General features: G+C 44.2%; 8 protein-coding genes and 1 pseudogene across 11 annotated transcripts; 4 read left to right on the forward strand and 5 right to left on the reverse strand.

Moving 5' to 3' along the window:
* Positions 1–18455: 18455 nt before the first annotated feature.
* LOC115198682 (V-type proton ATPase subunit F) lies at positions 18456–25840 on the reverse strand. Of its 2 annotated transcripts, XM_029760834.1 has the most exons (3): positions 25587–25840; positions 19283–19518; positions 18456–19099 (listed from the first exon to the last, which is right to left on the reverse strand). In XM_029760834.1, the coding sequence occupies exons 1-2, from the start codon at positions 25742–25744 to the stop codon at positions 19317–19319; spliced, it is 360 nt and encodes a 119-aa protein (XP_029616694.1). In that variant the 5' UTR covers positions 25745–25840; the 3' UTR covers positions 18456–19099; positions 19283–19316. The 2 variants fall into 2 exon arrangements, with proteins under 2 accessions (XP_029616694.1, XP_029616693.1); XM_029760833.1 differs by having other exon boundaries at positions 18456–19518; positions 25587–25839.
* Positions 25841–25917: 77 nt separating this feature from the next.
* LOC115198683 (ragulator complex protein LAMTOR4) lies at positions 25918–27213 on the forward strand. Of its 2 annotated transcripts, XM_029760836.1 has the most exons (5): positions 25918–26150; positions 26442–26525; positions 26633–26750; positions 26871–27016; positions 27077–27213. In XM_029760836.1, exons 1-4 carry the CDS (start codon positions 26148–26150, stop codon positions 26966–26968), a joined length of 303 nt encoding a protein of 100 aa, XP_029616696.1. In that variant the 5' UTR covers positions 25918–26147; the 3' UTR covers positions 26969–27016; positions 27077–27213. The 2 variants fall into 2 exon arrangements, with proteins under 2 accessions (XP_029616696.1, XP_029616695.1); XM_029760835.1 differs by having other exon boundaries at positions 25919–26150; positions 26871–27211.
* Positions 27214–29087: 1874 nt separating this feature from the next.
* Positions 29088–32748, reverse strand: LOC115198685 (ADP-ribosylation factor 4). Its single transcript, XM_029760838.1, has 6 exons — positions 32549–32748; positions 31755–31835; positions 30620–30729; positions 30341–30412; positions 29947–30072; positions 29088–29762 (listed from the first exon to the last, which is right to left on the reverse strand). Exons 1-6 carry the CDS (start codon positions 32613–32615, stop codon positions 29676–29678), a joined length of 543 nt encoding a protein of 180 aa, XP_029616698.1. The 5' UTR covers positions 32616–32748; the 3' UTR covers positions 29088–29675.
* A 167-nt stretch (positions 32749–32915) lies between these two features.
* Positions 32916–45075, forward strand: LOC115198684 (GRIP and coiled-coil domain-containing protein 1). Its single transcript, XM_029760837.1, has 3 exons — positions 32916–33137; positions 37919–39090; positions 42355–45075. The coding sequence occupies exons 2-3, from the start codon at positions 37993–37995 to the stop codon at positions 43735–43737; spliced, it is 2481 nt and encodes an 826-aa protein (XP_029616697.1). The 5' UTR covers positions 32916–33137; positions 37919–37992; the 3' UTR covers positions 43738–45075.
* Positions 45076–47853: 2778 nt separating this feature from the next.
* Positions 47854–51961, reverse strand: LOC115198690 (protein DENND6B-like; annotated as a pseudogene).
* A 6-nt stretch (positions 51962–51967) lies between these two features.
* Positions 51968–61876, forward strand: LOC115198687 (leukotriene A-4 hydrolase). Its single transcript, XM_029760842.1, has 18 exons — positions 51968–52123; positions 53110–53240; positions 54080–54200; positions 54947–55120; positions 56990–57042; positions 57152–57224; positions 57355–57495; positions 57595–57618; positions 57721–57791; positions 57973–58084; positions 59038–59182; positions 59277–59380; positions 59481–59551; positions 59715–59769; positions 59881–59976; positions 60089–60171; positions 60252–60356; positions 60546–61876. Exons 1-18 carry the CDS (start codon positions 51968–51970, stop codon positions 60676–60678), a joined length of 1848 nt encoding a protein of 615 aa, XP_029616702.1. The 3' UTR covers positions 60679–61876.
* Positions 61877–63546: 1670 nt separating this feature from the next.
* LOC115198689 (protein-methionine sulfoxide oxidase mical3a) lies at positions 63547–66872 on the reverse strand. Its single transcript, XM_029760844.1, has 5 exons — positions 66779–66872; positions 66592–66642; positions 66375–66474; positions 64356–64429; positions 63547–64252 (listed from the first exon to the last, which is right to left on the reverse strand). Exons 1-5 carry the CDS (start codon positions 66870–66872, stop codon positions 64065–64067), a joined length of 507 nt encoding a protein of 168 aa, XP_029616704.1. The 3' UTR covers positions 63547–64064.
* Positions 66873–67350: 478 nt separating this feature from the next.
* Positions 67351–75178, forward strand: LOC115198688 (leukotriene A-4 hydrolase-like). The gene is made up of 16 exons (XM_029760843.1): positions 67351–67501; positions 68250–68423; positions 70293–70345; positions 70455–70527; positions 70658–70798; positions 70896–70919; positions 71022–71092; positions 71275–71386; positions 72340–72484; positions 72579–72682; positions 72783–72853; positions 73017–73071; positions 73183–73278; positions 73391–73473; positions 73554–73658; positions 73848–75178. Exons 2-16 carry the CDS (start codon positions 68268–68270, stop codon positions 73978–73980), a joined length of 1422 nt encoding a protein of 473 aa, XP_029616703.1. The 5' UTR covers positions 67351–67501; positions 68250–68267; the 3' UTR covers positions 73981–75178.
* Positions 75179–76848: 1670 nt separating this feature from the next.
* On the reverse strand, positions 76849–101806 carry LOC115198686 (protein-methionine sulfoxide oxidase mical3a). 2 transcript variants are annotated; one of them, XM_029760839.1, is made up of 31 exons: positions 101438–101806; positions 99641–100017; positions 99328–99535; positions 99098–99214; positions 98824–98925; positions 98373–98629; positions 97433–97690; positions 97179–97294; positions 96807–96933; positions 96635–96728; positions 96390–96537; positions 95792–95988; positions 95418–95518; positions 95218–95316; positions 94900–95034; positions 94360–94449; positions 94030–94116; positions 92317–92430; positions 88075–88261; positions 86264–86394; positions 85897–85969; positions 85366–85603; positions 84971–85176; positions 82828–84171; positions 82656–82756; positions 81054–81320; positions 80082–80175; positions 79895–79945; positions 79678–79777; positions 77659–77732; positions 76849–77555 (listed from the first exon to the last, which is right to left on the reverse strand). In XM_029760839.1, the coding sequence occupies exons 2-31, from the start codon at positions 99980–99982 to the stop codon at positions 77368–77370; spliced, it is 5646 nt and encodes a 1881-aa protein (XP_029616699.1). In that variant the 5' UTR covers positions 99983–100017; positions 101438–101806; the 3' UTR covers positions 76849–77367. The 2 variants fall into 2 exon arrangements, with proteins under 2 accessions (XP_029616699.1, XP_029616701.1); XM_029760841.1 differs by lacking the exons at positions 94030–94116; positions 94360–94449 and having other exon boundaries at positions 101438–101802.
* Between the last annotated feature and the right edge of the window lie 7002 nt (positions 101807–108808).

Genomic DNA, 108808 nt, shown 5'->3' on the forward strand with positions numbered 1-108808 from the left:
GTGTTCATAGGCCAAGAGCTGGTTGGGGACAGCCTGTCCTCTTTTAACAGATGTTAGATCAGGTGGTATTTGCAAACAGTCTAAATGTAATGAATTCCTCCAGTGGCAGGCCAGAGCCAGGCTTATTAATGTAATTCCTCTTTAATTAAAGCTAAGGCCTGTCAGGCACTCTGCTGATACTCTAGCCCTCTGTTAGCCTGCCTGCTTATCCCTCTCGATACCCCTCCCTATATCGCCCTCCCTCCTGTCTCTCTCTCTTTCTCTCTCTCCCAATCTCTTGTATCCCTCTCTGTGTTTACCATACCGCATTCTCTTTTTGTCAGCTGTTATCTCCCTCACTATGGGCCAGGGCAGTCTGGTGATACTGTATACTCCCTCATTTACTATGTCTGATCATTCCTCTTTCTCTCTGGTGCTCTCTCTCTCTCTCTCTCTCTCTCTGGCTCTCTGTCTCTGGTGCTCTCTCTCTCTCTCTCTGGCTCTCTCTCTCTCTCTCTCAATATTTCTATGTTACCCCTCTTTTGGTCCCACTCACTCCCCTATTTCTTCCTCTCTTTCATCCTTCCCTCTTCCCCACTCTTTATCTCCCTCTCTGTTTTTCTCCCCCTTCACAAACTTTACAGGATATGTAAAACGAATTGTTCTCCTCACACTCATATCAGGAAGTGTTACATCTCTTATGTGAAGTGCCGTGGTGGTATAATAAGGAATTATTTTAGTCTAGACTGTAAAGTGAAGTCAAGTGAAAACCACACACTGCTCAGATGGTAGAGAATCACGGTGTTTACAATAAATGCTTCCATTTGTCATTGTTCCTGCCGATAGTGTGGTAAACCCTCGCAAGGCTGCTGGCCCAGACGGCACCCCTAGCCGCGTCCTCAGAGCATGCGCAGACCAGCTGGCTGGTGTTTTTACAGACATATTTAATCGCTTCCTATCCCAGTCTGTTGTCCCCGTATGCTTCAAGATGGCTACCATTGTTCCTGTACCCAAGAAGGCAAAGATAGCTGAACTAAATGACTACCGCCCTGTAGCACTCACTTCTGTCATCATGAATTGCTTTGAGAGGCTGGTCAAGGATCATATCACGCCACGTTACTGGCCACCCTAGACCCACTTCAGTTTGCATACCGTCCCAACAGGTCCACAGATGACACAATCGCCATCGCATTGCACACTGCCCTATCCCATCTGGACAAAAAGAATACCTATGTAAGAATGATGTTCATTGACTACAGCTCAGTGTTCAACACCATAGTACCCTCCAAGCTCATCATCAGACTGGAGGCCCTGGGTCTCAACCCCTCCCTGTGCAATTGGTCCTGAATTCCTGACGGGCCGCCCCAAGGTGGTGAAAGTAGGAAACAACATCTCCACTTCGCTGACCCTCAACACAGGGGCCCCACAAGGGTGTGTGCTCAGCCCCCTCCTGTACTCCCTGTTCACCCATTACATTACATTACATTACATTTAAGTCATTTAGCAGACGCTCTTATCCAGAGCGACTTACAAATTGGTGCATTCACCTTATGATATCCAGTGGAACAACCACTTTACAATAGTGCATCTAAATCTTTTAAGGGGGGGGTTAGAAGGATTACGTTATCCTATCCCAGGTATTCCTTAAAGAGGTGGGGTTTCAGGTGTCTCCGGAAGGTGGTGATTGACTCCGCTGTCCTGGCGTCGTGAGGGAGCTTGTTCCACCATTGGGGTGCCAGAGCAGCGAACAGTTTGGACTGGGCTGAGCGGGAACCGTGCTTCCTCAGAGGTAGGGGGGCCAGCAGGCCAGAGGTGGATGAACGCAGTGCCCTTGTTTGGGTGTAGGGCCTGATCAGAGCCTGAAGGTATGGAGGTGCCGTTCCCCTCACAGCTCCGTAGGCAAGCACCATGGTCTTGTAGCGGATGCGAGCTTCAACTGGAAGCCAGTGGAGAGAGCGGAGGAGCGGGGTGACGTGAGAGAACTTGGGAAAGTTGAACACCAGACGGGCTGCGGCGTTCTGGATGAGTTGTAGGGGTTTAATGGCACAGGCAGGGAGCCCAGCCAACAGCGAGTTGCAGTAATCCAGACGGGAGATGACAAGTGCCTGGATTAGGACCTGCGTCGCTTCCTGTGTGAGGCAGGGTCGTACTCTGCGAATGTTGTAGAGCATGAACCTACAGGATCACCCACGACAGCGTGGCCATGCACGCCTCCAACTCAATCATCAAGTTTGCAGACAACACAACAGTAGTGGGCTTGATCACCAACAACGACGAGACAGCCTACAGGGAGGAGGTGAGGGCCCTCGGAGTGTGGTGTCAGAAAAACAACCTCTCACTCAACGTCAAAAAAACAAAGAAGATGATCGTGGACTTCAGGAAACAGCAGAGGGAGCACCCCCCTAAACACATCGAAAGGACAGCAGTGGAGAAGGTGGGAAGTTTTAAGTTCCTGGGCGCACACATCACAGACAGACTGAAATGGTCCACCCACACAGACTGCGTGGTGAAGAAGGCGCAACAGCAACAGCGCCTCTTCAACCTCAGGAGGCTGAAGAAATTTGACTTGTCACCCAAAACCCTGACAAACTTTTACAGATGCACAATCGAGAGCATCCTGTCGGGCTGTATCACAGCCTGGTAGGGCAACTGCTCCACCCTCAACCGCACGGCTCTCCAGAGGGTAGTGTGGTCTGCACAACTCATCACTGGGGGCAAACTACTTGCCCTCCATGACACCTACAGCACCTGATGTCACAGGAAGGCCAAAAAGATAATCAAGGACAACAACCACCCAAGCCACTGCCTGTTCACACCGCTATCATCCAGAAGCTGAGGTCAGTAGAGGTGCATCAAAGCTGGGACCGGAGAGATTGAGAAACACCTTCTATCTCAAGCCATCCAACTGCTAAACAGCAATCATTAACTCAGAGAGGCTGCTGCCTACATTGAGACCCAATCACTGGACACTTTAATAAATGGATCACTAGTCACTTTAAACAATGCCACTTCAATAATGTTTACATATCATTACTCATATTACATGTATACACTGTATTTTATACCGTCTACTGCACCTTGCCTATGCCGCTCGGCCATCGCTCATCCATATACTTATATGTACATATTCTCATTCACCCCTTTAGATTTGTGTGTATTTGTTGGGAATTGTTAGATTACTTGTTAGATATTACTGCACTGTTGGAACTAGAAGCACACTTGCATTAACACTCTGTCACGTCCTGACCATAGAAAGATGTTATTTTCTATGGTAGTGTAGGTCAGGGTGTGACATTTTTTTTTCTTTCTATGTTTTGTATTTCTATGTTTAGGTTCTAGTTTTGTATTTCTATGTTGGGGTTTTGTTTGGGATGATCTCCAATTAGAGGCAGCTGGTCCTCGTTGTCTCTAATTGGAGATCATACTTAAGTAGGGGTTTCTCCACCTGGGTTTTGTGGGTGATTAATTTTAAGTTGTGTATGTGTTCATCTCTGCGTCAAGTTTTTTTCTATTTTTTTCTGTGTATTTATGTATTGCATAGTTTCACAGTTTAAATAAAATGTGGAACGACACACACGCTGCACTTTGGTCCTCTTCTTCCTACGACAACTGTGACACACTCGCATTAACATCTGCTAACCATGTGTATGTGACCAATAAAATTTGATTTGATTTCCTATGTACTGCTCTATTTTTTACCAAAAGCAGTGCACTATATAGGGAACAGGGTGCCATTTGGGATGCAGATTAAATATGTCCGTTAAAAACACCAGCCAGCTGGTCTGTGCATGCTCTGAGGACGCGGCTAGGGGTGCCGTCCGGGCCAGCAGCCTTGCGAGGGTTAACATTTAAATATTTTACTCACGTTAGCCACTGAGAAGGAGAGGCGCAGTCTTTGTTAGCGAGCCGCGACGGTGGCACTGTATTATTCTCAAGGTGGGCAAAGAAGGTGTTTAGTTTGTCTGGAAGCGTGACATCGGTATCCGTGACGTGGCTGTTTTTGTTTTTGTAGTCCGTGATTTCCTGTAGACCCTGCCACATACGTCTTGTGTCTGAGCCATTGAATTGCGCCTCCACCTTGTCCCTGTACCGGCATTTCACTTGTTTGATTGCCTTGCGGAGGGAATAACTACACTGTTTATATTCAGCCATATCACCAGACCGCTTTCCATGGTTAAATGCGATAGATCACGCTTTCAGTTTTTCGCGAATGCCGCCATCCATCCACGGTTTCTGGTTAGGGTAGGTTTTAATAGTCACAGTGGGTACGACATCTCCAATGCACTTATTTATAAACACACTCACCAAGTCAGCGTATAGATCAATGTCGTTCTCTGAGGCTGACCAGAACATATTCCAGTCAGCATGATCAAAACAATCTTGGTCAGACCAGCGTCGAATGGTTCTCGTCACTGGGTACAACCTGTTTGAGTTTCTGCCTGTAAGCCGAGACGAGCAAGATGGCGCCGTGGTCGGATTTGCCCTAGGGAGGGCGGGGGAGGGCTTTGTATGCATCACGGAAGTTAGAGTAGCAGTGGTTGAGAGTATTAGCCCTACGTGTCGTGCAATCAATATGCTGATAAAATGTAGGTAACATTGATCTCAAATTTACTTTGTTAAATCCCCAGCTACAATAAATGCAGCCTCCGGGTATATAGTTTCAGGTTTACATAGAGTCCAGTGAAGTTCCTTGAGGGCTGTCTTGGTATTCGCTTGAGGGGGGATGTACACAGCTGTGACTATAACTGACGACAATTCTCTTGGTAGGTAGAATGGCCGGCATTTGATTGTAAGGAATTCTAGGTCGGGTGAGCAGAAGGACTTGAGTTCCTGTGTGTTGTTATGATCACACCATGAGTTGTTAATCATAAAGCATACACTCCCGCCCTTCCGCTTCCCAGAGAGGTGTTTATCTCTGTCGGCGCGATGCATGGAGAAGCCCGGTGGCTGGACCGATTCCGAGAACATATCCAGAGAGAGCCATGTTTCAGTGAAACAGAGAATGTTACGATCTCTGATGTCTCTCTGGAAGGCAACTCTTGCTCGAATTTCGCCAACCTTGTTATCAAGAGACTGGGGGGCCATTTGGGACGTTGCCAAGGTCTAAGCCCCCATTGTCCTGAGTGACCCATGACTTCATTACAACAACTAGATCACTTCTGTGCAGATGACCATCTCCTTCAATGCAGTGGGAAAATGTGGTTTTTAAGTCAAGGAGAAAGGAGTTGATTTAACCGGTTTCGTAATTGCTTCTTGGTGGCTAGGCTAGAGGCCTGGCCTGTGAGCCTAGGGTATGTATTGCAAGGGTACTCAAATCCAAGCCCCAAATACTTCCGATTTTAATTTCTCCCTGGTAGATTTGGGTATGTCATTTTAGGCGAAAATTGAAAAAAAGGGCTGGATCCTTTTAAGTGATTGATTGACGTCACTGATTGACGTCACTGATATTCACCGGACGTGCTACCTGTCCCAGACCTGCTGTTTTCAACTCTCTAGAGACAGCAGGAGCGGTAGAGATACTCTCAAAGATCGCTATGAAAAAGCCAACTGACACTTACTCTTGTGTTGCTGACTTGTTGCACCCTCGACAACTACTATGATTATTATTATTTGACAATGCTGGTCATTTATGAAAATTTGAACATCTAGGCCATGTGCTGTTATAATCTCCACCCGGCACAGCCAGAAGAGGACTGGCCACCCCTCATAGCCTGGTTCCTCTCTAGGTTTCTTCCTAGGTTTTGGCCTTTCTAGGGAGTTTTTCCTAGCCACCGTGCTTCTACACCTGCATTGCTTGCTGTTTGGGGTTTTAGGCTGTGTTTCTGTACAGCACTTTGAGATATCAGCTGATGTAAGAAGGGCTATATAAATACATTTGATTTGATTTGATTAGCCAGATGGTAGTGCTAAGCGATTAATGCTTTTTGAGGTCGGTTCGGTTTCTTTTCGATTACAAACAAATAATCAAATAATTTGGTTTCTATAATTTAAAAAATATATATTAAATGTGTTATGAAATTATGACATTACAATAATTTTTTAGCTTTTTAATCGAAATTCCACAGCCAAAAAATAGTAAACATTCAATTGCCAAAACATTTCAAAAATTGTCTCTGTCATGTCTACATTGGGTAGACATCAATAGGAAATTACTATGAAATAATACAATATTTCAGTTGTATAAACTACTGGTCAAGAGTTTTAGAACATCTACTTATTCAAGGGTTTTTCTTTATTTTTACTATTTTCTACATTGTAGAATAATAGTGAAGACATCAAACTATGAAATAACACATATGAACTCATGTAGTAACCAAAAAAGTGTAAAACAAATCCAAATATATTTTACATTTGACATTCTTCAAATAGCCACCCTTTACCTTGATGACAGCGTTGCACACTCTTGGCATTCTCTCAACCAGCTTCACCTGGAATGCTTTTCTAACAGTCTTGAAGGAGTTCCCACATATGCTGAGCACTTGTTGGCTGCTTGTCCTTCACTCTGCCGTCCGACTCATCCCAAACCATCTCAATTTGGTTGAGGTCGGGGGATTGTGGAGGCCAGGTCATCTGATGCAGCACTCCATCACTCCTTCTTGGTAAAATAGCCCTTACACAGCCTGGAGGTGTGTTGGGTCATTGTCCTGTTGAAAAACAAATGATGATAGTCCCACTAAGCCCAAACCAGATGGGATGGCGTATCACTGCAGAATGCTGTGGTAGCCATGCTGGATAAGTGTGCCTTGAATTGTAAATAAATCACTGACCGTGTCACCAGCAAAGCACCCCCACACCATAACACCTCCTCCTCTGTGAAGCATTTATTTGGGCTGCAATTTCTGAGGCTGGTAACTCTAATGAACTTATCCTCTGCAGCAGAGGTAACTCTGGGTCTTCCATTCTTGTGGTGGTCCTCATGAGAGCCAGCTTCATCATAGCGCTTGATGGTTTTTACGACTGCACTTGAAGAAACTTTCAAAGTTCTTGAAATTTCCGCATTGACTGACCTTCATGTCTTAAAGTAACGATGGACTGTCATTTGTCTTTGCTTATTTGAGCTGTTCTTGTCATAATATGGACTTGGTCTTTTACCAAAGGGGGCTATCTTCTGAATACCCCCACTACCTTGTCACAACACAACTGATTGGCTCAAACGCATTAAGAAGGAAAGAAATTCCACAAATTAACTTTTAAGAAGGCACACCTGTTAATTGAAATGCATTCCAGGTGACTACCTCATGAAGCTGGTTAAGAGAATGCCAAGAGTGTGCAAAGCTGTCATGAAGGCAAAGGGTGACTATTTGAAGAATCTCAAATGTAAAATATATTTTGATTTGTTTAACACTTTTTTCGTTACTACATGATTCCATATGTGTTATTTCATAGTTTCAATGTCTTCACTATTATTCTACTATGTAGAAAATAGTCAAAAGAAAGAAAACCCCTTGAATGAGTAGGTGTTCTAAAACATTTGACTGGTAGTGTATATTACTTAGGATTATTTGATGACTTTATTATTTTTCATTCCTTAAAGTCATCTCATCTCTGGTCAGGCAGTAGCAGTCAGCTAGCCAGTTATCTATGTTTTCCCCATACTGTACTGTCTTCAGTCATCCTATTTAGCTAGCCTGCCTAAGTATGCTGCAGAGCTGTTTGGCAAAATCATTTTACTAGTTCTTCAAAATAGATAAGGCATACTTTCACAAACTGTCTCTGTCCCTCGCGTCGTTGTGTGGTGTAGGCTACATTTTTCTCTCATGCAGTCTATGCGGTCCGGGTGTATCTAACCTAACACAGGGTTTCCCATACTCGGCCCTGGGGCCCCACTTGGGTGCATTTTTTTTTTTTGCCCAAGCACTACACAGCTGATTCGAATAACCAACTCAACATCAAGCTCTGATTATTTGAATCAGCTGGGCAGAAAAAGTTTGGGAAACCCTGACCTAACGTACTGTATCAGGCGTAAAAGTGTATCCGTCCAGAGATCTGTATATAATGATGTCTCCGCCCTAACAATTGACGTCGTTGTGCCAAAGGCGTGGAGGAAGGAGACAAGCTTAGGTCCAAAGTAAGCCCATAGAAACGCGTTGGGATTATTTTGGACAGATTTTGGCGAGAGTGTAACCTCTTGCTTCGTCCTCTCAGGCCCGCCTCTGTCCGACCCAGAAAAAAACTGGTGCAATGGATTATTGTCATTGTAGTTAATTAACATGTTTGTGCTCTAAACTAGGTTGAATATTTGCTTAACGAAAACTCCCTTCAGCCCAGCGTCCCACACAGTTATTGACGTGATTTCTCTCCTCTCTTGAACGATTTGATTTCTCTCTAGAGAAATGGCGCGTTGAGCTCCCAAAAAATCGAACTAATCTGGATTTCAGAAAAGGGGATGTACATATACTATATTTGTGCAATAGTGCAACTCCTTATCCTACCACAGGGGACACTAGTGAGACCCTGTTGCTTATCAACCTGGACAGTATAAGATAAATCTCCTATATATGTAACTATGTATATATCAATGAGTAGTGATTTCCATGGTCCATTAAGGGCAGCCTGGAACCACCCCCTGCCCCGCCCGCTCCGTCCATTAGCCCTCTTCCAAACAGTTGTAATATTGACAAACCCATAAGGAGGTGCCTGTCAATCGCTCCCCCGGCCAATCCATTTAGCTGTGAGTGATGTAAATGTACAAGCAACCCCCCCCCCCCATCGTGTCAGCCATTAAAATTGATCAGGTTCGACAGCACGCTAACAAAATGGCCCGAAATGTGTGTGTTTGTGTTTGTATGTGTGTGCCACAGGAGATTGGTGGCACCTTAATTGGGGAGAACGGGCTCGTGGTAGGGTGTTTGATGCCATTCTATTTGCTCCGTTCCAGCCATTATTATGATTCGTTCTCCCCTCAGCAGCCTCCACTGGTGTGTGCACGTGCACGTGTTGGGACTTGTGTGCTTAATGCTTATTGTACGCTATTATGAGTGGGTGTGTGTTTGTGTTCGTGACAGCCTACATGCTTGTATTATATGAAAAAGTTGAAGAGCTGTCCCCCACGTACCACTGAGTCGCCAATTGGACAGGATCCCCTGGAACAGAAGGCCTCTCTCTCTCTCTGTCTCCCTCTCTCTCTCTCTCTCTGCGTCTCTCTCTCTCTCTCTGTCCCTCTGCATCTCTCTCTCTGTCTCCCTCTCCACCCTGGGCTTTTGTTTCAGCATTCGATCCGTGTGTTCACCCTGCATCAGCCACACATGCCTAGACAAAGAGCTGTGACACACACCTGCTCCCGTGTCTCTCCCTGCCATGTTTGATCGCTCAAAGAGCAGCCCAGCCTAACATATAATCATCTAATCAGCTAGCAGCAGCCGGTGTGACTGCATTCCCAATCAGTTAACCCTCTCCCTCGCTTTGATGAACTGATATGTATACGAACAACGCGAGAGATGGAACGGAATGTGATGTCTTGGATTGTGTTTTCTTGTCTCCGGGATTGGATTGGTCTTTTTACCGATAGAAGTACTAAAGTAAACAGGGGATATAGGAGCTAAGAACAGACAGAATAACATGTTATTTTATCTCTGCGAGACTTGGAATGGAATGGGATCATGTTTGGACCACTTGTTTCACGCACTATGTGGTACTGTTGGACGGTTATGACTTTGGGGAAATAAACTGTTGGCAGGACTGATATCTGCATGTGAAACCTCTAGGTGTTGTTTTTACTCAAATATAAAAGTAAAAATACACTCCCCCAACACTGGCACAGAGATCAGTCATCCTCATACATCAGAAAGAGAGAGCAAAATTCAAGAGGGACAGCTGGAAACGGTTAGAAGAGCGAGAGACATAGCAAGAGAGATGAAGCACTGAAAAGTAACCTTTTCAGCAAACTTGGTAGTGACAACCTCATCTCTTTGAGACTGAACCAGAATGAAGTATGGACAAAAGAAAGCGAAAGGGAATGAAAAGAAAAAGAGCTTAAGATACTTGGTTATTTAGGAAGACTTACGGCGTGTAAGCATGAGTAATTAATCTGCCTATATTTTAAACAGTCAGGTACTTAGCCCAAAACTCTAGGACAAAAGGGTTGCTGCGTGAACGGGTCATCAGCAAAGTTTTCAGCAGACCAAGGTTAGCTAACCTTTGCCGATTTTATTCAGAATCACTCACACGTGTAAGAGATTATTCCTCTCCATTAAACGCTGGCGGACGCTGAGTAGGGCGATGGGGGTCTCTCATTAAAACCCACTCCATATGAAGAATGAAGGCTGGAGAGCCGATATGTAACCATTAACTAAACATCTTTACAGTCTACTCTAACTCATTAAACTCTGTTAGCCATCCTGTTGATCTATGGGTCCGTGCCAAATATGGAGGGATCTTCCATCTTCTTTTTCTGCCCAATTGGAGACCAGTATAGAGCCAGTATAGACATAATCTGTCCAACGGTGAAAGGGCAGGTGGTAATGGTCATAGACGGAGGTGTGAATCGTTTAACCGTGCCAGAGATCAGTCCTGTCTGGGTTAGGATGAGAAGACCTTCATCACTCAACTGACAAATGTGCAGTTTGTCTTTAAAACGCACGGGCACACACACACACACACACACACACACACAGGAACACACACACACTTCATCTCATTAATCTCACACACATTAAAAAAAGAAAAATATGTGATGTGCCAGAGGTGGGTGGGAGATGCATTGACCTCCCGTTATAGATGAAGATGGCAATGAGTCACAGGACAGGATGAAAGAACTAGTCTGCAGATCAGCACAACACAAGGACAGACAGACACACACAACATGAGTCATGATAGAGAGGATTAAGAGTGGTGATGACAGATTGCAACCGGGGGAAAAACTGTCTGATTAGAACTCTTAATGAGGTCATATTAGAGCCTTCTATAGAGACTACTAAAGGCAGTGTGTGTGTGCGTGTGTGCGTGTGTGTGTGTGTGTGCGTGCGTGCGGGAGAGAGATGGAAAGGGGGTGATAAATAACCTAACACTCAAGTGGGATTGTGATTACAGAGGCACTAGTGTAATTTGCCACTAACTATTTTGGATTGCAGATATGCATCCTGATTGATAGGAGTGTGTGGTTGAAAGAGATCTGGTCTTTTTATTTTTTTTATTTTTTCATTAGTGCTGTTGTGCTGAGGAAGTGTTCCAGGAGGAACTAGAGATGTGAATATCTTATCTATGAAACAATCAAAAATAATCCAGGACCAATTTTGAAAATGGTATCAAGTAAAGGCCATCGACCAGGAAGATATTGGTCATTTAATTTGATTGGCAAGGAGCTCTATTCAACCACTGATCCAGATGTCTCTGGTTAAGGCAAAATAGCATCTTCTGAGAAAACAAGTTGGAATCAATAGCACCCACTCTAGTACCTTTTTGATTCACATTGTAAACATTTGATAAATCAGTCATTAGAAAAAAAGTACAAGATTTTTACTCCAGAAACTTCTGAACAAGTCTAGAGCTCTGTAACAGCAATACAGTAAGAGGCTTAATCCACTTTGTGGTGACTTCACTTCAGCATGGAAACCTGCTGTGGACTGTGGTGGACTGGGAAGCCAAACCATACGCCAGCCTTCATACAGTTTACAGTTGGCACTATTTTCTCCCCTGTGAACCTGGAAGAAGCCATTCTCTACCCCTCCCGCCCTTAAAAATGAGCAATCAGTTCTGTGGCTCTTCCAATTTAGCCAATTTGCCTCCAGTACTGATTCTAAACACCCCCTCATCACACGTGTCCATTCACAAGGGCTTTTTCTTGTCACTTCAGGATAGGGAGGCTACTGTCATCGGAAACGACATGCCGATTCACTCACTGATTGGGACAATAATCATCTACAAGCTTCTAAAAAGCTTGAAACATTGCCAGTGTCCTGGAAACACTTATGCACTTTTTTTCCATCCTCTGAGTGACACACTCGCTCCATCACTGTCTGTTAAACTCTCCATTTGGAGGTCACAGCGAGGTCAGTGGGAGATGCGACAGGGTAATACACTGCTAAAAGCCAAGTGTGCCGAGGCTCCTCTGCCATAGAAATAGAAATACTAGCATGGGGATCCTTATTCAAGTCAATTTGACCATTCTAGTAATGATATACTAAACAACAATATAAATGCAACATGCAACAATTTCAAAGATTTTACTGTGTTACAGTTCATATAAGGAAATCCGTCAATTGAAATAAATTCATTAGGCCATAATCTATGGATTTCCCATCTGGGCAAGAGTACTTCGGAGCCAGAGCCACCCACTGGGGAGCGGGGCCCAGCCAATCAGAATGAGTTTTTCTCCACAAAAGGGCTTTATTACAGACAGAAATACGCCTCAGCACCCCCTCAGACGATCTCACAGGTGAAGAAGCCGGATGTGGCGGTCCTGGGCTGGCGTGGTTACACTTGGTCTGCGGTTGTGAGGCCGGTTGGACATACTGCCAAATTCTCTAAAACGACGTTGGAGGCGGCTTATGGTAGAGAAACGAATGTTAAAATCTCTGGCAACAGCTCTGGTGGACATTCCTGCGGTCAGCATGGCAATTGCACTCTCCCTCAAAACATCTGTGGTATTGTATTGTGTGACAAAACTGCACATTTTAGAGTGGCCTTTTATTGTCCCCAGCACAAGGTGCACCTGTGTAATGATCATGCTGTTTAATCATCTTCTTGATATGCAACACCTGTCAGGTTGATTGATTATCTTGGCAAAGGAGAAATGCTAAAAGGGATGCAAATAAATGTATGCTCAAAATTGAGAGAAATAAGCTTTTTGTGCATATGGACAATTTCTGGGATCTTTTATTTCAGCTAATGAAACATGGGACCAACACTTTACATGTTGCGTTTATATTTGTGTTTAGTATCTTTCTATGCCCACTGCTCCCATCACTGAGCTTCGGAATCTGGCTGTGGTGACATTTGGCTGCCTGTGCTAATGCTGCCTCTCAGTGGGAGTGTCTGGGTGGGTAATGAGAGCCATTTATCTGACTAAGCACAGCCTGCTGTCCTGATGGGGCCCTATGACGAGAGAGAGAGAGGGTCATCAGACTAGGAATAAGAGGAGCGTCTCATGTAAAGTTCCAAATGCAGTGAATAGCCATGGCACGTCTCACATTTTTTGGACAATATCTACACTAATACTCTGTGTTACAATAGAGTATTGGCACTGATCTGTCTATGAAAAAAAAACGTGGCACTCTCTGGAGGTCATTCTCCCCTGTGTTGTTGTCTGTTGATCAGTGCTGTGATTCAAGTAGTCTTTGACATAAGTCGGGACTAAATTAGGGTAGTTACATTTCACATAAATGCCAGCCTTTGTCCCTTGGGTTACAGTACATCGCTTTGAATGATCATTCATGTCTTTTCAGAGAGGCTTTCGACTGAGCTGCCGTGTCATGTCGTCATGCTCACCGCTCAGTCTTGTGAGGTGTGGGCTCCTCCTTGTGGCGACTGTACTAATAAGACTCACAGCAGAGCTTTACTGGGTCTTTCTGGTTTAGGGCTGTTTGAACAGGTAGCAATATAATTATGTAAGGAAAAGCGAAAGCTCATTGTTATGTTGTATGTTAGACACATCAGTACAGTCTGCCTTTAATAGGCTACTACCTATCAAACTGTGGTGAGGGGATACACTTACATCCCTTTAATTAGAGAGAGGGGAGGTAAGGGGGCTGGTGGGCATGCCTCTTTCCTTAAACATTCAGGGCCAGTGTCTGGCCGTCAATCCCTCTCCCTGTAACCAGAGTAGCCAACAGTAAAAGAATCCACTCTATTGTCTGGGCTCAGCGTTGGATCACTCATCCCTGACTGCAGACCAACTCTCCTTGCCCACCTGTGGCAGCCAGGTGATAGTAAGCTGATCTTCCCACTTGTGAAAAGCAGGACTTAATACGGTATTAATCTTGCAGGTGAATGATTAATGACATTAGGCCATAGCCTCGTAGCCAACAGGGGAAAAGGTCTGAGTTACTTTATCATTTAGACAGTGTGTGTTGAAAGGGGGAGAGGGGCATGGGGAGGGTACTTAGGCCAACATGGCAATATCCATCTCAAACTCCCAGAACCACGCTTTTATTTTACACGTTCTATTTAGCAGCTTCATTTTTTGTCTTCACAAAATAGGATGAATACACAATAAAAACCAGTGCAGGTGTTGGTGGTGTGTTTGTATTGTCATTTGGGTCCTGTGTGATCCGGTGGGCACCCTCACGCCACGGTGTCTGAGGTGGCGGAGCGAGGGAAGATGCCGTTCTTGCGGAAGAGGCTCTCTTTTACAATGGCGTTGAGTGCGTACTTCAGGTCGAGGGCCTTGTTCATGTCACCTGCATTCAGAGGGGGCACAGCAGGGGCAGTTACCGTGACAACTGGAGATAAGACATGGAATGTAGTAAAGGTAAAGGCTGGGCAGGACCATGATGTCACCCACTGAATAGTTTTTCTACTGTATGCCCCATTGCATGTGATGTGCCCGTTTCTTTTCGCTATTTCAAAGCAGAAAACGTTCAAACATTCCAAATCCATGATGAGTGGTTTTGCCATGTTGCTGGAATTGTTGATCAACAATTAAGCCAATTTTTTGGGACCTAGAGCCCATCCATACTGCCAGTTGCTGGTTATAGGGTAGAGGTACTTGACCTCAGGGAGGAGATATTTGTAGCGTCCAGTCTCCTCTTCCGAAAAACCATCATACAGCACACCCGAGTCTCTCCCGAAACCGGTTCGATAAGCACCTTCTCATCTCTACTTTTGATCTTCGCCCCTTCTCTGGTCAGTGTTTTCACCGGTTTGGCTTTACGTTGAGGTTCGTTGATTTGTGGCAGTTTCATCCCTCGTTTTTCACCCACCTTTTTTGACGAGTTCAGGTTTGATCCAGTTATTTCAAAATCCATTTAGTCTAACAAATGTTTCTTCCAAAATAGCATCCTTCCAAAACTCCTGTTTTTGAGAATCCATGTCCGCTACTCTTCCCAAAAGCCAGCTAGCCTTCTTGCGTTTTGAGGTTATGCGCAACTGTCACCTACAACAATTAAATATTTTGAATTTTATTATCTGGATACATTCAGCACCCATACAATCCCTATCACATTAAATGTGCAAGAGAAATTTCATGGGATGTAGGTTTGACTTTTCCTTCACCAAAATGCGTGAGGGTGTCATGGAGCGCTCGTGAAACCTCTCCAAACATTTGCTTAACAATAGGTTTATTGTCACACCACTGGGCCGGCTACCCCCCCCCCCTCCCCCCTTTACATTTAAGACAATAATGTACGTTTTAAGGTACATTTCCTGCAGTTCTAGACATTGCCATGGGGCGGAGAGAACATTTTCCAATATTATAACAACTTTTATGCAATTCTACTCATTTTGCCATGGGGCAGAGAGAAATACAGCAGGCTATGTGCTGTTTTAAAGCAAATGTTCTGCAATTTTACACATTTTGCCATGACTTATGTCATGTTAATGATATCTGAGTGAGAGTGACAAACAAAATCAATGGGGTCCCTCTGGAGGTCAGGCCCCTGGCTACGTGCCCTGCGTGCCGGGTCGGTATTCGGCCATGATTACTACAAATGTAGATACCTGGCTAGACTAACTTACCAATCTAAAAATTGTTAGCTGTCATGGCTAATTGAGTGACTGCACGATCACATTTCGATCTTGTATCTTGTGTATTCTAATATTCTAACTCTCAACAGTTGAGACTCTATTGGGGGCCAGGGGCCCTAAACGACAGCCTACAGTATGTCGCTTATGCCTGGAACCGGCCCTGTAGTACACAATGACAAATATTTGATACTTTTCTTAAGTGATTAATTAAGACAATTATTAATATGTCTTTAATAAATAGCAACTTTTTAGCTTTACTACACACAAATTACACCTTCTGTACAACTCCTCTCCTATTGTGTCCTCTCCCCCATCACCAAGTGCTGCACATAAGCAATAGGCAGGTGGAGTGACTAAATATTTCAACGTTTCTCTCAATCCTCTTGTCCTTCCAGATCAGTGATGACAAAGGAAAGCAGAATAAAAAAAGTAATGGCTTAAGAGCAATAGAGGAAAGCCAGCAACTCCTGTATGAGGCCCCACATTAAACTTCTTCTCATCTTCCTCCACTGCTCTTCCTCTCATCTCTTGCCGTTGCCATGTGGGTCTCTGGTTGCCCCGCCTGCACTCTCGTCCCCGCCCTGGTTCAGTATATGGCCCAGGGCACAGAGACTCACCACGCAGCCTTGAGGAGCTGCTGCATAATATTCATGCCTAAAAAGAGTTGCCAAGAAAGACAGAGGAAACATTGATTTCACTTCAACGATGTACAGTTTTGTAATGCTTTTTGTCTTCCCTCCTTTTAGAGTTAAAGCGCCACCTACTGATAAAATGTATGATGACTGACTGAATACACATACTTACAATGGCCGTTTTCTTTCCCTTATATCCATAAGGAGTGGGGGACCGTTGTACCCGTGTCTGTGTGCAGTAGAGGGGAAATAAATTATTAATGACATATTGGAACATGTGCAAAATGAAAGGGTAGATGCCTGTTTATCTTAATAGTGTAAGAGAACTCACATAGGTAAGTTTGAGTTGCTATCTGTCTCGTTCTGACTCTGCATCAACCCCTCAGGCCTGGTGTCAAAAGAGCAACAACAGAGTGGGAGTTGAACTGTAACAGTATATATTTTCTATAGCATACCCACGATCCTTTCCACCAATGATCTTCCTCACGTTGAGCCGTACTCTGTGTCAGTGCTGTTCCAAGGAACATAGGTCTGGTAAAACAAGATTGAAAAGACTCAATCGTGAGTCAATAGTGTTTATACAGTTAAAGTACATGTGTTTGGCCCTCAGGGGCCATGGTGAGTTTGAAGAGCTAACTTACAATAACGGACTCATATTCTCCATAGGAAGTATCATTCTGTAACGATGGAACAAATCACTTTATTGGTCAATTGCGCACAAGGTCCAACCGAAATTGTACTTCCACTTTCAACCCAACCCCCCGAAAAGACACACATACATGATTTTGGAGAGGTGCGGGGGGCTGCCACACTGGCCGCCCAGGGAGATGTTATAGTGGGGGGTTAAGTGCCTTGCTCAAAGGCATAACGGTAGGCAATGGCATCTAGGATTTGAGACCCAGGATTCAAACTGACTCGCCTCTCTAACCGCTAGGCTACTTGGTGCTCTAAATGGTTTACAACATTTGGTTTCAGCACTATACAAATATAGACCCATAAATGTACTCACTGAAAGGGGAAGGGAATCTCTGTTTCATTGGACTCTGTGTCATTTGACATGAAGGGTCTGAAAGAGCAGTATGTTGGTCTCACTATTCTCACATTTAGTCAAACTCTTCCTAGTTTTTAGAAGTATTAGAACCCAACACTCACTGTGTTGTTGAGTTGAAGAAGAGTCTCATATTCATAGTCTACAGAGGGGGGGGGGGGGGGGGGGGGGGGGGGAATCACATGCCTCACAGGTCACAACTCTATCCATTCATCCATACAACCTCTAATCTCCTATTTCCACAGGTAGGTAGATGTCGTTCCTCTGAGTGCTGTTGAAGGGGACTGGGAATCCAAAGACATAGCCCAGGAGGATGACACCGAGAGACCAGGCAGGGATCATCTGTTCTCCGGAAGGGCCGTTAGGTCCGTGAATAAATCCCCAGTGTCCAGGGATAGGTTCATTCTGGGAGCACCTCTTGGCCAAACGTCCATATCTTTATAAGGTGCAGGTAGTGGAACAGAGCTGTGTTTGTGTGCTGGTGTTTGTCTCTGGTTCACTGAAGAACATGGGAGAAAATGTAAGAACTCACATGTCCAGCAAGATAAATGATGAGGCCTGTCTCAAGGTTGTTCAAATATTTGCCCGTTGGATCACAGCATCTGTGTGTGCAGGCCCCTATATACTGTAACACATCAGGTTCAGTCTCAGGGTCAGGCTTTAATCATGGAAACCACTCTGAATCTGATTTGTCAGGGTTAATACACTGGGGTTTAAGTTTGTGCCACTGGCACAGAGATACTGGGAAGTACATCACTTCTGCTTAAACTATGCAGTGAGAAGTTAAACAAACTTTGGCTTCATGGGAACTTTCCCCCACTCCCCAAAAGAAACTAAGTGGTCTTGTGACATCATCAGGAAAGCTTGCATCTCTTTTGCAGACAGGGTTGGAGATATAAGTATAGTTGGTAGTGGGGTCTTATTATGACTGACATGTAACATTCTTGTCGTACTTCAGGCTACTAGCACTGTAAGGCTTTAGAATCAGCATGGAGGATTGCTGGATTTAATTTGAAGATTTTGTACAGTATGAAATAATAAAAGTCTTCCAAGCTAACATACAGGGAATTGTTTTGGCTTTTGTGAGATTGTGAATAGTGTGATTCTCTTCTAATATTAAACATTTAAGACAGTTGTGCTGGTCTTGATATTATCATTCATAACTTACACAGTACAGGTTGGATAGAATAATTTATTTTTGTAAACATCTATTGTTTTTTTACAGGTATAAGTTAAAACTGTCACAATCACAATACATTACAAAAGGTAGTCATTTTGCAGTGCTTAACATACTGTTTTTTCAAGCTGTTCATTTTCTGTTGATGAGATGTACCCTGTGGATTGGGGAATAATAATGTACATTTCACCAGATGATGAAATGCTACTTTGCAGTTTTTTTGGTTGTAAAGATCCAAATAGGGGCATTAGGAATGTTTCCATAAATGACAAATGCGAAGTTAAAACAGACAGTCATGGTCACATGCATGCTCTGACAAATGTTACTCACTGAATTGCAGATGACTATCCACAATTCCTTGCCGAGATGTCTTATGCAAGCATACTCTCCCCAAGGTTATGACAAAATGAAGCAAGCATTTGACAAACAGACTGGATGAGACCACAAGATACAGTACCTGCGTAAGATTTCATACAACAGCATGAATAACCCGAAAAGGCATACAGCAAAACAATTCAACCATCAACGTGGTCAACGAATAGTAATACCGTAATGTTCCAGCCAAAGGAATGAAAAACTAAATACTACATCAAACAACATTCGATCTGGCGAAAGTGCATTGCCAGGTAGATGGAACAGGACCCAGGCAAGAGATGAGGTGGACTGTAGGGACCAATTATGGACTCAGTCAATATGGATAACACATGAAACTGCCATCAGGCCAATTCATACTTTACAGCCTTCCATAGCATTACACAAGATAACTCATTTAGGATCATGACAGTCTCCAAAGTCCCCCTCCTCCATCTCTGTCCCTGCCCAGACCGTGACCCTGCATCTTTGGGTACGTGTTGTGTGTTTATCGGAAGTCCTCAGCGGAGAACATGCCCTTGGCCCTGCGTAGGATGGAGTCCTTGGAGGCGTCGTATGGGTGCTCCTTGGAGGGTATCTCCAGCACGGCAGGGATGGACTCCATGTGCTGGTCGATGGCGTGACGGATCATCTCTGCTATGAACTGGTTGATTAGGATGATACCGATGTCATTGCGAGTCAGGAAACTCCTGTGGGGGGCATGACAGAGGTAAATAAGTTACAGAGACGACGACTGTGAACATTACAGTGCAGGTCTGTGAACAACAAAAAACAAGGTATGTTGTCCAGCAGTATTTGAAGGTGTTATGATGAATCATATCACATAACTAGGCCTAATGGAACACAGATATCATGATACCACCTACCTACAGATTGTAACACCAGATTAGAGGTCGACCGATTAATCGGAATGGCCGATTAATTAGGGCCGATTTCAAGTTTTCATAGCAATCGGTAATCGGTATTTTTAAACCTTTACTTAACTAGGCAAGTCAGTTAAAGAACACATTCTTATTTTCAATGACGGCCTAGGAACGGTGGGTTAACTGCCTTGTTCAGGGGCAGAACAACAGATTTTTACCTTGTCAGCTTGGGGATGCAACCTTACGTTAACTAGCCCAACGCTCTAACCACCTGCTTTACGTTGCCAAGGTAAGTTGCTAGCTAGCATTAAACTTATCTTATAAAAAAAACAATCAATCAATCATAAACACTAGTTAACTACACATGGTTGATGATATTACTAGTTTATCTAGCCTGTCCATCTTTGCATATAATCGATGTGGTGCGCATTCGCGAAAAAGGACTGTCTTTGCTCTGACGTGTACCTAACCATAAACAATATCTTTCTTAAAATCAATACACAAGTATATATTTTCAAACCTGCATATTTAGTTAATTTTGCCTGCTAACATGAATTTCTTTTAACTAGGGAAAATGTGTCACTTCTCTTGCAAACAGAGTCAGGGTATATGCAGCAGTTTGGGCCACCTGGCTTGTTGCGAACTGTGAAGACTATTTCTTCCTAACAAAGACAGCCGACTTCGCCAAACGGGGATGATTTAACAAAAGCGCATTTGCGAAAAAAAGGTACAGTCGTGCAACGATTGTGCTAACCATAAACATCAATGCCTTTCTTAAAATCAATACACAGAAGTATATACACTGCTCAAAAAAATAAAGGGAACACTAAAATAACACATCCTAGATCTGAATGAAATAAATAATCTTATTAAATACTTTTTTCTTTACATAGTTGAATGTGCTGACAACAAAATCACACAAAAATAATCAATGGAAATCCAATTTATCAACCCATGGAGGTCTGGATTTGGAGTCACACTCAAATTTAAAGTGGAAAACCACACTACAGGCTGATCCAACTTTGATGTAATGTCCTTATATCAAGTCAAAATGAGGCTCAGTAGTGTGTGTGGCCTCCACGTGCCTGTATGGCCTCCCTACAACACCTGGGCATGCTCCTGATGAGGTGGCGGATGGTCTCCTGAGGGATCTCCTCCCAGACCTGGACTAAAGCATCCGCCAACTCCTGGACAGTCTGTGGTGCAACGTGGCGTTGGTGGATGGAGCGAGACATGATGTCCCAGATGTACTCAATTGGATTCAGGTCTGGGGAACGGGCGGGCCAGTCCATAGCATCAATGCCTTCCTCTTGCAGGAACTGCTGACACACTCCAGCCACATGAGGTCTAGCATTGTCTTGCATTATGAGGAACCCAGGGCCAACCGCACCAGCATATGGTCTCACAAGGGGTCTGAGGATCTCATCTCGGTACCTAATGGCAGTCAGGCTACCTCTGGCGAGCACATGGAGGGCTGTGCGGCCCCCCAAAGAAATGCCACCCCACACAATGACTGACCCACCGCCAAACCGGTCATGCTGGAGGATGTTGCAGGCAGCAGAACGTTCTCCACGGCATCTCCAGATTGTCACGTCTGTCACATGTGCTCAGTGTGAACCTGCTTTCATCTGTGAAGAGCACAGGGCGCCAGTGGCGAATTTGCCAATCTTGGTGTTCTCTGGCAAATGCCAAACGTCCTGCACGGTGTTGGGCTGTAAGCATGCACATTTGTGGCCTGCTGGAGGTCATTTTGCAGGGCTTTGGCAGTGCTCCTCCTGCTCCTCCTTGCACAAAGGCGGAGGTAGCGGTCCTGCTGCTGGGTTGTTGCCCTCCTACGGCCTCCTCCACGTCTCCTGATGTACTGGCCTGTCTCCTGGTAGCGCCTCCATGCTCTGGACACTACGCTGACAGACACAGCAAACCTTCTTGCCACAGCTCACATTGATGTGCCATCCTGGATGAGCTGCACTACCTGAGCCACTTTTGTGTGTTGTAGACTCTGTCTCATGCTTCCACTAGAGTGAAAGCACCGCCAGCATTCAAAAGTGACCAAAACATCAGCCAGGAAGCATAGGAACTGAGAAGTGGTCTGTGCTTACCACCTGCAGAACCACTCCTTTATTGGGGGTGTCTTGCTAATTGCCTATAATTTCCACCTATTGTCTATTCCATTTGCACAACAGCATGTGAAATTTATTGTCAATCAGTGTTGCTTCCTAAGTGGACAGTTTGATTTCACAGAAGTGTGATTGACTTGGAATTACATTGTGTTGTTTAAGTGTTCCCTTTATTTTTTTGAGCAGTATATTTTTAAAAAACTGCATATTTAGCTAAAAGAAATCCAGGTTAGCAGGCAATATTAACCAGGTGAAATTGTGTAGTTCTCTTGCATTCGTTGCACGCAGAATCAGGGTATACAGAATCTGGCTCGTTGCGAACTAATTTGCCAGAATTTTACGGAACTATGAAATAACATTGTAGGTTGTGCGATGTAACAGGAATATTTAGACTTATGGATGCCACCCGTTAGATAAAATACAGAACGGTTCCGTATGTCACTGAAAGAATAATGTTTTCGAGATGATAGTTTCCAGATATGACCATATTAATGACCTTAGGTTTATTATATTATAGTTATAGTTAAGGCTATGATTTGATATTTGATAGAGCAGTCTGACTGAGCGGTGGTAGGCAGCAGCAGGCTCGTAATAGTCAAAGGTATATGGTTTAGAGAGAAATAGTCGACGCGTCATAATTCCTGTAATAACTTGCGGCTGAACTTGAAAGGGGTTCCTTCGTTATTTTACCGTTCATGTCTTCCATAGAGAATGTCTTGATCTACTTCAAATAAGGTCTGTGTTTTGTGCTTAAACCGCCTCGGCGTTTTGATACCCGTGTAAATCTCACTAGGTAACGTTTGTCAACATATTTTCATAAATCCACTCTACAAAAAAAAGTATCTTCGCTTATATTGATCAGAGTTATATCCTATGGATATCTACACAGTTATAAAATTGGCAAGGTGGTGTAAGCCTAAACCAAACACAGACCTTATTTTAAGTTAATCTAAAAATATCCTATGGAATAAATGAAGGAACCGCTTTTCAGATTTTGCTAGAAGGTGTCATGGGAATTATGACTCGCACTTTGGTAGTCAATTCTTACCATGCCCATTATTAAAATAGGATTTCCTGCATATAGAAATTACAGTTTTTGTTTTCAGCATTCATCGCAGGTAACTTAAACTCTATTTGTATTATTCAAACAGTTGAGAGTATTTGTCTCCTAAGCAGACTCTTCAGTATCGTTGTCACTTCAGAGCTGTGTGTGTGTGTGTGTGTGTATGTATGCATGCATGTATATATAAATCACAATAATAAATCGGCAGATTAATCGGGATCGGCTTTTTTGGTCCTCCAATAATCGGTATCGAAAAATCATAAATCGGTCGACCTCTACACCAGATAATGTGACACACACACGCACGCACGCACACACACACGCACACACTATCCATTATACTGGGAGTTACAGGTTAGGTACTGTTTGGTGTAGCACTGAGAATTTTCAATGACAGTTGGTAACTGTCTAGATAACACCTGACATCCCCTATGCAATTACAAACATAATGGAGCATCAACTGTCTTCACCCTGTGTGCAAACAAGCTCACAGTTTGTCTGCTTTTAGGTATTTATTTTCAATCTCAAAATGAGGTAGATAGCTGGGTGGGTATAACGTTCAAAGTAGCATGATCAATTCACCTAGCCAACTAGCTGCTGAATAAGCATCAACTCAACACGTAGCTTATTCTTAATGTTTGTCCATAGGCTACCAGAGTGAGGACAGACATTTTTCGGAATAAACTTAAGGAAATAGCCCACTCCCTACCCAGTGTAGTGCAGAAAAGCCCCCCCCCTAACAGAATCCCCCCCCCCTCCCATTCTCATTTACAACTGCGACCTAGCTAAGATAGAGCAAAGCAGTGCGACACAAACAACACAGAGTTACACATGAGAACTTGCTTGCTAGATAGGGTTGCCAACTTTCTCACTACCAAATAAGGGACAAAAGGTGGCGAGGTGGCCAAAAGGTGGCCAGTGCACGGTGCCACAGCAGTGTGGGTACAGTGTTGTGTAAATGAATATACAGTGTATATTCATATTCAATTGGAAAGGCAAAACATTTTTATATTCCATTTAGTCTATAGCTTTACTAAAACTGTATAATTATGTAAACTTATGTGAATAAACAAAATAAATGATCAAAGAAATCACAATTTGAACCTTTACAGCAAGAAAAACCCATTTCAAATGCAAAAGAGGAAAAGAGGGGCATGAGTCACTCACCAAGTCTACTTTTTCCATGGATATTTTTTGCTGCTCTTGACTGATTCAAGAAGTCCTTTGTCCTTTTGCATTGCCAGAGAAAAATCTTCACATGACAAGTCACAGTTCACAGATATTTGAAGTTCATTTTTGATCAGCTCTGTGCTGCATCTGTTTCTTGAGTCTGACCACTTAAATGGTCATCCGAGAGAAAATCCTCTCTACAAAGGCATTTGAGCCTGGCACACTGAGGACAAATGAGAATCCTGAACATGTTGATCAAGTTGGCTTTTGGAAAACTGCCACCCCCTTCTCACTGGTGGATTTTGTGGTATCATGTCTGGCTTTCTGTATTTTCTCCCGGCTTGCACAAAACTCTTCATATAGAGTTGGTCCATACTGACTGTCTCTGTCATTTTGAGGGCAACCACTTCAGTGAAGGAGCTCCTCATAGAGGCCGATCAGTTTCAGTTTCACCATTACATTTTCTGGTGAGAAGTCAAACCACTTGTCAATGTATGTAATGACAGTGTCATAGAACTTCAAAGTCCTGTTGCTGCTTGGACCTTTGTGCTGACAATTGTTTGTCCATCAGCTGCTTGGTCTGGTATCCAAAAAAGCTGTCCTGTTTCCGCTGAAGCATCTTCATTTGGAAGGCTTGGACTTCCTCGTAAACATCTGTGATGCAGAGCGTTGTTTCCTCCAGCTTTTTTACAAGTTGGTCAAAACCACAGCCCACATTGTGGAAAAAGCACAGATAAATATCTGCAGCTTCCGTTTTTTCTTCATACTCAAAAATAGGAGAAGATTGACAGCTGGATGAAGAGAGAGCCATCATGTGCAAACACGTCACAGAATTTCACGCCACTCAATGTCAACAAAGGCAAAACATGCACGCAGTTCCTCTCTTCGGGAAGCAGATACTGAGAAGTGGCTGTAGATCTTTAAAACAATTCTCGATATCCACTGACAGCTGATCGCAGGCGTACTTGCAGGAATTATGAACTATGTGAGCTGGGCAATTATCTTTCAGAATGCGATTGTTGGCACTGCTCAATAACTGGTAAACGGAGTGGTGTTTTCCAAAGTTGACATTGGCATTATCTGCTGCATAGGCTGTGATGTGTCTAATATCAATGTCATGCTTTTCCAGACAGTTCATCAGAGCTTGATGTATGCCATTTGCAGTTTCATCACCGTCTTCATAAAAGTCAAGTAACTTGCACGGCACTCCATCAGACACAGAAATATCTCACGCACGCTGGAAACATTTGTCTATTTCCCTTGTTTATGGCATCACTGGCAACTGAGAAATACACGAGCTCACCTTCGGTCGGGGACAGATCATCCAAAATATCCCGCACAGTCTTTGGTCCTAAAACATTCATTGTAATCATCTCAGCTTTCGTTCTTGCCAAGTGCATCATCTTCACAACATTTGAGTCATGAAACAATGCACCGTTGAGCTCAAGGTTGCCAACAAACAACGCATACAAAGTAGCATAATCAATTCACCTAACTAACAAATTATACCCACTCTAGATCGCTAGCTATAATTTAGCACTTACTTGAAGGTCTCCTCTATCTCTGCGATGCTTGTCTCCTTTTCGACCACCAAGAAATTCGGTTTACGATTTTTATTCAGCTCGCCAATGCCACCGAGTAGGAACCCGGTACACGTATCTTCATCACCAATGACGGCAATTAATTTACCTCGCCCTGCCATTATTTAATTCTACAAGATAAAATAGCAAAAACAAGCAATGACTGGATTTTCTTCCTTCTCTGAATCACGAAGCTGTCAGCTGACCAGTACTTCCGCTTTTGGGAGATCTTTGGAGATGTCAGCTGTCACAAAACGCAGAAAGCGCCATCTGTTTGTTTATAAAAATGTTTTATCATGAAATGGCGAGCAGGACAAAAATGACTGTCTCTCAATGAAAATGTAATACATTGAATAGCTTTGAATAGTTTTGTAAAAAGAAAGTAGTGGTTTTGGTTTTATGCCTCACAAAGGACAAAATCCTTCTATATCGGGATGACGTGACGTCACATCAGCTGATGAAGTCACGTGAAAAAAGAGAGGAAACGCAGCAGATGGGCTTACTCATAGGGCAAAACAAGTGAATATGGCAAGTATAAACGCTTATATTCTGATTTACTGCGACTCTGTATTGTGTAAAAGCAACGTATTTAGTGGTTCATACTGTTGTAGCCTATTTTTTTGTGTACTGTAGTGCGCGTGATAGTTTTCTGGCTTCGATGTCTCGCTAGCTAGCTGTAAACACAGATTTTTTGTGACCACTTTTACTGTTGACAAAAGGAGATGTATAGTTAATCTCCTTAGAGCCTTAAACAGTTTGTGGTGACAGATAATTGTATCTGTCCCACAGATCCTAACGTGTCATTTGTTTGTGTTTTAGACTACTAGCACTCTGACACAGGGTCTGGAGAGGATCCCTGATCAACTGGGTTATTTGGTGATCAGTGAGGATGGCGTATTGGCGGTATGTTCACACAAACATGCGTAGCTATATGTCCTGCCCTGTTGCAGCACGCCTATCTTCCACTCCATCTCATTCCCAACTGACTCCCTGTTATTCCCTTCTCTCAGTCTGCGGGTGAGCTGGAGAATGATGAGCACACAGCGGGGGTCATAATGCAGATGGTGCGGACGGCGTGTCGTTTCAGACTGCAGGGTGCTGCTGAGCCGCCCTTCAAACGCATGTCAGGTAAGTCAGACAACACACACCTGGGTCCTAGGGTCACTCACTCACACGCATGCACACACAGTATTGCTGCTTCCAACATGCCACTCTAACCACACCTCCCTGTGTTTTATTTCTTCACAGTCATGCTAGAGGACTATGTGTACACAGTGACCGTGTCTGGTCAGAAGGTATTTGTGGTGAAACGTCAAAACAACCATCGGGAACCTGTAGTGGTGTAGAACCGTGTAGTGAAGATGGGTTGGGAGGACGAAGGACCACTCCAATCAACACACACACACACACACACACACACACACACACACACACACACACACACACACACACACACACACACACACACACACACAGAGGACAGGGACTCTGTAATCCACTGAACTGTTCCGTTCCTAGTTCTGTAAGGTTTCAGAACAACAGAAGAAAGCACATATAAAGTTATACTGAACAAAAATCTAAATGCAACATACAACTATTTCAAAGATTTTACTGAGTTAAAGTTCATAGAAGGAAATCAGTCAATTGAAATAAAATCATTAGGCCCTAATCTATGGATTTCACAACTGGGCAGGGGTGCAGCCTGGGATGCCAGGCCCAGACAATCAGAATAAGTTTTTCCCCAAAAAAGGGCTTTATTACAGACAGAAATACTCCTCAGCACCCCCCATTCCCCTACTCGGATGATCCCGCAGGTGCTGGATGTGGAGGTCCTGGGCTGGCATGGTTACATGTGGTCTACGGTTGTGAGGCCAGTTGGATGTACTGCCAAATCCTCTAAAATGGAGTTGGAGCCAGCTTATTCTAGAGAAATGAACATTAACTTTATCTGGCAACAGCTCTGTTGGACATTCCTGAAGTCAGCATGCCAATTGCAGGCTCCCTCAAAACTTGAGACATCTGTGGCATTGTGCTGTGTGACATAACTCCACATTTTAGAGGCCTTTCATTGTCTCCAGCACAAGGTGCATCTTTGTAATGATCATGCTATTTAATCAGCTTCTTGATATGCCACACCTGTCAGGTGGATGGATTATCTTGGGAAAGGAGAAATGCTAACTAACGGATGTAAACAAATTTGTGCACCCAATTTGAGAGAAATAAGCTTTTTGTGTGTAATGAAAATTTCAGTGATCTTTTATTTCAGCTCATGAAACATGAGACAAACACTTTACATGTTAAGTTTATATTTTTGTTCAGTATAGATATTGAAGAATTCACATTGAATGGGCCACAATAGGCATCAAACTGCATGTGTAATCTTAATTGGTAACTTTGTAATGAGAAATGTAACAGAATAGTGCTGTGGTGTATTAGTCCCTACAGTATGTGACGATAATGAATTGTCGGTCTGTGTGTGGCAGGTAGACTGGAATTCAATCTATTCAGTTTATAGTATCAGCACACATGCTATTTAGTTTGAATGCTCCCAAACAACGTTTTGTTTAACATACTGAATGTTGCAGATAGAAATACCATGGATAGAGCTGGCATCTTTAAATACTCAATAGATCAGAAGCATGTCTGTTCTACGTAATACATTTCTATGTAGTAATGTTATGCCCTACTGAACGTGGCTTGATGGAAATACATTTTTTGGGGTAACTCATGTTAAATTGTGTGGAAGATTTAGGGCTTTCTTATTTGATTACCTCATAAATCTTTACTTATGAACATCCACATGCTTTGAACTTGTTTATAAATGCCATTTTAACTTTGCACTATGCTGAAATATCTCTGCTATTTCCTGGTTGCTAAAGTTCTAATAGTTCTAATTTCAGTTTGACAAAACCAACAAGTATAGTGTAGCGTTTTAACTGCTGTGAAATATTTTTTCTATAAAGCAAAATATATTTTAAGCTGTTGTAAAGAAAGTACAAGATGCAAAAACTAAATGGAAGGGGAAGCATAGAAATAGCACACGGAACAAATCTACAGCTTCTTAGCCTTTCAATAAATGGCATATCTGTGACTCACGTTTCTGTGAATTTGGTCAGGTCAACCAAAAAGTTACAATGCAAACCATGCATATCTAAGTAGGATTTTAATCTGAAGATTTAAGTGGGAGCACCTCTGAGGGGAATATAAAGACATGGGCATGTATGAACTGTTTTAAGAACTTTAAAGTGTTTTTTTCCTGCAAGAGGCAATTAACTTTTCATAAAGTATCAGTTGACAAACCTAATTAGAGAATCCACTCTTTGCTTAATGTACAAAAAAATAAAAAACAGATTTAGGCTAAAATTGTTACGAAGAAACATTCAACTATTCAAGGTTCTCCATTCCTTCATGAACAACTATGTCCCACCTTATCCAATCAGAGAAGAGAAATGACTGTTTCAACAATTGAGAAAAGAAAAATAACATTTTATTGCATCATAATGGCCTTTGAAATGACTGAAGGTCCTGCACTCTTCACATTGTTTAGGAATGGAACTGGCCTTCAGGTTCAGATCTCTGGAATGACTCAGTCAGGGGAGGCCATAGGGGTTTTACACCCGAAACCCAGCTCAATATACCGTTTCCAAACTCCTGGTATCCCAATACCCCCCCCAACAAAATGTAGTGGCCCACCCTTCCATTCCACAATGATCAACATCAGCACACAACCATCATGTGAATCAATTTGTTATGTTTTTTTAAAAACATGCAACTTAAAACAATTTTACTGTTGAAGTTGGGTGGCAAAAAGAAAAGATAATCTAAAACATCTGCATGTATGACAATGGGAATAAAAGGGAAGAATGATGAAAAAAGGTTTCAGAACAGGAACTGATCGCAAAGTCCATAACTGCAAGTTCTACCAGACAGACACACTGAATTTAAAAAGTTGCAGTTTTTTTCCCCATTGATGAAATGCTCAGCCTGCACCCCTTCTACTCTTGCTCGCGTGTTCATATCTCGTTCGCTTCGGTCCTGCGATTTCTCCATTCTTTAGCGTTTCGACAGCTCGTTGGATAGCCAGTCCAGTCCTTCGTATAGCCCAGTGCCCTGGGTAGCACAGGTAGCCTGGACATGCCACTGGAAGGAGAGACATAATGAGTTGCTGTACATAAAAGCCAGTAATGTCATACATATGAATAACTCTGCATAGCCACAGTCTATACTACATGGACCACATGTTTATCTGGTCAGAAATATATTTTACTATACAACTCTTTGGAAGGACTGTTCAAGTGTGTGTGAGAAAGAGAGAGATGCTCACAACTCTGCTGCGCAAGCTCTGCAGGCCCAGTTTGTCTGTGAGGTCGCTCACTGCCATAGCGTTGGGCAGGTCCTGTTTGTTTGCAAACACCAGCAACACTGCCTCCCTCAACTCATCCTCCTGCAGCTGTAGAGATAAATAAATGAGAGAATTGGTTAGGAGGACAAGGGGAGGGAAACCATAGGCCACAGAAGGCTGTGTGTGTCAATGATCAGCCACAATGGCAACTATATAAATAACATTATTTACCATTGAATTAATGTTTATTTGCCCATGTCAACCATGAGCTCATTTTAGGTTCCTTTTCACAGAAATACTGCAAATGCCAACACAAAAATAGTACTGTTCCTTGACCAAAAACAGTAGCTTAAATAGACATGTATGCAACACTTACCATTTTAGACAGCTCTTCTGCCGACTCTGCTACTCTCTCTCTATCGTTGCTGTCCACTACGAAGATAAGGCCCTGTGAAGTCAAGGTTCAAAGGTCAGGCTACTGTTATTGCCTACTGTACATATTCACTTAGCTTTTTGGATAAACAAGAGGTTCTTTTGACAGGGTCCATTCTGACACATTGATTCTAGCACTATTTGTATAGTTGAATTAAGACATAAAAGATATGCTATGATGACCACTGATGTCGGTCACTGCTGTCACAGGTGTGTATCATACCTGTGTGTTCTGGAAGTAGTGCCTCCAGAGGGGGCGGATCTTGTCCTGACCGCCCACATCCCACACGGTGAAGCAAATGTTCTTGTACTCAACGGTCTCCACGTTAAAACCTGCTCGGTCACGGAAGAGCGAGAGAATCAGCAACAGGAATTCAGACAGAGACTAGATCCAGTATCACCAGTCTGACCTCTACCAGCATAAACAGCGCCGATCTAGATCATTATGGTAGAAATAAGGTTCTGTATGAATGATAAGCTAATTAAAACCAATTTGCAATAGGAGTAAACTACTGCCTGTAGCTCAAATTGAAAATGAAAAACGATGGAATGGTGACCCAATTCTGTCTGATCTTAGGTGGGACAAACCATTATTTTCTTCCCTACTTATTTTGTCTGGGTGTTTAAATACTTATCAACCAATTTGCTCCATCAAAAGAGCCCCCTCACCCAGCAAGCCCCAACAGCTCTGGCAGATGGAGGCAGTGCAGCCATCTCTTTTTTAAATTTTATTTAATAAGGTAAGTCAGTTAAGAACAAATTCTTATTTACAATGACGGCTTACTCCGGCCAAACCCGGACGACGTTGGGCCAATTGTGCGCTGCCCTATGGGACTCCAAATCACGGCCGGATGTGATACAGCCTGGACTCGAACCAGGCTGTATCACCTCTTGCACTGAGATGCAGTGCCTTAGACTGCTGTGCCCAGAACTATGGTCATGAAAGACTTAAAACCATTCAGTTCTATACCTCACCATCATGTCCAAAAAAAAAAAATTCTTAAATTTGACAGACTGAATTGTCGAGTGCACAGCTCTGTGTGGACCTTAATGTCCATTTCCATAAACATTAAACAGGGTAGGCCTACATCCCTGAACAATTGGACTTGGTTACCGTGGCATCAAAGATTGGACTCAGTGTGTGTGTGTCATGCTACGTCAGTCACCAGAACAAGACATCAAAAGAAATCTTAATAATTTGCCCACAAGCTCAATGAGAAAGCAAGTCCCTCATTTAAAATCTGATTACTGAGGAGATGCTTTTAAAGACAGTCTTCCAGGAGTTGAGAAGGCCCATGTTTTGCATATGGTTGTGTATGCTAGAGATCTATCCATCTTTGGCTCTGAGATTTTCTTACCAATGGTTGGAATAGTGGTTACAATCTCCCCCAGCTTCAGTTTGTAGAGAATAGTGGTCTTTCCAGCAGCGTCCAAACCAACTACAGATGAAAATATTAATGTCAACAAACTTCCCAATCATAATAAACCCAGATGTGTTTGTATGGAAAATACGTAACCTAACAAATACAAAAAACAAGCAAGACAAACATATTGTAACTGCAACTAAATTAAAGAAATAGGTAGCTATTACAAGAGGTCTATCTCGTGTCAAATGAAATCCCTCCATCATCAGCTGTCAAACTGCAATGATTTGGACAACGTATATAAATATATAGGGTAGCAACTGTGCCTTCAGCTCAAATTAGGATCCGCATCCACAAAATATAGGCTAACACACATAGGTGGACAAGTTATGGTAAGAGTGATGGAAATGAGTCTAGATATCTTGTATTAAACTAGGGACCCATTATAAAAAGCTCACTACATCTACACACTTGTATAGTCCTGAGATGTGACGTAAGTAAGCCATTCGTTGGTATTAAGTGAACAAACCAGTAATTATTGTGCAATAGCACAAATAGCTATCCATTTTCCTGCCTGAGTGTTATCCTAGCTAGTCTGTGTTTTTACTCCGATTGCTCTCAAACGAGTAATGTTTACGTTACAAGACATATAGCAAGACAGGTGAACAGGTAGTTTACTATAACTGTAATATTTCACAAAAAGCAAAGTACATCCCTGAAAATGTCAACCCCCTCCCACTAGCTAGCTAACGTTAGCTAGCAGCCAGGTTGATAAAAGGATTGCTCACCCATAAGTATCCTCATCTGTTTTTTGCCGAAAAGCCTGGAAAATATCGACGAAATTGTTAGCCCCATGTTGTGAAAGAGCTCCGCGTGACGATAATAAAATAGAAAACCAAAGCTGTTTATTGTAACCAGACAGAGAGCGGGTGCAGCTTTCCTTTCGCAGTCTTTTCAGATGCCACGTCCAGGCCAACGCGGAATAAATGACGTCATCGCTTTCACATAACTTTATTCACAGACGAGAGTCTTCATTCATTTTTTTCCTCTCTCCTTCATTTTGCACCATGTCGCTATCGTTTATTGAGTTTTTCATTGTACAATGCATACAGTGTATAGTATCAAAATTAGCACAGAAGTCGTTTATTGAGATTTTCATTGCACAATGCATACAGTGTATAGTATCAAAATGTGCTCAGAAGTAGTTAATTGAGAATGTTGAATACAGAGAATCTTCTGTGTTTGACAGATAACGGATTATTTCGACCTTCGCAAGATGGCCGCTTTTACAGACTGCTTCTGGTACATTTTTTCCTACTGTGAAGAACAGGAAGTAGCTTGGAAAACCATCGTTTATTGACACGTCGTTTTCCGAATGTGAGTGTACTTTAAAGTTATGATATAGCACATTATGATTATATTATTGTACATTTGATTATACATCAGTGTATCGAACTGTTCGTTGAAAATGGTGTGCTGTCGAAGAGAGCGAGGTCTTTCGTGAAGCCCATTCCAGATGGTTGTGTAACTTAGCATAACAACTAACTAACAAGCTGGTCTGTTTACTTTACAAGACAGATTTCAACAGACATGGACGTGCTTATGGGCAGACTAGTTGCAAATAATAATAATGTATTATTCGACAGCTAACAGTTAGACAGTATTAACACAAAACGGTACAGTGCTTCATAAAGTTTTCATACCCCTTGCCTTATTACACATTAGTTGTTACAGCCTGAATTCAAAATGGATTAAATATTATCACCCATCTACACACAATACCCCATAGTGACAAAGTGAAAACATGTTTTTAGTACATTTTTGCACATTTATTAAAAATGAAATACAGAAATATATCATTTCAAATCAAATTTTATTTGTCACGTGCGCCGAATACAACAGGTGTAGACCTTACAGTGAAATGCTTACTTACAAGCCCTAACCAACAATGCAGTTAAGAGCATACCCCCAAAAAAGAAAGAGATAAAAGTAACAATTAAAGAGCAGCAGTAAAATAACAATAGCGAGGCTATATACAGGGGGTATTGGTACAGAGTCAATGTGCGGGGGCACCGGTGTGGAGGTAATATGTACATGTAGGTAGAGTTATTAAAGTGACTATGCATAGATAATAACAGAGAGTAGCAGCAGCGTAGAGGGGGGGGGGGGGGGCAATGCAAATAGTCTGGGTAGCCATTTGATTAGATGTTATGGAGTCTTATGACTTGAGGGGAGAAGCCTCTTGGACCTAGACTTGGCGCTCCGGTACCGCTTGCCGTGCGGTAGCAGAGAGAACAGTCTATGACTAGGGTGGCTGGAGTGTTTGACAATATTTAGGGCCTTCCTCTGCCACCGCCTGGTATAGAGGACCTGGATGGCAGGAGCTTGGCCCTGGTGATGTACTGGGCCGTGCGCACTACCCTCTGTAGTGCCTTGCGGTCAGAGGCCGAGCAGTTGCCATACCAGGTAGTGATGCAACCCGTCAGTATGCTCTCGATGGTGCAGCTGTAAAACCTTTTGAGGATCTGAGGACCCATGCCAAATTTTTTCAGTCTCCTGAATAGGTTCTGTTGTGCCCTCTTCACAACTGTCTTGGTGTGCTTGGACCATGTTAGTTTGTTGGTGATGTGGACACCAAGGAACTTGAAGCTCTCAACCTGTCCTCCTTTTTCTGTAGTCCACGTTGAAGGAGAGGTTGTTGTCCTTGCGCCACACGGTCAGGTCTCTGACCTCCTCCCTATAGGCTGTCTCATCATTGTCGGTGATCAGGTCTTCCACTGTTGTGTCATCGGCAAACTTAATGATGGTGTTGGAGTCATGCCTGGCCGACAGTAACATTTACATAAGTATTCACACCCCTTTGCTATGACACTACAAATTGCATCCAATTTCCTTTGATCATCCTTGAGATGTCACTACAACTTGATTGGAGTCCACCTGTGGCTAATTCAATTGTTTGGATATGATTTAGAAAGAAACACAGCTGCCTATATAAGGCCCCACAGTTGACATTGCATGTCAGAGCAGAAACTATACCATGAAGTCCAACGAACTGTCCGTAGATCTCTGAGATAGAATTGTCATGAGGCATACAGTACCAGTCAAAAGTTTGGAGACACCTACTTATTTCAGGGTTTTTCTTTATTTTACTATTTTCTACATTGTAGAATAATAGTGAAGACATCAAAACTATGAAATAACACATATGGTATCCTGTAGTAATCAAAGAAGTGTTAAACAAATGAAAATATATTTTATATTTGAGATTGTTCAAAGTAGCCACCATTTGCCTTGATGACAACTTTGCACACTCTTGGCATTCTCTCAACCAGCTTCATGAGGTAGTCACCTGGAATGCATTTCAATTAACAGGTATACCTTGTTAAAAGTTAATTTATGGAATTTCTTTCCTCTTTAATGCGTTTGAGCCTATGAACTGTGTTGTTACAAGGTAGGGTTGGTATACAGAAGATAGCCCTATTTGGTAAAAGACCAAGTCCACATTATGGCAAGAACAGCTCAAACAAGCAAAGAGAAATGACAGTCCATCATTACTTTAAGACATGAAGGTCAGTCAATACGGAAAATGTCAAGAACTTTGAACGTTTCTTCAAGTGCAGTCGCAAAAAAAACATCAAGCGCTATGATGAAACTGGCTCTCATGAGTAGGTGTGTCCAAACTTTTGACTGGTACTATCTGGGGAAGGGTATAAAACCATTTCTAGAGTGTTGAAAGTCTCCAGGCAAAAAATAACATGATCTGGGAGGTGACCAAGAATCCAATGACCACTCTGACAGAACAATGGAGTTCCTTGGCTGAGATGGGAGAACCTGCCAGAAGGACAAGTCTCTACAGCACTTCACCAATGGGGCTTTATTAAAGAGTGGTCAGATGGAAGCCACTCCTGAGAAAAAGGCACATGACAGAATGCATGTAGTTTGCAAAATGCTACGTGAAAGACTCTGAGATCATAATGCAAAAGATTCTCTGGTCTGATGAGACACGAAGTGAACTCTTTGGCCTGAATGCAAAGCGCTATGTCTGGAGAAAACCAGTCACAGCTCATCACCCATCTAACACCATCCCTACCGTGAAGCATGTTGATGGCAGCGTCATGCTATGGAGATGCTTTTCAGCAGCAGGGACTGAGAGATTTATAAAGATAGAGGGACCAATGAATGGAGCCAAATACAGACAAATCCTTGAAGAGAACCTGCTTCAGAGTGCAAATGATATTAGACTAGGGGAGAAGATTTACGTTCCAACAGGACAATGACCCCAAGTAGACACATCTCAACATCAACTGTTCAGTAGAGACTATATGAATCAGGCCTTCGTGGTTGAATTGATGCAAAGATACCACTACTAAAGGACACCAATAATAATAATAAGAGACTTGCTTGGGCCAAGAAACACAAGCAATGGACATTAGACCGGTGGAAATCTGTCCTTTGGTCTGATGAGTCCAAATGTGAGATTTTTGGTTCCAACCGCTGTGTCTTTGTGAGACACAGAGAAGGTGAACGGATAATTTCTGCATGTGTGGTTCCCACCATGAAGCATGGAGGAGGTGTGAGGGTGCTTTGCTGGTGACACTGTCAGCGATTTATTTAGAATTCAAGGCACACTTAACCAGCATGGCTACCACAGCATTCTGCAGCGATACGCCATCCCATCTGGTTTGCGCTTAGTGCTACTATCATTTTGTTTTTCAACAGGACAATGACACAACACACCTCCAGGCTGTGTAAGGGCTATTTGACCTAGAAGAAGAGTGATGGAGTACTGCATCAGATGACATGTCCTCCACAATCCCCCGACCTCAACCAAATTGAGATGGTTTGGGATGAGTCGGATCGCAGAGTGAAGGAAAAGCAGCCAACAAGTGCTCAGCATATGTGGGAACTCCTTCAAGACTGTTGGAAAAGCATTCCAGGTGAAACTGGTTGAGAGATTGCCAAGAGTGTGCAAAGCTGTCATCAAGGCAAAGAGTGGCTATTTGAAGAATCTCAAATATAAAATATATTTGGATTTGTTTTACACTTTTTTGGTTACAACATGATTCCATATGTGTTATTTCATAGTTTGATGTCTTCACTATTATTCTACAATGTAGAAAATAGTAAAAATAAAGAAAAACCCTTTAATGAGTAGGTGTTCAAAACCTTTGACTGGTAGTGTACAGCCAAAGCAATGCTGGAATGGCTTCAGAACAAGAATGTGAAAGTCCTTGACTTGAATCCCATTGAAAATATGTGGAAAAACTTGAAGATTGCTGTTCACCACCGCTCCCCATTGAACTTAACAGAATTTGAGAAAATCTGCAAGGAAGAATGGGAGAAAATCCCCCAAATCCAGATGTGCAAAGTTGATAGACATACCCAAGACATCTTAAAGATGTAATCGCCACCAAAGGTGTTTCTCCTAAGTATTGATTCAGTGGTGTGAATACTTTTATTTTCAATAGATTTGCAAACATTTCTAAAAACATATTTTCACTTTGTCATTATGGGGTATTGTGTGTAGATGGGTGACAAAAAAATGATTTAATCTATTTTAAATTCGGGCTGTAACACAACAAAATGTGGAATAAGTCAAGGGGTATGAATACTTTCTGAAGGCAATGTATTGTTAGGTTCTTATTTTTCAGAGTAAATAACTCACGGACACTAGAGAAGCTTTAACCAAGATTAATTCTTCCCAAAGGTTCTGTACAGCTGTAAGCAGACAGCAAAACATTTCTCACATCACAGTTATATACCTCCTACTTAAGACACTCCCTCTCTCTAATCCTTAGTTTATGGTTTAACAGGAAAAGAGTAACAAGATCCCAAACCCTTATTACTCCCTTCAGGTGACCTGTCCTCACCTCCTGACCTCAACCCCTCCATCTAATCCACAGATGTCCATCTGTCTTTCCTGTATCAACACGGTGCTCTGCTCCTGTCCCCCAACACTTTCCAACACATTCCACAGCTATCTGTCCTTCTACAGAGAACCCTTAACTTTCTCCTTTGATTCTATCTATCATTTATTTAATATCTCAATGTTCAAAATGTCGAACCCAACAGTATCTTTGGCACTAACGTTAGCGTGCTACTATTTTATGTTTTATCATGCTGTCTAACAATGGTTCTTCTTACTATATCCCATGCAGGGTTTTGAGCCAGCAATCATGGATCTCAGCTGAAAGTCAAGCAACTGAAAATAAAACCAAAAATCCATTGAGCCATGGAGAAGTTTGGGATGAGCTTTGGGGGTGGCCCCAGCAAGAAGGAGCTTGTGGACGCCATAGAGACTCAGAGAAAGCAGTTGGTCCAGTATCAAACACGCTTCAAGGATGTGGTCAGGGCCTACAAGAGCCTGCTGAAGGAGAAGGAGGCTCTGGAGGCTAGTCTGAAGGTACTGACCGTCTCCCAGGAGGTCGACCTCAGCCAGCGTGGAGATGACGGCTCTGCCAGTGGCAGCCATATGACCTATGACTTCCCAGATGATCACTGCTCCATGCACAGCGAGGACAGTCTGGACACAGCAGCCTCCGCCGACACTGCTACCAGTGGGAGCACCAAGGGCGACCAGGCTGAAGAGGAGCAGGGTAGTAGCCCAGGAGAGATGGGGGCGACCGGGCCTGGTGGCCCCTCAGTGTCCCAGAGGTCTGAGGAGGCTAGTGGGTCAGAGAGCGGTATCAGCTCCAGCAGTAGTGGAGGGTCTGAGGTTCAGCAGCACCTAACACCCCCACCCACCTCTTCTATGGAGGCTGACCGGAGGGTCCTCCAGCTGAAGACCCAACTGACCACCCTGACCAGCTCCCTGGCCACGGTCACGCAGGAAAAGTCCAGGATGGAGGCCAACTTCCAGGCCGACAAGCGGAAGATCAAGCAGGACATGGATGCGCTCCAGGGAAGGTTGGAGGAGGCCAGGAGGCAGCATGAAGCAGAGATCCATGCCCTGCATGAGCAGCTGGCGGAGAGCAAGGCTCGTGTTATCACCCAGCAGCATGAGAGAGAGCAGGAGCAGGGTAACCACGCCCTCATGCTCAGAGAGCTCCAGAAATTGCTGCAGGAGGAGAGAAGCCAAAGGCAGGATGCCGAGCTTCGGCTGGAGGACACTAGGGTGGTCCTGCTGGAGGTCACACAGGCCGCAGATCGGGGGCACGATTATGAGGCCCGGCTAAAGGAGGTGACCCAGCAGAGGGAGGAGATGAGGAGGAGCCTTCAGACTGCGGAGGCAGAGAGGAACAAGCCAGACCCACGGGTGGAGGAGCTGCAGCGGGAGCTGACGGCACTCAAGAACCACTTTCAGCAGCAGATGCAGCATGAGATCAGAAAGGTATGGTAATGCTTAGGAAGGACTGCAGGGTAAATCCATTTGAATTCAATCACATTTTAACAGCATTTAAAGAACACTTTCCATGCATGTTTCCTCATGGAGAGGTGGTCAGAAAGGGACTTTTTGGAACTGAATGCCAAAACATTCAGGAGATAAAAGGTACTCAGTTGACCCATTTTTCTTACAACAATTCCATGGTAACGGAATTACGCTTTGACTCCGATTTTTCACTTGAAAATGTATGCCAAACAAAACCATTGATTTCAGAGTTTAACATACCATACAACTCTATACACGTGGACTAATTTGAACAATTTACACAGCATTTCACAAAAACACATTTACTGGAAGAACTGTGCAGATGCTAAGTTTGGTAACAGAATTACAGTAAAATCTCCCTCCGTTTTTTTATCCAACCATGTTTTCCAAACACTGTTAAATATCTTCTCTGAATTAAGATTCAAAGATGTCTGCAGAAATAATTGGTTGTCAGCTATGACATGACACCTTGAGTTAAAAAAAATAAATGTTATATTATTGAACTACAGTAGGTGAAGTAGATTTCCACCCGGTAACGGAATGACATCATAGGTCCCTGATCTGTACTATCCAGAAATGCATAATTATGGATATGAATACCATTCTCTTCATGGTGATATATCCTGAATAGGTGCGCAAAGGTAGACATATGCAATATCTTTCTTTTGCACATTCGGGTATTATTCTACACATTGGCTAATATTATAATGAGCTCTGCCCCCAAACAATACCACATTTGGTTGGTCTTTACCAGACCAAATCTGAACCAATCATAGAAGTCTTATGTTTCACAAGTGTGGACATCACAGTAGAGTTCAGTAAAGTAGATCTGTACAGTACAATGGAGTACATTATACTGTACTGTACAGTACTTTTCTTTACTGTGCTCTACTGTACTGTGCTGTCCAAACTTGTAAAACATAGAAGTCTATGATTGGTTCAGATTTGGTCCGGCCAGGGCAGACTGACTAAATTTCAAGAACTTTTCAACGTCCGTGGACATCTGGTGTCAGTCGGTGCTCAGCGGGCGAGGATGCTTTTTACAGGAAATGGAAAGGGGGTAGGTGTCAGTAAGAGCCAGGAGATTGTAGCCAATTCAATTGCGTTAATTCCGTTACAGATTTTATAAAAGATTTACGAGTTTGAATCCCTTATTCATTCATAAACAAACTTGATATCAGTAAAAACACTAACTAATTGGTAGGTCTACCATTACTTGTTACTTCTGTGAACTTTCATTATCCTCCCTCGTGAGGGAGAGAAATGAGAAAATATCTTAAAATGTGGGGTTTTAGTGACAGATTTACAAGGCAATGTTTATTAAACTTACAAAAGGCAAATTTATCCAAAACGAAATGTGTTGACATTAGTTGGCAGGGGTCTTTACTTCATTATTGTGTTTTGATGTATTTATAATACCTTTTTAAGACTTTTTCTGGTAGATGTTGTTTAAGACCTCTTTTCCATGTGTTTGACCAGAAATCAAAGCCTTTGCTTATTCCAAATTTCTAGGATGGAAAATGGTTGAAAAATGTAATTTCACAAAAATATACTATTTTGACACTCAATTTGACATGCTCCTGTTTATTTTATTTACCCTTATTTTACCAGATAAGTTGACTGAGAACATATTCGCTTTTACAGCAACGACCTGGGGAATAGTTACAGAGGGGAGGAATGACCCAATTGGAAACTGGGGATGATTAGGTGGCCATGATGGTATTAGGGTCAGATTGGGAATTTAGCCAGGACACCGGGGTTAACACCCCTACTCTTATGATAAGTGCCATGAGATCTTTAGTGACCATAGAGAGTCAGGACATCCGTTTTCACGTCCCATCCAAAAGACGGCACTTCACATGTTGGTGCTCGTGTCCATTTAAAGATGGAAATACCCATACCCTACCATACCATTAGACATCCATGTCTTCACTGTAAAATATTCAGTTTGATATAATTTAAAAGCTTCCAAACAGGGTTGTCAAACTTTCATAATTTCTTTAAAAAAATAGTTTTAAAATAAAAATGTACTTTTTTAACCTTCAACGTCAATTATCTAAAAACGTGAACTCAGATTTTTTAAATGTTTTATATTTGCACATGTTGTAGCTTAGACCGTACTTTACATCAGCTGAGGTGTTTTTGAATACAGGGTGGGTGTCATTTCAATCATAGAAATGTAATTCATAGAACGGACCTATCCCTTCAGACCACTGCAATTTAGCTGGTACATCATTTAAATTGAACTTCTAATTACTACCACAAAGATGGTCACCTGTCCACATACTGTTGAATGTCAATTTAAATGGTCATGTCTATTCTATTATCTATATTTCTATGATTTCAATAGGTTTCCTATGGAGGATTGAAAGTGTAATTTAAAACCGATATTCCCATTCAAGTCAACATTCTCTGATGTGTGGACCTCCAACCATCTTTGGGGTACCATTTGAAAGTTGACGTTTCAATTTTATTCCCATTTTAGTACATATATCAGCCAAAACTTGACCCCCACCCTGTATTAAAGAGCATGTTGTCTCAACCGATGGCGGTAACAACACAAAAACCTTAGATTATGTAAAATAGGGTCTAAGATACAGCGTATGCAAATAATCTTAGTTTACGCGTATTTATATAATTGATGTTTCAAGTTAAAAAATTACATTTTAAGGAAAACATTTTTTTTTCAAGAAATTATAAAATAGTTTGACAACCCTGATTTTAAGCTTTTAAATGATACCAATCTCCACAGTTTATCTTTTCCAGTGATGAAAACATGGATGTCTCATGGTATGGTGGTGTATGCAAAAATAGGTCAACTTTGAGCACCTACATCTCTTGAATGTTTTGGCATTCAGTTTCAAAACGTCACTTTCTGAGCGCTTCTATAATGGGTAAATATGTATGGGGGGTTTCGTTCAAATCAAAAGGGGTGCTGTCAGAAAGTGATTACGTTCAAATGGATTTACCCTGCACTGATTTTACAAATGTATCCTGTATTAAGGTGAATGACTTAAACATATATAAAATATTTGATGACCTGAATTTTAACACTATATTCAACAACCCTTGATAAAACATAAATGCCATGGCAGAGAATAACATGGCATTATAAGGACATTATAAAGTTCAGGGAGAGGAAGAAAGAACACAAATGTACTGTTGTCTTCCATTGTCTATTTGTGTCTCATGGCTGTCATTTGCCTGTCCCCTCTCTATCTGCAGGTGTCGCAGGCAGAGGAGCGTCTGCAGGGTCAATCCCAGCTGGAGGAGGGCCGTGTGGCCAGCCTGGAGTTGCGAGTGTCTGAGCTGTCTGAGCTGCTTGGGGGCTGCGAGAAGGCTCGGCAGAGGGACCAGCAGAACGCCCACTGGCTGAGAGAGCGCATCCTGCAGCTGGACACGGAGAACAAGACCCTGGCCATCGCCGCTTCCACCCGTGGTTCCCCCCTGGACCTCAGCATGGACGAGGCCAACCTGGACGTGAAAGTGCTGAAGGAGCGCCTGGAGAAGGTGAAGAGACTTCTTCTGCTAGCCACACAGAGGAACCACCCAGAGCAGATCATGGAGATAGAGAAGCTGGCTGAGATGGAGGGGCGGCTGGGTCAGGGGACGGGCAGTGGGGGGGAGTCGTCAGACGGGGAGAAGGCCTCTGCGCTGTACTACCAGCAGGAACTGCGGCAGCTGAAGGAGGAGTTTGAGCGCTACAAGGTGCGGGCGCAGGTGGTGCTGAAGAACAAGAACGCTAAAGACTGCAGCCTCGCCAAAGAGCTGGAGGAGGCCCGTGACCAGCTGGCTGAGCTCAAGGAGAAGTACATCAACCTGCGTATCCATGGCGATGAGGCGGAGGCCAAGCACCGCCGGGAGCTGGAGGAGTGTCAGCAGGGGAAAGGGATGCTGCAGCAGGGTCATAAACAGGAGCTTGACCGGGCTGAGGCCCAATACAGAGAGAGCCTCCTCAGGCTGGAGGGGGAACTGCACCGGCATAGGGACCGCACCATGGCCCTGCTGCAAGAGAAGGACCAGGAGTTGGAGAAGCTGAAGTCTATCGGCTACAGTCTCGCTGGTTACAGAAGCCACCACAGCGACGAAGGAGAAACGGGGGCGGACTCCAGAGCGACCACGGACAGCGGCAGCAACAACAACAGCAACAACGCCAACAATATGGATGACTTGGCGCAGGAGGAGAGTGACATCATCACCCATGCATTGCGGCTGGCGGGGCCCAACGAGCCCACACTCCTCCTGTACGCCGAGCAGCTGGCAAGAAAGGAGGTGGAGATCGGCTCGCTGCGGCGGCAGAAGCACCGGCTAGAGGAGGACGTGCACCAGCTGCAGGGGAGGCTGATCGCCAACGGGGAGCGATACGACGAGGAGGTGGCTGAGCTCCGCGGCCAGCTGGACAAACGGCACAGGGACCAGGGCAGGGAGGGGGCCAACCTGGAGTACCTCAAGAACGTAATCTACAAGTTCCTCACCCTTCAGGACACCAGGGGGCGTCAGCAGACCCTCACAGCCATACTGACCATCCTGCACTTCAGCCCTCAGGAGAAGCAGGCGGTGGTCAAACAGCATCAGAACCAGGCGTGGTGGACGGCAGGGATGAGGTAATGATGATGATGGAGAAGAATTCAGCTCATCACTCTGCAAATAATGAGAACTTATTTGAAACAATCCCCGACAGTCAACAAGTGTGTGTTGTTTAGTTTTCCTGAATAAAGTCTATTTATTTTGGTGTGTTGTTTTCCCAGGATCCCGGTGTGGTGTCACATATAACGCAATCATTTTGAATAAAGTCTTGAGGAAAATAAAATGTAATCAACTGTGTCAAAGCTCAAATGTTGATTGCCATTTCATTTTCCTCAAGACTATTCAAAATGATTACTTTATGTGTGAAAGAAGCACACAAAACATTGGATTTTGCAATCTAATGCGTGGATATAGAAGTGTGGGTTTGTATTTGCCACTATGTGAAGCTGCATGTTTGGTTGTTTTGATTCTTTGATAAGATAGAATCATAGCATGAGGCTCACATCTGTGTTTCTGTCAAAAGAAGGTAACCAAATATTGACCGTTCTTACACAGGGACATGGACAGAATCCGTTAACTTTTAGATAACAAACCTCAGTCTAATAATTGGGCTGTCTGTGTACACACAGCCATAATTATGTTAAAGGAAAGATTCCCTGTTCAAGCAGGCAGAAATACATGAGTTTTCCGTCATATTGAAATAAAACCAATTAGTGGAAAAAATTATGCAAAACTCTTCATACCGACTGTATTTCTGCCTGCTTGAAGGGCGAATCACTCCGATACACATGAAAACATGAAATGACCCTGGGAATCGATAGAACATTGCTCAGAGATGCACAAATACGATAGAAGATTCTAAATGGTTAAATCTTTCCTATTAATACTGAGTGCATCAGTAGCTTTAAAGGGATTCTTTAGGATTTTGGCAATGAAGCCCCTTTATCTACTTCCCTTTATCTACTTCCCAGAACTCTCTGTCTGCAGTTTGAAGGAAGTTGCTAACTAACGTTAGCGCAATTGCTAACTAGCGTTCACACAATGACTGGAAGTCTATGGTAACTGCTATTATGCTAGTAGATACCTTAGACTTCCAGTCATTGTGCTAACACTAGTTAGCATTGGCTCGCTAAACTAACTTCATAAAGTCATAAAAATGGTATCCATGAGTTCATCTGACTCTGGGGAAGTAGATAAAGGGCTTCATTGCCAAAATCTCAAAGTGTCCCTTTAATGCTAGATCTCCTGTATGTGATGTACATAATATGATAATCTGAGGGCTAAAAAGCTGAATACTTTGGTTGGTAATTAAAGTATTTTCTAGTATACAGTTTTGTGTGGATAATACAATGCTTATTGTTGAAATGCATATTTTTGATTCCCTCAACATGAAAATTAAACAATTTCTCAGCGATTCTGTAAACGTGTGGGTGCATGGATGTATCACAGCCTTTGAGTTGTCATTCAGCACAGTTGTTTCCAAATTTTATTAGTAACGCTAACAGTATATTTGCATCAGAAGCCTTTTTTTTTATATAAAAAAATAACTATAGGTTATTATAAATAAGTAAACACCAGGATCCAAATAGTATATCAGTATTATCAATACTCTTATCTGAAAACTGCAGTTTACTGCTTCCCTAGATGTTATATCTTAGCAGAATTAGCTTGGAGCTGGTGTGGCTTTGGGTAGGATTGGCACTGCCAACTTTTTAAAAAACCTTGCCCATACCCACAAGAGTATGACCACTATAACATTAAAGAAATAAGCTCAGTTTCAGCCATGTCTACTGTGCACCAAGTACACTACATGGCCAAAAGTATGTGGACACCTGCTCGTCAAACATCTCATTCCAAAATCACGGGCATTGACATAGAGTTGGTCCCCTCTTTGCTGCTATAACAGCCTCCACTCTTCTGGGAAGGCTTTCCACTAGATGTTGGAACATTGCTGCAGGGACTTGCTTCCATTCAGTCACAAGAGCATTAGTGAGGTCAGGGCTCTGCGCAGGACAGTTAAGTTATTCCACACCGATCCCAACAAACCATTTCTGTATTGACCTCGCTTTGTGCACGGGGACCTTGTCATTCCAAAACAGGAAAGGGCCTTCCCCAAACTGTTGCTACAAAGTTGGAAGCACAGAATCGTCTAGAATGTCATTGTATGCCATAAGCGTTAAGATTTCCCTTCACTGTAACTAAGGGGCCTAGCCCAAACCATGAAAAACAGCCCCAGACCATTATTCCTCCTCCACCAAACTTTACAGTTGGCACTGCATTGGGGAAGGTAGGGTTCTCCTGGCATCCGCCAAAACCAGATTCATCCATCAGACTGCCAGATGGTGAAGCGTGATTGATCACTCCAGTCCAATGGCGGCGAGCTTTACACCACTCCAGCTGACGCTTGGCATTGCGCATGGCGATCTTAGGCTTGTGTGCGGCTGCTCAGCCATGGAAACCCATTTCATGAAGCTCCCGACTAACAGTTATTGTGCCGACGTTGCTTCGAGGCAGTTTGGAGCTCGGTAGTGAGTGTTGCAAACGAGGACAGACGATTTCTACGCGCTTCAGCACTCGGGGGGTCCCGTTCTGTGAGCTTGTGGGGCCTACTACTTCGTGGCTGAGCAGTTGTTGCTCTTAGACGTTTCCAGAAATTTGACAAACTTTCTTGTTGGAAAGGTGGCATCCTATGATGGGGCCACGTTGAAAGTCACTGAGCTCTTCAGTACAGGCCATTTTACTACCAATGTTTTGTCTATGGACATTGCATTGCTGTTTGCTCGATTTAAAAAAACCTGTCAGCAACGGGTTTAGCCAAAATAGCCGAATCCACCAATTTGAAGGGGTGTCCACATACTTTTGTACATATAATCCTAATCTGAAATCTAAGATTTTGGAACCTGGATATTTAGAGGCGTTTCAATGTAGTGTGATTTGTTTGTGCTTGATCAAAAGAAAATACTGAGATTGATGAAAGCCTCAATGTACGTCACTTAACTGTAATTCACCCCTTTTATGGGTTTAATGACAGGAGTTTTAAACTCAACAAAATAAAAACAAATGCAGAAAGTGCATATGATATTCATATTTTACGCTAATAACTATGCATGTTACATCTGAAAAGCTGGAATAGAGCAAAAGGCTATACTCAAACCTGTCCCTCGCCACAGGTATATGCTTCAATCCCACTAGTAACAATCAGGATACTTAATGAAGGCATAATCTCATAAAGTCTACATTTCAACTACTCTATTCCCCTTGACCTAATGTTATTGTCATGATGAACCATAGCCATGTTTCTCATATTACCTAAAACTTCTAGTTTGCTACATTATAAATCGTTATTATCTTACTCAGATGGGGGTAGTGGTTTGGCTGATGGCAATACTTTTAGTTTCAGGTTGTTTTTAAAAAGACTTGAAACAAAACACTTCAGCTTCTGTATCTATTCAGCAGTGTGTCAGTGTTAGCGTCAGTATCTGTGTAGTACAGTCCGCAGGTCCTCTGGTAGAGAGTTGATGATCGTCTGGAGGTATCCCTCTAGTTTCCCCAGCGCCCCTTCCTTCACTGGGAGCTGCTGCTTGCCAGCCTTCATCTGGATTGGGGGACAGACAGAGACTATAGTACACAATGGTTTGTGGCACAGAATTCATTTCTTACACTAAATATAGCATGTTCCAAATGGTTGAGGAGAGTGTAATGGACATAGTGATGGGTTTTACTGACCAGTTTCTCTCAGCTTCAGAACCAGGTCCACCTCTGACTTGCCTTTGGTCCAACCCAGCAGGTCCTGGGTGAGTAGATCATTAACAAAACATTCAAACGAACCAACTCTTATGGGTAGGGAAAGGACTCCTAACTGAAGTAAAGTCAGTAGAGTCATGTGGTTGAGTTTATTGGTCACGTGATGCTCTGTAAGTAGAGTTAAACTAATGTCTTTAGGTGCGAGTGAACAAGGCTGTGGGGCTCAACTCACAGCATCACAGACAGCCTCTAGGTGGAGACATTCTAGTTTCTGGGTCATCTCCCTGTGTCGCAGGCGATACCAGCCATCGAAGTTGGGGGACCTGAAGAATTTCCTACTAGGCCATACATCGAAATGCAATGCATTATGGATGATTTGTTTAGAAAAACAAGTTCCACAACTAGATACAATAGTTAGAAATGACAGATGAGGTGGCCAGACTCACCTGTACAGGCCCACCCAATCCCCTTTGAGCACAGAGGTGAGCTGAGGTCCAGCGTGCGCCAGACTCCCCATGAACTCCTCCTGACTGAAGGAAACGGATCTGAAACACACAGACACACCATATTCAAACATAGTATCAACATACCATAGAAACAGGTTTGCTATCAATGTCACCCACCTTCCAATGAGTCAGACCTCTAGCAGAGGCATCAGGCTGGCCAGGTAGAGTTCCTGGGGGAGACAGACAGGTGAGACACACAGCATGCAGCAGGACACAGTCTATATAAGGGTGGGATGTATGTGTGGTAGGGAAGGCAGTCCCCTCACCAGTGGGATGATGAAGCTCTGGGTGAGTTCTAACAGATGTCTCAAGATGGCACTCTGCACCTCAGCCTCTTCCTCTGGATCCCTTTTAGGAGTCTTGATGAGAGACTTGTCTTTTTGAAGGAACGTTTTATGTGCTGTGTAGATACCTACAGGTTGGGAGAACATGTTTTTACACACCAACTCACTCTCTCAAACCATGTTGGTTCCATAACTCCAGATGTTTTACCTGACTTAGTGTCCAGTGTTTTCAGCTTGGCTGGTTTCTTTACCTGCTTAGGCAGATCACCTGACATCTTGAGTTCTCCAAGGCGTATAATGTGGGGCTAGGACTGGAAGGGCTTTATGAAGAAGGGATTAGTGACCCCCAGAATCACATTGGGACTGGAGAGGAGAGAGAAAGGGAGCAGGGTGAGTTGAGTTGCCCCTCAGGTATGACAGAGTATAAACAGTGTTTAGAGTAAGCCCTACTCACAGTGCCTGTGTCGTAGTGGTATACTCCTTAAACTCAGCATCGTGTATGGTGAAGTAGGGCCTGTAATCACAGCAATACCGCAGTGGAGTAATCGAGCTGTAGGATGGGAGAAAGACAAATTTCATTTTACAAACTCACCGAGTTACGGTACATACACATGACGCTAAATGTCATTTCATGCATTTTCTGTTTACCTCACTAGGGCGAGCACGGTCTCTGAGGAGACAGTGGGAGAGGGGGCCATTATGACCACAGGCTCCCCGAGCAGTATGAGCTCCCAGAGCATCTGCAGGTGGATCAGGAAGGACTGGAAACACCTGGACAGGTCAGAGGGCAAAGGTCAGTTCATATACGATGCTGCTTTCACTAATACAATGCATCCTCAAATTAAACTGAAAATACAGCAAAGTTCAAGCCATGTAATTTACACAAACAGATACCTAACTATTTACAGGATATGTTTAGATTTTCACTTAGTTGAAGAGGTCAAGCTCATGTATGGTCGGTAACATCATAGGGGCTGGTAGAAGATTCTGGTTATAACAGAAACACACTTTTTAGATGAAGTCCTCTAGCGATACCCATCAACTAACATCAGCTTTACTAACATCATGGAGAAGTCGTATTTTCGTGGGCACGTGGCCCATTACATAAAAAGCTATACCAACCTCCTTTTGTGCCCGTTCCTCCGGGCTACCCCCTGGTTTGTCGTTTTTGGATGGGATCCTGACCTGCATGACCACGCCCATCACAGGCAGGTTGAGTGTCAGCCCTGGCACCGGAGATTGCCATTGGTCAATCTCGTTGCACACTGCATGGTGGGAGAGTGAGAAAGATAAAGTTAGGGAAGTAGAGTCCAGACTGTACCTTAGAGCCCTAGTTAACTATAACGGGAGATGAATTAGAAATAAGACAAGAAGTTTTAGATCTCCCCACCTGTTTCAAGGCAAGGTTCCAACTTCTCAAAATACTCTGGAGCTATGATCTGCAGCAGGGACTGACAGAGGTGGGCATACGGTAGTCTGGACACCAGTACAAGAGAAGAGCGAGAGAGTGAAAGAGAAAGGCAGGAGGGAGAATGAAAGAGAAAACCAAATGTGAATACATTGTGGTTCTGATTACTAATCAGATCTGGAGCATAAGCTTCTCACCTTCTGAAAGTAGCCTCTTGACGGCGGCGTCCTTGACTTGTCTGAAGTAGACATAGCCATAGAAATGGGCCAGCTCTCGCTGAGGGAGAAAGGAAAGGGGGAGAGATTAGATAAAGTTATTGCAATGACGGACGTTTAGTGGTGGCTGACATGAATATTCCACTCCAGTCATTGATTTCAGATTAGATGTCCCTACCAAAGAACCAAGCATAACCCTAAAAGGTAAGCAGCCAAACTGTCCCTGGCTTGGACCAGTTCAGTCAGACCACAGTAAAGGACCGATGACATGACAGACGCCCAATCCCAAATTAACCCCTAAGCCCTACACCCTATGCACTTGGGGAGATGTGAGAGGACTTGGTTGATATAAGCAATATAGTGAAACTTTCACCTAGCCTATCAGAGGGCAACTATTACCCTATTGCTTACACCTGTCAAATCCAATCAGATCTTCATAAATATGATTTGGGATTGGGCCAGACAGAGGGCTCACCAGTAGTGTGACGGGTCCATCTCTGCTGTAGGCATCCTCCTCTACAAACCAGGAGCCCCTGCGGCCCACAGACTGATGCAGTCTGAAGCTGAACTGGGTGTCCCCAAGGCATCCTAGGAAACATCACACAGGTCATGTGACTGATATAGATTTTTGACCCAATCCCAAATCGACCCCTAGACCCTACTTCCATACACTTGTGGAGATCTGAGTGGATTTGACAGGTGCAAGCAATTTGGCAGGGATAATCAACTAAATTCAGCCACGGCCGATCTTTTCTTGAGCAGCTGGTCAGAGGGCCAGAACATAATTACAAATCATTTGTAGACTGCAAATTGCCCGCAAGAAGCCCAAACGGATGTAATATTTGAATAAAACATAATTTCAAACTTTGCTTACTTTGGGGGCCAAATAAAATCCCCCGTGGACAAAATTTGGCTCACAGGCCACCAGTTGGGGAACCCTGCAATATGGTAATAGTTCCAACTTCTGATAGGATAGGTGGAAGTTTCACCATTTTGCTAAAAGCCATCAAATCATGTCAGATCTCCACAAGTGCATAGGGCCCTGGATCGATTTGGGGTTAGGCCTCTGACTCTGGTTGTAATGTATTTTGTGATGACAGAATGTGTAATCTAATACACTAACCTGAGTAAGAGTCAGGGAAGGACAGGTAGCAAACGCTCGTTTTCTGGAGTTTAAAGGAGAGGAAGCAAAATCAGGGTCTTACAAAATGATTTATTCATTGACAGGCAACTAGCTTGTTATGTATGGGGTGCATCGCAAAAAGTATGAGCATAAATTCATTTCATACTTCCTTCTCAGTGAGTTTCACATGGTGTGGGTACACCTGCTGGAATAGAGGAAAAAGTGCCAATATGTCATGATGTCACTATTCCACACATGCGTCGGCTGGCCAGATTATGAAACACATGAGAGGATGAAGTGGACCAGGTTGTGGATCATGTTGATTTCTTTCTGCAAGCAAACCAGACTTTGTACAATGTGGATGTCAACAACACATTTTAGGGATGCTACACTACAGTAAAGTACATTGCAACCGATAAATACCTCTATGGCTTGGCCGAGCTCGAGGTCGAAGGTAACGACGCAGACACACTCCAGCCACGAAGAGAACCGGGCCCATGGCAAACTCGATTCTTTATTCTCTGACTCAACAAGACGAGATTCGGAGCTGTCCAACGAGTCCATCACGAATCAGAGGTCCATTTCCTCATTGCCCCGAATGATTGTGCTGCCCTGTCGGCTATTTACTTCGTGACATGAAAGCAAGACGCTTCGCCTCTCCACAGTGAGAAGGGCTTGAAATGACAGCTGAATCCCCCTGTCCTGTAGTTACAGTAGATAGTTGTTCTGCAAAAAAAAGCTAAAAACAAGTTGTATTGAAAGACTGCTTTGAAATCAACATGATTAAAATGTTTCCCCGAAGTGTTTACTAATGCACATAAATAGATCGTTGAAAGGGGACGAAAAGCTCATTCTGGTAAATGTACTGGTTTGATTATTAATTTTGAAAGAAACTCACGTTCAGCTCCAGAGTAAACTACAACTCCCACAATGCATGCAGCAGGGCGCTGTCACATGGACGTGCGGTGAGTTGGGTTGTAGTTCATAGCTAATGCAAGTGTTTAGAGTTCTCTCATGATCCTGGACCGAACATGACTTCAGCTACAGACCCCTGCTCATTTTCCTCATTTTCCAAGTGCGTTACCAAGCACCTGAATCTCACCTTCCATGTGGATTTTGACAGCCATGTCCTCAAAGCTAAGGTCGCGCTCACCGTGGAGGTTTTAGTGGATAATTTCACGTCTTTGGTACAGTATTTATCTAATTTCTCAATCTGGTTATCCAGCAAGTTAACGTTCGTAAACTAACGTTAGCTAGCCAAGTTCATTCATTCTTGTTAGCAAATGCCTTTGACGTGGGGAAAAAGCCTTGTTTCAGTACACATTGTTTCGGGTGGGTATAATTTGTGGAACGTTCCAACAGGGATCTGTTCCAAATATTTCTTAAAGTACAAGGTTGCCTTCAAACAACGCATACAAAGTAGCATGATCAATTCACCTCGCTAACTAGCTGCCGAATAGGCATAATCTCACCACGTAGCTTATTCTTAATGTTTGTCCATAGGTTACCAGAGTGAGGACAGACATTTCTCAGAAATAAACTTAATGAAATAACCCTATCCCTACCCGGTATCTTATTCTGCCGCTATACAACTTTGTATGCGTTTGTTGGTAACCTTGTTATTCACGAAGTTTTTGGAGCATATTCCTGTTGGGACGTTCAACAAATTATACCCACTCCCCTGTTGCAGTTGTAAACCTTGTTTCATTTCACCTGTTTCAGTACACTGCTACAAAGCAATTGGTGGAGCTTATCAAACACACAACGTATCACAACACTGCTGCAAGACGAGCTCTGATTTGAATCTCACTCATTGCAAATCTGATCATTAGTGGGTCACGTTCAGGAATGATATGTAGCTAGCCATATGTGCTTTATGACACTGTTCTGCTCAGTGACAGTAAGACTTTGACAGGTCGAGCTGGCATGTGATACCAGGCGCGTGAACTTTAGATCGGAGTTCAGACTGTGTTTCTCACAGCAGGTGTAGAAAATGTAGTCAGCCTCTCAGGGCCAGGTAGAGATAGAATTATGTATTTATTATGGTGACAGCTGTTTTACAGTCACAATCTGGGAGAAGTTGGTGGTTATTGTAGTTGCTGACACTGTTGGTTACCCAAAAGTATTGCCCCACTTCCCCTTTCTTTCCTCTCTCTCTCCTTCCTACCATCAGACCCTTGACACGAAGGACCTGAAGGTCTCCAAGGTAACAGCCAATGGACAGGCAGCAAAGTTCACTCTGGGAGCCAAGCACAGCTTCATGGGAACCCCTTTGGAGATCACACTGCCATTTGACCTCTCCAGGTAACTGTAGGGGAAGGGTCCCAAAGACCCTCCCCATTATTGATTAAGGGGACCTTAAGAATCATATGCTCACTATTATACTGTTGCTATGTGTCTGAAACTCTGCCACTATACTTTTCACAAGCTATCTATATTAGTCTTTGCGCTTACGCCATAGCTGTTGCCAGAGCGTGCCTGCAGGCTGGGTGTGAGTTTGACCGGAACTAGGTAAGGAGCTGAGAAGTAAACACTGTCTGGTTTTCACACTTTTTGATCTCGTGTGACAGTGGAAAATGCAGATGATACTTAGAATTTAGAGAAGCTACTATACTAGGTTACCTTATAAGGTAATCTCAGTTTATTGCTGCACACATACATTGATGTAGATGATCACACCACCAGGGACTGACCACAGGTATATAACCAGCTGCGTGGTTGCAGAACTTACTCTGAGACATACACGCTGTGTTTCTATTGTTAACTTCTGCCTGCAATTGCATTAATAAAGGTTTGATTGATTTACTTAAAGAAGATATTGTCTGACTGCTGATTTCACCAATAAGGAACAAGGAACCTACCCCGACATAAGCACCCCCTCTGTCTCACTCTCACACCTTAGAGGCCTGTTCAGGAAGCTGTAATGTTACAGAACATCCAGATAGAAATGAATTGTGTAGAACAGATATGATTGTTTGTCATATAGAGTAGGGAATAGTGTCTTCTCTATTCATTCCATTTCTATCTGTAACTTTCAGAACACTGCACATCACTGATTCCACCCCAGGTAACTCAACCCTCAGAGATTGAACTGATGGATACTGGCTTAGAGGTAATATTTAGTGTGTGTGTTTGTTTCTCAGGGGTCAGCATGTGATCGTGGAGGTGACTTATGAGACGGCTCCTAGTGCTTCTGCGCTGCAGTGGCTCACTCCTGAACAGACTGCTGGGAAGAAACACCCCTACCTCTTCAGCCAGTGCCAGGTAACACACACATACACACACACACTGTGAGTTTATGGACATGCACAAACATGAAGTCTTATTTTGGGGTTGGGCTCATTCTAATTCAACAAAAGACTGCACCACGAACAGTACTTCTATGGTAAAAGTAGTTGCAAGACTGCGGCATCAAAATGGAACATTTTCACAACCTCCTCTGCAACATCTGCCGAGTGTAACTGTAGTCACGCACAGAAACAACTTCTGTTACTAGAAGTCCTTATCATTCTTATTATTTTTGGTTGGATGCCAGTCTTGCTCAACGGTCATTTTAACTGTAAAAGTAGTTGTAAGACTGTCTCAAAAGACATAACAAGGGAACACTTTCCCAACCCCATCTTCTGCAACATCTGGTCACTGGTGTTGTAATCACGCACGGAAACCTGTTCTGCTCTTTGAAGTTCCTAGCAGAAGAAAGATTGAATCATTTGATTGTAACCTGTGCCAGGTGAGGTTGCTTATGCCCCTGCTTTCTTTCTTTATTATATCCCCCCTCCTCTCCTCCCTCTTTTGTTGTGTATCACCTTTGTGTCCAATGGTGCAGTGTTCAGCTACAGCACTGATAAGTTGATCATTGGCTCCTCTGTCGTTGATAATGATATTAACAGCCCTCTATATTATTGCACACAATATTACTTTGTTTACTTAAATTCGTCCCCTCTTGGAGATAAATCCAGATTAGGTGGTTGATATGATAATGTGCTAATAACCACCTCAAACCCCTCCAGGCCACCCATTGCAGGAGCATGGTACCCTGCCAGGATACTCCTGCTATGAAACACACCTACTATGCCCAGGTGTCTGTCCCCAAGGAGCTGGTGGCTGTGATGAGTGCTTTACGGGACGGAGAGGAGCCTGATCCCCAGGACAGCAGCCGGATCATCTACCGCTTCAGACAACCAGTCAGTGTTTCTATTCTCGATCCACTGTTTCTATCCATTTCTCCATCCAACCATCCATTGTCATCCATAGCTTAATACAGTAAGTCAGTCTTGCTTTTTGGCTTGACTGTTCAAGGCACAGCGCTGCCAAAGTAGCTGCTGATCAAACAATAATGAGTTAATTACAAGGAATGTTTAGGTGAAACGGCCAGATAACAAAAGGAACTGTCGTAGTACGCCTGCAATCTGAATGAAATACACTACCAGTCAAAAGTTTGGAGTGTTTTTCTTTATTTTGACTATTTTCTACATTGTAGAATAATAGTGAAGACGTCAAAACTATGAAATAACACATACGGAATCATGTAGTAACCAAAAAAGTGCTAAACAAATCAAGATATATTTGAGATTCTTCAAAGTGGCCACCCATTTGCCTTGACAGCTTTGCACATTCTTGGCATTCTCTCAACCAGCTTCATGAGGTAGTCACCTGGAATGCATTTCAATTAACAGGTGTGTCTTGTTAAAAGTTCATTTGTGGAATTTCTTTCCTTTTTAATGAGTTTGAGCCAATCAGTTGTGTTGTGACAAGGTAGGGGTGGTATACAGAAGATAGCCCTATTTGGTAAAAGACCAAGTCCATATTATGGCAAGAACAGCTCAAATAAGCAAAGAGAAATGACAGTCCATCATTACTTTAACACATGAAGGTCAGTCAATCTGGAAAAGTTCAAGAACTTTGAAGTGCAGTTGCAAAAACCATCAAGCACTACGATGAAACTGGCTCTCATGAGGACATCCACAGGAAAGTAAGACCGGGAAATACCTCTGCTGCAGAGGATAAGTTCTTTAGAGTTACCAGCCTCAGAAATTGCAGCCCAAATAAATGCTTCACAGAGTTCAAGTAACAAACACATCTCAACATCAACTGTTCAGAGGAGAACACGTGAATCAGGACTTCATGGTCGAATTGCAGCAAAGAAACCACTACTAAAGGACACCAATGAGAAGAGACTTGCTTGGGCCAAGAAACACGAGCAATGGACATTAGACCGGTGGAAATCAGTCCTTTGGTCTGATGAGTCCAAATTTGAGATTGTTGGTTCCAACCACCGTGTCTTTGTGAGACTCCAGAGTAGGTGAACGGATGATCTCCGCATGCGTGGTTCCCACCGTGAAGCATGGAGGAGGAGGTGTGATGCTGTGGGAGTGCTTTGCTGGTGACACTGTCAGTGATTTATTTAGAATTCAAGGCACACTTAACCAGCATGGCTACCACAGCATTCTGCAGCAATACGCCATCCCACCTGGTTTGCGCATAGTGGCACTTTTGTTTTTCAACAGGACAATGACCCAAAACACACCTCCAGACTGTGTAAGGGCTATTTGACCAAAGAGAGTGATGGAGTGCTGCATCAGATGCCCTGGCCTCCACAATCACCGATCTCAACCCAATTGAGATGGTTTGGGATGAGTTGGACTGCAGAGTGAAGGAAAAGCAGCCAACATGTGCTCAACATGTGGGAACTCCTTCAAGACCGTTGGAAAACCATTCCTCATGAAGCTGGTTGGGAGAATAACAAGAGTGCCTTGATGACAGCTTTGCACAAAGAGTGGCTACTTTGAAGAATCTCAAATATAAAATATATTTTGATTTCTTTACTTCATGATTCGATATTTGTAATTTTATAGTTTTGATGCCTTCACTGTTATTCTACAATGTAGAAAATAGTAAAAAATAAAGAAAAACCCTTGAATGAGTACAGTAGGTGTGTCCAAACTTTTAACTGGTACTGTACATTGTCAGTGACTGGAGCGGGTACATGGCTGTGTGTGTCTGACCGCTGTGTTTGATTTATTTCACCGTTGTTGACCTTTGACACCTCCCAGGTGCCCATGCCCTGTTACCTCATTGCCATCGTGGTGGGAGCTCTGGAGAGCAGGTAGACACACCCACCCATACATAGAACTATTGCCCTGTTTTCCTACTCTTTATTTGAAATGAATAAATGATCAGTGAAATGTTAGTAATAAATGTTTGTTGTTTACAAGAGAGATTGGGCCCAGGTCTCGTGTTTGGTCAGAGAAGGAGTTTGTGGACAAGGCAGCATATGAGTTCTCAGAGGTGAGTTTAGCAGTATTTACTGTTATCTGTGTGGTACGTAGGTCATTTGTCTGTCCCACTCATTCTACATCAGCAGAGTTTTTAGTATTGAAATGTCAGCCTTGCCAAAAGGTGTGTATGACCCTTTCAGACAGAGACCATGTTGAAGACCGCTGAGGGCCTTGCGGGGCCGTATGTGTGGGGCCAGTATGACATCCTGGTCCTGCCCCCCTCCTTTCCATATGGAGGCATGGAGAACCCCTGCCTTACCTTTGCCACCCCCACGCTTCTGGTGAGAGACCTTACACACACACACACATCACAATACCAAATCCCCCTGTCTGTGTATTTTCTTTTGTAACATTCCTTTCATCCTATGTTTATCTTCTAGGCTGGAGACAGATCCTTGTCCAGTGTAAGTAAACACGGTTCACAGGTGTCCGTGTCTTCTCAAGTATGTGTTTATATCTGTGTACCGGTGTGTTAACCTGTGTCCTCCTCCTGTTTCTCTCTCCAGGTCATAGCCCATGAGATCTCTCACAGCTGGACTGGCAACCTGGTGACCAACAAGACCTGGGAGCACTTCTGGTACGACACAGAGAGAACCTTCTATCAATGTTCTTTTCTCGCTTGAATGATATGTTAATTGGTCAAATTAGCCATAACTGAGTATCAGACAAATGGGATTGAGAGATGGGGGGGGGAAAGGAAGATCGTTTTCCGGAGTTAATGAGTTCATAATTAGCGTCTGTGCCCCTTCCTTCTCCAGGCTGAACGAGGGTCACACGGTGTACCTTGAGAGAATGATTGGCAGGTCTATGGAGAGTGAACAGTTCAGACAGTTCAAGGCCATGGGCGGCTGGAAGGACCTGCAGGAATCGGTGAGAGAACACGCACACGTGCATGAGTACACTGTAACACACTGGTACATACAGGAGTACACTTAAGCCTTGTTCACATTGGCAGTTTGAAGTGACTCAAATCCTTCTTTTTTTTTTATATATATATAATCTGTTATTTTTCCTGAAGTTTGAACACCCAAAAAGCACATGGAATTGGATATTTCAAGTCACATTTCAAACCACCTTTCGTAGGTGGTTTGAAGTGAGTTATACATCTGATTCCTGGCCGTGCGACTTGTTTTTAAAAGGTCAAATCGGATTAATTTGCTCTCAATCGGTTTTTATTTGGCATATCTTGTTGCTTGCTAGCTACTCTGTCAGTTTGACAAGAACATGTGGTAGCTAAATAACTTGTTAATTATTTTCAAACATTAGTGAGTGTGCTAGAGAGATAAACAGCCACCAAGCTAGCTAGTTGACTGCTGTGGCTAACCAAAAAGGCCTTGTTTTGAAAGTTAGGTAATATCATTTGAAGCTTTTTAAATGTGTTCTAACACTATGATTTTGGTCATTCAAAGCAACTGGGAAACGTCCATGGCAGGCTTTGTCACCTTAGCTTGCTACATAACTTCTGAGTTGATAGGAAGCACGAGCACCAACACCAATCAGCCTACACCACTGTGCACACACCCTTCGTTACCATGACAACTAGCGTAACCATGTCAGCTAATGACTGCTGTCTGAACACACAAAAATCAAATTTGGTCACTTGTAACTTCCTGTTTGGACAGTCGGTATTCCAAAAATGATTTGGAAAAACAAAACTGATTTGAGCTTTCAGGCCTGCAGTGTGAACAAGGCTTAAGTAATGTGTCCGACTTCACTGAAGTCACTTAGCTGTTCATTCATACCTGTGTGTGTTTGCGTTTGTTTGTGTGCGGGTGCAACTGTGTATGCCCGACCTTATCTGATCTGTTACCTCTGTCTCCCAGGTGAACACGTTTGGGGCCAACAACCCTCTGACCAACCTGGTTCCCAACCTGAATGAGGTGGACCTTGACGAAGCCTTCTCCTCTGTCCCCTACGAGAAGGGTTTCTCTCTTCTCTATCACCTGGAGGAGCTCATGGGAGGACCTGGTGAGAGACACACACACACACACACACAGTTGCATTTCATTCAGTAATAAAAATGAAGTCACTTGCTTCATTTAATTGGCTGTGTCTCTTACAGAGGTGTTTATGGGTTTTGTTAAGTCGTACATCCAGCTGTTTTCTTACAGCAGCATCACTACTGAGGAGTGGAAGCACTACCTCTTCACCTATTTTAAGAACAAGGTACAGTAACCACCACTCTCCACCTAGCTATCAAATCCTCTTGCTGTGGCTCTTGAACTTCTCTCTGTTTCACCTTTACTGCCCCCCTATCCGATCACAGGTGGGCATCCTAAATAAGGTGGACTGGAATGCCTGGATGTACACCCCTGGGATGCCTCCCGTCAAACCACAGTGGGTTTACCTTACCATTCCCCTTGAGAATCACTCACCTGGCTGGCTGTTACACCTTTGAGCCCCACTTCTGTTATTTTGCGGGTCTGTTTTTAGTTGTCACTGTTTACCTGTCCATTCAATTGGAGGTGTGTGTTAAATCGATGCCACCCTCCTCCCCCAGATATGACAGCACCATGGCAGACGCCTGCATCGCGCTGTGTAAGAGATGGGTGAAGGTGAGGGTACATGCTCCACATTGATAATGTGTATGTTCTAGAAACCTCAGGATGATAGAACATAGCATTTTAACAAGTATTACTGTGTTGTTAATTTCTCTCCCTCTCTAGACCAAGGAGGGGGATCTGGGGAATTTCAGTGAGGTGGATGTGAAGACTCTCTCCACCCACCAGCTCATAGAGTTCCTGTCTCTGCTCCTGCAAGAGGTAGACACGCCTCACTGTCACTCACCTGGTCGTCATAGCAACCTTCCATAAAGCCATGCGATCGCTCTATTCGAATCCAAAGCGGACCAATGACCGCATCTTCTCCCCCTAGGAGCCCCTCCCCCTCAGCCATGTGAAGAGGATGCAGGAAGTGTACCAACTCAACGCCTTCAACAACGCAGAGATCCGCTTCAGGCGAGTTCCTGTTCTGGGGTCCCATCGTGCAGTATGTGTCTGTGTGTCATTGTCTCTCACTGTTGGCTCCCTTCTTCCAGGTGGCTGCGGCTGTGTGTCAAGTCCAAGTGGGAGGATGCCGTTCCCATGGCGCTGAAGATGGCGACAGAGCAGGGGAGGATGAAGTTCACACGGCCACTATTCAAGTAACCGACGGCGCCACTATCTGAGAGACAATCTCTGTTATTAGATGCCATGCGTTGTTGTGCTTTCTGGATCAAATTATTTCTAGGCAGCATCTTGTTAAAAACATGAGTCCTATTCTCTTATTTAGGGACCCTTTGTGTGTGTGTGTGTTATACCTAATCCCTCTCTTTCTCCCTCCCTTCTTTTAGAGAAGTGTATAACTTTGATAAGTATCATGAGGAGGCGGTGCGTGTGTTCATAGTCCACCGGGCAGCCATGCACCCGGTAACAGCCAATCTGGTGGCCAAGGACCTGAAGGTGGACACCGACAAGAGCACCTGATTCTAATTGGAATCCCACCAGAAGCACTCCAAGACTGGCATTATTACCGGTTCACACACCCCACCCCGTTGCCGAAAACGACCAGAGAAAGCTAGAGAGAAGCTTCCAGCCGCACCCCCACTTTTTATAACGGTCTCTACTTTGCTTGGCAGCTATTCAGAATTGGCTTGTTTCTGTTTGTTTTACATTGTTTGTGATATGTCGAGCAGGGTTGGGGTCAATATTGAATTAAATTTGAATTGGCCACACCCCACAGGAAACAGAATTTGAATTGAAGGAAGAAGAATTTAATTTAAACCAATTAAACTAAGGCATGAAGTCTATTAATTTTACAAATCTTTTATAAAAAGCATATGCCACTTATTAATGCAAAGAATACACATACCATTTTAAATATTATGGCTCTATTCAGTCAGATCTGCTTTAGCAGACATCCGCATAGCTTTTGTTTTGACAACGGAGGTGGAATTGTTAGATCTGTCAACTCTACACGGCATTGCATTAACAGATCCCATGAAGCCTTGTTTACAAGTTCAACACTGGGATGTGAGATGTAATCTACACCTCGATTAGGATGATAAAAATTCTCATTTTGTTGAATGATTTTTCAATTTGAGCATAATTGTTTCTATATAGCCTACACTTTCTTGTTCTAAATTTCTAAGGCAAAGAATACTATCGCAGGTTAACAGTTGATCTGATTGAATATAGGCTTTAGTTTGATTATAACTCAAACCAGTATTTTTCTTTGTCATTATATGTTAGCTTATTCCCTTTCATACAATTGTTTTATCTAATAACTTCTGGGAAATGTATTTGGATATTTAAAAACATGAAGGGAATTATTATAGACAACCCACAACATGATCTTAGAGTATTTCAGACCACTGGAATTATTTCAAATTGTTTTAAGAGAATGAGTTTTAAAAATGAAATGTTTCCTTATGGTATTGGTAACCATACATGATGTCAAAACAAACATTTCTATCATAATGTGTAGAATTCGCATCTCAATTCAGAATTGACTTCAACCCAGACATCGAGGTATTCATCTCAGAGCAAATAAGTTTTTTATTTAATACATTTTTTTGGAAACTCATTTTAGAACGGTTAAGAATGCAAATACAGAACCTGTGTGAATTAGTTGCAATTATCTCATGCTTTCTTTGACGCCATTAAACACCATTATCAGAGAGTAGTGAATGTCTCGTGTTTTTTCCTGTTTCTTCATGATCAGTTGACAGTATTAGGCAGTCTCACGTCCCGGCATTTGCCCTCTAGCAGTAATTCTGAGAAGTGAAGAAAGAATCTGAGAGATGGTTACCAATCAACACTGGACTACAGACCTCCATCACATTCTGCTGCTTCAGACAGAGAAGGGTTGGTAGGTAGATGTGTTGGATCTGGGATATGTGCTGTGTAGGATATAGGGCACCCAGATTGAGGCCAGGATTCAATCTGATTGCTGGTTATAGGCATATATCTCGAGATTGAGCCGGCATGCAGCATTTACTGTGAATGGGATCTCTGGGAACGCGGGAACATTGCCTTTAAAAGCTGCAATGCCTATAGCACGTGATCGGATTGAATCCCTGCCTGAGTGTTGCCTTGCAATTACGGGGTTGTGTTTTGAATGTAGTCTTGGAAATCCAAGACCTAAGGCAACGGCACTAGTTTGCTGGACTATTTTGAATGCATTTTCACAGTCTGTTAAATATACATATATGAAGAGACAAGCTGTGAACGAGCTGGTGCCTCAGGTGTAAGGAGCTTGCCCTCCAATGACAGGTCATGGGTTCAAGACCTGTGCGCACCACTTGAATGCTACTCTGAGTCAATGAGCAGCGGTTGAGAAAATCTCATTTGTTTTCAATAGACTTCTCTATATTTTAAAACGAAGGGCCCTATTCAATCTGTATCGCTGATGTGTTACAGATTGCGCAATATACATTCTTAAAAAATATACATTCTAAAGTTATATTCTAAAGTTATTTCCGATTAAGGCCAACATATACAGCGTTAAATGCCATCTCCGCCAACGCGGAAACATTGCCTTTAAATTAAAATTGGGCTTTAGCGCTGAACTTCTGTGATAAGCATTGATCTCGATTTAAAAGAATACGAGCCCACTTTTTCCAGACGTTTTTCTCCATAACCGCTGCTGTCCACCCTTTCGACCCAAGGAATTTACCCCTCCGCCTCCGCTTATTACTCCCATCCAATCAGCCATCATTGTGTGGCAGCCACTCCCTCAGGTAGCCTTGATTCACTGACCAGTGAAGTCCTCAATATCCAACCATGCTCCAGAACAGGCACCTGTGTTCATGCCTACAACCCTGTGCTTCAGGGGCCAGAGCCACAGACTCTTTTACACTTCCCTCTGTATTTTCTACATTGAGAATTGAAGAAATCCACACAAAACAGGTATTTTGAACCTACAACTCTTTGGCTACAAGGCAGGGATTTAACCCCAGAGCCACAGACTCAACCATGGAATAGTTATTTCCATATATTTGACATTAGCAGCACACTCAACCATGGAATAGTTATTTCCATATATTTGAAATTAGCAGCACAGGTAATGAGACTTAAACCCACAACCTCTAGGCTTCATGGCAAATATTTAACCCCAGAGCCACAAACTCCTTGAGATACTACATTGCCACCCCTTTATACAAGTGGCAGGTTTAGAAAGTAGTGAACAAGTTGAGAGTAATCTCAGCAGCTATTTCTGACTGAACACAATATCCACACCTGTGCAGGAGGCAGACTGCATTAAAAAAAAAGTCCCTCCCTAGCTCCCCACCCCCAGGTCTCCCTCCCGCTCCCCTACAGGAGTCCCCCTTATCATCTTAAAATGTTCAAACATGATGTCAGAATGTCTTTATTATCCAATGTATGAAGTAAAACGCAATTAGTGTAATTTAAAAAAGGTTTAAAAAAAATGAGTATTGTTTCTTTTTACATAATATACGTTTCTCTAAATTGTTAATGAATAACAATACAAATCATTCAAACATGCCACATATCGCCATAACAACAGCCTGGGTGAGTATAGTGAGCATAGAACAGCGAGCCATCTCAAAGGCCCAGAGTGAGTCAGGGGTGTAGCAGGACGTGGTGTAGCAGGACGTGGTGTAGCAGGATGGGGTGTAGCAGGATGGGGAAACATCTCCAATCCTAAAAATGAATCATCTAGACACAGTCCCGCCTTGATCCTGGTCATAACGTTGTATCAGAGGCGAAGTGACCTTACAACCATGACCCTGATCGCAGCTTTAGAGAGGAAGTGACCTGAGTGTCTGTTGCTTAGGCCCGTTGCTTAGGCCCAGGCCCTGGGATAGAGCTCAGGCGCTGTTGTGCAGGCCCAGGCCCCAGAATAGAGCTCAGGCCCAGTTGTGCAGGCCCAGGCCCCGGGACAGCATGATGGCCTCCAGGTCTCTGTCTTCCTGGCTCTCCTGCAGCCGCTGCTCCTCCAGCAGAGACACCAGAGCATCTCTCTGCTCCACCACCTCCAACATCTCCCCTAGGATTAGCTTCTCCTCAGCCAGCTCTGCCTCACCCTTCAGGTGGTCTGAAAGAGAGGGAGTGAGAGAAAGATGAAAACAGAGAATATATTAAGAGCGTTATGGTACAGTATGACGTGTGTGTGTTTGCATGTGTATGAGTGTACTTACCATCCACGGCCATCCTCTCTCTGAGCTCCTGTTGAAGACGGCTCTGTCTGTCCTCCAACTCCAGCTCCCGAGCACTGATGGAGAGACAGTTGCCATGGAGACCATGTCAGTCCACAGAGACACTGATTGACTCAAATAATTGCATACTGCACTGAGGCATACTACATACTGCCATTCCGTCATAAGTGCTCATACTATTCATACATTTGGGCAGCACAAAGCACAGAGTCCAGTGGTGACTGGGGAAGATGAGGGGTGGGGGTGTGTGTCTATTTGTCAATAACAGCTGGTGTGCGATGTCTAATATTAAAGAAGTCTCGAGGTATTGCTCGCCTGAGGTAGAGTACCTTATGATAAGCTGTAGACCACACTATCTACCAAGAGAGTTCTCATCTATATTATTCGTAGCTGTCTATTTACCACCACAAACCGATGCTGGCACTAAGACCGCACTCAACCAACTCTATAAGGCCATAAGCAAACAAGAAAATGCTCATCCAGAAGTGGCGCTCCTTGTGGCCGGGAACTTTAATGCAGGCAAACTTAAATTTGTTTTACCTAATTTCTACCAGCATGTCACATGTGCAACCAGAGGGAAAAAATGTAAAATAATAATACAATAAATAACTATAGACCACCTTTACTCCACACATAGAAATGCATACAAAGCTCTCCCCCGCCCTTCATTTGGCAAATCTGACCATAATTATATCCTCCTGTTTCCTGCTTACAAGCAAAAACTAAAGCAGGAAGTACCAGTGATTCGCTCAATACGAAAGTGGTCAGATGACACGGATGCTAAGCTACAGGAATGTTTTGCTAACACAGACTGGAATATGTTCCCGGGATTCATCCAATGGTAATGAGGAGTATACCACCTCAGTCATCGGCTTCATCAATAAGTGCATCGACAACGTCATCCCCACAGTAACCGTACGTACATATTCCAACCAGAAGCCATGGATTACAGACCATCATTAATCATTAAGTTTGCTGACGACACAACAGTGATCACCGACAACGATGAGACAGCCTATAGGGAGGAGGTCAGAGACCTGGCAGTGTGGTGCCAGGACAACAACCTCTCCTTTAATGTGAGCAAGACAAAGGAGCTGATCGTGGACTACAGGAAAAGGCGGGCCGAACAGGCCCCCATTAACATCAAGCGGGTTGAGAGTTTCAAATTCCTTGGTGTCCACATCACCAACGAACTATCACGGTCCAAACACACCAAGACAGTCGTGAAGAGGCCACAACAACATTTCTCCCCCTCAGGAGACTGAAAAGACTTGACATGGGTCCCCAGATCCTCAAAAGGTTCTATAGCTGCACCATCGACAGCATCCTGACCGGTTGCGTCACCGCCTAGTATGGCAACTACTCGGCATCTGACCATAAGGCGCTACAGAGGGTAGTGCGTACGGCCCAGTACATCACTGGGACCAAGCTTCCTGCCATCCAGGACCTATATACTAGGCGGTGTCAGAGGAAAGCCCCAAGAATTGTCAGATACTCCAGTCACCCAAGTCATAGACTTTTCTCTGCTACTGCACGGCAAGCGTTACCAGAGCGCCAAGTCTTGGACCAAAAGGCTCTTTAACAGCTTCTACCCCCAAGCCATAAGACTGCTGAAAAATTTATGAAAGGGCCACCGGACTATTTACGTTGACACCCCCCTTCCCTCCATTTGTTTTGTACACTGCTGTTACTCGCTGTTTATTATCTATGCATAGTCACTGCTCCCCTACCTACATGTTCAAATTACCTCAACTAACCTGTACCCCTGCACATATACCCGGTACCCCCTGTATATAGCTTAGTTATTGTTATTTATTGTGATACTTTTTACTTTAGTTTATTTGGTAAATATTTTCTTAACTCTTTCTTGAACTGCACTGTTGGTTAAGGGCTTGTAAGTACCAGTAAGCATTTCACGGTAAGGTCTACACTCGTATTTGGCGCATGTGACAAATAAAGTTTGATTTGACATAGGGGGTCATGGGTCAGATAGATACTCACAATATCATGAGTTCTGACTCATAGCGCATCAGACAGTTCTTCTGCTGGACCAGCTTGAACCACTGCTGCATCAGAGCTGGGTCATCCTGCCTGCCCATGACTAAAGGAGCGAGGGGGAAATGGAAAGAGAGGGAGGGAGGCGTGTAAGGAACCAGGGGTTAGATTGGAGGGTAATGAATAGTATGAGGGAATACAGCATAGTACGTGAGGTACATACCTCCCAGGTGTAAGTCCAGCTCTTCACTGTCATTCGACTCGCCCCAGTAGTCTTTAATGAGAACATACAAGGGAGTTGACCACATGACCACACATACACTGGTCATTTGCTTAGTCAAACTAACTAAGAGTAATATAGGTAAAACAAACCATGATGTCAAACAAGCGTGTAAATAGTGTGTGTTTACCTGCTTCCCCTCTCAAGGCCTTCTCCACAGCCACACCCCTCTCCTCCAGCTGCCTCTGCTTCTCCTCCACCTGCTCCAACTGCCTTTGGATCATCTGATAAGGCACATTTTATACACTCAAGCCCTGTTTATACCTGATTCTAACATGCATTATTTCTCCTGATCTTGTCCACATTCTGATTGGCCAACATTCTTTCAGACAGGCGTAGACGATTAAAATACGCATTTGATCTGATCGTGAGCAGATCTTCCTGATCACAGCCGGAGGTAGTCAGGCACGCATCGGCTGTGTTTACACAGGCAGCCCAATTCTGATATTTTTCCTTTAATTGGTATTTTGACCAATCAGATCAGCCCTTTAGCCAGTAATTGAGCAAAAGATCAGAATGGGTCTGCCTATGTAGACAAAGTGTAGACAAATCCGAACAGTGAATCCATTTAAATAACTATTATCCCGCATTCTAAAATCATTGACAGGTGGCACCACTGACTTACGGCATCAATATGTGTCTTATGAAAAGCATGAGCTGGCACACACTCAGAGATTGAACTGATGGATACTGGCTTAGAGGTAATATTTAGTGTGTGTGTTTGTTTCTCAGGGGTCAGCATGTGATCGTGGAGGTGACTTATGAGACGGCTCCTAGTGCTTCTGCGCTGCAGTGGCTCACTCCTGAACAGACTGCTGGGAAGAAACACCCCTACCTCTTCAGCCAGTGCCAGGTAACACACACATACACACACACACTGTGAGTTTATGGACATGCACAAACATGAAAAGTCTTATTTTGGGGTTGGGCTCATTCTAATTCAACAAAAGACTGCACCACGAACAGTACTTCTATGGTAAAAGTAGTTGCAAGACTGCGGCATCAAAATGGAACATTTTCACAACCTCCTCTGCAACATCTGCCGAGTGTAACTGTAGTCACGCACAGAAACAACTTCTGTTACTAGAAGTCCTTATCATTCTTATTATTTTTGGTTGGATGCCAGTCTTGCTCAACGGTCATTTTAACTGTAAAAGTAGTTGTAAGACTGTCTCAAAAGACATAACAAGGGAACACTTTCCCAACCCCATCTTCTGCAACATCTGGTCACTGGTGTTGTAATCACGCACGGAAACCTGTTCTGCTCTTTGAAGTTCCTAGCAGAAGAAAGATTGAATCATTTGATTGTAACCTGTGCCAGGTGAGGTTGCTTATGCCCCTGCTTTCTTTCTTTATTATATCCCCCCTCCTCTCCTCCCCCTTTTGTTGTGTATCACCTTTGTGTCCAATGGTGCAGTGTTCAGCTACAGCACTGATAAGTTGATCATTGGCTCCTCTGTCGTTGATAATGATATTAACAGCCCTCTATATTATTGCACACAATATTACTTTGTTTACTTAAATTCGTCCCCTCTTGGAGATAAATCCAGATTAGGTGGTTGATATGATAATGTGCTAATAACCACCTCAAACCCCTCCAGGCCACCCATTGCAGGAGCATGGTACCCTGCCAGGATACTCCTGCTATGAAACACACCTACTATGCCCAGGTGTCTGTCCCCAAGGAGCTGGTGGCTGTGATGAGTGCTTTACGGGACGGAGAGGAGCCTGATCCCCAGGACAGCAGCCGGATCATCTACCGCTTCAGACAACCAGTCAGTGTTTCTATTCTCGATCCACTGTTTCTATCCATTTCTCCATCCAACCATCCATTGTCATCCATAGCTTAATACAGTAAGTCAGTCTTGCTTTTTGGCTTGACTGTTCAAGGCACAGCGCTGCCAAAGTAGCTGCTGATCAAACAATAATGAGTTAATTACAAGGAATGTTTAGGTGAAACGGCCAGATAACAAAAGGAACTGTCGTAGTACGCCTGCAATCTGAATGAAATACACTACCAGTCAAAAGTTTGGAGTGTTTTTCTTTATTTTGACTATTTTCTACATTGTAGAATAATAGTGAAGACGTCAAAACTATGAAATAACACATACGGAATCATGTAGTAACCAAAAAAGTGCTAAACAAATCAAGATATATTTGAGATTCTTCAAAGTGGCCACCCATTTGCCTTGACAGCTTTGCACATTCTTGGCATTCTCTCAACCAGCTTCATGAGGTAGTCACCTGGAATGCATTTCAATTAACAGGTGTGTCTTGTTAAAAGTTCATTTGTGGAATTTCTTTCCTTTTTAATGAGTTTGAGCCAATCAGTTGTGTTGTGACAAGGTAGGGGTGGTATACAGAAGATAGCCCTATTTGGTAAAAGACCAAGTCCATATTATGGCAAGAACAGCTCAAATAAGCAAAGAGAAATGACAGTCCATCATTACTTTAACACATGAAGGTCAGTCAATCTGGAAAAGTTCAAGAACTTTGAAGTGCAGTTGCAAAAACCATCAAGCACTACGATGAAACTGGCTCTCATGAGGACATCCACAGGAAAGTAAGACCGGGAAATACCTCTGCTGCAGAGGATAAGTTCTTTAGAGTTACCAGCCTCAGAAATTGCAGCCCAAATAAATGCTTCACAGAGTTCAAGTAACAAACACATCTCAACATCAACTGTTCAGAGGAGAACACGTGAATCAGGACTTCATGGTCGAATTGCAGCAAAGAAACCACTACTAAAGGACACCAATGAGAAGAGACTTGCTTGGGCCAAGAAACACGAGCAATGGACATTAGACCGGTGGAAATCAGTCCTTTGGTCTGATGAGTCCAAATTTGAGATTGTTGGTTCCAACCACCGTGTCTTTGTGAGACTCCAGAGTAGGTGAACGGATGATCTCCGCATGCGTGGTTCCCACCGTGAAGCATGGAGGAGGAGGTGTGATGCTGTGGGAGTGCTTTGCTGGTGACACTGTCAGTGATTTATTTAGAATTCAAGGCACACTTAACCAGCATGGCTACCACAGCATTCTGCAGCAATACGCCATCCCACCTGGTTTGCGCATAGTGGCACTTTTGTTTTTCAACAGGACAATGACCCAAAACACACCTCCAGACTGTGTAAGGGCTATTTGACCAAAGAGAGTGATGGAGTGCTGCATCAGATGCCCTGGCCTCCACAATCACCGATCTCAACCCAATTGAGATGGTTTGGGATGAGTTGGACTGCAGAGTGAAGGAAAAGCAGCCAACATGTGCTCAACATGTGGGAACTCCTTCAAGACCGTTGGAAAACCATTCCTCATGAAGCTGGTTGGGAGAATAACAAGAGTGCCTTGATGACAGCTTTGCACAAAGAGTGGCTACTTTGAAGAATCTCAAATATAAAATATATTTTGATTTCTTTACTTCATGATTCGATATTTGTAATTTTATAGTTTTGATGCCTTCACTGTTATTCTACAATGTAGAAAATAGTAAAAAATAAAGAAAAACCCTTGAATGAGTACAGTAGGTGTGTCCAAACTTTTAACTGGTACTGTACATTGTCAGTGACTGGAGCGGGTACATGGCTGTGTGTGTCTGACCGCTGTGTTTGATTTATTTCACCGTTGTTGACCTTTGACACCTCCCAGGTGCCCATGCCCTGTTACCTCATTGCGATCGTGGTGGGAGCTCTGGAGAGCAGGTAGACACACCCACCCATACATAGAACTATTGCCCTGTTTTCCTACTCTTTATTTGAAATGAATAAATGATCAGTGAAATGTTAGTAATAAATGTTTGTTGTTTACAAGAGAGATTGGGCCCAGGTCTCGTGTTTGGTCAGAGAAGGAGTTTGTGGACAAGGCAGCATATGAGTTCTCAGAGGTGAGTTTAGCAGTATTTACTGTTATCTGTGTGGTACGTAGGTCATTTGTCTGTCCCACTCATTCTACATCAGCAGAGTTTTTAGTATTGAAATGTCAGCCTTGCCAAAAGGTGTGTATGACCCTTTCAGACAGAGACCATGTTGAAGACCGCTGAGGGCCTTGCGGGGCCGTATGTGTGGGGCCAGTATGACATCCTGGTCCTGCCCCCCTCCTTTCCATATGGAGGCATGGAGAACCCCTGCCTTACCTTTGCCACCCCCACGCTTCTGGTGAGAGACCTTACACACACACACATCACAATACCAAATCCCCCTGTCTGTGTATTTTCTTTTGTAACATTCCTTTCATCCTATGTTTATCTTCTAGGCTGGAGACAGATCCTTGTCCAGTGTAAGTAAACACGGTTCACAGGTGTCCGTGTCTTCTCAAGTATGTGTTTATATCTGTGTACCGGTGTGTTAACCTGTGTCCTCCTCCTGTTTCTCTCTCCAGGTCATAGCCCATGAGATCTCTCACAGCTGGACTGGCAACCTGGTGACCAACAAGACCTGGGAGCACTTCTGGTACGACACAGAGAGAACCTTCTATCAATGTTCTTTTCTCGCTTGAATGATATGTTAATTGGTCAAATTAGCCATAACTGAGTATCAGACAAATGGGATTGAGAGATGGGGGGGGGGAAAGGAAGATCGTTTTCCGGAGTTAATGAGTTCATAATTAGCGTCTGTGCCCCTTCCTTCTCCAGGCTGAACGAGGGTCACACGGTGTACCTTGAGAGAATGATTGGCAGGTCTATGGAGAGTGAACAGTTCAGACAGTTCAAGGCCATGGGCGGCTGGAAGGACCTGCAGGAATCGGTGAGAGAACACGCACACGTGCATGAGTACACTGTAACACACTGGTACATACAGGAGTACACTTAAGCCTTGTTCACATTGGCAGTTTGAAGTGACTCAAATCCTTCTTTTTTTTTTATATATATATAATCTGTTATTTTTCCTGAAGTTTGAACACCCAAAAAGCACATGGAATTGGATATTTCAAGTCACATTTCAAACCACCTTTCGTAGGTGGTTTGAAGTGAGTTATACATCTGATTCCTGGCCGTGCGACTTGTTTTTAAAAGGTCAAATCGGATTAATTTGCTCTCAATCGGTTTTTATTTGGCATATCTTGTTGCTTGCTAGCTACTCTGTCAGTTTGACAAGAACATGTGGTAGCTAAATAACTTGTTAATTATTTTCAAACATTAGTGAGTGTGCTAGAGAGATAAACAGCCACCAAGCTAGCTAGTTGACTGCTGTGGCTAACCAAAAAGGCCTTGTTTTGAAAGTTAGGTAATATCATTTGAAGCTTTTTAAATGTGTTCTAACACTATGATTTTGGTCATTCAAAGCAACTGGGAAACGTCCATGGCAGGCTTTGTCACCTTAGCTTGCTACATAACTTCTGAGTTGATAGGAAGCACGAGCACCAACACCAATCAGCCTACACCACTGTGCACACACCCTTCGTTACCATGACAACTAGCGTAACCATGTCAGCTAATGACTGCTGTCTGAACACACAAAAATCAAATTTGGTCACTTGTAACTTCCTGTTTGGACAGTCGGTATTCCAAAAATGATTTGGAAAAACAAAACTGATTTGAGCTTTCAGGCCTGCAGTGTGAACAAGGCTTAAGTAATGTGTCCGACTTCACTGAAGTCACTTAGCTGTTCATTCATACCTGTGTGTGTTTGCGTTTGTTTGTGTGCGGGTGCAACTGTGTATGCCCGACCTTATCTGATCTGTTACCTCTGTCTCCCAGGTGAACACGTTTGGGGCCAACAACCCTCTGACCAACCTGGTTCCCAACCTGAATGAGGTGGACCTTGACGAAGCCTTCTCCTCTGTCCCCTACGAGAAGGGTTTCTCTCTTCTCTATCACCTGGAGGAGCTCATGGGAGGACCTGGTGAGAGACACACACACACACACACACAGTTGCATTTCATTCAGTAATAAAAATGAAGTCACTTGCTTCATTTAATTGGCTGTGTCTCTTACAGAGGTGTTTATGGGTTTTGTTAAGTCGTACATCCAGCTGTTTTCTTACAGCAGCATCACTACTGAGGAGTGGAAGCACTACCTCTTCACCTATTTTAAGAACAAGGTACAGTAACCACCACTCTCCACCTAGCTATCAAATCCTCTTGCTGTGGCTCTTGAACTTCTCTCTGTTTCACCTTTACTGCCCCCCTATCCGATCACAGGTGGGCATCCTAAATAAGGTGGACTGGAATGCCTGGATGTACACCCCTGGGATGCCTCCCGTCAAACCACAGTGGGTTTACCTTACCATTCCCCTTGAGAATCACTCACCTGGCTGGCTGTTACACCTTTGAGCCCCACTTCTGTTATTTTGCGGGTCTGTTTTTAGTTGTCACTGTTTACCTGTCCATTCAATTGGAGGTGTGTGTTAAATCGATGCCACCCTCCTCCCCCAGATATGACAGCACCATGGCAGACGCCTGCATCGCGCTGTGTAAGAGATGGGTGAAGGTGAGGGTACATGCTCCACATTGATAATGTGTATGTTCTAGAAACCTCAGGATGATAGAACATAGCATTTTAACAAGTATTACTGTGTTGTTAATTTCTCTCCCTCTCTAGACCAAGGAGGGGGATCTGGGGAATTTCAGTGAGGTGGATGTGAAGACTCTCTCCACCCACCAGCTCATAGAGTTCCTGTCTCTGCTCCTGCAAGAGGTAGACACGCCTCACTGTCACTCACCTGGTCGTCATAGCAACCTTCCATAAAGCCATGCGATCGCTCTATTCGAATCCAAAGCGGACCAATGACCGCATCTTCTCCCCCTAGGAGCCCCTCCCCCTCAGCCATGTGAAGAGGATGCAGGAAGTGTACCAACTCAACGCCTTCAACAACGCAGAGATCCGCTTCAGGCGAGTTCCTGTTCTGGGGTCCCATCGTGCAGTATGTGTCTGTGTGTCATTGTCTCTCACTGTTGGCTCCCTTCTTCCAGGTGGCTGCGGCTGTGTGTCAAGTCCAAGTGGGAGGATGCCGTTCCCATGGCGCTGAAGATGGCGACAGAGCAGGGGAGGATGAAGTTCACACGGCCACTATTCAAGTAACCGACGGCGCCACTATCTGAGAGACAATCTCTGTTATTAGATGCCATGCGTTGTTGTGCTTTCTGGATCAAATTATTTCTAGGCAGCATCTTGTTAAAAACATGAGTCCTATTCTCTTATTTAGGGACCCTTTGTGTGTGTGTGTGTTATACCTAATCCCTCTCTTTCTCCCTCCCTTCTTTTAGAGAAGTGTATAACTTTGATAAGTATCATGAGGAGGCGGTGCGTGTGTTCATAGTCCACCGGGCAGCCATGCACCCGGTAACAGCCAATCTGGTGGCCAAGGACCTGAAGGTGGACACCGACAAGAGCACCTGATTCTAATTGGAATCCCACCAGAAGCACTCCAAGACTGGCATTATTACCGGTTCACACACCCCACCCCGTTGCCGAAAACGACCAGAGAAAGCTAGAGAGAAGCTTCCAGCCGCACCCCCACTTTTTATAACGGTCTCTACTTTGCTTGGCAGCTATTCAGAATTGGCTTGTTTCTGTTTGTTTTACATTGTTTGTGATATGTCGAGCAGGGTTGGGGTCAATATTGAATTAAATTTGAATTGGCCACACCCCACAGGAAACAGAATTTGAATTGAAGGAAGAAGAATTTAATTTAAACCAATTAAACTAAGGCATGAAGTCTATTAATTTTACAAATCTTTTATAAAAAGCATATGCCACTTATTAATGCAAAGAATACACATACCATTTTAAATATTATGGCTCTATTCAGTCAGATCTGCTTTAGCAGACATCCGCATAGCTTTTGTTTTGACAACGGAGGTGGAATTGTTAGATCTGTCAACTCTACACGGCATTGCATTAACAGATCCCATGAAGCCTTGTTTACAAGTTCAACACTGGGATGTGAGATGTAATCTACACCTCGATTAGGATGATAAAAATTCTCATTTTGTTGAATGATTTTTCAATTTGAGCATAATTGTTTCTATATAGCCTACACTTTCTTGTTCTAAATTTCTAAGGCAAAGAATACTATCGCAGGTTAACAGTTGATCTGATTGAATATAGGCTTTAGTTTGATTATAACTCAAACCAGTATTTTTCTTTGTCATTATATGTTAGCTTATTCCCTTTCATACAATTGTTTTATCTAATAACTTCTGGGAAATGTATTTGGATATTTAAAAACATGAAGGGAATTATTATAGACAACCCACAACATGATCTTAGAGTATTTCAGACCACTGGAATTATTTCAAATTGTTTTAAGAGAATGAGTTTTAAAAATGAAATGTTTCCTTATGGTATTGGTAACCATACATGATGTCAAAACAAACATTTCTATCATAATGTGTAGAATTCGCATCTCAATTCAGAATTGACTTCAACCCAGACATCGAGGTATTCATCTCAGAGCAAATAAGTTTTTTATTTAATACATTTTTTTGGAAACTCATTTTAGAACGGTTAAGAATGCAAATACAGAACCTGTGTGAATTAGTTGCAATTATCTCATGCTTTCTTTGACGCCATTAAACACCATTATCAGAGAGTAGTGAATGTCTCGTGTTTTTTCCTGTTTCTTCATGATCAGTTGACAGTATTAGGCAGTCTCACGTCCCGGCATTTGCCCTCTAGCAGTAATTCTGAGAAGTGAAGAAAGAATCTGAGAGATGGTTACCAATCAACACTGGACTACAGACCTCCATCACATTCTGCTGCTTCAGACAGAGAAGGGTTGGTAGGTAGATGTGTTGGATCTGGGATATGTGCTGTGTAGGATATAGGGCACCCAGATTGAGGCCAGGATTCAATCTGATTGCTGGTTATAGGCATATATCTCGAGATTGAGCCGGCATGCAGCATTTACTGTGAATGGGATCTCTGGGAACGCGGGAACATTGCCTTTAAAAGCTGCAATGCCTATAGCACGTGATCGGATTGAATCCCTGCCTGAGTGTTGCCTTGCAATTACGGGGTTGTGTTTTGAATGTAGTCTTGGAAATCCAAGACCTAAGGCAACGGCACTAGTTTGCTGGACTATTTTGAATGCATTTTCACAGTCTGTTAAATATACATATATGAAGAGACAAGCTGTGAACGAGCTGGTGCCTCAGGTGTAAGGAGCTTGCCCTCCAATGACAGGTCATGGGTTCAAGACCTGTGCGCACCACTTGAATGCTACTCTGAGTCAATGAGCAGCGGTTGAGAAAATCTCATTTGTTTTCAATAGACTTCTCTATATTTTAAAACGAAGGGCCCTATTCAATCTGTATCGCTGATGTGTTACAGATTGCGCAATATACATTCTTAAAAAATATACATTCTAAAGTTATATTCTAAAGTTATTTCCGATTAAGGCCAACATATACAGCGTTAAATGCCATCTCCGCCAACGCGGAAACATTGCCTTTAAATTAAAATTGGGCTTTAGCGCTGAACTTCTGTGATAAGCATTGATCTCGATTTAAAAGAATACGAGCCCACTTTTTCCAGACGTTTTTCTCCATAACCGCTGCTGTCCACCCTTTCGACCCAAGGAATTTACCCCTCCGCCTCCGCTTATTACTCCCATCCAATCAGCCATCATTGTGTGGCAGCCACTCCCTCAGGTAGCCTTGATTCACTGACCAGTGAAGTCCTCAATATCCAACCATGCTCCAGAACAGGCACCTGTGTTCATGCCTACAACCCTGTGCTTCAGGGGCCAGAGCCACAGACTCTTTTACACTTCCCTCTGTATTTTCTACATTGAGAATTGAAGAAATCCACACAAAACAGGTATTTTGAACCTACAACTCTTTGGCTACAAGGCAGGGATTTAACCCCAGAGCCACAGACTCAACCATGGAATAGTTATTTCCATATATTTGACATTAGCAGCACACTCAACCATGGAATAGTTATTTCCATATATTTGAAATTAGCAGCACAGGTAATGAGACTTAAACCCACAACCTCTAGGCTTCATGGCAAATATTTAACCCCAGAGCCACAAACTCCTTGAGATACTACATTGCCACCCCTTTATACAAGTGGCAGGTTTAGAAAGTAGTGAACAAGTTGAGAGTAATCTCAGCAGCTATTTCTGACTGAACACAATATCCACACCTGTGCAGGAGGCAGACTGCATTAAAAAAAAAGTCCCTCCCTAGCTCCCCACCCCCAGGTCTCCCTCCCGCTCCCCTACAGGAGTCCCCCTTATCATCTTAAAATGTTCAAACATGATGTCAGAATGTCTTTATTATCCAATGTATGAAGTAAAACGCAATTAGTGTAATTTAAAAAAGGTTTAAAAAAAATGAGTATTGTTTCTTTTTACATAATATACGTTTCTCTAAATTGTTAATGAATAACAATACAAATCATTCAAACATGCCACATATCGCCATAACAACAGCCTGGGTGAGTATAGTGAGCATAGAACAGCGAGCCATCTCAAAGGCCCAGAGTGAGTCAGGGGTGTAGCAGGACGTGGTGTAGCAGGACGTGGTGTAAGCAGGATGGGGTGTAGCAGGATGGGGAAACATCTCCAATCCTAAAAATGAATCATCTAGACACAGTCCCGCCTTGATCCTGGTCATAACGTTGTATCAGAGGCGAAGTGACCTTACAACCATGACCCTGATCGCAGCTTTAGAGAGGAAGTGACCTGAGTGTCTGTTGCTTAGGCCCGTTGCTTAGGCCCAGGCCCTGGGATAGAGCTCAGGCGCTGTTGTGCAGGCCCAGGCCCCAGAATAGAGCTCAGGCCCAGTTGTGCAGGCCCAGGCCCCGGGACAGCATGATGGCCTCCAGGTCTCTGTCTTCCTGGCTCTCCTGCAGCCGCTGCTCCTCCAGCAGAGACACCAGAGCATCTCTCTGCTCCACCACCTCCAACATCTCCCCTAGGATTAGCTTCTCCTCAGCCAGCTCTGCCTCACCCTTCAGGTGGTCTGAAAGAGAGGGAGTGAGAGAAAGATGAAAACAGAGAATATATTAAGAGCGTTATGGTACAGTATGACGTGTGTGTGTTTGCATGTGTATGAGTGTACTTACCATCCACGGCCATCCTCTCTCTGAGCTCCTGTTGAAGACGGCTCTGTCTGTCCTCCAACTCCAGCTCCCGAGCACTGATGGAGAGACAGTTGCCATGGAGACCATGTCAGTCCACAGAGACACTGATTGACTCAAATAATTGCATACTGCACTGAGGCATACTACATACTGCCATTCCGTCATAAGTGCTCATACTATTCATACATTTGGGCAGCACAAAGCACAGAGTCCAGTGGTGACTGGGGAAGATGAGGGGTGGGGGTGTGTGTCTATTTGTCAATAACAGCTGGTGTGCGATGTCTAATATTAAAGAAGTCTCGAGGTATTGCTCGCCTGAGGTAGAGTACCTTATGATAAGCTGTAGACCACACTATCTACCAAGAGAGTTCTCATCTATATTATTCGTAGCTGTCTATTTACCACCACAAACCGATGCTGGCACTAAGACCGCACTCAACCAACTCTATAAGGCCATAAGCAAACAAGAAAATGCTCATCCAGAAGTGGCGCTCCTTGTGGCCGGGAACTTTAATGCAGGCAAACTTAAATTTGTTTTACCTAATTTCTACCAGCATGTCACATGTGCAACCAGAGGGAAAAAATGTAAAATAATAATACAATAAATAACTATAGACCACCTTTACTCCACACATAGAAATGCATACAAAGCTCTCCCCCGCCCTTCATTTGGCAAATCTGACCATAATTATATCCTCCTGTTTCCTGCTTACAAGCAAAAACTAAAGCAGGAAGTACCAGTGATTCGCTCAATACGAAAGTGGTCAGATGACACGGATGCTAAGCTACAGGAATGTTTTGCTAACACAGACTGGAATATGTTCCCGGGATTCATCCAATGGTAATGAGGAGTATACCACCTCAGTCATCGGCTTCATCAATAAGTGCATCGACAACGTCATCCCCACAGTAACCGTACGTACATATTCCAACCAGAAGCCATGGATTACAGACCATCATTAATCATTAAGTTTGCTGACGACACAACAGTGATCACCGACAACGATGAGACAGCCTATAGGGAGGAGGTCAGAGACCTGGCAGTGTGGTGCCAGGACAACAACCTCTCCTTTAATGTGAGCAAGACAAAGGAGCTGATCGTGGACTACAGGAAAAGGCGGGCCGAACAGGCCCCCATTAACATCAAGCGGGTTGAGAGTTTCAAATTCCTTGGTGTCCACATCACCAACGAACTATCACGGTCCAAACACACCAAGACAGTCGTGAAGAGGCCACAACAACATTTCTCCCCCTCAGGAGACTGAAAAGACTTGACATGGGTCCCCAGATCCTCAAAAGGTTCTATAGCTGCACCATCGACAGCATCCTGACCGGTTGCGTCACCGCCTAGTATGGCAACTACTCGGCATCTGACCATAAGGCGCTACAGAGGGTAGTGCGTACGGCCCAGTACATCACTGGGACCAAGCTTCCTGCCATCCAGGACCTATATACTAGGCGGTGTCAGAGGAAAGCCCCAAGAATTGTCAGATACTCCAGTCACCCAAGTCATAGACTTTTCTCTGCTACTGCACGGCAAGCGTTACCAGAGCGCCAAGTCTTGGACCAAAAGGCTCTTTAACAGCTTCTACCCCCAAGCCATAAGACTGCTGAAAAATTTATGAAAGGGCCACCGGACTATTTACGTTGACACCCCCCTTCCCTCCATTTGTTTTGTACACTGCTGTTACTCGCTGTTTATTATCTATGCATAGTCACTGCTCCCCTACCTACATGTTCAAATTACCTCAACTAACCTGTACCCCTGCACATATACCCGGTACCCCCTGTATATAGCTTAGTTATTGTTATTTATTGTGATACTTTTTACTTTAGTTTATTTGGTAAATATTTTCTTAACTCTTTCTTGAACTGCACTGTTGGTTAAGGGCTTGTAAGTACCAGTAAGCATTTCACGGTAAGGTCTACACTCGTATTTGGCGCATGTGACAAATAAAGTTTGATTTGACATAGGGGGTCATGGGTCAGATAGATACTCACAATATCATGAGTTCTGACTCATAGCGCATCAGACAGTTCTTCTGCTGGACCAGCTTGAACCACTGCTGCATCAGAGCTGGGTCATCCTGCCTGCCCATGACTAAAGGAGCGAGGGGGAAATGGAAAGAGAGGGAGGGAGGCGTGTAAGGAACCAGGGGTTAGATTGGAGGGTAATGAATAGTATGAGGGAATACAGCATAGTACGTGAGGTACATACCTCCCAGGTGTAAGTCCAGCTCTTCACTGTCATTCGACTCGCCCCAGTAGTCTTTAATGAGAACATACAAGGGAGTTGACCACATGACCACACATACACTGGTCATTTGCTTAGTCAAACTAACTAAGAGTAATATAGGTAAAACAAACCATGATGTCAAACAAGCGTGTAAATAGTGTGTGTTTACCTGCTTCCCCTCTCAAGGCCTTCTCCACAGCCACACCCCTCTCCTCCAGCTGCCTCTGCTTCTCCTCCACCTGCTCCAACTGCCTTTGGATCATCTGATAAGGCACATTTTATACACTCAAGCCCTGTTTATACCTGATTCTAACATGCATTATTTCTCCTGATCTTGTCCACATTCTGATTGGCCAACATTCTTTCAGACAGGCGTAGACGATTAAAATACGCATTTGATCTGATCGTGAGCAGATCTTCCTGATCACAGCCGGAGGTAGTCAGGCACGCATCGGCTGTGTTTACACAGGCAGCCCAATTCTGATATTTTTCCTTTAATTGGTATTTTGACCAATCAGATCAGCCCTTTAGCCAGTAATTGAGCAAAAGATCAGAATGGGTCTGCCTATGTAGACAAAGTGTAGACAAATCCGAACAGTGAATCCATTTAAATAACTATTATCCCGCATTCTAAAATCATTGACAGGTGGCACCACTGACTTACGGCATCAATATGTGTCTTATGAAAAGCATGAGCTGGCACACACCCAGAGAAAATGATTTAGTGTAGAGGTGCTGACTAACAGTGAATAAACTGTGAGCTATAAAAACAAAGAGAGTCGCAAGCTCAATGTATAATCTCCCAGTTATTTATGAGGTAAACCAATTATTACCGGGAGTTTATACATAAAGTGTGTGACTCTCTTTGTTTTTATAGCTTACAATCAATATGTGTCTTAAAATAAAGAAAGAAAGAATAGCTGTCAAATAATTTGCGTACAGGGAGGGACCTGAACGCAGACACAGTGGACGGATATAAAATATTTTAATACCACGACTAGACATATTTCTGAAAATGTGGGCACAATCAGAATGTGGACAAGATCAAGACAAAAAATGCATGTTAGCGCCATCTACAATACCAACGAGGCTTTAAACAAATCATACGCACTCACACATACATTATAAACCTGCATCTTACCTGGGCTCTGTGCAGTCTCTTGAGTTGCTCTTGTTTGGCCTGTTTGCGTGCTGCCCTCTGTACTCTGCGTGTTAACCTGGCATCTAGCTGCTCCTCCTCTGGGTCTCTCTCTCTGTGGAACATGGCCTCTGACACATCCAGGCTGGACGGGTCCTTTAGGTCCATCATGTGCACCAGTACCCCCACAACTTCCGTAGGGCACGATGAATTCCGCTGTGTATCCATATGGGGGGAGCTGTCCCGCTCCCTCTCCTTCCCCACGTGCCTCTGTAGGAGAGAGAGAGAGAGAATCAGCAGGCTACACACACACACACACACACACACACACACACAATTAAGATTTGACCACAGCAACAAATACATACACACTACACACTACTGAGTATACACACTACTGAGGGTTAGGGACGATAAGGACGCAGCACAGAGCACAGAAAGGCTTGATGCAACCAATGAGAATGTTCACACTACCTTAATGGCATACGCCCTCTTAAAGGCCAGGGCATGAGGCACATATGCAGACTTGGAAAGACGAAGACCAAAAAACAATCAAAATCGGAGACCCAATATATAGTATGTCTAGTTCAGACAAAACGTACTCTAAATTGGAACTTACAAACTATTTACTACAGCTATAAATGACCCATCTACACAATGGGAGGAACGCAACCATCTACACAATGGGAGAAACGCAACCATCTACACAATGGGAGAAACGTAACCATCTACACAATGGGAGAAACGTAACCATCTACACAATGGGAGAAACGTAACCATCTACACAATGGGAGAAACGTAACCATCTACACAATGGGAGAAACGTAACCATCTACACAATGGGAGAAACGTAACCATCTACACAATGGGAGAAACGTAACCATCTACACAATGGGAGAAACGTAACCATCTACACAATGGGAGAAACGTAACCATCTACACAATGGGAGAAACGCAACCATCTACACAATGGGAGAAACGTAACCATCTACACAATGGGAGAAACGTAACCATCTACACAATGGGAGAAACGTAACCATCTACACAATGGGAGAAACGTAACCATCTACACAATGGGAGAAACGCAACCATCTACACAATGGGAGAAACGTAACCATCTACACAATGGGAGAAACGTAACCATCTACACAATGGGAGAAACGTAACCTCTCTCAGTAACTCTGCTGTAACGATCTCTAACTGGACAAGGCCACAACAGCCTTCATCCTACTGCCACAAAGTAGCATACCTCCCCTTCCACATTCTCCTCTTCCTCCTCCTCAATGGTTTCCTTCTGAAGGTCTGACGTTAGGTCAAACAGCTCCAGACGAAGCTAAAAACATGAATCCATTAAAACGTTTACCTGAGCCTCTGAAGACAGGAGATATGGTAACCAACAAAGACCAGATATCCCCTAACACATATGACATCAGCCTCCTATAGTGTGAACGCATTTCCTCCAAACAATCACTGTAAAGACTGCTGGCATACACAGAGCTGAACATAGGTCTGTAGTGACATCACTGACTCTCACAGTCAGTGCTGTAGTGTAATGTCGGCCTGCTGCTCTAAGATCAGTGGTAGTGTTAGTAGTGATGTCCTTACGTTGGCCTTGGGGTTCATTGAGCATCTCTCCATCACAACAGAGCAGGTGATGTCTGACTCCTCTGGCTCCGACCAGCTCTGGCGCTCCCTGAACTTCACACCTGCACAAACACAGAGGTTCACCATAGGAAATCGCTATACCAGATCACCAGAGTGTGTGTGTGTGTATTACCTCTTCTCTCCGCAGAAGTTTTCCTCCTGCCCTGCTCTTTGGGGGCTGGGGCTGTTGTCATAATGGGAAGGGAAGTCCTGCCCTTCTTCTTCCTGTCCCTCTTATAGCCAGAGAAGACAGCTCTCCACAGGCCCAGGGGTCCACCTTCTCCTATGCCCGCTTCCGACACACTCTGGCTGGGGGGCTGGTTGTCCCTGTGGCACTTACGTGAAGGGAAGAGGGAGCCCCCCTGGAGTTGTGTGAGGAGGAGGGGAGGCAGGCTCTCTGTGAGTCTGCGGGGGTCTAGACCACCTCTGCTCTTCCCTGGGAGAGGCTCCCTTCCTAGGGGGATTTTCGTGTCCTCTCCCATGGCTGCTCTCTCTATCTCCCTCCTCCTCTCCATCTCCCTCTTCATCCCGATCTCTCTCTCGTCTCTGGGCACTGCCTTAAGGGGCTTCAGGGGGGACAAGGGGGGGTTGATGTCCTCTAAGGGGTCTATTACTACACCCTTACACAGCTGCTCCCCAAGAGACCCCGCCCCAACAGACCCCCCCGCAACAGATCCCTTTCCCCCATCCACGTCCCACGGTTTCAGCTTCTTGCCCCCGACCCCCCGCACAACAGCCGACGCCATGATAGGTGCGGGGGCAAATCGAGGGGCAGAGCGAGAGGCGGGGCTTTGCAGTGACTCCGCCTCCACAGCAGGGTGGGGCAGGCTATCCCAGCATGCCTTGAGCTGGGCGGGGGGAGGGATGCCGGGAGGGGTGAGAGGGTCCGAGGTAGAGGTGGTGGAGCTCCCGCCCACACCGATCCCCGAACTACTGCTGGAGTCACACACCCTCTCCCTCTCCCCTCTCTCCCTCTCCTCTCGCTCTTTTCTCTCCTTCATCTCTTTCTTCTCCCCATCCTCCTCTCCCTCGTCTGGACCCGGGGAGCAGCCAGAGGTGGTGGAGGAGTTGGGGGAGGAGTAGGTAAAGACAGAGGAGTCTGGAATTGAGACTGAGGACGTGGGTGTGGGTGCATGCGACGTTAAGGGTGTGGGTGCATGCGACGTTAAGGGTGTGGGTGCATGCGACGTTAAGGGTGTGGGTGTGAACGGTGTTGAGGCAGTGGCTGGAGTGGAGAAGGTGATATTGGGTACACTGGTGGGGCTGTGTGGAACGTGTGTGTTGGGTGTTGTCGAGTCAGGCAGTTGTATGTCAGGCGTGTGTGTGTCATGCGTGGGTGTGTCAGGTGTGTGTGTGTCAGGCGTGTGTGTGTCAGGTGTGTGTGTGTCAGGTGTGTACGTGTCTGGAGAGTGTGTGCTCTGCTGCCACTCGTCCAACGAGGCTACCTCCTCAGCGGTGAGGGGAGATGCTCCTTCCCCTGAGAGAGAGAGAGAGAGAGAGAAAGTGAGGGGGGAAAAGAGAGGGACGAGGAGATAGAGGTGTAGGCGGAGTAAGGGAGAGGGAGAGAGAGAGAGGGAGGGGAAGTAAAGAGAAAGTCAGAATCCCTACAGAGAAAACTAGATAGCAACATCCTGAGTCGTACAGAAAATATTGCTTGTGAGCCACAGTTGGTATTGAGCAAGAGTAGGTATTAGTGTTTTTGTTGTCGTTGTTTAGCAACACTGTAGACTTGATGAGGCAAAGGATATTAGTAATAAGGTTTGAGCAACCACGGCCACCAAAGCCATTGGACAGTGGTGCAAGAATCACTTGTCTAAGTCCATGGGGTGCAATAGGTGGGGAAGTTACTGTAACTTCGGCCTACTGGTGTGTCATTATGCTCAAGGATACAACAAAACATGAAAAATGGTTAGTAACAAATCAATTACCATAATAAAAATGATAAACATGTTTTGTTAGCTTTCTCTCCTGTGGCGGTGCCACCTGTCTCCTCCACCTCTTCTCGAGGGAGGAGCCACAGACCTGAGTGACGGTCCATCTCCCACGGACAGTACTCCCCTTCTACCAGCAGGGGGAGACACACCAAATAGAGAGATGGGCAGGGAGGGAGGGCACACACACAGATACAGAGAGAAAGAGGGTTGAGAGAACAGAATAGAGAACAAAAGAGAGGAAAGGAGGGGAAAGGTGAGGAAAGGAAACTAGTCTAAAAACAAATCTTTCTAACAGCACTTCGAGAGACACACACAGGAGAAGAGAGAAAAATGCCCAATTACCGTCACTAGATAACTCCTCCTCCTCATCATCATCATCTTCATCAACCTCTCCTTCCTCCTCTCCTTCTTCTGTCTCTTCTTCGTCATCTCCTCTCTCTCCTCGGAGGCGTGCGTGTAGTTCCATGGCCTTCCTCCAGGAGTCTCTAGCCAGGTCATTGGTTAGAGCCCGCTGCCTCTCCCCCTCCTCCTCCGTCTCTGATTCCGAACTATGAGGAGATAGGAAGGCAATTACGGTGTGTGTGTGTTCGTGTGTGTACAAGAGAAAAGGGGGAGAGAGAAAGAGGGGGAGAGAAAGAGGGGAAGATACAGAGGGAGAGGATATGGGTGATAGATAGCGAGAGAGAAAGAGGGGGAGAGAAAGAGGACAGATATATGTTTGTTTTTGTAATGTTGACCTGGTGCCCTCGTTGTCCCGCAACGAGCTGCGCTTGTGATTGGCCTTCTTCTCCTCTGTCACCAGCAGACTGAGGTTGTAATTGGCCAGCGTCTCCTCTGGCACCTCCTCCGGCTCATCTGTTAGCTGCTCAGTCTCCAGGCTCCCCAGGCTCCCACGGTAGTTCTCCAGCTCTATACGTTCTGGCGTGCCGCGCACGCGCTTAGCCAAGCCACACTCCCTCTCAATCAGAGATGCCACTGAGCGCACACACGCACACATACACACACACACACACACATAGAAGCTTTACCAAGCCGGACCCACTCCCAATCAGAGACGCCACTGAGAAACACACACACACCAGCCACACACACACAGACATACACTTAGCCAAAGTCAATGTCACATTCTTTGGGCACTCAGGACATTCTTTACACACTCAGCGGCGTCACTAAGAAACACATTCTGTGCACAAACACACATACCCACGTCACAAGCATTACGAGTGAAAACGCACACATGACACAGATACATGAACCGCTTGGCATACCTGAGGACCTGCGATCTGATGTCACCACAGTTACTGAGGAGCGAGGGTTAGTGGACAGAGCAGCTGGAGACTCCTAGAAGGAAGTAGCAAAGTTGGGGTCAAAGAAAAAATAGTATTTTACCCCCAAAAACTCCAAGGATCAGCGTATTGATCTACAGAAAAGCTCATACACACGTGACGTACTCTCCTCAAAACAATACAACATACACAGAGAGAGAGAGAGAGAGAGAGAGAGAGAGAGAGAGAGAGCTCGTCATCAAATGAAACCTTAATTGCTATTTCTATACAAATATCAGGAGTTTACAACCCAGGTCAGCCAAGAACTTCCATTTAGCCAGAGTACGAGGGGAAAGGCAGAAGTCCTTACCAGGAGGGTCCGCTGAGAGGGGGTCCGTTCGTAGGGGGTTGGCTGCTGGTCGGCGGTAGGAGGGGCTGGTCTCTTCCTCTGGACCGGCCCAACCAGACGGACCTCATAGTGCGGCTTACAGTAGAACTTCCCTACACACAGAACCAATGTGTTAGAACACCATACATAGAACCGCCGTACACACAGCCGTTTTAGAACCTCACCACACTAAGAATTGCAGCGTGAGGACCGCACTACAGAGAGATCTGCCGCTCCCACGCATCTTACAGAAGAACTTTAAACGAAAAACCTAAGCGTTATCTAACGACAGTAGAACTACAGAGAAAACAGTGTTATGTATCTTACAAGTCTCATCCTCAGCTAAATCTTTTTTACATTTCCACACAAAGAAAACAGTGTCCCTAGACCTTGAGGAAAAGTCTCTCAGCTTCCCGGAAAGGAATGGGGTGAATGAAATAGAGTTGTGTCTTACAGTGTGACTCTTCCATAGAAAACAGCGCCGTTCTACAGAATTGACGGGAAGACACACTCGATCTGGTCCTTACGCTGACAGACCACTTCATATATAGGTCGACCCTACACACGCTCCTCTCCCGCCTCACACTCAAACGGTTATCATGTGACACCTCATCCCTGATTGGTTGAACGGTTTGAATTAAACTTAGAGTTTAGCTCCCTGACATGACAACACTGACATCTTTTGTATCACATCTCTAAGAGGTACAATACACACACACAGTCACACACGCGCAAGCAGGCATGCACACACGCAACACCAGAACCTTTTGTGGGCCCTAAGTGAGATTTGGTTGGGGGGGGCACCCCCACCTTGTGGGCAAAACATTTTGGTGGCCCTCCTATTCACAGCAGAGAGAAACATTTACGTTTAACATTTCATTTCCTGCAGTTATTCACATTTTGCGATGGGGCAGAGAAAAAATGTTGCAATTTTACAGGAAATGTCTTGCAATTCTAACCATTTTGCCATGGGGTGGAGAGACATTTCTGCAGTTTGAAAGTTTATTTCCTGCAATTCTACACATCTTGCCATGACTTTTGCCATGTTAATGATATCTGAGTGAGAGTGAGTAACAAAATAAATGGGGGCCCCGTGGAGGTCAGGGCCCCTGTGAACGTGTTCTGCATGCACGGTCGGTATTCGGCCTCGATTACTACAAATGTAGATAGTTTAGCTAGCTAACTTACTAATCTAAAAATTGTTAGCTGACATGGCTAATTGAGTGACTGACATAACAAGAGAAAAACTGCTGATGCACCACCACATTTTTTACTTGCACCTTGTTTTTTCTACAGTAATTTGAATCCTCCACTGAGGCCCCCCACCTCCCAAAAAGTTTTTTTTACACACACACCCAATCAAAGATACACAACCACACAGTCAGTCCAGGGTGCCCCAGGCGCCAACTGTGCAGTAAGCAACACACTGAGTTTGTGTTCTTCATGTGTCAACTGAGTTGATCTCTGGTCTGCTGATAACCTGGAAGCCTCACAAACTGATCATGCAGTGTAACATCAACCCTGAGGGCAGATTGGTGCAATCAGTGTAAAATCAGCGTGATTGAGTGTCACTGACCCTCATAAACTGCAGGTCACAGCTGCATTCAAGATGACACAACAAGGTGTGGTAAAGCATATAAAACAAGTCGAGGCAGTGTTTCAGTGCCAAGACCATGCTGGGCTGGTAGATGTATTTTCAGTGTGTGTGTGGTAGGGCAGCCCTTGTCATTCATCGGAGTTACCCACTTTTAACATTACTCTCTAACCCTATGGAGCTCAGTGACCCCCCTCACCGTTAGGCCGGTCGTAGGCGTAGGAGGCTAGGCGAAGGGTGGAGCTGCAGTGGTCACACTGGAAGCAGCTCCGGTGGAAGAACAGTCCCTCAACACTGAGTCTCTCCATCACGTACACACGCTTACTGCAGAAGAAACACACGTCACTGGCCCCTCCTGGCCCCGGCAACACAGAGTGAACGCCAGCCTGAGAGGGGGGGGGGGGGGGGGGGGGGTGAAGAGATAATAAGCTGTGATACATGGATCACCTCACTTCAGAGTTAGCCAAACAAAAACACATTTACTAGATGAATCGTACAAATGCAAAGTTTGGTAACAGAATGAAGGTAAAATCTCCCTCAAGTTTTTGTGTCCACCTTTTTCCAAAAAAAGATTCAATATGTGTTAAATTAAGATTCAACCATCAGGTGTCAGCTATGACATGACACATTGACTTAGAAAAATATCTATTTTGGTTATTGAAATGGATTTACAACCGGTAATTATGGTTCCCGGATCTGTACTACACAGAAATGAATAATTATGGATATAAATGTCATTCTCTTCATGGTGATGTATGCTAAATAGGTACACAAAATGTATTAACATGGTGAAGATTAGGGGGAGCCAGAGGGGGGCTCAGCTCCCCTGAATGAGACATTAGCTCCCCTAAATGCAACAAAAGTCCAACTTTTGGGGAGGGGGGAGAGGGGCTCTCTAAGTAATAGTAATTTAACTATTTTCCTATTCGTTTAAAATGTAGTGGTAAATATGTTTTACAGTGGTAAATATGAAAATAAAAGCTTCCAATGACATACAAGTTTCTGTCATAATTTAAACCATGTATTTCACTATGGCTGCGCTGTCCACTCAGTAGGGCTGAATTTCAGTCTCAGCTGAGCTCCCTTACGAATAGATTTTCCTTTGTAAATCCTAATTTTCGCCATTTATTTGCCATGCGTCCTTTGTTAAAAAAAAGCCTTTATTCCAATGCATTAGAATTTTCCGTTGATTTATAATTGTTTGATTTTGTCAGTCAGCTGTTTAGGGCACTCATTGCTTTGATTTTCAGGTGCGCCTGTTGTTCTCCCTGCCATCCGTGGCCAGAAGTAATAGACAATTTTTTAAACTTGATTATTTTCTATCAATAACAATTTTCTTTCCTGTATCAGCTGATGATGGTCGACAATATCACTGGACAACTATCCTACAGCTAGACACCAATGCGCATTCAATCCATCAACAACTAGGCCTATACATTACTGACAGTAGGCCTATAGTTGATTATTTCCGTTAGAAGCATTCGATTTCGCAATGGCATAGGACTACATTATTTGGGATTTGTGTGTCCATGAGAACTGTTTTCAAGGCGAAACATAATGAAATGTTACGTAGGGATAGTTACACAAACAGTGTATTTTTCGAGATCTCGAAGATCCATGATTTGTACAGGGTTATAGTTCACTGTTCTAATTAACATGGTAAATGCGTAATAATGACAAATAACACTGTCATTAATGTAAGGAAAGAAAGGTCGTGTTTTATGTCACACGATCTGTGAAGACGCGAAGCATTAACTCATGAATTATGACAACTCATGAACTAGGATGTAAAACATATTTTGATTCAACTCATGCATTATATTGAATGTAAGCTACCTATTCTGCGTGTGTTCATGTGTTTAAATTGCCTTGGCAGAGAGGGTAGGGCTAGTGGAGTGTAAACGCAAGTAAACGCCGTTGACCCACAATTTTCAGAAAAATGCTTTGAAAGTATAGGGACCGTTTATTTTTTCACCGCGACCGGCAATCAGACTTTACTGATCTATTTTCTTTACCGCTACACACTGGCTACGGGTCGGCCTATCTGAAGTTAATGGTAATACACCCTGGCGTTTTTCCCGGGACAGTTTCAGCCCCATTTCAGGTGTCCCGACTTTTCAGGCTACAGAAAAGGTCAGTTTGTCAGCAAGATGGAACAATTAATGTAGGCCTAATCGATGTCAATCTCTGAATATCATTAGGAAGACTTTTTGGTGTTTCGTAACAGATGTCTATTTCCATTCATCAAATGGCGCGAGGCGGCCTATACATGCAGTTTGAATACTGGAATTATTTTGGAGTGGAGGCACCATGCACAGGTAGCCTACTTTTTAAGTGATTTGTTTGACAATCAGATGAAAATACCATAACTGTTTGTGTTCATGCCACATTAAAAGGAAATCAATTTTGACTGTTTAAATTGTCTTTATTATTAGGCCCATAAAAAAACGCTGAACCGCGTGCACTCAAACAAGACCGCGTTTGTTGGGTCCAAATCTGACACCAATCATAGATGTCTATGTTTCACAAGTTTGGATATCAAAGCACAGCACAGTAGAGCTCAAAATAGAGTACAGCACAGTAGAGTTCAGTTCACCAGACATGCCACCAGGGTTCTTTTCACTGTCCCCAAATCCAGAACAAATTCAAGAAAGCGTACAGTATTCTATAGATCCATTATTACATGGAACTCCCTTCCATCTCATATTGCTCAAATGAACAGCAAACCTGGTTTCAAAAAACAAATAAAGCAACACCCCACAACACCTCTCCCCTATTTGATCTAGATAGTTTGTGTGTATGTATTATGTAGGCTACGTGTGCCATTTTTAAATTGATGTAGTTCTGTCCTTGAGCTGTTCTTGTCTATTAATGTTTTTGCAATAGCTAATGGGGATCATAATAAAATACCAAACACCTACTGTGTACTGTACTGAACTCTACAGTACGGTACTGAACTATACACTACTTTTCTTTACTGAACTCTACTCTATTGTACAGTACTGAACTGTACTCTACTGTGCTGTATTGTACTTTACTGTGCGGTGCAAACTTGTGAGGATGCAGGTAGCCTAGCAATTAAGAGAGCTGGGCCAGTAACCAAAAGGTCATTGGTTTGATTCCCGAGCTGACTAGGTGAAAATCTGTCGATATGCCCTTGAGCTAGGTACTTAACCCTAATTGCTCCTTTAAATCGTTCTGGATAAATGACTCAAATGTAAATGTGAACCCAACTGTGGTTTGAGACTGCTATGGTTTCCCATTGTAACCAACTCAATTGCAGAAAATCCATTACCGATAGATTTACTGATACCGAATTGATATCAGTATAAACCAGTGCTGGAAAAAGTACCCAGTTGTCATACTTGAATTAAAGTAAAGATACCTTAATAGAAAATGACTTAAGTAAAAGTGAAAGTCACCCAGTTAAAGTCTACTTGAGTGAAAGTCTAAAAGTATTTGGTTTTAAATATACTTAAGTATCAAAAGTAAATGTAATTGCTAAAATATACTTAAATAAATCATTTTAAATTCCTTATATTAAGCAAACCAGATCACACTATTTTCTTGTTTTTCTATTTACTGATAGCTAGGGGCACACTCCAATACTCATCATTTACAAACAAAGCATTTGTATTTAGTGAGTCCACCCGATCAGAGGCCGTAGGGATGACAAGAGATGTTTTCTTAATAACTGTGCAAATTGGACAATTTTTCTGTCCTGCTAAGCATTCAAAATGCAACGAGTACTTTTGGGTGTCAGGGAAAATGTATGGAGTAACAAGTACATCATTTTCTTTTGGAATGTAGTGAAGTAAAAGTTTTCAAATAGTAAAGTAACGTACAGATACCTCAAAAAACAATTGAAGTACTACCTTAAAGTATTTCTACTTAAGTATGTTACACCACTGGTAGAAACACTATAACTAATTGATTGGTATACCTTTACTTGTTACTTCTGTGAACTTTCATTGTCCTCCCTCCTCATGAGGTAGAGAAATTCAAAGATATCTTAAAGATATGTGGGTTTTTGGTGCAGAATTTCACAGTACAAGGCAATGTTTCTTAAACTTACAGAAATTTCTCCAAACTAAATATAAGTCTTGATATTAGTTGGCAGGGGTCTTTACTTCAACCTTATTGTGTTTTGATACATTTATAATACATTTTAAGACTTTTTCTGGTAGATGTTTTCTAAGACCCCCTTTCTATCTGTTTGTCCAGAAATCAAAGCCTTTGTTTATTCCTCATTTTTGGGATGAAAATGGTTGCAAAAATGTATATATGCCTCAATAAAATGTTTTATTGACTCCTAGCTTTCTTTTGACATCCAATTTGACATGCTCCTATAAACTTCACTTTGGTGCTCATGGGTACTTTTACATGGAAATGGCCTACTTCAGAACCAGCCTAGATAGGGTATAATCCAATAAATTCTTACTGATTCCTTCCTATCAGGAGTGTGCTGGGGTGACGGTGACTCCTGACTTTGAAGCTGACAGGATATCTGTTCAGCCAATGAGCTCACTCCCCCTGTGTACATCTGAACGTATTTCTAAAAGACAACAGGAGAAAATAGAGACAAGAGATGAGGACAAAGGACAGAACAAACAGTAAACACACACAGACACACTCACTAGGGATGACGCAATCGGAGCCATAAACATGTTGTTGTGTTTTGGATGTAGAAATGGAACACAAAGCTACCCCTATTGGACACATCAAACCCCTATCGGATTCGATCACTATACTAATTTAACCCTCTTTCTGTTGCAGTGTAATAATAGTCCAAAATAATAAATATAAATGGTATCACTAGGCCCTTATCTCACACCAATCAAACTTAATTTGTAGGCAAATCAGAGAGGAGTCTGAGGAAAGAAGGCTGTGCAAACATTAACAAAAAACATTCACAGGCCTCAGATTTTTTTTTATCTTAAAAAGGAAAACTTCAGTTGCAGTGTTATCACATGCCACATGCCCTGCGGTAAGTCATACAAATATACTTTCTTAAAGACCAAACAAGATGTACTCTGAATCCAGTTCAGTCCAGTTTCCTCCTCTTTCTCTGAAACAACAGTTGTTTATATGAATTACAGTATCATTTAGCACTCTGACACTGCCCTGAGGCACAGAGATTGAACTCAAGTTGTAGCCCACTCATGGTCCACACTAGCCCAATAATGGACTGATAGAGCCCAACGTTACTCCTTATAGTCCAAGGATCTTAAATGTTCTGTTAAAAGGTGAATTGGCTCTGGAAGCCAAAACAGCCAAATACTCCATCAAAATGTGAATCAAATCCCAATTGCAGTATGGTTCTAGATTCACAAATCCCTCTCATACCACATCAAAATAATTTCACAAATTGAAAATACAGTTGCAGCCGACTGCATTTTTCAGTGACAGCACGTTTGCGGCGTCTGTCTTCAGTTTACACACAGGTGTTCAGAGACACAAATAGCTAATGAGCACAGGTAGTCCACTCTGTTTTCCACAAACAAACGCTGCAACATGGAAATGGCTGTGAGAACACTAACCCTAAAAGGTGTCCAAGTAATTTAACATTGTGATTTTTGAAAATGATTTATTGCTTACATGAAAGACGGGTTCCATATGTTTCCAAAACCATACCGCAAGCGATGCGTGATAATGTTTAAAGCATTCCTCGGGGCTATACTATTACCAATTGACACTAAAGGTAGTTATGAATTGTCTATGAATGGGGTAGGTACACACTAGGGGTATGGGTAAAGCTTTGACCGTGGGCAACTGTTACTGCCAACGTTCACCATGTATCTGTCACGATCCACTACACTGAGAGAACAATTCATTGCCATACGCCAGGTGGCGCAACATCCGTCTGTTGGTTGACGGACTGCGAGCTGCGTCGGATTTGACGCCACCTGTCGAAAGACAATTCTGAACAGTTGGTCTTTTCTGTCCTGAATATATATCAGGGAACCACTGAGGTAGCCGAGAAGAGACCTCAAAAGTCATCACACCAATGACACACATTAGTCTACAGATGGCTACTGGGAACTTGGGAAATATATGAACATTTATGCGGCGCATGGGACATCATTATTAGTCTACATGCCATCTGGTCTACACACAACTACATTACCCAGATTCCTCTGGGGGGGTGGCGTACCTGCTCCCCCCTGCTGGGCAGAGTGTGACATTTGACCTTTTCCTTGTACTTGAAACTCATCTGCTCCTGCTGCTGCGTGCGCTTCTTCTGGGGTTAGATGGGTTTAGACGGCATCATGTGAGTGGGTGGTCGAGGTAGGGAAATAGCGAAATACTGTGATATCGATGGGAACTAAAGCTAAGAAAGAGCTATGAAAAAATGCCACGCGACTGAACTGCACAACACACAAGCATCCAGCCCCATGTGGTGACACAGAGAGATACAGCTATATAACTCTACAGTCCTTTAAGAACCACAGGTGGAGCAGGTGGGGGGACTTACTATTTTTACCTGTTTCCAGGTGGCAGCGGAGGCCACAAAGGCTGGCCCCTGGGGGTCAGGGGATGCTGGAGGAGGTGGAAGCATGGGCATGGAGTCCCCCTGGTGGTCAGTTAGTAGAGGGAGTGAGGGCTTAAGACTCTAGGGCCTAGGCTAAGAGCTACCACTGCTAACCCTAACTACCAGTTAATCTTAAGCCATATTGCTACAACCACAGCTGTTCCCTTCAACCAAATGAACCCTTACTTACTGCTCCAAGGCTCAGTGAGTCCCATTGGCCCTGACCCAAAATACCCATTAGTGCAGCTAATCTGGCTTATCCTCTGAAACCTCAAGAGGAAGTCAGTCAGTCGTCTCACACCTGGAGGATCTAAACTACCGACAGCTATGGATGACAGACCATGCTGTAGAAGTTCCTTTATTCAGATTAAAAGCACAGATTTTCAATAAGAATATCTTTGAAAACCTTGACGCTTTGAGCGAGGGAAAACTATCTAAGTAACACCTGAAAACTCTTAGCAGCTAGGAGTTCTGAATCCCATCCCCTCTCACCTGTCTGCGGAGAGCTGCAGCAGGCGTGGAGGAGGGGCAAGGGGCATTCTCCTCAAACTTGGCCAGCAGCTGATTGGCCATCGAGCGCACTCTGCTCTGGCTTGCTCCACCCACAGAGCACAAGGCAGCCTCTTCCTGTGGGAGGCAAAATGGTGGAGCGTTTGACCCGTGTCACTTTAAGGCCAAAGGTTTTGTATAGCTGTTCTCACATTTAAAATACTTTACCTTATTGCATGTCATCTCAATACTTTAGTCACAGAACTACCGGCAGTTACACTTTCTCTTACCTTAACCAGGGATGCAGGTTACCCCTCTCACCTCATAACTGTCCACTAATCTGAGATCTTGTCTCACATCCTCCAGACATGGCCGACTGGTCTTCCTCCTCTTCCCCACCGCATCTTTCTCCTTCTGCTCCTGATGTGCGGTACACAGACAAATATATGTAAACACACATGCACCTATACACCTACACACAGACAAACAGAGTCCCTACATAAGCAAATAGGGGTGTGTACCTTGGGGTTGCGCTTGCGGGACGGGCTGTGGCCCAGGCGGCTGAGGAGAGAGGCAGGACCAATCACAGCAGCCCTCCCATCTAGGCTCTCAGTCTGGGATTCTAAAGAAAAGAAAAGAGGAGTAGAACAGTCATGCGCAGCCATTTCCTCATCTCCTTTCCTTCATAACCACTGACAGGTAATAGGAATAGAAACATTTTCACCACTTTGCTTTTGCTTAGTAAGCCATTGTAGGTATGTGGTTATGAGAGGGCCAGAGATGAGGAAGACTATTCAGCATTCTGGAAAGAGAGGGTAGGATAAGAATAGAGGGTGATGAGGAGAATTGAGCATTAACAGTTCTTACCGCTGACTACTGTGGTCAAGAAACTCACCGCTTGGGGGCAGTGCGTCCTTGAAGAGCTGGTGAAACTGGCTGAGGTACATGACCATACAGAGAGTGTCCGTTTCGCTGACAGACGACATCTCCTCCACAGTCATCACAGGAGAGATGCCAAACTCCTTCTCTGCCACCTCCAACCCCAACCTCATATTCTCCTCCCCCTCATCCTCCTTCAGAGAGTCAACGTCACTGCAGAGAGATGGGATGAGAGAGTCAAAGTAAGAGGGTCACACACACACACACGTGCAAATAGACACACTTTACACACTTACGCACGCGCGCCCACGCACACACACACACGCACACACACACACACACACACACACACCAGAGCAAGTGGACAAAGAGAGGCACTGATCCAATCAGGCAATTAAAAGGGCACTAATCAGGACCATGGTCTTCTGACTCATCAGCCTCACCCCTCTCACACTCTCACACAAACACACACGCACATGCGCCTGAGCTTGCGTGAAAAGGAAGCGAGACAAACTACATTGTGCCTGAATGCTACCTTTGGGATGAGCTGTATGAGGTGTATGAGGTAAGGTGATTTGTGAGGAGCGTGAGGCTAGAGGTCAGAGGTGACTCACATGAGGTCAGGTCGGTAGTGGTGGATGAGGGCACACAAAGCTAGGCCACTCTTCCAGGAAGTAGTGAGGTCGCTAACCGCAACGCCACGGTAACCCTGTGTCTGCTGCTGGCACCATGACAAAAGCTTACTGGAGCGAGAGAAGGACTCTGGGGAACCAGAGAGGAAGAAAACAAATATGAGTGAAGATGATGATTGGTTAGAGTTATGTTAGTGTAGCCTCAGTACTCAGAGGGTCAGACTCACCCTGTCGTAGTAGCTTCGGCAAGGGGGACCGGGGTCGTGGTTCCTGGTCCGCACCCGAACCTCCACTCTCTTCTGTGTATATTAGATGCCCCACCTACAGAGATTGTCATCCTCATCATCATCATCAGACCTGTGTGTGTGTGTATGTGTGCGTGTGTCTGCCTGTGCATACCTGTGCGGGGGTGATGAGTTGGGGGTTGATGTTAGGGTAGCGGGTAGCTGGGTCTACAGTGTACTGACCAAAGTTCTTGTTGACATTTTCTGGAGAGGCCTGAGGAAGGAGACGATACAGACTCTCTCTGAAAAAAAGAAAGAGAGAATGAGAGGAGAGAGAGAAATTATTATTTAGTTAGGGAATCAGGTGAATGATAATTTGGTTTCCTAGCCTAGGTGCCTGTTTATCGATGATTTTGGCACATCATGTATATTTGTGTGGCTCTGGCAGTGTGTTTGTCTATAGGTTTTACAATGTGCAACTTGACAGTGTGCCCATTCCCTGATTGCTGGTGTGCGTGTTCTCCTAACCGCAGACCTGCCCTCTCACCTTTCAGCAAGTAAGTCCAGGGGGGCGAGGCCTTGAGCCCAGCTCCGTACCATCCAGGCAGAATCCAATGCTGCCAGGAACCCCCGTGCTATACCTGTCCCCATGGGCCAGAACGGCTAACACACACACACACACACACACACGCACGCACATTACAACCATACGCTACTTACAACAGAATTACTTTCAGAGTATTGCTGACATTAACACTCTTCTACTCTCCCTCAACTCTGTTCCTCTCCCTCTCCCCTCACCTCCAGAAGGCTGTCTCCCACCAGTGTGACCAGCAGACGGTGTCCATGTCTCTGTCTGACCAGTGCAGCGTTCTCTGACGCGTACATACAGGTGAAGTCAAACAAGGCAACATCAGGCTGCCCGTAGTGGTTCATGGCAAAGTCCAGGGACGGCAGCTGGTGATTGGTGGAGAAGTCCGCCGCCTCGCGGGCGTAGGCCAGTAGCGCATTCTGGTCCACGTTTCCCCGTGAGAGAAGTGTTTCTGTGTCTGCATAGTCCTGATAGGTATGACACAGTAAACATCAGTACAATAGGATTCAATCAATGTTTGAACAATAACACAGTTATACAGTCAATGTCAGGGCAGTAGAGAGCAGTGAGATCAACATGAGTAAAATAACAATACAGTCAATGCAGCTGTATCAGTCTGTCATAAAGTATGTATGTGTGTATGCGTTGTTTTATGTTAAAAAAAAATGTTGGCCACTTTTTCTCCCCAATTTCATGATATTCAATTGGTAGTTACAGTCTTGTCCCATCGCTGCAACTCTCGTACGGACTCGGGAGAGGCAAAGGTCGAGAGCCAATGCATCCTCTGAAACACGACCCTGCCAAGTCGCACTGCTTCTTGACACACTGCTCGCTTAACCCGGAAGCTAGCCGCACCAATGTGTCGGAGGAAACACCGTACAATTGGCGACTGAAGTCAGCGTGCATGCGCCCGGCCCGCCACAAGGAGTCGCTAGAGCACGACGGGACAAGGACATCGCAGCCGGTCAAACCCTCCCCTAACCCGGACAACGCTGGGCCAATTGTGCGCCGCCTCATGGGTCTCCCGGTCGCGGCTGGCTGCAACACAGCCTGGGATTGAAACCGGGTCTGTAATGATGCCTCAAGCACTGTGATGCAGTGCCATAGATTGTTGCGCCACTCGGGAGTCCCGTCTGTGTGTGTTGTTACCCGCAGAATGACTCCTTTCTCCAGCAGACTCTGCTTCTTAGCCGTCATCACAAAGTAGTGCGTGTCGTCCTTGTAGTACACTATATTCTCAAGGTCCACTCCCGTGGCGTCCCGTAGCTCCTGAAAGAACCTCTGGTTAAAGATGAAGGCCACTCCGCTGATCTCCTCCACCTTGGCCTCAGCCGTGGTGTTACGGTTCATAAAGTTAGCTGTGATGGCAATGGCCAGCTTGCCCCGGAACTCCTTACGCCTGAACCCTGATTGGACACATGGGAGACAGGATGTGATTGCAAACAGGAATTCTGGGATCAGAGGGCGAGAAAAATTCCCTTCCCATAAACACATTTACTAAGAAATATGTTCTTTCAGTGATGGGAGGTCTGACTGATGCTGCCTGAGATCTGTTGCTGTTTCAGTTCAGTGTTTCGGTAGGTGCTACTAGATGATTTACCTGGCAGTGTGTTCCGTCGTCCATCAGCTCCGATCACCACGTCACACTGCAGTTGGTTAATAGGGTGAGACTTGGGTTTCACCTCCACCCTCCAGCCTACCTCTGAGGCACACACACACAAAGGCATTATATATATACACACACACACACACACACACACACACACACACACACACACACACACACACACACACACACACACACACACACACACACACACACACACACACACACACACACACACACACACACACACACACACTAAAGGTCTTACTCTGTTGCTCCTGGTCCGCAGGTGGCTCCACCAGTCCCTTGAACTCTACGTTGACATGGACTTCCACCCCCAACAACAGAGCTATCTTTAATAACACCAACTGTAGCTGCCGTATACCTACAGAGAGCAAGGGGGGGGGGGGGGCGAGAGAGAGGTGAACATGGTTACAGCCCCATAGCTGTAACCATGGAGACTCAGGGGTCAAGTGTCAGGGATCATTCCATACTCACTGATGTGGTCAATGGCTCCAGCACAGAACTTGCCGTAGAACTTCTTGGCCCCGAGGCCCCTGAGGTCGTGGATGGTGAAAGGCCAGAGGTGAAGGACGTTGTTCCTGGAGAAGGCATCTCTCTTCTCCAGCACCACCACTCTGGCCCCCAGGAACCCCAGCTCTACTGCTGTACGCAGACCACACGGCCCCGCCCCGATGATCACACACTGGGAGAGGGGACAGCTGGGATGAGAAGCTAAAAACGTACACACGCTGTGCAGCCTGTGTATTTGAAAATGTTAAATACCAGATTCTAAATTACTAATAAGTACCGTGGTGTTGGCACAGACACGGCCCTTCCCGTATTCGTGGTGGGCCGCCCGTTTGTCCAGTTTGGCCCACAGTGCGTTTGCCTTCCAGTAGCTGAGGCGTTCTTTGAGGGTGTGGTAGAAAGGCCTCTGCGGCTGCGTCGGGGAGTGTGTCTGTGGCTGAGTGTGTGTGTGTGTGAGCTGAAGGTGCTCACACAGCAGGTTGAAGGCACGGAGTGTTGTTCTGCAGGTAGATGCCTGGACAAACTCATCAAACAGAACCTGGGCGTGGCCCTCCCTCTCCGCCTGCTCCGCCTCGTCGCCCACGGCAACGCCGGCAGCTGCAGGGCACCCTGGGCACTCCATCTCAGCTTCCTGTTCCGGGCTCTTTCATTGGCTGCCTGGAAAGAGAGAAAAGATAGAGAATATTCCATACTGACTTCCCATGTAGAATCCATGGGAACTGTGTTGAGTTATCATTCCAATTCCTAGTCGCGCCAATGACAGCAATGGAGTTGGCATTTGCAAAAGCACAAACAGATATGGGACCAGGCTACATGTGTAATAAATTGCTTATAAAACATTTCTACGTTTGCAAGTAGCCTAATCTCTGTGTGTGTGTGTGTGTGTGTGTGTGTGTGTGTGTGTGTGTGTGTGTGTGTGTGTGTGAGAGTGTGTGTGTGTGTGTGAGTGTGAGTGTGTGAGAGAGAGAGAGAGAATGTGTGTATGTGTGTGTGTGTGAGAGTGTGTGTGTGTGTGAGTGTGAGTGTGTGAGAGAGAGAGAGAATGTGTGTGTGTGTGTGTGTGTGTGTGTGTGTGTGAGGGAGAGAGAGAGAGAGAGAGAGAGAGAGAATGTGTGTGTGTGTGTGTGTGTGTGTGTGTGTGTGTGTGTGTGTGTGTGTGTGTGTGTGTGTGTGTTTGGATTAAGGTGTTCTCTGTCTGAGCTGGCTGCATATCAGAGGTTAGGTCCCCTGCTGGGAGGTAGGGCAGAGATGTTCCTATACTGTTAAGAGCCCAGATAAACCAGCTCTCCATGTTGTGCACTGGGCTTATGGGTAATGAAATATATCCGCTGCTGAGACTCTGGTTGTCACACAATCAAGCCCTCGGGAAAGTGTACTATTTCCTGCTATTGCATTATATTCAGTGCTCTTAGATGTGTGAACATGAAGTGCATTATACAGTGTATTTCTGTATTGTATAACCAGCCATAATTATCTCATATAATTTGAATACATTATCAACATACTACCTTTTTTCACAATAAAAACAGGGTGTATAAGGACTTGGGGGGAGGAGGTAGAATATGTACCCACATCCCAAGACTGGGACAATAACCAAAGCAGTCATCAGACAATACAAAGAGAAAGAGGGAGGGAATGTGTGTGGTTGGGGACACACAATGCACCTCATACATAGTGGATCCATCCCCACCCAGCACCAAGGGAAACCCACACACATACTCCATCACCCACACACACTCCAATGTCAGCATAGCAGGGGGAGATGTACAGTATAGTAGTTTATTAGATTGAATTACAACATTTTATAGATACTCTATTAATCCCCCACAGGGAAATAAACAGCACCAAATAACCACACAAGACTAAAAACCTTAGATAAATAATATACTATACATTTTAGATGAGTCTAAGTGCCTAGGACGTTCGACATAATTACCTTGCACATCAAAAAAGCTTTCATTCTTTCAGTATTGTCTGTCCATTACGTCCACACAATACTTTCTAGATAACACATTCAAGTACACACAAATACACATATTGACGGAAGAACACACACAAATTGCGGTGTAGGACTTACTGTATGCTGTGTTGTCGTCTGGCCTGTACAGACATTATCACTCTCCAGCTCAGCTACGGGTTGCCAGGTGACTCTCAGAATTCGAATGTAAAATCTATCTTCAGCCGCAGAAACAACAACCCACAAACCTGCACTGCAGTGGCCTATACCGCAGCATCCATTGTCTCTGCCTGTCCCCCTCCCTTCCTTATAGTGTGCTGTGCATTATGTTGATACCAAACTCTCCAAGTCTGTCTTTCTCGCTCTCTCACATCCAGACGCTTTTCTCGTCCAAGGTCAGGGAACAGCCAAGTACAGACTCCTCCCACACAGCATGTTCACATAGGCTACAGTACACACACACAGGCACACACACAGGCACGCGCACACACACACACACGCACACACCTAATCTCATGGTGTCCCTGGGAAACAGACTGGGCTCTAACAAGCTTAAAGAGGAGAGGGATCAGAAGAGAGAGATCATTCTGTAAGAAAGTGGCGCTGAGGGAGAGAGATCCCACTCATAGGCACACAAAAAACGAGTGGGTATGTGTGAACAGAACACACAGACAGAGGTCTATTTGTGCATATGGCCCGAGACCCAAACCCTTCAGTGCTGTCAGAGAGAAGGGTTGGGTTATACATTCTGTCGGTGTAGAGGTACCTGCACATGCCAGGTATAGGCCTACACATGACAGAGCAAATACACGTTTATAGGCCTACCCCGAGAGGGCAGGGCTTAATCTATAGCTAAACATTGTGGCTAACCCCTGACCCCATGGCTTACACTGCAGCTAATACCTGATCACCTTCACTGATCCATACTATATTCCCAGTAGCTACTTCAGTATAATGCCCGCGCCACACCCCACACACACATGCGCACACACACACAGCCCACTAAGCTGCCCCGTGGTGTGTGTGTGGGTGGTGTTACAGTCTAATTTTAAAGTTAACCTCTCCATGACGGGGCTTCTCAATGTTTCCAATGAAACCCAACCAAGTCTCGCTTGCTTAAGATTTCACGTAACCCCATTGGATTAGAACTTTGTCTTACATATAGAGGACGGCTACATCTCCCTAAAGGGTAATGTCACCATCTAGTGGTTGGGAAGTGAGACTGAATTACCCTGCCTGACCAGTTATTTTCACTCAAGCGTACACACTTTCTGGAATATAAATATATAGATAATTTAAAACACAAAGACAGCTGTCAAAGTATAAAACTTGAAATGTGTAAATATACAATTACATGAATGTGTTGAGAATCACATGTACACAGTCAGGAATTTTGCTGTGAAGAGAAAAAAGTGATTCGAATGAAATAAAGTAATAAGCCAAGACTTGTATATCACATATCGAGTATTATCTTAATTTCACACAAGAACACAGACAGTGTCGTACCAGTAGTGCCCGTCCCTTTGTCTCGATAGGCAGTAGAAAGGCTCCAACAGCACAAAGCACACAGGCCACAGTAAATGGCAGCATATCTAAAATCATTGAATGTGACATCAACACCTACAACACACACAGAGAGGCAAACATTATGACACACACGTTTAAGAATAAACACCTGTAACACACATTCACATATTAATACACACATACACAAACCTCAGCCAACGTGAACAACACACAGCCACAGACCTGTGCTATGCAGGGGGGCGATCATGCCTCCGATGCGGCTGAAAGAGGTGCAGAAACCCATTCCAAGAGAACGCACTGCAGTCGGGTACACCTGAGAGACAGAAGGAGTCATCAGACGCACACAGTATACACCTGAGAGAGGCCTATACAATACATTGTTATACACTAACAGTATATCTGTGGATGGAATGTAAAGTTGTGTCCACATACCTCTGCAGTATAAATGTAAACCACATTGAAAATCATTGAGACCAGAGACCTAATCAAGAACAGCAGAATGGTAAAAACCAAACCTGGAAAGAGAGATAGCGAGAGAGTGACAGAGAGAGAATCTCATGAGCAAAAGTATTGATACCGTATTTGAAATTGGTGACAAAATAAAACAATCAAACCCCACAGTGTGTTTACAGTGTATACATAGTAGAGCAGACGTTAACCAGCATGAGGAACAGGGCTGCCATGAGCTTCAGGAGAACCATGCTCAACTTCCTCCCAAACACGTTCAACAGGCATATATTCAGAGGGATGACTGGAGACAGAGAGACAAAGAGAGAAAGAGACAGAGAGACACAGAGAGCGAGCACAAAAACAAATCAGACTTGTACACGAACAGTACCATTATTCAGATAGCAAAACAAAAGAGTGTGAATCTGACCTCACGTGAATCTGACCCCCATGCACACATGCATGTGTAACAGGGTTTCCACTTAACACTACTCGCTTGGTAGAGCATGGCACTTGCAATGCCAGGGTTGTGGGTTCGATTCCCATGGGGGACCAGTATGAAAAATGTATGCACTCACTACTGTAAGTCGCTCTGGATAAGAGCGTCTGCTAAATGACTAAAAATGTAAATGTAACAAAATCTGTATTTCTACTGGTTGGTTGAATTTACATATCAATTATGCCATTGTTACGAATGCAGAGATTGAGAATTCCTTCCAGTCCAATATTGACTTGCAAGCGGTAGATCATGATCTGAGGGACTATATTCTATTTTCATATTTACGAGTTCACTATGTACATGTCCTGATGTGTGTGTGTCAGATATATACATACACTGCTCAAAAAAATGAAGGGAACACTTAAACAACACATCCTAGATCTGAATGAAATAAATAATCTTATTAAATACTTTTTCTTTACATAGTTGAATGTGCTGACAACAAAATCACACAAAAATAATCAATGGAAATCCAATTTATCAACCCATGGAGGTCTGGATTTGGAGTCACACTCAAAATTAAAGTGGAAAACCACACTACAGGCTGATCCAATTTTGATGTAATGTCCATAAAACAAGTCAAAATGAGGCTCAGTAGTGTGTGTGGCCTCCACGTGCCTGTATGACCTCCCTACAATGCCTGGGCATGCCCCTGACGAGGTGGCGGATGGTCTCCTGAGGGATCTCCTCCCAGACCTGGACTAAAGCATCCACCAACTCCTGGACAGTCTATGGTGCAACCTGGCGTTGGTGGATGGAGCGAGACATGATGTCCCAGATGTGCTCAATTGGATTCAAGTCTGGGGAACGGGCGGGCCAGTCAATAGCATCAATGCCTTCCTCTTGCAGGAACTGCTGACACACTCCAGCCACATGAGGTCTAGCATTGTCTTGCATTAGGAGGAACCCAGGGCCAACCGCACCAGCATATGGTCTCACAAGGGGTCTGAGGATCTCATCTCGGTACCTAATGGCAGTCAGGCTACCTCTGGCGAGCACATGGAGGGCTGTGCGGCCCCCCAAAGAAATGCCACCCCACACCATGACTGGCCCACCGCCAAACCGGTCATGCTGGAGGATGTTGCAGGCAGCAGAACGTTCTCCACGGCGTCTCCAGACTCTGTCACGTGCTCAGTATGAACCTGCTTTCATCTGTGAAGAGCACAGGGCGCCAGTGGCGAATTTGTCAATCTTGGTGTTCTCTGGCAAATGCCAAACGTCCTGGACGGTGTTGGGCTGTAAGCACAACCCCCACCTGTGGACGTCGGGCCCTCATACCACCCTCATGGAGTCTGTTTCTGACCGTTTGAGCAGACACATGCACATTTGTGGCCTGCTGGAGGTCATTTTGCAGGGCTCTGGCAGTGCTCCTCCTGCTCCTCCTTGCACAAAGGCAGAGGTAGCGGTCCTACTGCTGGGTTGTTGCCCTCCTACGGCCTCCTCCACGTCTCCTGATGTACTGGCCTGTCTCCTGGTAGCGCCTCCATGCTCTGGACACTACGCTGACAGACACAGCAAACCTTCTTGCCACAGCTTGTATTGATGTACCATCCTGGATGAGCTGCACTACCTGAGCCACTTGTGTGGGTTGTAGACTCCGTCTCATGCTACCACTAGAGTGAAAGCACCACCAGCATTCAAAAGTGACCAAAACATCAGCCAGGAAGCATAGGAACTGAGAAGTGGTCTGTGGTCTCCACCTGCAGAACCACTCCTTTATTGGGGGTGTCTTGCTTATTGCCTATAATTTCCACCTGTTGTCTATTCCATTTGCACAACAACATGTGAAATTTATTGTCAATCAGTGTTGCTTCCTAAGTGGACAGTTTGATTTCACAGAAGTGTGATTGACTTGGAGTTACATTGTGTTGTTTAAGTGTTCCCTTTATTTTTTGAGCAGTATATATATATATATATATATATATATATATATATATATATATATATATATATATATATATATATATGTTACAAGTCAAAGGTTTGGACACCTACTCATTCAAGGGTTTTTCTTTATTTGTTCTATTTTCAACAACAGAAAACTATGAAATAACACATATGGAATCATGTAACCAAAAAAGTTATTTAAAAAAATATTTTATATTTGAGATTCTTCAAAGTAGCCACCATTTGCCTCGATAACAGCTTTGCACACTCTTGGCATTCTCTCAAACACCTCCATGAAGTAGTCACCTAGAATGCATTTCAATTAACAGGTGTGCCTGAGGAGGAAGAGGACAAGTACATTAGTGTCTAGTTTGAGAAACAGACGCCTCACAAGTCCTCAACTGGCAGCTTCATTAAATTGCACCCGCAAACACCAGTCTCAACGTCAACAGTGAAGAGGCAACTCCGGGATGCTGGCTTTCTGGGCAGAGTCCAGTGTCTGTGTTCTTTTGCCCATCTTAATCTTTTATTTTTATTGGTCAGTCTGAGATATGGCTTTTTCCTTGCAACTATGCCTAAAATGCCAGCATCCCGGAGTCGCCTCTTCACTGTTGACGTTGAGACTGGTGTTTTGTGAGTGCTATTTAATGAAGCTGCCAGTTGAGGACTTGTGAGGTGTCTGTTTCTCAAACTAGACACTAATGTACTTGTCCTCTTGCTCAGTTGTGCACTGGGGCCTCCCACTCTTTATATTCTGGTTAGAGCCAGTTTGCACTGTTCTGTGAAGGGAGTAGTACAGAGCGTTGTACAAGATCTTCAGTTTCTTGGCAATTTCTCGCATGGAATAGCCTTAATTTCTCAGAACAAGAATAGACTGACGAGTTTCAGAAGAAAGTGTTTTGTTTCTGGCCATTTTGAGCCTGTAATCGAACCCACAAATGCTGATGCTCCAGATTCTCAACTAGTCTAAAGAGGGCCAGTTGTATTGCTTCTTTAATCAGGACAACAGTTTTCAGCTGTGCTAACATAATTGCAAAAAGGTTTTCTAATGATGAGCCTTTTAAAAATGATAAACTTGGATTAGCTAACACAACATGCCATTGGAACACAGGAGTGATGGTTGCTGATAATGGGCCTCTGTACGCCTATGTAGATATTCCATTAAAAAAATATATTTTAAAAGCCGTTTCCGGCTACAATAGTCATTTACAACATTAACTATGTCTACACTGTATTTCTGATCAAATTGATGTTAATTTAAAAAATTGCTTTTCTTTCAAAAACCAGGAAATTTCTTAGTGACCCCAAACTTTTGAACAGTAGTATATATATATTTTTTATTATTATTATTTTTTTCTTGTGGGCCGGCCCCCCTTGACCTAGATAGATTGTGTCACGGCTGTCAAAAGGAGAAGAGGACCAAGGTGCAGCATGTGTGTCGTTCCACATTTTATTTAATCTGTGAAACTATGCAATACATAAACAAAAACAAACCGTGACGCAGAGGTGAAACAAACACTACTCAAAAATAAATCACCCACAAAACTCAGGTAAAAAAAAAATAATAATAATACTTAAGTATGATCTCCAATTAGAGACAACGAGGACCAGCTGCCTCTAATTGGAGATCATCCCAAACAAACCAACATAGAAATACAAAAACTAGAACCTAACATAGAAATAGAACACATAGAATAAACCCCCCCTGACACGCCCTGACCTACTCTACCATAGAAAATAGCAGCTTACCATGGTGAGGACGTGACAGTATCCACCCCCAAAGGTGCAGACTCCGAATGCAACTAAAAACAAAACAAAAAAGGGAGGGTAGGGAGGTTAACCAGTGTCTATGGCGGCTCTGGTGCAGTACCCAGAACCTTATCATCCAGCACATCCTCTAGTAGAGGAGGCGGCTCTGGTTCGGGGCGTAACCCCCGCTCCGCCCGCTGATCCCTCTGCTTCTGTGCCACCGGACCGTAGATCATCGCCAGAGGTTCTGGGTGGCAGGCCGCCGCCGGAAGCACCGGACTGGGAACTGTCGCCGGACTGGGAACTGTCGCTGTACGTGCCGGACTGGGAACTGTCGCCGGACTGGGAACTGTCGCTGGAAGCGCCGGACTGGGAATGCGCACTGGAGGCCTGATGCGTGAGGCTGGCACAGGTGACGCCAGACTAGTAACACGCACCTCAGGGCGAGTGCGGGGAGCAGGAACAGGACACCCTGGACTGGGCAGGCGCACTGGAGGCCTGATGTGTGGGAGTGGCACAGGTGGCGCCAGACTGGTGACACGCACCTCAGGGCAAGTGCGAGGAGCAGGCACAGGACGTACCAGGCTGGATAGACTTACTGGAGGCCGGGTACGTGGGGCAGGCACAGGATATACTGGGCCGTGGAGGCGCACCGGAGGTCTCGAGCGTATAGCTGGCACAACCCGTCCTGGCTGGATGCTTACTTTCGCCCGGCAAACGCGGGGAGCTGTTTTGCACCCCAGTATCTCTACTTGCACATCATCATCTGCACATCTATCACTCCAGTGTTAATGCTAAATTGTAATTATTTCGCCACCATGGCCTATTTATTGCCTTACCTCCCTAATCTTACTACATTTGCACACACTGTACATAGATTTTTCTATTGTGTTATTGACTGTACGTTTGTTTATCCCATGTGTAACTCCGTGTTGTTGTTTTTGCCGCACTGCTTTGTTTTATCTTGGCCAGGACGCAGTTGTACATGAGAACTTGAACTGGCCTACCTGGTTAAATAAAGGTGAAATATAATTAAAAATACATTTTAAAATGATGATGAACAACAGAACATGGAAGCGACCAAAGCCGATGGTCTCCACCGCTTCCTCCACACTGTACGTCTGTGGCTCTGAAACACAAGGTCAAAGTCCAAATCCCACATACACACTTCACCCCCACATTATCACTTCCCAGCACGTGACCAAACACTCTACCTACTGGGTGGTTTATGAGCGGCGCTCACCTTTGACCTCTTGGTGAAGGTTGTTGACCTCTTGGTAAGGGCTGTTGAATTGTTGGTAAGGTGCTGTTGACCTCTTGGTGATGGTTATTGACCTCCATCTCCACTTCATCTAGCTGGATGGCACTAACCAGCTGAGTCT

The sequence above is a fragment of the Salmo trutta genome, chromosome 8 (genome assembly GCF_901001165.1).
Source record: "Salmo trutta chromosome 8, fSalTru1.1, whole genome shotgun sequence".
NCBI classification, from domain to species: Eukaryota; Metazoa; Chordata; class Actinopteri; order Salmoniformes; family Salmonidae; genus Salmo; species Salmo trutta.

Coding starts and splice junctions, on each gene's coding strand:
- LOC115198684 (XM_029760837.1), top strand. CDS start 37,993: ATGGAGAAGTTTGGGATGAGCTTTGGGGGTGGCCCCAGCAAGAAGGAG. Junction 39,091..42,354: donor TGCAGCATGAGATCAGAAAG/GTATGGTAATGC, acceptor CTCTATCTGCAG/GTGTCGCAGGCAGAGGAGCG.
- LOC115198687 (XM_029760842.1), top strand. CDS start 51,968: ATGACTTCAGCTACAGACCCCTGCTCATTTTCCTCATTTTCCAAGTGC. Junction 52,124..53,109: donor TGGATAATTTCACGTCTTTG/GTACAGTATTTA, acceptor TCCTACCATCAG/ACCCTTGACACGAAGGACCT. Junction 55,121..56,989: donor TCTACCGCTTCAGACAACCA/GTCAGTGTTTCT, acceptor GACACCTCCCAG/GTGCCCATGCCCTGTTACCT.
- LOC115198688 (XM_029760843.1), top strand. CDS start 68,268: ATGGTACCCTGCCAGGATACTCCTGCTATGAAACACACCTACTATGCC. Junction 70,528..70,657: donor CAGCATATGAGTTCTCAGAG/GTGAGTTTAGCA, acceptor TGACCCTTTCAG/ACAGAGACCATGTTGAAGAC. Junction 73,659..73,847: donor TTCACACGGCCACTATTCAA/GTAACCGACGGC, acceptor CCCTTCTTTTAG/AGAAGTGTATAACTTTGATA.
- LOC115198685 (XM_029760838.1), bottom strand. CDS start 32,615: ATGGGGCTAACAATTTCGTCGATATTTTCCAGGCTTTTCGGCAAAAAA. Junction 30,413..30,619: donor ACTACTTCCAGAACACACAG/GTATGATACACA, acceptor TTGACTTCACAG/GGCCTTATCTTCGTAGTGGA. Junction 29,763..29,946: donor AGAGCTTGCGCAGCAGAGTT/GTGAGCATCTCT, acceptor CTCTCCTTCCAG/TGGCATGTCCAGGCTACCTG.
- LOC115198689 (XM_029760844.1), bottom strand. CDS start 66,872: ATGATCCAAAGGCAGTTGGAGCAGGTGGAGGAGAAGCAGAGGCAGCTG. Junction 66,475..66,591: donor GCTGGACTTACACCTGGGAG/GTATGTACCTCA, acceptor TCGCTCCTTTAG/TCATGGGCAGGCAGGATGAC. Junction 64,430..66,374: donor GAGTCAGAACTCATGATATT/GTGAGTATCTAT, acceptor TCTCTCCATCAG/TGCTCGGGAGCTGGAGTTGG.
- LOC115198682 (XM_029760834.1), bottom strand. CDS start 25,744: ATGGCAGGGCGAGGTAAATTAATTGCCGTCATTGGTGATGAAGATACG. Junction 19,519..25,586: donor GAGATAGAGGAGACCTTCAA/GTAAGTGCTAAA, acceptor TGCCCCCCACAG/GAGTTTCCTGACTCGCAATG.
- LOC115198683 (XM_029760836.1), top strand. Junction 26,526..26,632: donor GTGAGGATGGCGTATTGGCG/GTATGTTCACAC, acceptor CCCTTCTCTCAG/TCTGCGGGTGAGCTGGAGAA. Junction 26,751..26,870: donor GCCCTTCAAACGCATGTCAG/GTAAGTCAGACA, acceptor ATTTCTTCACAG/TCATGCTAGAGGACTATGTG.
- LOC115198686 (XM_029760839.1), bottom strand. CDS start 99,982: ATGGAGTGCCCAGGGTGCCCTGCAGCTGCCGGCGTTGCCGTGGGCGAC. Junction 97,691..98,372: donor AGAAAGGAGTCATTCTGCGG/GTAACAACACAC, acceptor CATACCTATCAG/GACTATGCAGACACAGAAAC. Junction 97,295..97,432: donor TGGGAGACAGCCTTCTGGAG/GTGAGGGGAGAG, acceptor TGTGTGTGTTAG/CCGTTCTGGCCCATGGGGAC.